The 144179-nt window shown below is 39.0% G+C and overlaps 3 protein-coding genes across 3 annotated transcripts; 2 read left to right on the top strand and 1 right to left on the bottom strand.

Moving 5' to 3' along the window:
* Positions 1 to 13811: 13811 nt before the first annotated feature.
* LOC308516930 (selection and upkeep of intraepithelial T-cells protein 8-like) lies at positions 13812 to 36280 on the top strand (the record flags this gene model as incomplete). Its single annotated transcript, XM_081087994.1, has 6 exons — positions 13812 to 13890; positions 18622 to 18975; positions 19317 to 19598; positions 25547 to 25654; positions 34850 to 34972; positions 36204 to 36280. The coding sequence occupies 6 exons, from the start codon at positions 13812 to 13814 to the stop codon at positions 36278 to 36280; spliced, it is 1023 nt and encodes a 340-aa protein (XP_080944120.1).
* Positions 36281 to 44762: 8482 nt separating this feature from the next.
* LOC308516931 (putative selection and upkeep of intraepithelial T-cells protein 1 homolog) lies at positions 44763 to 66755 on the top strand (the record flags this gene model as incomplete). Its single annotated transcript, XM_081087995.1, has 6 exons — positions 44763 to 44787; positions 45885 to 45965; positions 48320 to 48667; positions 51478 to 51759; positions 65416 to 65538; positions 66697 to 66755. 6 exons carry the CDS (start codon positions 44763 to 44765, stop codon positions 66753 to 66755), a joined length of 918 nt encoding a protein of 305 aa, XP_080944121.1.
* A 10383-nt stretch (positions 66756 to 77138) lies between these two features.
* On the bottom strand, positions 77139 to 109448 carry LOC308516270 (putative selection and upkeep of intraepithelial T-cells protein 1 homolog; the record flags this gene model as incomplete). Its single annotated transcript, XM_081087166.1, has 7 exons — positions 77139 to 77577; positions 80965 to 81087; positions 89114 to 89218; positions 99948 to 100055; positions 103683 to 103964; positions 106774 to 107118; positions 109376 to 109448. 7 exons carry the CDS (start codon positions 109446 to 109448, stop codon positions 77564 to 77566), a joined length of 1050 nt encoding a protein of 349 aa, XP_080943292.1. The 3' UTR covers positions 77139 to 77563.
* Positions 109449 to 144179: the final 34731 nt, after the last annotated feature.

Below are 144179 nucleotides of genomic sequence, written 5' to 3' on the forward strand. Positions count from 1 at the left end.
GGTCCCTCAGCCTGGCCTGTGCCCTCTCGCAGTCTGGGACCACTCAGGGGATGTCCACCTGCTGGCTTGGGCCCACTCACCAGAGGATCAGGCCTAAGCTGGCAGTCAGACATCCCTCTGGCAGCCCCGGGGCCCTCAGGGGATGTCCACTTGCCAGTGGGGAGCAGGCCTAAGCTGCAGTCGGACATCCTTAGCACCACTGAGGAGGTGGGAGAGGCTCCCACCACCACCACTGGACTGGCAGCCATCAGCCTGGCTTGTGGCTGAGCAGAGCTCCCCCTGTAGAAGTGTACTGACCACAAGGGGGCAGCTCCTGCATTGAGTGTCTGCCCTGTGATGGTCAGTGTGTGTCATAGTGACCAGTCATTCCCAGTGATTCTGCTGTTAGGGTCAATTTGCATATTACCCTTTTATTATATAGGATAGAGGCTTGGTGTACGGGTGGGGGCCGGCTGGTTTGCCCTGAAGGGTGTCCCGGACCAGGGTAGGGGTCTCCCTGGTGTGCCTGGCCAGCCTGGGTGAGGGGCTGATGGCCATTTTCACGCTGGCCACACCCCCCGGCTACCCAAGCTCCCAGTCTCTCTTTTTTTTCCTTTTTTTTTTCCCAGCCCCTGCTTGAGTGGAGGCCACAGCCGGCTGGAAGCAGGTATCTGGGATTTATTTATCTTCTATAATTGAAACTTTGTAGCCTTGAGAGGAGCCCAGGGCCAGCCAGGGCAGGAAGGAAGCTTGGCTTCCTCCATCGCTGGGGGCAACCCAAGCCTCCTGCTCACTTCAGCTCTGTGGCCACCACCATCTTAGTTGGGTTAATTTGCATATTTGCTCCTGATTGGCTGGTGGGCATGGCTTGGGAGTGTAGTGGAGTGGTGGAGGGATGGTTAATTTGCATATTTCTCTTTTATTAGTGTAGATAACTGAATAATTGATAACTACATAATATTTGTGAAAATATTATTTTAAAGATAAATTACAGAGGAGAAACCAAGATGGCAGCATAGGTAAACACCAGAAATTGCTGCCTTGCACAACCACTTCAAAAATACAACTAAAAGACAAAACGGACATCATCCAGAACCACAGGAAGGCTGGCTGAGTGGAAATTCTACAACTAGAAGGAAAGAGAAAAGCATACCGAGACTCAGAGGAGGTGCGGAAGTAAAGCGCAGAGGTACAGAGGCGCAGGTGGAGAGGGCTGGCGGCTGAGGATATGGTTGTCTTTTTCAATTGGGAGGGAGTCTCAAGCTCTGAGCTCCAGTTCCGGGCGAGTCTCGGGGGACCCAGACTCATATGGGAGAAGCTGGACTGTCTGGCATCGGTCAGAACTTGAGGGCAGCTTTCTTTCAGAGGTGCTTGCAGCAATTACTGGGACACTGAGAAGCAGGACCTCTGAGGGCAGGACTGAGGATCAGCATAGCTGTTTGCTCCACCCTTTTGATCCCCTGGGACCCCACATTGCCCTAGCTGTGCACAGAGGTTTTTGCATATGAAAGGCCTGGCCCTTTGCAATCTGAAAATTACCTAACAAACTGCAGCTGCCCAAGGCCCCAGGGCAACTTGCATTGCTTCACAGCTGAGCTCCTGCTGGATAGCCTCAGACAGAAGCTAGATTAGCACCTCCTTAGAGATCCAGGAGCCAGTGTACCCAGTGGTCAGAGTGGGACAATCAAATTACAACTCCTCAGATCTATAAGGGACACACTCAGGGGACAGACTCAATGAGCACCAAAGACCCACTGAAGCAAGTCTTGCCCCGAAGGGGTGTCTCCAGCACAGAAGTTCTCCCACTGCATACACAGCTGATTCTCACAGCCAATTGGCCTGGAGGTCAATTCCTCCCAGTGATACCTACAACAATCAAGGCTTAACTACAACAAGACTGTGCACAAAGCCCACAAAGGGGTGCACCAAGAGTGTCCACCTCAAGTAATTGTGGAGGCTGAGCCACTGGGCCCTATAGGACACCTAGCACACAAAGCCACTATATTAACACAGGAAAGCATCAAAAATGCGGAGACAAAGAAACAGGTCACAAATGACAGAAATGGAGGAAAACAAACTACTGGATATAGAGTTCAAAACCACACTATTAAGGTTTTTCAAGAATTTTCTAGAAACCGGTGATAAATTTAGTGAGACCCTCAATAAGTCTAGTGAGACCACCGATAAACTTAATGAGACCCTCAAGAAATCTAATGAGACCCTAGAGGTTGTGAAGAAGGACCAACTAGAAATTAAGCATACACTGACTGAAATAAAGAATATTATACAGACTCCCAACAGCAGACTAGAGGATTGCAAGAATCAAGTCAAAGATTTGAAATATGAAAAAGCAAAAAACACCCAACCAGAAAAGAAAAAAAGAAACCAAAAATATGAAGATAGTGTAAGGAGCCTCTGGAACAACTTCAAGCATACCAAAATCGAAATTATAGGGGTGCCAGAAGAAGAGAGAGGGCAAGATATTGAAAACCTATTTGAAGAAATAATGACAGAAAACTTCCCCTTCCTGGTGAAAGAAATAGACTTACAAGTCCAGGAAGTGCAGAGAACCCCAAACAAAAGGAATCCAAAGAGGACCACACCAAGACACATCATAATTAAAATGCCAAGAGCAAAAGACAAAGAGAGAATCTTAAAAGAAGCAAGAGAAAAATAGTCAGTTACCTACAAGAGAGTACCCATACGACTGTCAGCTGATTTCTCAACAGAAACTTTGCAGGCCAGAAGTGAATGGCAAGAAATATTCAAAGTGATGAATACCAAGAACCTACAACCAAGATTACTTTATCCAGCAAAGCTATCATTCAGAATTGAAGGTCAGATAAAGAGCTTCACAGATAAGAAAAAGCTAAAGGAGTTCATCACCACCAAACCAGTATTATATGAAATGCTGAAAGGTATCCTTTAAGAAGAGGAAGAAGAAGGAAAAGGTAAAGATACAAATTATGAACAACAAATACACATCTATCAACAAGTGAATCTAAAATCAAGTGAATAAATAATCTGATGAACAGAACAAACTGGTGAATATAATAGAATCAGGGGCATAGAAAGGGAGTGGACTGACTATTCTTGGGGGGAGGGAAAGAGTTGTGGGGGGATGCGGGAAGAGACTGGACAAAAATCGTACACCTATGGATGAGGACAGTGGAGGGGGGGTAAGGGCAGACGGTGGGGTGGGAACCAGGTGGAGGAGAGCTATGGGGGGAAAAAAGAGGAACAACTGTAACAATATGAACAATAAAGATTTAATTAAAAAAAGAAAGATAAATTACATTTATATTTATTTATAGACTCAATATAGTTCTAATATAATGCTCACAGAATATTAGAAACATAGAATAGTTTAATCTCAAAATTATTTCAAAGAATTAATGTATACTAATAGCTAAAATCATTATAAAACAATGGAGAGGTTTTATTTTTAATTCACTCTACTGGATAGTAATAAAGCCATAGTAAAATAAAATACACCACACACACACACACACACACACACACACACACACACACACACACACAATGGTCTTGGTTCTAGAAAAAACAAATCCAAAAGAATTGGAATAGTGAGTCAAAAAAACTAACTATGGTATTATATATATATATGTCGTATAAGCTGGTCTTTCTCTATTTGTTCACTCAGATCCATTCTCACCCTTCTTTTTCTGACCTCTACCAACTCGATCATCTGGAGTCCCTTTCTTTCTTGCCTATGGGGATCATGGGCAGGAAACCGAAGACTGAGAAGAGAAAGAGGCCAGGCTATCTCTTTCCTGCTCCCTTTCATTTTGGCCCACACTTCAGTCAATGGGGTTATTCTCTACAACTATGGCTCCTGCTCATGGCCCATCACCCAAGGTTCTGGATCTCTCAGGTTTTGGCAAGATTATTTTGTTCTTTGTTGTTCCTGATGAGGAGAGATAACCTATTACTAGCCAGACCTTGAGGATCTTGTTAGCTCTTTTAATTCTAATTACTCTTGCATGAACATTTTCTTCATTTGATTACCTTCAGAATTTAATCTGAGTCTGCCTTTTGTTCCCTGCCACAACCCTGATTAAAACAGATAAACTCATATATCAGATAAGATGGACCCCTGAGGAAAATTCTCTCACTCTATGGAAAAAAATATCTACACTAATAAAAGAGAAACATGGTAATTGGCGTACGACTGCTACTCTTTTCATTGGCTAATCAGCGAGATATGCAAATTAACTGTCAGCCAAGATGGCGGCCGGCAGCCAGGCAGCTTGAAACTAACATGAGGTTTGCTTGCCTCAGTGACGGAGGATCGTTGGAGGAAACCAACGTTCCCCGCCTGCAGCTGCAGGCCTCTGAGCGGGCAGTTTAAGAAACATTGTAACAAATACCGCCGGACTTCAGCCAGCAGATTCGCAACATTGTAAGCAAAGGCCAGAAACCTACTTTCAGCTGGAGGCCTAAGAGCTGGAGCCAAGCCTCAAGGTAAAGCTGGCCCAGAATAAAAAAAGAAAAAAAGGAGCGGTTGGGAACTTCAGTCACTCCCAGCCTGAAAACAGCCCTCAGCTCCTCGCCCAGACTGGCCAGGCACCCCAGTGGGGACCCCAACCCTGAAGGGTGTGTGACCAGCTACAAACAGCCATCATCCCCTCACCCAGGCTGGCCAGGCACCCCAGTGGGGAACCCCACCCTGATCCAGGACACCCTTCAGGGCAAACCAGACGGCCCCACCCATGCACCAGGCCTCTATTCTATATAGTAAAAGGGTAATATGGCTCCCAGCACCGGGATCAGCGTGACAGGGGGCAGCGCCCAAACCCCCTGATTGCCCTGCGGCTCTGTGTGTGACAGGGGGCAGGGCCCCAACCCATTGAGCAGCCCTGCTCTGTGCCTGATAGGGGGGAGCTCCCCAACCCCCCACCCCACGGGCCCTGCTCTGTGTGTGATTGGGTAGAGCCATAACCTCCCCATCGGCCCTGCCCTGAGTGTGAGAGTGGCGGTGCCCCAACCCCATGATGGGCCCTGCTCTGTGCATGACAGGGGCGGTGCCCCAACTCCCCAATCGGCCCTGCTCTGAGCCCGACCAGGGGCTGCACCTAGGGATTGGGCCTGCCCTCTGCCACCCGGGAGCAGGCCTAAGCCAGCAGGTCGTTATCTCCCGAGGGGTCCCAGACTGCGAGAGGGCACAGGCCGGGCTGAGGGGACCCCCCTACCCCCCGAGCGCACAAATTTTTGTGCACCGGGCCTCTAGTATCCCATATAATAAAAGCCTAATATGCTAAGTGTCCAGTCATCTGCTGACTGGTCTACCACTCGCTATGACATGCACTGATCACCAGGAGGCAGATGCTCTGACCGGTAAGTTAAGTTGCTGGGGTCTGGCTGATCAGGACTGAGCGAGATTCACCAGGCACACCCTGGAACCCTCCCATGGTCCTTCCACAGACCCATCGTGCACCAGTGGGGTCCCTCAGCCTGGCCTGCACCCTCTCACAATCCAGGATCTCTCAGGAGATGTCAGAGAGCCGGCTTCAGCCTGATCCCATAGGCCACTTCCCTCAGGAGGGTGCCAGATGCAGGGCTCATGGCTGGTGAGTGCTGCTGTGACAGCACGAGCCTCTCCTGATTGGGACTGATTGAGCGTGAACCTGCGGCAGGCACAGTGGGGCTGGGATAAGCAGGAAAGGTAGGTAGGAGCTGCAGGTGGTGTTGGACTGCGGGTTTTGGCCCGATCCTTGCAGGCCACTCAGAGGGACCCCACCTGTGCATGAATTCATGCACAAGGCTTCTAGTATATAAAGAAAAACTCAGGATAGTGTCTTGTGACATTGGAGTTAAAAGGATTTCTTACTAAGTTCTCAAAGTACAAAGTATATGGAAAAATTTTAATTTTACAAATTTAAATTAAATATCTATGCTAAATTAAGGGCATTATAGACACAATTGGCAGATATCAAATATGCTGGGAAGATATTTTCAAAGCCTAATGATAATAATGGATTAATACCTAGAAGCATAGAAATAAGGGATAAGACAGAAAACCTAACAAATAAATTGTTAAATTGTGAGACTAAAAAAATCTACCAAAGGGTAGAACTGAATAGTTAAACCTGTATGAAGAAATTCATAATCTCTAGTAATCTATAAATAAAATAAGGAGAAGCAATTTCTTACCCATTGAATGAGCAAAATAAAGAAGTTGAGTAATATTGATTATTGATAGTACTTATACAAGGAGAGCTAATATTTACTGCAGGTAGGAATGAAAATAAACCCATCTATTCAGGAAAGTAATTTCTTAATTTAGCATTAAATTAAGTGTGGGAAACTGTTTATTGTCTTCACTATATGATAAGCGTAGACAGAGAACCCCCGGAAGGCTGGATGCCTTTGAAGCCCTCCCAAAGGTCGGAACTAGGCACCACCTCTGTTTGTCCAGACAGTGGTAGCTGATTTATTATGTAAATCCTTGCTGATGGGCTAGTCTGCCTGTTGCCAGGGGTCACCTGCCTAAGGGCTATGCTATGGGTTCATCCCAGATCAAAAAAAGCTTGGTGAGGCCTGAGCACGGAGGAAGTCCTTCCCCTTGAGTTGGACTTGCTCGCCTGGCCCCCCAATATTTCCAAATTATCTCTTGTCTTTTCATATTCATTTGTGTGCGGCTCTGCTTCCAGTTCCTGAACCCTGACCCACGCGGGACGTGGGAAGGAAACACACAACAATTAAGGATTTGTGTATTTGTGATATACTAAGGAGATAGTTTGGTATATACCTCGAGAAACTTTTCACAGATGCCCTCTCAGACATGTAAGAGAATGTTTCTCACAGTTCATTTCTTCAAACTAGATTTTTTCTTAAAAAAATCTTTGAAAATTATTTTCCAAGTGTTTGTTCTGTGTTCATCTCTAAATTGAATAAAATATGGTTTTCAGGAAGAAAACATAACTGCTGTGGAGAAGTAGAAAAAACTGTATTTAGTAGGTGTGGATGAGTAAGAGAAAATTCTAACTTGTGTTTGCAAAGATAACTTAAAGGGCATATAACTGTTAATAAGAGCAAGAATTTCCCTTAAGTTTGTTTCATGATGGTAAGGAAAGATCCAGGGGAAAATATATAAAGAAAGACTCCTAAGCTCAGATATTATCTCAGACTAAGGCATGTCATGTTGGGACCTGTCTTGCAAATATAATACAGAGTTCTCTTTCATGACTCATGGTGCTGCTGCAAATAGATTTGAGGTTTTATGGCATGCAAAACAGATACCTTACTGTTTTCCTTACGAAGGAAGGGACTATATATTTCAGATTGGCCAGAACAAAAGTTCTGCCAGCAGGCAATAGGTGGAAGCTCTGTTAAACAGAGTGCCCACTTGACTGTATTGTAGCTGTTTCTGACTATTGGTGGAGGAGTACTGCCAAATCACATTGAGACATTGAGCCATCTTTCAGAAGGAGCTGGAAAGAAAAATCCTCTGGAACCTGGAGCTCAAGTAAGTGATCAGATTGAGAATGGTGGTTAGGGACAACGCTATATCTTACCTCCTTTATTCTAGCCCTAGGAATTTCTTTAGCTCTAATTGCTTAATTTTTTTGCCAATCTTTTTATCACAGAATAGCAATATCTGGGAATTTAGGAAGCTAACAGGCAGTGAGGTATTTCAAAACAAAGGGTCTCCTTTTAAATTTCAGTGTTGGATTGATTATTAAAAACTGGACCTGCCTGCCGAAACCGGTTTGGCTCAGTAGATAGTGCGTCGGCCTGTGGATTGAAGGGTCCCAGGTTCGATTCCGGTCAAGGGCGTGTACCTGGGTTGCAGGCACATCCCCAGTGGGGAGATGTGTAGGAGGCAACTGATCAATGTTTCTCTCTCATCAATGTTTCTGGCTCTCTATCTCTCTCCCTTCCTTTCTGTAAAAAATCAATAAAATATATTTAAAAAAAAACAAACAACAACAACAAAAAACTGGACCTGCCCTAACCCGCTTGGCTCAGTAGATAGAGCGTCAGCCTGCGGACTGAAGGGTCCCGGGTTCGATTCCAGTCAAGGGCATATACCTTGGTTGTTGGCACATCCCCAGTGGGGGGAGGGGTGCAGAAGGCAGCTGATTGATGTTTCTCTCTCATGGATGTTTCTAACTCTCTATCCCTCTCTTTTCCTCTCTGTAAAAAATCAATAAAATATATTTTAAAAAACACCACAAAAACTGGATCTATCGCCCAGCCAGTGTTGCTTAGTGATTGAATGTGTCCCATGCACCAAGAGGTCACTGGTTCAATTACCTGTTGGTGCACATGACCGGGTTGCCAGCTCAATCCCCAGTAGGGGGCATGAAAGAGGCAGCTGATGTATGTTTCTCTCTCATTGATGTTTCTATCTTTCCCTCTCCCTTCCTTTCTCTCTAAAAATCAATAAAAACATATTTCAAATAAATAAATACATACATACATATACACAAACTGGTCCTATCTACCCTGAGTCCCCAAAATGGTGTTGCTTCCCAGTCTCTTTTTAAAAGCACTCAATAAAACTTACAGTAATGCCAGTGTTTTAGACCTGATAGACACCATAGTAGTGACTCCAGTTACCAAGATTTCTCTCCTGTAATATGGATGGTTTAATTATTAAATGTAAATGCACCTCAAAAATTATTACTGATATCTTAATTGTATTTTTACAAGTAGACTTAAAATGTATTGAAGTATAAGGGATATACAAAAAAACTGACTGCATACATTTAATTTAAATCATTTGTTAAATTTTACATGTGCTTACAGCTGTGAAACTATCACTGTAATTAATATACCAAACATGTCCAACACTCCCAAAAGTGTCCTCATGTACTTTTATAATTCTTCCCTTTTCCCTCTCCTCCTATCCTTAATTTCTACTTTCATAGAGATTATTTGCATTTTATAAATATAGATATTAGTAATAATTTTTGAGGTGCATTTACATTTAATAATTAAACCATCCATATTACAGGAGAGAAATCTTGGTAACTGGAGTCACTACTATGGTGTCTATCAGGTCTAAAACACTGGCATTACTGTAAGTTTTATTGAGTGCTTTTAAAAAGAGACTGGGAAGCAACACCATTTTGGGGACTCAGGGTAGATAGGACCAGTTTGTAATTATTTATTTATTTACTTATTTGAAATATGCTTCTATTGATTTTTAGAGAGAAAGGAAGGGAGAGGGAAAGATAGAAACATCAATGAGAGAGAAGCATACATCAGCTGCCTCTTTCATGCTCCCTACTGGTGATCGAGCTGGCAACCTGGGCATGAAATCACACTGTATAAGTCATTTTTTTCTGCCTGAATTCTTTTTAATTCAGCAAAATTCTTTTGAGATTCATACATGTTTGTAAAAATGGTTCATTTATTTTTATTGTTGAGTATATTATATGCATATATCAGAACTTGTTTGTGCTTTCATCAATAAATAAAATTTTGAGTAATTTCCAGTTATTAACTATTATAATTAAAGCAACCATGAACACATGAATAAGTGTTTATGTGGACATTTTAAATAAGCTTGTTTTTAAAAATGAGTATCTTTCATAGATTCAAAGTTTAAGTTAATAATTTTTAAAACATATTTTTGTTGATTTCATAGAGGAAGGGAAAGGGAGAGAGAGACAGAAACATCAATGAGAATCATTGATCAGCTGCCTCCTGCATACCCCCTACTGGGGATCAAGCCCACAACCCTGGGCATGTGCCCTTGACCAGAATGGAGCCTGGAACCCTTCAGTTCGCAGGCCGATGCTCTATCCACTGAGCCAAACCAGGTACAGCAAGTTAATAATTTTGAATAGTGGTGGGCAGTAATGGAGGGAGATAATGTAATAACTATGAGGCATTTAACGATTATAACCCTTTGGAAATTATAATCTGCTCTTTGGGTGTTACGCCAACATTTGTCTACCTCACAATGGATTGTGAATCATCTCATGGGCTAGTGTTGCTGATAATCATTTGTCATATTTGTCAGATATCCTATATAATTAAAGCCTAATATGCTAAGTGTCCAGTTGTCTGATCGGCTGTTCAATCAATCAAAGCTAATATGCTAATGATATGCTAAGGCCGCTCAACTGCTCGCTATGATGTGCACTGACCACCAGGGGGCAGATAGTCTGACTGGTAGGTTAACTTGCTGGGGTCTGGCCAATTGGGACTGAGCTAGATGGGCTGGATGCGCCCTGCACCCCTTCCATGATCCCTCCCCGGCTGGCCAACCTCCTGCATCCCTCCTCAGCCCTGATCATGCACTGGTAGGGTCCATGGTCTGGCCTGTGCCCTCTTGCAATCTGGGACCCCTCAGGGGATATCGGAGAGCCAGTTTCAGCCCGATCCCACAGGCCAGGCCAATGGACCCCACTGGTACATGAATTTGTGAACCAGACCTCTAGTGTAAAATAATAAAATATTCAGCACCACTGTTTTAAATATTTTCACATTGGCTTTATATAGATCAAATTGTCCTCTCTCACTTGTTTGAGTAGTGACAAGCATCAGAATTTGTTTCTTCAGACCTTGACTAATTACTTTAGCACTGGACTGTGATTTGAATAAAGTCCTACATTTTCCTTTAAAATATACATTTTTTGAACCATTTTTTGGTTGCTTTTGTTATCTCATGTGTTTGAATCAACTCATAAGTTTCTAAATGTGAATGAGTATGGTTGTCAGATAAAATACATGATGCTGGTTAATATTTCAGCAGCTTTTCCTTTTCATATACAACTAGAGGCCTGGTGCATGAAATTCATGCACTGGGGGTGGGGGGGTTGTCCCTAAACCCAGCCTTCACCCTCTCCACCCTGGGACCCCTCGGGGGAGGTCCAACTTCTGGTTTAGGTCCTAAACTGGCAGCTGGGCATCCCTCTCACAACCCAGGACTGCTGGCTCCCAAATGCTTGCCTGCCAGCCTGCCTGATTGCACCTAACCACTTCTGCCTGCCAGTCTGATCATCCCCTAATCACTCACCTGCCAGCTTGATTGATGCCTAACTGCTCCCCTGCCAGCATAATTGCCCCCAACTGCTCTTCCCTGCCAGCCTGATTGCCCCCAACTGCCTTCCCCTGCTGGCCTGGTCCCCCCAAACTGCCCATCCTTGCTGGCCATCTTGTGGTGGCTACCTTGTGATGACATGGGGTGGCCATCTTGTGACGATATGGGGGTGTCCATCTTGTGACTACATGGGGCACAGCCATCTTGTGATGACATGAGGGTGGCCATATTATGACAACATGGGGGCTGCCATCTTTTTTTTTAATATTTTTTATTGATTAAGATATTACTAATGTGTACCCTCTACCCCCCCCCCCCCCCCGCTCATCCCCTAACCCCCCCGTTGTCCGTGTCCATTGGTTAGGCCTATATGCTTGCATATAAGTCCTTTGGTTGATCTTTCCCCCTTGCCCCCACCCTCCCCTACCTTCCCTCCAAGGCCCGACAGTCCAATCAAAGCCTCTCCATCTCTGGATCAGTCCTTGTTCATCAGTTTATGTTGTTCATTATATTCCACAAATAAGTGAGATCTTGTGGTATTTATCCGCTCTCCAGTTCCATCCATGCTGTGGCAAATGGTAAGAGTTCCTTTTTCTTCTTCCTCTTCTTAAAGAATACCTTTCAGCATTTCATATAATGCTGGTTTGGTGGTGATGAACTCCTTTAGCTTTTTCTTATCTGTGAAGCTCTTTATCTGACCTTCCATTCTGAATGATAGCTTTGCTGGATAAAGTAATCTTGGTTGCAGGTTCTTGCTATTCATCTCTTTGAATATTTCTTGCCACTCTCTTCTGGCCTGCATGGTTTCTGTTGAGAAATCAGCTGACAGTCGGATGGGTACTCCCTTGTAGGTAACTGACTGTCTTTCTCTTGCTGCTTTTAAGATTCTCTCTTTATCTTTTGCTCTTGGCATTTTAATTATGATGTGTCTTGGTGTGGTCCTCTTTGGATTCCTTTTGTTTGGGGTTCTCTGCGCTTCCTGGACTTGTAAGTCCATTTCTTTCACTAGGTGGGGGAAGTTTTCTGTCATTATTTCTTCAAAAAGGTTTTCAATATCTTGACCTCTCTCTCCTTCTGGTACCCCTATAATTCTGATGTTGGTACGCTTGAAGTTGTCCCAGAGGTTCCTTACACTATCTTCATATTTTTTGAATCTCTTTTATTTTTTCTTTTTCGGTTGGGTATTTTTTGTTTCTTTGTATTTCAAATCTTTGACATGATTCTTGGGATCCTCTTGTCTGCTCTTGGATCTCTGTAAATTATTCTTTATTTCAGTCAGTGTATGCTTAATTTCTAGTTGGTCCTTTTTCATGTCCTCCATGGTCTCACTATACTCCTTGAGGGATTCATTAAATTTACCGGCGGTTTCCATAAAATTCTTGACAAACCTTATAAACGTGGCCTTGAACTCTATATCCAGTCGTCTGCCCTCCTCCGTTTCTGCCAATTGTGACCTGTTTCTTTGTCTCCGCATTTTGGCTGCTTCCCTGTGTTGATAGAGTGGCCCTGCGCTCCAGGTGACCTGTAGGGCCCAGTGGCTCAGCCTCCCCAGTTACCTGGGGTGGACACTCTTGGTGCACTCTTGGTGCCTTGGTTGTTGTAGGATCACTGGGAGGAATTGACCTCCAGGCCAATTGGCTGTGGGAATCAGCTGTGTCTGAAGTGGGAGAATGGTCCCCCTCTGACCACTGGGTACAGTGGCTCCTGGATCTAAGGAGGTGCTAATTCAGCCCCTGCCTGAGGCTGCACAGCCGGAGCCACGAAGAGGCTCAGCTGTGAAGCAATGCAAGCCGCTGTGGGGCCTTGGGCCTTCTCTTGGAAGTTCCGGGTCTGCCTGGCTGAGCTGTAGTTAGGTAATTATCAGGTTGCAAAGGGCCGGGGCATTCACATGCAAAAGCCTCTGCCGCAGCCTGGGTGGGGCGGGGTCTCAGCGAGTCAAAGGGCAGAGAGAGCAGCTATGGTGATTCTCCACGCCCGGAGTCGCGTGTCTCAGTGTCCCGGTAACGGCTGCAAGCACCTCTGAGGGAAATCCGCCCTCAAGTTTGCCCGCTTCCGCCTGACAGACCAGCCTCTCCCCGTATGAGACCTGGGTCCCCAGAGACTTCCCAGAACCGGAGTTCAGAGCAGTCGGGAGCTTGTGATTAAAAAAGACAGCCGCGTCCTCAGGTGCCACCCCCTTTCCACACGCGCGCGAGCCGCCGCCGTACCTCTGCACTCGGGGCTGCCATCTTATGACCACATGGGGGTGGCCATATTGTGACCACATAGGGCAGCCATCTTGTGACCACATGGGGGTGGCCATCTTGTGTGAGGGCATGATGGTCAATTTGCATATTACCTCTTTATTATATAGGATGTATAAAATTATTAACAAGGTGTTTTAGTGCCACTTTGATTTGTTCTCATCTTAACTGTTCAAGAACATGAATTAAAAAAAATATTTATCTTACTTTACTATGCACACTTAGGCATTCATGCTTTTGTGCCTGCCATTTTTTGTTTTCTCCCCCATTCATTCACTTAGAATATTTTTCCGCTCCATTTGTTACTCTTGTCAAAAAACATGTTTTGGTAGGTTGAGTCAAAATGTGAAAGAGAGATAAATAGATAAAGTGTGAATTAATGAGAAGGAGAAATTGAGAAGTCTCTCTTGATCAGAACCATGTGAGTGGACATGGTCATTTTGTTGAGCACTGAGAGGAGATTCTCAAAGTTTTTCCTCTTTATAATCTTGACTTAATTTTGTGTATCTTGTCAATTTCTACCAACTATCTCATAGTCTATGACTTTCTTTTTTGTCTCCTTTCTAGGCATGATGAAGCCTAAATCCTCTTCTTTTTCTCGGTACTTTGTGGGTATTCTTCTCCTAGAAGTGATGACATCAGCATCAGGTAAGAACATCTACATTTTTCTTACTGAGTCACAGCTATGGAAATAACCTTTTTTTTTTTTTTTTTGGAAAGAACCTTTGGCAGACTTCCAGAGTCCAGTTGAGCATGTAAAATGCTTGAAAAACATCACTACATCCTAACATCAAATAAAAAGCTGAAAAAACTGAAAATCAACAACACTTCTTATGTCCAACAGAAAAGTGAGGTCACAGGATAAGCTATCGGCCCCTGAATAGGAGAACCAGACAAGTGGATACAGAGATTCACAACCTCCCAGACCAGAAAATTCTGAGACAACCAGTACTAAGACAGGAAAATATAAACTATAGTTGCTAAATTGCTAGAGGCTCAGTGTAGACAAGTCTCATAGAATTGTACATATATATACTCTTGAAACCTATGTAATCTTTTTAACCAAGGTCATCCCAATAAATCTGATTTAAATAAATTGCTAGAGGCTCAATGTGGACAAGTCTGAGAGTTAAAGATTCCAAGAGGGACCAGTTATGGGAGAACTCACTTTTGTGAGTTTTACCTCCAGTATTTTCACTAGGTTCTCACAATGAATATTGAAGAAAAATCTTCTTGTGTTTTAGGTAAGGGGGTGACAGGGGGGAAGAGTAGCTATTTTGAAATATGCTCTTCTTAATAAGGCCTGCCTTCAAGAGTAACTATTTTATTACGGCCTAACCTATTATTGTTTTATCAGAGCCTGACTGACCTGGGGGCAGGAAAATATCCAACTCTAGTCTAGTCTAGCCATTGTGTCAGACCTTGAGAGAGAAGACAAGTACTTATGAACTTCACAGCCACGGACATAGGCTCACTGAAAGACTGAAATCTACTCACAGGGCTATAAAATACCTTCCCTCCCCCCATACTACTATAACATCAATAAAAGTTCTTAACCAGAGTTTCTTTCTTTTACCCAGTCCATCATGTTTGACTTTCAGCAAAAAATTGTAAGACATACTAAAAGGCAAAAAATACAGTTTGAAGGGACAGAGAAAACATCAAAACTAGACTTTGATAAAGCAAAATTGTTGGAATTATCAAACTCAGAATTTAAAATAACTATGATTAATATGCTAAGGACTCTAATGGAAAAGTAGGCAACATGCATGAGCAGATGGACAATGTAAGCAGAGAAATAGAAATTCTAAGAAAAAGTTTAAAAATTATAGAGTTCAAAAACATTGTAACAGATTCAATTGCCTTTCCATATGCCCATTAGTAGACCAGACATGAATGAGGAAAGAATCTCTGAGTTTGAGAAGATATCAACAGAAACTACCAAAACTAAAAAACAAATAGAAAAAGAATGAGAGAGAGAGAGAGAGAGAGAGAGAGAGAGAGAGAGAGAGAGAAAATCTTACTACAAAAAGTGTGATATACATATAATAGGAATAACAGAAGAAAAAGATAAAGGAATAGAAGAACTATTTGAAACAATAATGACTGAGAATTTCCCTAAATTAATGTGAGACACAAAACCATATATCCAGGAAACTTAGAACATGAAACAGGATAAATATTAAAAAATTATATTGAAGTAAGCCATATTAAAACTGCAGAAAAAGGAAAAATCTTGAAAAAATCCAGAAGAAAAAGAAAAACCCAGTTCACTTATAGAGCTTATAAGAAATGTTAAAAGAAGTTTTTCACAGAGAAGGAAAATGATACAGGTCAGAATATCAGATCTTCATAAAGAAAAGAACAGCAATATGGAAGGAATAAATTAAGGCAACATTAAAATTTTTATTTTTATGTTAATTGATCTAAAGATAATAGTTGGTTCAAAATAATAATAGTGATTATATAATCAATTATTATAGTTTATGTATAACTGAAGTGAATGACAGTGATGATGCAAAGGATTAGAGACAGATACTAGGAATTCTTGGTTATTATAAGATATTTACATTATCCAAAAAGTAATATAGTCTTATTTTTCAAAATAACTATTGAAACAGAACTCACATTTTCTCCTTCCAGCCACAGAAAACTATCATTCTACTCTCTGCTGCTATGAATTTGACTATTGTAGATACCTCATGTAAGTGAAATTATACAGGATTTGTCTTTCTGTGACTGGCTTATTTAATTTAATATATTCTCTTCCAGGTTCATTCATGTTGTAAAATATGGCATGATTTCATTTTTAAGGATGAACAACATTTTCTGTTTTGTATATGTTACACTTTTCCTCTTATAAAACTGAAATTAATTATATTAAAATGAGTTTCCTGTAGATAACATATCACTAAGTCTTGGTTTATCAATCATTCTGACAATCTCTGTCTTTTAATTGCTGTATTTAGGCCATTGACATTTCAAGTGAATATTGACATAACTGGATGAACATCTAACATATTTATTACTGTTTTCTATTTGTTGCCCTTGTTGTTGTTTTTTCAATATGTGGTTTTATTTTCTATCAAGCATAAATTTTCTTTGTGGTAAAATAACATTTACTATCTTAACTATTTTTAAGTGAACAGTAATATTAAATATACTCATAATGTTATACAGTCATTACTGTATTTTTCACTTGCATTATTTTTTTCCATTTTTTTCACTTTCAATTTATTTGAGTCTTTGTATCTAAAGTGACTCTTTTATAGATAGCATATGGTTGAATGATGTGCTTTTTAAAAAAAATATATTTTATTGATATTTTACAGAGAGGAAGGGAGAGGGATAGAGAGTTAGAAACATCGATGAGAGAGAAACATGAGAGAGAAACATCGACCAGCTGCCTCCTGCACACCTCCTACTGGAAATGTGCCCGCAACCAAGGTACATGCCCTTGACCGGAATCGAACCTGGGACTTTTCAGTCTGCAGGCCGACGATCTATCCACTGAGCCAAACTGGTTTTGGCGAATGATGTGCTTTTTATCCATTCAATCAACACTGTTGATTGGAGAGTTTAATCCACTCACATTTAAAGTAATGACTCACTTTGGTAATTTTGTTATTTATTTTTTGTATGCCATATAGCTTTATTGTCCCTTATTTTTTTCATTACTTTCTATTTCGGTGACTAGTTGATTTTTTGTATGGAAATGTTTAAATTTTTTCCTTTTTAAAAACATATTCTGGCCTGGCAGCATGACTCAGTCAGTGGTTGACTGTTGAACTATTAACCGGGAGGTCATAGTTTGATTCCCTGTCCAGGCATATGCCTGGGTTGTGGCCTCTATCCCCAGTGGGGGTTATGCAGGAGGCAGCCAGTCAATGAATCTCTCTCATCATTGATGATTCTGTCTTTCTCTTGCTCTCCCCTCCTCTCTGAAATTAATAAAAATATATTTTTAAAATGTTCTATAGCTGGTTTCTTTATGGTTATCATGGGGATTGCATATAACATCCTAAAATAATAACACTCTTAACTTTAATAACATAAACACTCTGTTACTTCTTTCTATTCCTCAGATTTAATAATTTCAATTGCCCTGTCTTTAAGTTCACTGATTCTTTTTCTTCCTTTTCAAATCTGACTTTAAATCCCTCTAGTGAATTCTTTAATTTCAGGTGCGTTTTTCAGGTCCAGAATTCCTTTTTGTTTTCTCTTAATGTTTTGGAGTCTATATTTCCATTTTGTTCATAAATTGTTTTCTTGGCTTTCTCACCTCTTCCTATAGTTCTTTAGGAAGTTGAGCATCTTTAAAATAGTTGTTTTAAAGTCTTTAATTGTGACCTGCTCTGAGATCTTTTCAGGAGAGTTCCTGTTTATTTACTTTGTTCCTGGGAATGGATCATATTTTCTTATTTCTTTGTATGTTTTGTACATATTTTAATTGCAAAGTGGATATTTAAATGTATTTTGTTAACTCAAAATTTGATTCCCCTTATTTGCCAGGATTTGTTAGCTTTTTTAAATTTGTTTTTGTTTTGTTTTATTTTTTTCCTGTAGCTGTCTGTATGCCAAGGTCTCCTCAGTTCTTTTGTAAGCCTGTTCCATGTATAGTCACTTTTTAATTTCCCTCATATATGTACTAGCTTTTAAATGTTCTAATCTTTAATGTCTGGCTCTCAAAAGAGGAAAAGAGAAAAATGAAGGGGTGTGTGAAAGAATACTGACTCTTTAAATTCCCTTTGTCACTTCATAGAGGAGGGACTTGAAAACATAGGGGAAAATACGACAATGGCCACTTGTCTTCCCATGTCTATGACTAGAAGCAGCTATCAGTGATCACTACCCAGATCCCCAATATTTGAAGGACGGAGCCTTTTTTGCTTATTTGAGCGCCCAAAAGCTATGTGGAAATGGCTCCAAGGAGAGTTGCCCAGCTGCCTGTCATGGGGCTGAGGGTGAAAGATGGGTTTATGCTACTGTGATATGAGCTGAAATTGACCAAAATTAATGTAATTTACCATCCAAGCTTTCCCTTGGAAGTTGAAGACCTTCAGTTGACTCCAGAGTTCTAAAATAGTTACTTCAGGCAGATCCTGCCAGTGCAATTATTGTCTAAGTAGTGAGTCAGATTTCTGGTACTTTATGCTCTGTCATCTTTCTAGAACCCAAGTAAGTATATTTTAAAGAGAATAATGTAGTAACAGTGGTCTTTTAAAAAAAAATATTGATTTAAACAGAAGGGGATATGTTCAGAGCTGAATATTTAGAATGGCAAGCTGTGATGGGAAAAATACAGTGTATCCTTCAATATATAGCAACAAAGATGTTGTTGGCCTCAAATTTACCCCAGTTTTCGATCTTTCTCTACAGAAAAGTGGACAGTGACCATTCCCATGAGACACTTGGTGGCTATAGTAGGAGGACAGACTGAGCTTAGCTGCCAGTTGTCCCCACCACAAAGTGCAAAACACATGGAGGTGTCCTGGTTCAAAGGTGACCATTCTACTAGTAAGCTTATTCACCTATACAGAGATGGCCATGAAGTGAAAGGGAAAGCTGCCCTAGAATATGTGGATCGTACAGAATTTGTGAAAGAAGCTATTGGAGAGGGCAAAGTGGCTCTCAGACTTAATAATATCCGTGTTTCTGACAATGGAACATACCAGTGTTCATTTAAGGATAGCAATTTCAGCAATGTGGCAAGCATGGAACTGAATGTAACAGGTATGTTTATGGTGGAACATTTTATATCAATAGCCTTGTGACCCCAGGAGCTGAAATATGTGGAAAATATATCATTTTTAATTTCTTCTTTTTTTATATTTTACAAAGTATTTCAAGTGTTATAAATAGAAGATAACGCCTATATCTAATGCAAAAATATACTATGAAGCAAATAAACAGTGCTGAGTGACCAAAGATAGTCTAACTGGTAGCTTTGATGTAGATTTGAGTGTTACTTCTTCTTATATTGCAGAATACAAGATTAATGAGACACTTTTCCTTTCAAATTTCAACTCAACTTCAACACAATAACTATCTTGATTTCCATATCATTTATCCAGCATTAGGCTTGGAGACACAGATCCACATTCAGGCTCCTAGAACTGATGGGCTTATGGTGGAGTGTAACTCAGGAGGCTGGTTCCCACAGCCCCAGATGGTGTGCAGAGACAGCAAAGGAGAGGTAATTCCACATTCATCACAATCATATTCACAGGATGAAGCTGGATTATTCCACATCAAGATGACTCTTCTCCTCAGTTACAAATCACAGGGTGATATGATTTGCTACATTCACAACCCTCTGTCAGATGAAGGGAAACAAATAAATATCATCTTAGCTGGTGAGTGTTTGGCAGGGTTTGGTTGTCAATAAAGCAACATATAGAGAAAATAAATGAGATAATTAATGTTAAAAAGCTTTTTACATCATCAAGCACTCTTTCAATGTGACTCTTTATAATTGTTATAGGTTTGGGTACACAGATATTGTCAAGTGCTGAGAGAAAGGCTTTAGAGGGAAAAAAAATTAGAAAGATAATTACAACCCATGAAATGAAATATACTTTATAGTTTTAAAGGAAAGTGCATTATCTCATTAGACCCTCATAATATTGCAAGAATGTCCAAACCTGTGAAGAATTTTTAGAAGAGTTTATTGGAGCCAAATTGAAGACATGCCTGAAAGAAAGATCTAAAATGCTACTAAGAAGGACAGTTTTGCAGTTCTTTTTATATATTTGGATTAAAGAGGGACGAAAGAAAGGTTACATGGAAGTGGGAGACAGCAAGGCAGGAAAATCTCTGTGATTAGATTACATGATAGTTAACAAGATTGTATGATCCATTGAGGGTGCTTATGCCTCCCAGGAGTCTGCAAAAAAGGATTACTCTGGCATTTCAAAGGTCTGTTAACCGAGGTGCACAAGAGCAATGGATAAGTCTTGCTTAAGGTGAAAGTAAACATTTTACTAAAGACATTATAAGCCTCGGGTATGACTATCCACCATGACCTGCCCAGTTAGGACTTTATGATCAAATTAGCCTGTGAGGTTACTTTTGGCACTGATTTATTACAGAGCCCCATCTTCATTCACAGTATTCATGTGTAAACTTAACAAGGTTCTAGCTCAGTGACTTAAAGATGTCACTTACCTTCCTGAATATACTTTTCTTATCTTAGAAATAAGTATAATCATACTTCATGGGTTTTTGTGACATTTTGTCATACAAATGTATTAGTAAAAGCTAAAATCTTCTACCTTTAAAACTTTCTGAAAATTCAGTAAGAAGGCATTATTATGACCATTTATAGGTAAACAGAGGTTGAGAGAAGCCAGTCAAACCGACAATAAGTAAAATTTGGAACTAAAGCACAGACTTTTTATTAATGACCAATATATCACCTTCAGAAGCATGGTGGGTGGACATCAAAGGTCAAACAGGAAAAAGCTATGTCCTTTGTGTGACAACAGCACCCTTAGCTAACAGCTATGCAGAGATGTCTAGACTGATTACAGGAGCAGAGTGGTGGGTCTTCAGGTTGTCACTTCAGGGGATCTCTTTCTGGCCTAATTGAAGGCACAGCCTTTTTTCTTAAAAATCCTCTCTAATCCTTTTAAAGGATTAGAAAATGGACTCAGGGGGGTGGGGGGAAGGAAGAATGTTACCCTGGCTATTATTGTAGATAGGAGTCTATAATAATGATCTTGGAAATAGATATAGCAGAAAAACATAGTAAGACTTGATAAGATTCTATAAATATTTTAAATGAAGTGCTAATCGTGGGACTCACTGATGGATTGAATATGTGATGACAGAGAGAGAGAGAGGAATAAAGAATAATTATAAAGTTAGGGTTCTGAGTCATGAAGGATAAGTTTGCATCTACTCAGATGGGGAAGTGTGTAAAGATGAGCATATCTTAGAGATAAGACCATGTTTATATGACATGCAAATGAAATTGTTGACTAGGAGTTAAAATTCTATGGAAGGGACCAAGCTTGAGACATAATGTGAGTATCTTCAATCTAAGAAGAATATTTATAACTGTGACACTGGATAAGATTAAAAAAAAAAAAAGAATGGAAACAGAAAAAAATAAAAATTCTAGAATTGCATTTTGGAGCATACCTTTTAGATGTCCTTTAGATTTATAAGGGAAACCTGCAAAGTATCTGAGAAGGAATAAGGAGAGAGGTAGGAAATAAGCAGACACAGCAGGCAAAGAGCAATATTCAGAAATATTTGTTTTGATCTCATTCTTTTATCAATGATAACAAATAATTTCCACGAGAACCTCTTTTTACTCTTTCTGATATTTCCTGCTGTTTCACTAAAGATAGTTGCTTCTTATACAAATTAAAAGGAAGTATATAGATACATTCAAATATTAGCTTCAAATTGGAATAGGCTTTAAAATAAGCATAATATTTGAAAAATGGAGCCATAGCTGATGCAATTAAGTGGATAATACCTGAAGTCAAGTTACATAATAATAAACTTGGAAGGAAAAGGCTTTCATGGACTAGATGAGCAATATTATTATAATTTTTTTTTATATTTCATGTAATAAATAAAGCTCTTATACCTTTATTTAATTCACAAATATTAAAACATATGAAAGATTTAATATAAACATGAAATCTGAAAAAGCACTGCATGGTAAACTTTGTTTTTCCTGGAAAGCTATCCAAAAAAATGTTGCTATCATTTAAAAGTACTAAATATATGGTACAGGCAGATATGAAACCAAAAGACAAATATGTAAGGTATTTTCTTAATTATAAACTAGAGTGAAGATACAATAAAAAAGAGTTAAAACCCCCAAGAAAATGTATTAGGGGAAAAATAGCATGCATTTAACATTATCCACAAAACACATAGAGTCACAAGGCAGATGCAGAACCCACTTGAAAAACAACACATACTCTGTCTAAAAGACCTCAAAAGTACAAAAATGTTTGTGAAAGAATGCTTTGAATGAGAATATTTATATCCATGAAGACAAAATTAATCCAAAATAAATATAATCACTTCATTGTAATCAGTTTTTAATAATGTTTTATTTTTTAACTAAAGGCCCGGTGCACTGCCGCAGAGGCAGGAGAGGCTCCCGCTACCAACGCTGTGGCTGGCTTCTGGCTGAGCAGTGCTCCCCCTGTGGGAGCGCACTGACCACCAGGGGGCAGCTCCTGCATTGAGTGGGATGAGGCCAAAACTGGCTCTCTGACATCCCCTGAGGGGTCCCAGATTGCAAGAAGGCTCAAGCCAGGCCAAGGGATCCCACTAGTGCACAATTAGGACCCGGGAGGGGTGCAGGAGGTTGGCCAGTTGGGGAGGCATGGTGGGAGGGCTCCACGGCATGTCCAGCCCATCTCTCTCAGTCTGGATTGGCTGGACCCCAGCAACAAGCTAACCGGTCCAAGCATCTGCCCCTTGGTAGTCAGAGCAAGTCATAGCGACTGGCCGACCAGTCTACTGTCTGCCTCCTGGTGGTCAGTGCATGTCATAGCGAGTGGTTGAGTGGCCTTAGCATGTCATTAGCATATTACATCTGGTTGAAGGGACAACCGGAAGATCGGACACTTAGCATATTAGGCTTTTATTATATAGGATTACAATTGACATACATTATATTTGTTTCAGGTATAAAACATAGTTATATGAAACACTTATATAACTTACAAAGTGATCATCCTGATAAATGCAGAACCCACCAAGCACCATACATAGTTAATACAATATTATATTCCCTATGCTATACTTTACAGTTTTTTACCTGATAAAATAAATTATACCTATTTATTTGAACTTTTTTCTACTATTTACAGATATTCATTCTTCCATACTAACTTCAAAATTACTTTATCCAACTTTTTTTATAAAAAAGACTCATGCATGCAACCATATACAAAAATGAATTTCACATAGGTTAGAATTTAAATGCTACAAGTGAAACAAACCATTTTTAAGGAAAATACTTTATAAGATACCTTGTCAAAAATGCAAACCATAAAAGAAAGACCTTTGTCTTCATTATCCTTACATCCTAAGAGCTCTCTAGATAATTTTGAGGCTCTCTTACAGCCACTGAGCTTTTCAACCCCCAGCATCGATTGTTTCCTTTGTAATCAGGAAGAATTTGTACTGGATATTATTAGTAAGAGACAAGAGAGACACTTCTTTCATTCCACTTGGCCTCAGTTTCATTTCTGTCCCCCAAACAAGCTCAATCCCAAGTTCTATACTTGTCACTAAAACAGTTTCACTGCTCTTGAGGACTGGCCCAAATACAAAAAAAAAAAAAAGACAATATAGGACCTGAAGGGAAATCCTGCTTATTAGCAGTAAAATTTCTAATGCAATAGTGGTGCATGTCATGAGTTTATTGAACTTCACATTGCTCTGCTCTTTCTTTCAGATAACCTGTTTATTCCAGTCCATATTTGGCTGAAGACTTTAGTTCCACTTTTCTTTGTGATGTTTTGTTTTATTTTTGTGCTCCTTATCTATCGGTGTTTCAAAAAAACAGGTAACTGCTACAACAAAGTTGGAATCATTTAGGGCATCTCTCTTAATTTGATTCCTAAGTCATGTGGGGTGCTTAAATAGAACAGTATGACATTTGTCACAAATGCCAAGCCTTACATAGAATGATTTAGGGCTTGTTTCTCACTTTAGAAGTACTAAACTCCACACCTCTCAATTAGGGGCTTCCCACGACAAGGATTTTTGGAGGAATAAGGTCAGTATAAATGTCTCCTGAGCTGCGTAGGCCCAGTTACTTCTATGCCCCTCAGGAGTGCTTTCTCTCTTAGGTAAGAGTCTATTCAATCAAAATTAAATGCATCTAGGATACACTTCATTATATCACAATCTCCTTTTCTGCACAGATTGTCATCAGTATTTAAGATACTATCTCCTTTTGAGGAATAGAACAAAACTAACATGAAAAAAGAAATAGGTCTCTAAACCAACAAGTCCTTTGTAACCAGATTGTTCCCTATGGTTTTATGGCTAAACTAAATGACTATATCCTCTTTCTTTATGAATAGATCACTGAATTATACAGTGGCCCATCAGGTACAAGTACATCAGACTTTATTAAGAAGAACTCTTCTTCCAAAATTATGACCAAGCAAATAGCTCATATATAGCTGAGTAAACTGCTAGATGGGGGATGTGAATTTGTAGATGGAGTAGACAATTTAATGGAGATGAGGAGATGAGTCAACAGAGAGAATACAATTCATTGTGCTCTTTTTTTTAAAAAAAAAAATCAGATCCTTAAAACCTGATACCATACTTATTCAGTGACTACCTTATGCTAGGCATTGTGATCATCATTTCACAGAATTTATCTAAATTAAGCCTGAAAGGCAGTGCTATTATTGTCACCATTTGAGGGATGAGGATGGCATGGCTCACATAGCTCATAAGTAGCAGAGCCAAGATTGGAATGCAGATGTGTTTGGCTCCAATTCTCATGCTCTACTCATTGCGCTTCTTTCCAGTATTTAGTGTCAGGTTTCCACCTGCACACCTTAATTGTCATGAAGCTTATCAACTCATGTGGCAGCCTGTTGCATAGTATCCTGGGGATTTTCTTGATTGTGAAAATCTAATCTACTGATACATATCTACCCATTATATAACAATGATTAGAATTTCCTTGCTTCCCCATGAAAGTCTTTGAGTGAAGATCATAGTTTTACTACAGTTGAGTGTCTTTAGAAAGTACCTAATTGTTCTGGTTATTTTCCTCTAGAAGGTGATATAAATAACAAAAAAAATAAATGAAAACATATTTTCGTAATACATGGAAAAACATTTTAATTATCTCTGTTTAGCTTGTAAAAATAAGCTCCTTGACAATGGAATTCAAGCTGAAAGGTGTAAGTATATTCAGAGTCTGTGGATACAGATAGATTTTTCTTTCAGCTAGCTCAGTGTCACCACAGCTACATCTGGTTAGTCCCACAATTCTCAGAATCCCTAGAAATCTGATGAAGATTCCTAGGGCCTCTCTCCAGTCCCCCCAGACACATTAATTTTGTGGTAAGTTAGGTGGTGAGAACTAGGAATGGAAATTTTCTTAGTCCTATTAATCTACAAGTCCAATCTTACTAGGCCCTGCCACCACCCACAAACTAAACTCACATCCTGAGTCCTATCTAGGTTGAGTGGGCATGGGATAATGGCTATGCTTTTTCTGATAATGACCCTTAGATCAGTGATGCCCCCAATTGCTGCATTCCTCATTAATTAATTCTAGCTCTCTCTGTTCCAGTGTTCGGATGTGACTTCATTCACATGATGAACTCAATTCTTGTTCAAGTACTGGGTTTTACATGCTTTTGTGCAATGCTCGGTATATATCTGCATTTCCGGATACAAGGTAAGTGGGGTCACAGACTCTCCCTTTTCCTGGAAATCTGTTTCCTGGGGGGTTGCTTAGTTAGGCTGTGTGACTCTCTCATTATCACCAGGAGGATCAGTGGTTTGGATGACATCTCAGAGAACCAAATTCCAAGACTGAGGTTGTTGTGGGGGTCAAGGACTGAAGGTCCTGTAACTACTGACGATGTTCTCAACGTGATTAAGGACATAGCCCTTCCACTATAAGGAGGAAAACACATTCTGGCTCCAGAAAATATGGTTGGGTCCAACCACTCATTTACTTTACTGGGCCACTGATGGTGTGCCTTTATAAGTTAGTGTTTATCTATTTGCAGCTTAGTGTCTATATTGAATATACAATGTTCCATCTGAGAGTAATATTTACATATACCTCTTCAGTTTGTATGCAATTTCAGAAGGCTTATGAAACATTGAAATCCTTCCTTGCTCTCAATGTCTATAAAACGTGGCTATCACTTAGAGGTAAAGTTGATAAGCTAATATAATAATATTCTTTTTTTTTTTCAGAGAGGAGGGGAGAGGGAGATAGAAACATCAATGATGAGAGAGAATCATTGATAATCTGCCTCCTGCACCCCCCCCCCCCCCGCCACTGGGGATCAAGCCTGCAACCCAGGTGTATGCCCTTGACCAGAATGAACCCGGGACCCTTCAGTCCACAGGCCGTAGCTCTATCTACTGAGCCAAACCAGCCAGGGCAATATAATAATATTCAAAAATATGGTTTTGATACTTGACAATTCTTAATTACTTAAAGAACTCTAAGGAAATGTATATACAAGATAATTACCACCAGACAGGCAAAAAACTTCTGCAACTTTATTTTACTTGAAGTATTGCTTTTAAACCACAAGGAAGAATGTTAGAGAATTAGGGTGGTCACCAGCAGGGCTCTCTATCTTCCCTCAATTCCTATCCTCATGCTTAATAGGCCTTGACCAACAACATAGTATATAGGACTTTTGTTCAACTCTTTCCATTGAAATTTATAGAGCCTTGCTTTCTAATTTATCAAACCAATGGATAAAGAGATCATATTTTTCAGTAATCAAATAAAATTAATGTTTGTATAAACAACTCAAGCACTAGAAAAAATGTGTGTGTGTCGGGGGGAGGGGGGGCAGGCAGGGGAGAGGACAGTAAACACAAGTCAAATTTCCCCTTGGTTTTAGGTTTTTCTCTTTTATCACATTGAATGTATTGTGCAACTTCCTTCTGTCCTGCAAAGTGTATAATAAAAAATCAGCTGATGGTCTTATAAGCAGTCCCTTGCATGTAACTAGTTGTTTTTATCTTAATGTTTTTAAGATGCTCTCTTTATTTTTAACTTTTAACATTTTAACTATGATGTGCTTTGATGTGCACCTCTTTGGGTTCATCTTCTTTGGAACTCTCTATGCTTCCTGGCCTTGGATGGCTGTTTCCTTTGCCAAGTTAGGGAAGTCTTCAACCATTATTTCTTCAAATAAGTTTTCTGTACTTTCCTCTCTCTCTTCTTCTGGGCCCCCTTTGATGCAAATATTAGTTCATTTGATGCTGTGCCAGAGGTTCCTTATTCTATCCTCATCTTTTTAATTCTTTTCCTTTTTGATCTTCCAATTGGGTGATTTCCAGTATCCTGTCTTTTTTTTTTTTTATTGCTGATCCATTCTTCTGTGTAATCTGATCAGTTATTGATTTCCTGTAGTGTATTTTTCATTTTAGTTGTTATATTTTACAGTTCTGATAGGTTCCTTTTTACAGTTTGCATCTCTTTTCTGAAGTTTTCCATTTGTCTGCAGAGTTTGATGAGCATCTTTATGACTATTACTTTGAACTCTTTATCTAGTAAACAGCTTACCTCCATTTTTAAAAAAAATACCTTTTAAGATATATTTTTATTGGTTTCAGAGAGAAAGGGAGAAGAAGAAAGCCATAGAAACAGCAATGATGAATGAGAATCATTGATCAGCTGCCTCCTGCATGCCCCCTACTGGGGACTGAGCCTGCAACCAGGCATATACCCTGACTGGAAATTGTATCATGACCTCCTGGTTCATAGATTGATGCTAAACCACTGAGCAACACCAGCTGGGTGCCTCCATTTTGTTTAGTTCTCTTTTTTGGGGTTTTGTATTGATTTTTTTTCCTCTTTGGAACATATTCCTTTGTCTCCTCATTTTACCTGTTTGTGTCTATGTACTAGGCAGATTAAGTTCTGTTTACTGGTCTTGAAAAAGTGGCTTTATTTAGAAGGTGTCCTATGGGTCCAGTGGTGGATTCTCACCTTATCAGCAGAGCCAGGTGCACCAGAGAATTTTCCTGCTGTTGTGGTTGAGCTACAACTGCTCAGGACACACTAGCGGGTTAGGCTGGCCCCTGGCCCAACTGGTTCTAAGGCTTAGCTGCAGCTGCTGTGGGCATGCTGTGTACACAGCAAGGCTTTAGTGTGGCTAGCTGTGAGGCCCAGCCTTGACTGTTGTAGACACAATAATGTGTGCTGGTGCCAACTGAGAATACCCATAGAGTGTGGCAGGGCAGGAACTGCTTTGAAGGGGTTCCAGCTGGGTGGTTCTTCAGGGAAATGCCAGGGTGGGGTGACAGTGTTAGAGGTTAATGGAGAGTATCATAAATGGCGCCTACTAGTGTCAGACCAAGTAGGTGGAAGAGAGTAAAGAAAGGGAAAAATGGCTTCTGTCTCTCAAGAAAAGTTCTAAGAGATCCATGTCCCTCCAGCGCACACCCTAAAATTAGTTAATGTATCACCTTCCCATATGACCTGGGTGCTTTTAAGACTATTGCCTTTCTGCTGGGACTCAGAAAGAGCACAACCTTATTCCCCTACAGCCTTTTGGTTCTCCCACCCATAAGCCCCACATATTTTCAAAGCCATATCTTATAGGGCTTCTTTTCCTGGTGCTGGTTCCCAGGCTGGGGCTCAGACCCCTTGTTCTTTGATGTAGACCTTTTTATTGTGATGTGCCTCCCTTTCGTGGGTCACTGCAAAGAGAGTGGGTTAGGGGGGTCCTGACTTTACTCAGTCTCTATCTCCCATACCCATTTCAATGTGGCTTTTTCTTTATATCATTAGGTAAGTTCCGCTAGTCTTCAGGTCATTTTCAGAGGTAACTGTTCTACATTTAGTTGTAGTTTTGAAATCAATAAAAGGAGGTAAGCTCAAGATCTTTCTACTCCACCATCTTTTTCTTTTTTCTGGTGCACTGTTCCTGGAAATACTGTAAAACCGGGTCAAAGCATGGAGTGGATGAAGCAGCTTTTATTCCATCTCCCTGTCCAAAAATACATTTAATATGTTATACTTAGGTAGTGGAAATATAAGATATTAAACTGATAAGAACAGACGCTACACTTGATCTTAGCCAAAAGGCTGAGAAGCAATCTTACTCCACCATCTTGAATCCAAAGCCAGGAGCCTTGCTCTTGAATGCCAACTTAGCTTGTCTGTGAAATGTTGTTCCTTGTGGTTTGTGCCCTTTCCCCCAACAAATGTGTCTCTGGATTGCCAAGTCACTGCCCCTGCTCCTGTGTGTTGATTCTATCCTTTTTAATACTATTGTAAGCAAAGTTGCTTTCTAAATTTTACATTGATCTTGACCATTGCCAATTATAGAAGTGCACTGATTTTTGTATTTGGATCTTATATCCTGAAACCTTGCTAAATTCATTTATTCATTATTTATTTGTTCTAATACTTTGTGTGTGTATGTCTCTCTGTGTGTGAATTCCTTAGGATTTTCTATAATATAAGATTATGTTATCTGTGAGTGAGATTTACATTTTCCTTTGCAATCTGAACACCTTTTCTTTCTTATTCTTGCCAAATTGCCCTGACTAGGGAATCCAGTGCATCATTGAATATATGTGGTAAGAGCAAGCATCCTTGTATTGTCACTGATCATAAAGGGACATCATTAACTCTTTCACTACATAGTTTCATGTTAGCGTTGGGTGTTTTCATAGATGGATTTTTATCAAATTGAAAATTCTTTTCACCTGGCCTCAGTGGCTCAGTGATTGATCATCAACCTATGAACCAGGAGGTCTCAGTTTAATTCTAGGTCAGGGCACATGCCCTGGTTGTAGGCTCGATCCCTAGTAGGGGGCATGGAGAAGGCATCGGATCAATGATTCTCTCTCATCATTGATGTTTCTATCTCTCTTTCCCTCTCCCTTCCTCTCTGAAATCAATAAAAAAAATTTTTTTATTAAAGAAAGTTCTTTTCTGTCCCAGACTTTTTTATTGCTTTTATCACGAAAAGTCCTTGTGTTTCATCACATGCTTTTTCTGAATCTATTGAGATGAATATGTTGTTTAGTCTTTTATTAATTGTATTATATTAATTTGCAGACATTAAATTAACCTTTCATTGCTAGAATAAGTCCCCCATGGTCTTGGTGAATAACATCTATAATAATCCTATCTAATAAAAGAGAAACATGGTAATTAGTGTACATCTGCTACCCTTCCCATTGACTAATCAGGGCGATATGCAAATTAACTGCCAGCCAAGATGGTGGCCGGCAGCCAGGCAGCTTGAAACTAACATGAGGCTTGCTTGCTTCAGTGACGGAGGAAACCAACGTTCCCCGCCTGCCTTGCCGGCCTCTGAGCTTGCAGTTTGAAACATTGTTACAAATATAGAAGCTAAACAAAACGCCAGCCGGGCTTTCAGCCAGCTGGGATCTCAGAGCTGGAGTTGATACAGTGTTTCGATGATAGAACCCAAACAAACCAGATGCCTGCTTTCAGCAGCAGAGGTCTCAGAGCTGGAGCCAGAGCTAAAGCTGGCCCAGAATAAAAAAGAAAAAAAGGAGCAGCTGGGAGCTTCAGTCACCCGCCAGCCTGAAAACAGCCCTCAGCCCCTCACCCAGACTGGCCAGGCACCCCAGTGGGGACCCCCACCCTGATCCAGGACACCCTTCAGGGCAAACCAGCCGGCCCCCACCCATGCACCAGGCCTCTATCCTATATAGTAAAAGGGTAATATACCTCCCGGCACCAGGATCAGCGTGACAGGGGGCTGCGCCCCAACCCCCTGATAGGCCCTGCTCTGTGTGTGACAGGGTGCGGCACCCCAACCCCCTGATCCATCCTGCTCTGTGTGTGACAGGGGGTGGTGCCCCAACTCCCCTATCGGCCCTACTCTGTGAGTGACAGGGGGGGGCTCCTCAACCCCCTGATTGGCCCTGCTCTGTGCGTGACAGGGTATGGAGCCCCAACCCGCATGATGGGCCCTGCTCTGTGCGTGACAGGGGGCAGTGCCCCAACCCCCTGATTGGCCCTGCTCTATGCATGACATGGGGTGGTGCCACAACCTCCCCATCGACCCTGCATTGACTGTGACAGGGGGCAGTGCCCCAACCCCCCAATCAGCCCTACCCTGAGGGTGACTGAGGGTGGCATCACAATCTCCCGATCCGCCATGCTCTGTGCATGACAGGGCGTGGCGCTCCAACTCCCCAATCAGCCCTGCTCTAAGCCTGAACAGGGGCTCCACCTAGGGATTTGGTCTGCCCTCTGCCACCCAGGAGCAGGCCTAAGCCAGCAGGTCGTTATCTCCCGAGGGGTCCCAGACTGCGAGAGGGCACAGGCTGGGTTGAGAGACCCTTCCCTCCCCCCTGAGTGCACAAATTTTTGTGCACCGGGCCTCTAGTGAAAGTATAATATGCTAGTTAGATTGGACATCCCTCCGGACAACCTTCCAGAGAAAGCCGGGACTGTGAGGGAAGTTTGGGTCCCGTGTGCCACAGGGAAGCCGGTGCCAGCAACCAGGGGAAGGAAGGCCTACTCTTGCAGGAATTTTGTGCATCAGGCCTCTAGTTTTTTATATATGGCATGGTTTGGTTTGCTAGTATTACCTTTTAAATTGAGGAATAATTTCTTCTGGTTCAGAACTTTGTGTCTATAAGATATATTTATTGTAGTTTTCTTTTCCTGTTATGTCTTGTCTAGCTTTAATATAAGTAATACTGGTTTGATCTAATCATGTGGGAAGTGGTTTTGTCTTTTCTGTTTTGGAAGAGTTTGTGAAGGAATAGTATAAATTCTATGAATGTTTGGTAGAATTTACATGTGAAGCCATTGGAGCCTGAGCTTTCCTTTGTGGAGAATTTTTTAACATATGAATTCAGTTTTTTATATGTTATAGGCCTATACATGTTTTCTTTTTCTTCCTGAGTCAATTTCACTGTTTGTATCTTTCTAGAAATTTGTCTAATTTATGTTATCTAAATTTTTGGTATTCATTTCTTCATAATATTTCCTTACAATCCTTTTATTTCTGTGATCTTGGAAGTGATGTCTCCCAGTTTAACTCCTGATTTTAGTAATTAAAATATTTTTTTCTTTTCTTTCTTATCTTAATAAAGTTTGTTAATCTTCTTAAGTAATCCATTCTTGGTTTTACTGATTTTCTCCATTATTTTTCTATTATCCATTTTATTTATTTCTGCTTTAATTTTTATCATTTCCTTCCTTCTGTCTGCTTTGATTATAGTGTGCTTGTCTTGCTTCAGTGTCTTATGGTATAAAGTTAGGTTATAGATTTGGGATTTTTCTTTCTCTTTAATATAAGCATTTATAATTATAATTTTTTCTCTAAGAGCTGCTTTATATGCTTCCCATACATTTTGTTATGTTCTATTTTTATTTTTATTCTTCTGAAAGTATTTGTAATATCTCATGTGAAGATGTCGGGTTTCTTTTTGCTGCTTATAGTAAAACTCATGGCCCAGTGCATGAAATTCATGTATGGGGGGCAGGTGTGTCCCTCAGCCCGGCCTGCATCTCTCCAATCTGGGACCCCTTGGGGGATGTCCGACTGCCGGTTTAGGCCCAGTCAGACATCCCTCTCACAATCTGGGACTGCTGACTCCTAACTGCTCATCTGCCTGCCTGTCTGATTGCCCCTAACCACTCTGCCTGATTGTCCCCAACTACCCCTCTTCCAGCCTGCTTACCCCCAACTGCCCCTCCTGCTGGACTGCTTGCCCCAACTCCCTACCCACGCCAGCCTGATCACCCCCAAATGCCCCCCCATCAGCCTGATCACCCCCAACTGCCCTCCCCTCTTGGCCTGATTGCCCCTAACTGCCTCTTCCTCGGCCCCGCCACCATGGATTTGTCTGGAAGGATGTCCAGAAGGTCTCCTGGTCTAATTAGCATATTACTCTTTTATTAGTATAGATGTGAGAGGGGGAAAATGATTGATGTAACAACTGTTAAACAAAAAGGAACCAGAACTTGATGATGTGGCAAGTTCTCAGCAATTCAAATGATAAAAAAATAAAATGCTAAAATTAGGACATTCACTATTAGTAAAGTGTGCTCTAGAGAGAAAACCTAAGGTGTGTTTGGGAAATCTCTTGCTGAAGTCTTGGAGAGAAAAAAAAAATCAGAGTATTCAATCATGCAGAGGGCTGCATACTCAGATTAGATTAGATGTGTGATTCATGGATATCTTCAGCAATATCAGCAGAAACTAGCAATAAATATTATATTATCCTGGAAACATCTGTTGAGGGATCTCTAATATAATAGAGTTTGTCCCTGTGACATAAACAGGAAAACCTCAAGGCACTTGAGAATGTTATACCAGCAGAAAAACTGCCAACTTGTACTAACTGGGTCAGAAAGATAAAATGAAAGAAGACTTGAATTTCCAAAATTTACTGACAGAAAACAAGACAATAAAACTCTAAGCTGCAAACAGATATTACTGTCCTATGGCCACTGTACCAATTTACCACAAACTTAGTGACTTAGAGCAACACAGGTATCACTCAGCTGAATCCAAGGTGTCACAAAGGTTGTGCATCCTTCAGAAGGTCTAGGAAAATTCCGTTCCCTTGTATTTTACAGCTTCTAGAGCTTCATCCTTGCATTCCTTGGTTCATGGCCCATTCCTCCATCTTCAAAGCCAGCAGCATAGCATCTTTAAATCTCTCTCTGTTCTATCTTCACATCCTCTCCTCTGTGTGCAAAATAAACTGCCTCTCTCTTATAAGGGTACTAGTGATTGCACTGGGCCCACCCAGATAATTTAGAATAATGTTCCCACCTTAAGATCCTTAAGTTAATCACATCTGCAAATACTCTTTTACCACATAAGGTACCATGGATTAGATATTTAATATCTTTGGAGTCCATTATTCAGCCTACTACTATATACTATCCTTAATGAAATTGGAATAAGGACTCCAGGCCCAGAGGCCAGAGCCATGAGTCCTAGAGAATTATCCCCAGGACTTGAAACCTAATGGAGTTTGCCCCATAGGAATTTGAAATTGTTTGGTAGTAATAACTCCATTTTTTTCTTCTCATTTTCTCTTAATTTCAATGGAATGGTTTTCCTATACCTATTGCACCATTATACTTTAGAACAAATCATTTATTCTAATTTCACAATTCATGATGAAAAGGAATTTTACCCTAGGGTAGATTATACTCAGAGCCTCACTCATCTACCTCCAAAGTTATTTAGTTTGTTGGACAATTTCAGTTCTTTGTAGTTGTAGCACTTAGGTTCCATGTCCACGCTGAATATCAGCAGAAGGACTAGAAGCTGTCTGGATTTCACTTGCTTTTTATGATGCTCTGCCAATAATGGTGGGTCAAGTCCCTCTCAGCATTTGGAATCTCTGACTTCTCCTTCTGCCACATATTTCTGAGCACAACCAGAGAAAGTCTCTGCTTTCTTGGGCTCATATGATTAGATTTGCTCCACCTAAATATTCCTGAAAAATCTTCCTATTTTAAGGTTCATAACCTTAATTATATCTGCAAAATCTCTTTTTTCATGCAGTGCAAGATATTCACAGGTTCCAAGGATTGGGGTACAAGAATCTCTGGGGGGTGCATTCTGCCTATGATAATCTGTTTCATCCCCAAAGATCCACATCTCTCCCAAACAAAATCTATTCTACTCATCCAAGTTTCATCTTATTAGAACATCAACTCAAAATTAATAATAAGAAGATAAAAGAATATTAAAGTCTATTTTATATAGTTGTTATGAGGATTAATTGGATTAGTCAATTTTAAGTAGTAAAATGATGGTTTATTAAATATTAAATTATCAGTACAAGTAAAGTTACCAAATGTTGGTTCTTAAATATTCTCTTCCCCCTTGTTCTCAGTTAATTAATTTTCTAATTTTTACACCTTTCACAGTTTCTATTTCAGATCCTTTCTTTGCTTTGTATAACGACTGGATATCGTATATGGCAAAGATGGTAATAAGTCTGATGGTATTTTACATTGTGCTTATCGCTGCTTTATACTTCACAGTAAAAGGTAAGTGGTCGGAGTTAGTCATGACTCTATCATTTTTCCAGCACACATTTATATTCCAGTCCCTGTAAGGCCCCACTTTCTGCTTGGTTATTAGCCCCAAATTCATCCTCTTTTCAAAGAGAAAACAAAATAAATCTCAAATTATGTTTTGTCAAGTTATACATTTATATACTAAGGTTAAGTTATAGTATCACAATCACAGAGTGACTGCTTCTGCTCTGACCTTCAACTAGTAATACACAAAATCATAGCTGTACTTCTCAGATTTTTCACTGTCCTGCAACATGTAGGTCAATTTTTATATTGGCATCTATATCTCTAGCACCCAAAAATAGAGCACTCCAAGCTCATGTTGTGATATTGCTGTTCACACAGATTGATTTATCCAGCTCTTATGTTATTCTGTTCACTAAATATTACTAAGACTTGATTCAACTTTGACATTATTTAATTGTTCACTCTGCCTCCTTGAATTAATTTTACCATTTCTCCACTTTTTTTCAGCCAGGAATACCAATAGGTAGAAAACTAAAAATTCTTATGATTTTTTTTAGCCAAGATTTTTATATGAATGAGAGCCAATAAGTGTTCAGATATATAATTTTCCCTTAACAATTTCCTATAAGTGAATTGAAATTCATAAAACCATAAGCAATTCCAATAGCTTTCTTGACATAATTGTCTTAAATGAACATAGTATTAAGTGGAGAGTGAACATCTTATTTGTATCATTAGATGTTAGAAGAAACAATAACAGTATATGGGATTCTAATGAGTAATTGTGTTTTTAGCCCACAATTTTACCTATTCTAAATAATTTCTTATAAGAGCAAAAAATAGTCAAGGATGTAAAGAATTTACTGTTACCATAGATTATATAAAAAGTATTTAAGAAAAAATTTCAAATGGCAATGAGAATATGTAAAAAATTACATGAAAAACTAATATATAAGAAATAAGTAAAACAATTTGATCAATAAAATATTAATTTAAAAATACTTAGTGTTATAATGGTTGTTAATATAATGATTAAGTAAATTATGTAACAATATATTAATAACCTAGTCACTGAAAACCAATGCCTGCTAATATGACAGAAAGTGAAACAACCGGAGATTATTCTGGAAGTAATAACAAAATATTAATGGCATGTTCCTGGTAAAAAAAAAGAAAAGAAACAAAGTAAAACCTCGAATCTGATTAAATTTCTATTTTAACTTCTAATTTGTAGGGAATTTAAAAAAATGGAAAAAATCAACAGAGATGCAATCAGCAAAATGTAGACATGGAAAGCACTACAAGAAATGAACCAAGTTCTTCAATAAATGTTGCAAGAAAATAAAATGAGAGAAACAGAAGATTAGCTCTATTGTTTTATAACTAGAAATATATCAATGAATTACAACTTGTACATATATTTTTGTTATAAATATGTTTTTATTGACTTTAGAGAGAAAGAAAGGGAGAGAGAGAGAGAGAGAGAGAGAGAGAGAGAGAGAGAGAGAGAGAGAGAGAGAGAGAGAAATAGAAACATCAATGATGAGTGAGAATCATCAATCTCCCTCCTGCACACACATACACACACACATCCCGCCCATCCACTGAGGATCAAACCCACAACCCTGGCATGATTATCCTGACAAGAATTGAATTGGTGACCTTTTGGTGCATGGACGACACTCAACCAACAAAGCCACACTGGCCAGGGCAGTACATACATTTGGATGTCTATTTCAACCAACACACTATTAAGCAAAAATGATAAAACTATAGCCAAACTGATCAAGAAAAAATATTGCCCAAATAAATAAAATGAAAAATTAAAGAGGAAAAATTATAACCAACAGCACAGAAAGACAAAGAATCATTAAAGAACACTATGAACTATATTATGTGCCAACAAGTGGACAACCTACAAGAAGTGGATTAATTTTTAGAAGTGTACAACTTTTCAAGACTAGACAAGGAAGAAATAGAAAATCTAAGAAGACTGATTACTATCAATGAAATTGAAGCAGTAATAAAAAATACTCCCACAAACAAAATTCCAGGACCAGACAGCTTCCTTTTCAATCTATTCCCCAAAATTGAAGAGGTTAGAATGCTTCTAATTCATTCTACAAAGCCAGCATTACCATAAAACCAAAACCAGATAAAGACATTATCAAAACAGAAAATTAAAGTCCAATATCCTTGATGAGCATAGATGCAAAAATCCCCATTAAGGGGCTTGCAGGAGGCAGCCAATCTATGTTGCTCATGACGTTTCTATCTCTTTATCTTTTTCCCATCCTCTTTTTGAAATTAATAAAAACATATTTCTAAAAATTCTCAACAAAATATTAGCAATATGGATCTAACAATACATTAAAAGGATTATAGGGAGGGGACAGGAAGAGATTAAAGAACTTATATGCATACATGCATAACCCATGGACACAGACAATAGTGTGATAGGCAGGAGAAGGGGGCTTAGGCAATGGAGCGGGCAATGGGTGTGAAAAGGGTACATCTGTAATACTTTCAACAATAAAGATAAATTAAAAATATTTTTTAAAAGAATTGAGAAAACAAATAAGAGGATTATACACTATGCCCAGAGGGATTTATCCAAGGAATACAGGATTCTTTAACATTCATAAATTAAACAACATGACACATCACATCAACAAAATAAAAAAATCATATGATCATCTCAATATTTGCAGGAAAAGCATTTGACAAAATTCAGCATTCTTTTATAATAAAAATTCAACAAAGTGAATATACAGAGAACATACTTTAACATAATAAAGGTGACATATGACAAACCCACAGCTAATATCATTACTCAATGGTAAAAAGCTGAAAGCTTTTCTTCTAAGATCAGGAACAAGACAATGATGCCCATTATCACCACTTCTATTCACCATAGTATTGGAAGTCATGACACAACATTAAGACAAGAAGAAGAAATAAATGGCATCAAAATTGGTAAGGAAGAAGTAAAATTGTCACTATTTGCAGATGACATTATACTATACTAGAGGCCCAATGCACTAAATTCATGCATGGAGGCAGGAGGTCCCTCAGCCTGGTCTGCACCCTCTTGCAATCGGGACCCCTCAGGGGATGTCTGACTGCTGGTTTAGACCTCATCCTTGTGGGCCTAAACCAGCAGTCATGGGATCAGGACTGAACTGGCAATCTGACATCCCTCTTGCAATCTGGGACCACTGGCTCCTAACTGCTCACCTGCCTGCCTGCCTGATTACCCCTAACCACTCTGTCTGTCTGCCTGACTGCCCCTAACCCCTCTGCCTGCCTGCCTGATCGCCCCTAACTGCCTCTCCCTCACCACTGCTCCCTTCCCCCCCTGCCCTCGCCCCCCGCCACAGCTTTATCAGGATGGACATCCAGAATGATATCTGGAAGGTTGTTTGGCTGTCTGATCTAATTAGCAGATCACACTTTCATTATTATAGATATAGAAAACCATAAAGACTCTACCAAAAAACTATTAGAACTAAAAATTGAATTCAGTTAATTTGCAGAATACAGAATTAATGAATAGAAATCTGTTGCATTTCTATATACAAATAATAAATGATCAAAAAATAAATTAAGAAAACAATTCCATTTATAATTGCATCAAAAAATATAAAATACCTAGGAATAAATTTAACCAAAGAGTTAAAGACCTGTACTCTGAAAACTATGAACACTGAAGAAATTAATTGAAGAAGATATAAATAAATGAGAGGGCATACCATGCCCATGTATTTGAAACATTAATATTTTTAAATGTCTTTACTATTTAAATAAATATACAGACTTAACACAATCTCTATTAAAATACCAATGGCATTCTTCTGCTAACTAGAACAACTAATCATAAAATTTATGTGAAACTACAAAACACTCTGAATAGCTAAAGAACCATAGACGTCCTAGAAGAAAATATGTGCATTACACTCTTTGACATGGATCTTAGCAATGTCTTTTTGGAAATGTCTCCTCACATTAGGGCAACAAAAGAAGAAATAAACAAACAGGACTACATCAAACTAAAAAGGTTTTGTGTAGTAAAGGAAAACATCAACAAAATGAAAAGAAAACCTACTGAATGGGAGGATATATTCACAAATAATATATCCTATAATGAATTAATATCCAAAATATATAAGGAACTCACAACTTAATATAAAAAATACCAAACAATTTGATTTAGAGATGGGCAAATGACTTGAATAGACATTTCTCCAAAGAGGACATACAGATGGTCAATAGACATAAAAAGATTCTTAACATAATTAATCATCAAGAAATGCAAATCAAAACCACAATAAAATACCACCTCATACTTATCAGAATGACAATTATCAAAATATCAACAAATGCTAACAAGGATGTGGAGAAAAGGGAAAGTTTATACACTGTTGGTGGGGTTTTAAATTGTTGTATACATTATGTAAAACAATATGAAGATTCTGCAAAAATCTAGAAAATAGAGCTGCCATATGAGCCAGCAATACCAATTTTGGTATTTATTTAAAAACCAAAGAAGCAAACAGACTAATTAAAAAATGATAAATGCATCCCTTTGTTCAATGCAGCATTATTTACAACTAGAGGCCCAGTGCATGGAATTCGTGCACTCAGGGGGGTCCCTCAGCCCAGCCTGTGCCCTCTCACAGTTCGGAAGCCCTCAGGGGATGTCCAACTGCTGGCTTAGGCCTGCTCACAAACCTGTCAGGCAATATTTATTAAAGCTAGTGATAGGAACATAAATTATACTAATACTAGAGGCCCAGAGCACGAAATTCATGCATGGGGGACGTGGGGGTGTCCCTCAGCCCAGCCTTCACCCTCTCCAATCTGGGAACCCTCGAGGGATGTAAACAGGCATCCGGACATCCCTCTCACAATCTAGGACTGCTGGCTCCCAATCGCTCACCTGCTTGCCTGCCTACCCCTAACTGCTTCTGCCTGCCACCCTGATCACCCTCTAACCCACGGGTGGGCAAACTTTTTGACTCGAGGGCCACAATGGGTTCTTAAACTGGACCGGAGGGCCGGATCAAAAGCATGGATGGAGTGTTTGTGTGAACTAATATAAATTCAAAGTAAACATCATTACATAAAAGGGTACGGTCTTTTTTTTCAATGGTTTTATTCATTTCAAAAGGGGCGGATCCAGCCCACGGGCCATAGTTTGCCCACGGCTACTCTAACCACTCCCCTGGAAGCCTGATCAACACCTAACTGCTCCCCTGCCAGCCCAATCACCCCACTGCCCTCCCCTGCTGGCCTGGTCACCCCTAACTGCTCTCCCTTGCCAGCCTGGTTTCCCTTAACTGCCCTCCGCTGCTGGCCTGGTCACCCCCACCTGCCCTCCCCTGCTGGCCTGGTTACCCCCAACTGCCCTCTCCTGCAGGCCTGGTTACCCCCAACTGCCCCCCCCCCCCGCCAGCCATCTTGTGGTGGCCATCTTGTGTCCACATGGGGGTGGCCATCTTTGACCACATGGGGGCAGCCATCTTGTGTGATGGTCAATTTGCAAATTACCTCTTTATCATATAGGATTTTTGTATATGATGGTGTCCTCTTTTATTCCTATGTTCTACCCAGGTAAGTCAGTGCTTGTGACTCTTCTATTCTTGGAAGTTTCAAGCTACCTTTTTCTCTAAAAACTCAGCAGGGTTCAAGAAAAGTTATGATTTTGTTGATTATCCGGCTTTTCTTTGGTGTTAGGCTTGGAGCAACACTCCAAATTTATTGATCCCAAGCAGAAGCCAAAAATCTAATTCAACACTGAATTTGGATGGGAGGAAATTATAAATTTTGATGAGGTTTTTATTCATCATTATATATAGATATATAGACATATAGACATATAGTTAGATATAGATATAGATATAGATATAGATATAGATGATATAGATATAGATATAGATATAGATATAGATATAGATATAGATATAGATATAGATAGATAAGATTATTGATTTCAGAGAGGAAGGGAGAGGTAAAGAGATAGAAACACCAATGATGAAAAAGAATCATTGATCAGCTGCTTCCTGGGGATTGAGCCTGCAGCCTGGGCATGTGCCCTGACTGGGAATGGAAACCGTGAACTCCTGGTTCCTAGGTCAATGCTTAACCACTGAGAAACACCAGCCTGGCCATCATTCTTCTCCTTTGAGGTTATGCCTATGTGACCAACCTAAGAAATAACTGAAGATCATATAAACCCTCCTACATTGTTTAGAGCAGAGTTTTCCCATCAACCATGATGAAACTCCGGCTCTGTAAACAGAGAGTGAAAGCAAGAGTTCTCATTACCTTATGCTGCAGATGGAGATAACAGCACATGAAGCCACTTCTTTGCAAGATGAAGCTTGTTCTTCCTAACAGTGCAGTCCCACACTCAGAACTAGAGAATAACAATAGCAGAGCTGATAGGATTTGGAATACTCCCAATACCCTTCCCAAAAGCCCCAATTGAGAAAACTTCATTACTCTGCCTCTCAAATGCTTCCTGTCAAAGCCTTCAAAATTTGTAAGTGTGTGTCAGAAATATCTATTAACTATGGAGACATAGTTTTTAACAATTCAATCATATCAGGGAGCTTTAGAACTTACCAATGGCATCTAAAAAAAACAAAACAAAACAACAACAACAACAACAACAACAAAAAACAGAACGTAAAGAAATCGAATAGAATGATGGTTACCAGGGGGTGAGGATTTGGGGAATCAGGGAGATGTTGTTTAAGGGTGAAAACTTGTAATAGTAGATAAATAAGTTCTGGAGATCTAAATGCACAGCACAGCTATTACAGTCAAAACTGTGCTATAAACTTCAAAGTTCCTATGAGACTGTATCTTAGTCACTCTCACCACAAAAAGGAAATGACAATTGTGAGATGGGGTAAAGGTGTTAGCTAATGCTATGGTGGTAGTCATATTGCAATATATAAATGCATCAAATCAACATATGTCTTAAATTTATATCAATATGTTAATCATAATTCAAATTTTGTAAAAGAACATCACTATAATGAGGGATGCAAAGTTAAAATGAAAACAATGAAGTCTGTAAATGAGTTAACAGTTTTAAAAGATGTATATTCATAAGTGGAATACTATTCACCCATAAAAAGGAGTGAAGTACTGATACCTGCTACAACATGGGTGAACCTTGAAAGCGTCTTTGTTAAGTGAAAGAAGCAGGTCACAAAAACCACATACTGTATGATTCCCCTGATATGAAATGTCCAGAATTGGAAGATCAACAGAAAAGGTCAGTGATTGCAGGGATGGAGGGAGGGGGAAATTGGGAGACACAGGTTTCTTTTTAGGGTGAGGAAAATATTCTGGAATCAGATAGTGATGATGGTTGTACAACACTGTGAATATACTAAAAACCACTGACTTATACACTTTTAAATAGTAAATGTTATGTTATATGAATTTATTCTCAATTAAAAATTGATACAAAAAAATAAGTAAATAAATAAACAATGTCAATGGCATTCCCCACTCCAAAGCTGCTCTAAAATATTCCCTGGTTGATTCAAATGTGTGGTCTCGAGAGCCATATACAGAGACATATCGGAATTGCAAGGTGGATGTTCTGTTGAGGCAAAGGAGTCCCTGCCCTCTGGAGGGGGGATCGAAGATGAACCCATGAGCTCTAGACCCAAACCTACTGAGGATTTAATGTACATTCAAATCAATCTGTTCCAAACCAAACTTATTCACAACCACCACATTTTACTCTCATGTTTAAAATTGCTCTTTTCCCTTAAGCCATACCTCAAGAAATATTCTCTCCATTCATCTGGTCAATTAAATGCTGAACTCTGGGAGACACCCTGAAAGTCTTTATTCCCCTCAACTCCCTCATTCCATACATTCTACTTATCAATTCCACATCCTAAATATATCTCAAAATCTTTCTAATTAAGCATTGACTGCTCTACCACGACTTTAAGTTTTCATTGTACTTGTCCCTGATTATTGATTTACATATGTATATGTGTATATGTTTTTATCTCACATATGTCCATATGTACTGTTTAGTCCACATGTCTGCGTATACATAAACATAGTCAAATGTGTACTACAGACATATATATACATACTATATATACATACTATAGGCCCAGTGCATGAAAATTCATGCACTTGGGAGGCCCCTAGACCAACCTGCATCCTCTCACAGTCTGGGACCCCTCGGGGGATGTCCACCTGCAGGCTTAGGCCCACTCCCCAGTGTGCTGAGGATGCGAGAGAGGCTCCCGCCACTGCCACTGCACTTGCAGCCATCAGCCTGGCTTATGGCTGAGTGGAGCTCCCCCTATGGGAGTGCACTGACCACCAGGAGGCAGCTCCTGCATTGAGTGTCTGCCCCCTGTGTGTCATAGCAACCAATCGTTCCTGATTGTTCCACCTTTAGGGTCAATTTGCATATTACCCTTTTACTATATAGGATATCATCATTTACACATATACAGTGGTGGGCAAAAGTAGGTTTATGGTTGTGATACAAATAAATAATACAATAATTAGTAAATAATAATACAAGAATAAGCTGTTTTGTGTACTCACAACTGTAAACCTACTTTGCCTGCCCCTGTATATTGTACATATATACACCATTAGGATATGTATGCATGTGCAAAAATATATATGACATATATTTATATTTATGCAAGCATATATGCAAAAAGTATAATTCTTTATAAATATATACATATATCTACACATATGTTTATGCTCACATATGTAGCTATATATTTAATACTCAAATATATATTACCTATATTATATGAGAATTAGGAATGAATATGTGTGTGTGTATATGTATATATATACTTAAGTATATACTACACATATTTACACATATTTTACATATATTACACATATTTCTTAACATTCAAATCACAATTTTGCCTTTGTTTCTCTGTACAGCTCATTCACCTCATTCTCTGATCACATCTCCCATTGCAGCCACAGTAAACTACTTGAAGTTTTCTGAATTGAACATTTTCTCTCAAATGCCTTGCAAGCTATCTCTCCCTCAGCCTAGAAAACCTATTCTGCTCCTCTGCTCCTCTTTTTAAATGGCTAACTGTTCATGTTATGACAAGACTCCTCTTAATCATCATCACCTTCCTTTGAAAGCCTGATCAGAGTTTAGTGTCTTTTATTAGTTCTTTCCCTTTCTTTTCTAATTACAGTACAGCATTCAAAATAAATTCTTTTTTTAATACGTTTTATTGAATTTCTACAGAGAGGAAGGGAGAGGGATAGAGAGTTAGAAACATCAATGAGAGAGAAACACTGATCAGCCGCCTCCTACATGCCCCGCACTGGGGATGTGCCCACAACCAAGGTACATGCCCTTGACTGGAATCAAACCTGGGACCCTTGAGTCCGCAGGCCGACACTCTATCCACTGTGCCAAACCAGTTCTGGCATCAAAATAAATTCTTGATCACACCCATTTTATTCATCACAAATTATATAGAACATAAAAATCAGATTGGGTGTTGCTTCCTTTCAGAACAAGGCAAGTCTTGTTAGTACTTGTGATGTTGGTACAGCGATGCCAGCGGCAATCACTAAAGCTGAACAAAGACTCCTACCCGCAGACTGGAACAGCCAGTCTCCCTGGAATTTCCCTTGGAAAGGAACAAAGAATAGCACTGCAGCATCAGGTGCCCAGAGGTGGAGGGCAGCAGTGAGAAGGAGCTTTGTTAAGTATTCTGCCTGGTTCTGGCACTGTCGTTCTCTAGGGACAATGGAGAGCTGCGTCAGGATCACAGGTAAGTGTAAGATTTAGGATCAAGTTCTCTGTTCATAGATGGTCAGCACCTTCTTCCATCCCTTCCTCTTCCTTGTGCCTTCTGGGATACCACCTGTCCCTACATTTCAAGGGACTTGACAGATATTTATACAGACTAGCGAGATAATATGAACAGAGATTCCAGTCCCCTCTAGAGAAAGTCTTTTCTCATTGTTTCTTTGTGGGTCATTTGAACCTCATCTGCATGTCACAGCAAATGTTGGGCTGGATTTCTGGAGTCTGCTTTGTTCAGGCATGAAGAAAATGTTATTCTTATGCATGTTATTCCCCAGTCACCTAGTCATACAACCAGTCACCATCCATGTTTCTCTCTCTCTAACCTCTTCCTTCTTTCCTCCCTCTAAAAATCAATAAAATTTTAAAAAGAGTTGGAGTTTCCAGATCTAGCAAATAAGTATTGCAGGATGCCAAATATTGGGTGGGAAATATGTATACCAGAAATTTATTCAGTGTATGGACAAAAAAAGGGAGGTTCTACTGAAAGTAACCTCACACAGGTGTCTGATCATAAACTCCTAATTAGGCAAATATTGGTGGGTCATCATGCCCCAGGCATATAACTTTCTAGTACAAGGTTTATCTTTGCCCTAAGGAAGCTCTGTGTATTGTTCTGTGAATCTAGATTAACACACCTTTGAAATAAGCTTTGAACATCAAGAGAGCCCATAATCTAGTTAGCCATCCTATAAACCAATCCCCACCTTGATTTTGCCCACCTTCATGTAATCTTCTTATGTCCCCTCTTTAATTCCAAATGCGTAAAAAAAGCTGCAAAACTGTTATTCTCCAGATCATTTGAGCATATGACCCTTACATATGTCTTAGTTTGGCTCATAAACTCATAAAAATTCTCTACAGGTTTGGGCATTCTTATATCCATAACTTTATTTGATATTCAAATAACTGGAACTCATAGAACACTCTTACAACATCTTCTGGCAACAAACACTACTTGAAAGTTTATTAATGCATAAAAAACATGCTAAAATATGTGATTTCTGGAAATTCTTATTCCTATTATCACTGTTTCTGAACCCTCTTCACTTGTTATCACAGGTGTAATGGGAACTATAGGACCATCTCTCACCAGATACTTTGTTCCCATGCTCCTCCTTCAGATGGCAGCACCAAGTTCAGGTATGACCCTCTCTTCTACCTGTGTAAGTCCTGGCAGTATCAAGTATGCCAGAAAAAGCAAGGACCAAAGGGAAGGGTTAAACTCTTTTGACCATTGCTCCTCAGGTTTAATACATAATTATGTAATGAAGACGTGTACTATAGGATCCAGCTTATGGCTGGGGAAAATTATTTCTAATCAGCAAGTCTTCTTTATCATGTACCTGGATTTGTGTTAAATTCCTGGGAGAAGAAGCAAATGAAGAAGACCTAATACTTGCCCTTGAGAACCCAATATTGATATTGAGGAGACTCAGTGTATGTGTCGCTCACACAGTGAGGAAGTGGCCTAGGATATGGGTCCATGTTAGAATCCATGTGAGTTATTAGTGCAGTGGGTCAGCCAGCGAGGAAGGAAGGAATAGGTTTGTAGGAGCCAACACATGATAAAATTTGCCTTTGTAAGAGGATCTATGCAAAGCAGAAATAAATATAGCTTATTTAGAGACAAATATAAGCAAAGCCTGAGACAACAAATGGCATAAAAGATAAAGTTTTTAGTAAAAATTACTTTTTAAATAGTAGAAATCTTACTGGTGCACTTTTTTTTTCTTATACTGTCTTTGACTAATAAAAGTAACATTATAATGCTTCCATGAACATTTTACACATGCATTTGACAAAACCTATGAGTACATAGGTAGGAAATATTCCTATGCATAGAACTGCTGGTCAAGGTTATGTGCTATTTTATTATGTTGCAAATATTTTTCTGAAATAGTTACCAACATACTTTTCCACCATCAGTATATGTGAGTTTGTCAGGTGGGTAATAATGTTGCATATCCACCAATCATATAGAATTATTTTACCATTTTAAAAATGCTTTATTCCCATCTACTCATCTCTTTCTCCCTCTGAAGCCCTGGCAAACACTTTTGTCTACTGTCTGCATATTTTCACATTTTTCAGAATGTCACATAGTTGTAATCAAAACGTAAGTCTTTTCAGACGGGCCTCTTTTACTTAGCAATGTACCTTTAAGGTGCTCCCATTTCTTTTCTTTTTTAATTTTTAAAACATTCATTTATTTTCCAATTACAGTTGACATACAATATTATAGTAGCTTCTGGTGTGATTAGACATTTATATACCTTTTGAAATGACCATCCCAATAAGTCTAGTATTCATCTTGCACATAGTTATTATAATATTCTTGACTATATTTCCTATGCTGTACTTGACATTCCTGTGATTATTTTTATAACTGGAAATTTATAAATATTCGCTTTCTGCCTTTTCACCCATTCCCACAACCCACCTCTCATCTGGTGATCATCAATTTGTTCTCTGTATCTATTAGTTTGTTTCTGTTTGTTTGTTTGCTTGTTCGTTTATTTGTTTCCACAGAGGGTGAAATCATTTCTGTCTTTGGCTTATTTCACTTATCATAATACCCTCTAGGTTCATCCATTTTGTCACAAAGTATAAGAGTTTGTTCTTTTTTATGGCTATATATGCATGTATTACCTCTTTTTATCCCTTTGTCTATCAATGGACACTTAGGTGACTGCCATATCTTAGCTACTGTAAATAATGCTGCAATATACATATGGATGCATATATAGGGTGGAGCAAAGTAGGTTTATAGTTGTTCATATGAAAATTAATATAATAATAAATAATAATACAAGAATAAACTCTGTGCTTCATGTACTCACAACTGTCAACCTACTTTTGCCCCACCCTGAATTTTTTAAAATTAGTGTTTTGTATTTCTTCAGATAAAGACCTAGAAGTGGAATTTTCTGGGTTATATGATAGCTCCATTTGTAACTTTTTGAGTAAACTGCACATTGTTTTCCATAGTGCCTACACCAAATTACAATCCCACCAAGAGTGCACAAGGGTTCACTTTTCTCTACATCCTCAGTAACATTTATTTGTTATTTATTAATGATAGATATTCTGAAAGGTGTGAAGTTTGATATATCATTGTAATTTGGATTTTGATTTCCCTGACGATTAGTGTTTTTGAGCATTTTTTTTCATATGTCTATTGGCCAGCTGTATGTCCTCTTTAGAGAAATGTCTGCTCAGGTCTTCTGTCCATTTGTAGGGGATGTTTAGAAGCTATTGATATGTAGAATGGCAGAAATTCAGATTATCCTTATGAGTCAAGTTAGAAATTAATGTGGAATTATTAAGAACAGAAATATATAATGTATATATTTTCATATTTTTACAATATGTAAATGTGACAAAATGGCCTTTAACACCTCACTGAAACATGTGGAATATCGTGTGTGTGTGTGTGTGTGTGTGTGTGTGTGTGGCTCATACTCTCACTATTTGCTTACCATCTCCCTTCCCAGAACAGTTTACAGTGACTGGCTTACGGGGGCCAATCTTGGCTCGTTTGGGTGGAATAGTTGAACTCAGTTGCCAGCTGTCCCCTCCCCAAAATGCAGAACACATGGAGATACGCTGGTTCCGGGATCGCTATACACAACCTGTTCACCTATACAACAATGGCAAAGACCTGCATGTAGAAACTATCTCCAGGTATGTGGAGCGGACAGAGCTCCTGAAAGAAGCTATCAGAGAGGGTAAAGTGACCCTCAGGATCCTCAATGTCAGTGTTGATGACGATGGGCAGTACCACTGCTTCTTCAAAGATGGTGCTTTCGATGAAGAAGCCATCACAGAAGTGAAGGTCACAGGTAGGGATGGATCTCTTTGAGGTTTCTACACATCTGATTCTTAACCCATCTGAGGCTGAATAGTTGGAAAATTCTCAGTGTTTGTGACTATTGCATGGTTTGGTTAGCAAGTTCAAATTCATGCATTTAGTCTTGGAACTGAGAATAGTATAGGATTAAGAATGCAAATTCTGCCTGCACACATTACCATTTTCAGAACTGTTTTCCCATGTCCATATACATTATTAGATCTGTAAAGTATCAACAGATTCCTTTCAGGATTTATTACTATGCTTTTAATTATTTCTAACAACACTTAAGTGAAATCTGACTTTATAAACTACCTAAATCTTTACAATAGACTCCTTAATGACAATTTTTATTCCCATTTCTCCCTGACTCAGTTCACTGACTACTTAGTTTCAGACTAATTTTCTTAAATCTATTTCAAAAAGCCTTCATCTAGAATCATATATATATATATATATATATATATATATATATATATATATATATATATATGGCCCGTTGCACATATTCGCACACTGATGAGGTCCCTCAGCCTGGCTGTGCACTCTCACAATCCGGGACCCTCAGTAAATGTCAGACTGCCAGTTTCAGCCCGATCCCCGCAGTCTGACATCCCCGGAGGGATGTAATAGTGAGTGAAGCGGCAGGCGGCCTGGAAGGAGCCTGAGCTTGGGCAGGCACTACGCCGCTCCTGCTCATCCCGGCCCCACTGTGCCTGCTGCCACCTCTTAGCCACCACTTGAGAGGTGGAAGAGGCTCACACCACTGCACCTGTGCTTGCCAGCCATGACCCTGACTTCTGGCGCCCGTCAGCCAGCTGAACAGCGCTCCCGCTGTGGGAGTGCACTGACCACCAGGGAGCAGCTCTTGTGTTGAGCATTTCCCCCTGGTGGTCAGTGAGCATCATTCAGTCATTGGGTCACTTAGGCTTTTATATATATAGATATATATGTATTATATGCAAAAATATAGTACTTAAATCATTCACTTTACCCTTGAAGTATTTTGAATGACAAAGAAATTGTAGGCAGATGGAGGACTAAGAAACTAAAAGGTTTCACAAATGTGAGGGCACTAGTGTAGGGTGCTAGGCCCACTCACACTTAACATTTTTATTGGATACTAGGGTACTGGTACACAAATTCACGCACCTTAAAAGGAATTGTGGGCCATGAGGCTGCAGTGGGCACAGGGGTGGGTCTCGGCCCATCCTCTGTGCCCCTGCGCAGCCCCTACCACTGTGCCCCCCGGCCCCCTGTCTGCCAGCAGCCCCGCTCCCACCGCTGCTGCGCCCATGTGCTGATGATGCCAGCCCTGCTTGTACCCACTGATGTGGAACAATTGGGGTTAGTCCCAGCAGTGGGTGTGAGCAGGGCCAGCGCCATCAGCGGGTGCAAGTGGTAGCTGCTTCCCTGATTGCCCTCAGGAGCAGGGGGAGGTGGAGAAGCCCTCAGGGGTGATGGGGGCTGGCAGCCGCTGCTCGCACCTGCTGATGGTGCCGAGCAGTGGAACCGGTGCCGGGTGCTGGCAGCAGGTGTGAGCAGCAGCTCTGGCACCGGCAGTGGGTCCAAGTGGCAGTTCCAGTGCCAGCAGTGGTGGAAAGCGGGGCAGGCACCAGCAGCAGGTGTGAGCGCTGGGCAGGACTGCAGCGTGTGGGAGCAAAGAATTTTCAGTAACCACCAGAGGCTTGCCCTGATGACAGCAACTGGAGCCCCGCCTTGGTCTAGCACCCCCACTCACCTGCTCCACAATCCGCTATGGCCAATGCCCGCCATGTTCCGTGCTCTGCCACCTGCTGCCAATGCCCGCCATGTTTCGTACACACCCCCTGGTGGTCAGCGCATGTCATAGCAACCAGTTGTTCAGTTTGGTTTTTCAGCTCTTTGGTCTATTTGTATAGTAAGAGTTTTACATAGAGAGATTACGACACTCAGTACTATTACTTAGAGTTGAGCTATCCAAATGACAACCATTAGCTGCATGTGACTATTTAAATTTATATTTAAGTTAAGTAAAATTAAAAATCAATTCTCATTCTCACTGTCCAAATCTCAAGTGCTTAATAGTCTCATGTAGCAAATAGCTACTGTATCAGGAAGCACTGATATCAAATATTCCCATCATTGCAGAAGCTTATTGAACAGAGTTGCTCTAGAGTAATGCTTTAAATCACTATTATTCTTCCTTTGCCTGCACATTTAGGCAAATCTGATGTCCCAGGCAATAAACTGAATTTTAAAAAAAAAAAAAAAAACTAGTTATTTTCTCTAAACTGATATGAAATACTTTATTTCTATAATAGTAATTGATTACCCATTTTATACAAATACTCATTACATGCAAAGACATACCAGTACATGTAAAATGTCATTAAAGTTTTAAATACCTTTATATTATTTTTTTACTTGTAACTGATGGCAGCTCAAACAAGACTAATGATGAAGATACAAGAAAAAAACATTAAGCTATAAATTCAAGAGGACTGAGATCTTGACTGCTTAGTTCATTATTATATCCATATTTATTGCTAAGTCTCCTAGATTTAGTAAATAACAAAAATAATATTTTTGAATTAATAAATGGAACAAACATGCACTTTCTCCCCTGAGTTGTTAATTTGTAGACCATAACCCTTCGGCCTGGTTTATCCTGTTTGTAGTGGAGGATCAGGGTCCCACAGAGCTTGACTGTCAGTATAACTAATGGAACAGGGATTAGAGGGGGGAGAGGCAGGCTTTTCTTTCTGTTTTTCTCAATTTCTTCACCTAAAAATCCTGTTTATCCCCTTTCGTTCCAACCAGCTACAAGCTTAGGAATACAGATTCTTGTGCATCCTCCTAATTCCAAAGGTCTTTTGGTGGAGTGTAATACAGGAGGCTGGTTCCCACAGCCTGTAATGGAATGGAGAGACAGCAGAGGAGAGATCATTCCGCCTACATCCATATCCCATTCACAGGACACAGACAAATTGTTCAACATGAAGATGACCCTTCTCCTGAAACAGAGCTTCCACAGGAATGTCACTTGCTGCCTTCGAAACCCCGTAACGGGTCAAGAGGAAAGGACAAGCATTGCCCTGTCAGGTGAGAGCAGTGTGCTGGTTCTTCAAAGGATGACCATGGTCATAAAATTTACAAACTAAAGAGAAAAGTCAATATACTTTCTTCACTTGGTTTCTAGGACATTAAGTTCTCTTGGCTTTATTCATGATTTCACTCATTTTCTTATTTCTTTCTGCTACTTTGTCTTTTATCTCTATCCTTTATAGGAGTTCCCCAAGGCTTAGTCTTTGAGCATTTTCTGTTGTGTCATAATTATATCTCATGGCTTTCCATACTATCAATATGGCAATGGCTCCCCAAATGGTATCTCCTACCCAGATTCCTCTCCCTAAATTTAGTCTTATTTCTAAACTCAGCATCTCAATGTGGTAGTTTAATAAATATCCCAAATCCCACACATCAAACACTGAACTCCCAATCACCTCCTGACTTGTGTAGTCTATTGCCTTCCCAATCCACACTTCATATTCTCAGTTTCAAAGAACAAAATCCTTGAAGTCATTATTGACCCCCATCATTCTCTCATATTCTATATCACATTTGTCAAAAGATAATAGTAAGTCTACCTTTAAAATAAATCTGGAGTTTCACCACTTTATTTCCGCCATGCAAGTCTGAGACACTATCATCCATTGTCTGAATATTGGCAAAAACATCTGAAAAGATCTCCCTATTTCTAGCCTTGTCCACTATGATGTATTCTCAACATATAGATAGAAGAATCCATTTAAAACATAAGATACACAACATTACGTTTTATTCAAAACCCTGCAATGGCTCTCCATTTTATTCAGAGTAAAATGCCCCATAATGTCCTTCATTTTCTGTGCCCATTACCCATCTGATCTCATCCCCTAATATTCTTCTTTATCTGCTCTAGGCTATGTCCCCCAAACATGTCAGACTTGCTCCTGCGTGGGGGTCTTTGCTCTAGTTGCTCCTCTTCCCAGAACACTGTAATTCCACTAAATGTCCTTCTCTCCTTCAAGTTTATGCTCAACTCTCACCTTTTTCATAAGGACTACTTTATTTTTTCCTTTTGCACATTTATCTTATCTATTTTGTTTTTTAAATCTTTATTGTTGAAAGTATTACATATGTCCTCTTTCCTCCCCATTGACCTCTCCTAGTCCACTCTTGCCCCCGACCCCAGGCCTTCACCACCCTATTGTCTGTGTCAATGGGTTATGCAATATATGCATTCAAGTTCATGGGTTGATCTCTTCCCACCCAACATACATAAACTGATGAACAAAAATAGATCCATAAGGACTATTTTAACAAGCTATTTAAAAAATGCAACTTGCCCCCACTACCCAGGATTCCTTATCTTCTTACCTTCCTTTAATGTTTTAACATAGTATGTATTGTTTTAACTTACTCTGTAACTTATTCATTATTTTTATTGTCCCTTACCTGTCTCCCTCTCTAAAACATGAAGATAGAAATCTTTGTTGGTTTTATGTATTTAATATACCCCAACTGCTTCAAATATTAGGTAAGCAATAAGTATTTGATACTTGAATGATTGGAATAAAACAAAATGTGTGCCTTGTCAACTGCCAAGAAAATATATATGTATTAATATTTGTGTATGTCCATGAAATTAATCTTGGAGTCAGATACTTTCAGGAATATTCTGATTCAGGAATATGATAATAAGAATAAGTTCCCTAACAAGCTTAACAATTTGCTACTTTTAGATTATATTTGTGTTTATTTGCTCACTTGGCCTTCTAGAAAACAATCAAAGCTTCATATTATGGTTGTGTCACAAACAGCAAGACACTTTTATAAGACAAGCAGTTACAGGAGATAAAGAAAGACTAAACTACCCACCCTCTGCCCTGAGAGTTCTAAGCATTATATGATATATATATTTAGAGAGAGAGAGAGAGAGAGAGAAAGAGAGAGAGAAAGGAAAACAAATAAAATCTTTAACTTATTTACTTTAGTAAATAACAAGATGCATATTTTCTGAGTTAACACATTTTTTAAGTAGATATGCACTTAAAAAACATATATTAAAAGAAATGTAATTAACACAAATTTAGGGGATTGAGTTAAAGTTCTGGGAAATAAAGACATCTGAGGGAGATCTTATTCTTCATTCACTGACATTAGAAAACATGGATAAGATTCCAAAGTTATGATAAAGAAAAGATCATAATCAAAATTCAGTGTCCCTGTCTAGCTTTTGAGCTGAAAAAGCTCTTTTCAGCTCCCTTGGCTGCAGTGGGGGGAGGAACTCATCTGGATATAGGATTGGCACTGAAGTCATGGGATTCTCAACCCATGAATTGCACCAGATCAGTCCAGGTTCCTGCCCACCAAACATAGCCAAAATTGTGAGTAGCAGAATTTGTGACAGGCTCTCCAGCCTCCTCTTGGGTTTACTTCCTTGTACATACTGGTGTTTTCTAGATGGAATAGATATTTTTCTCTAGGAAGAAAGACATCAGATTACCAAACAAAATGACAGGTGTCCATGGCCAGCATGTGCAGCCAGCAGGCCAAAGAAGATGCTTGTGCACAGAATAGAGGAGGAAAGTTTACATAAACATATTTCTCTAAATGTATTCTGAAGCTTAATGCCAGACCCAATGAGTATATTAGAGAATTCAGGGCTGCACATGTATTGATTGCTTAAACAAAAGGTCTGAGACTTGGTGGGGAGAACATGAGATAGAATGGATGGAAAGAAATGAGGTTGGGGTGCGGGTGTTCCTTCACTCACCTTTATTCACACCTGGCTCAGTCCCACTTCAGACCTTTTCTCACTTTTCAACTACCCAAGTATAACTGCCTCCCCAAACCAGCTTAGGGCTAATATCCCAGGTTCAGGGGGTCTTGAGTGGAAATAAGCTTTGGATGAATCATGATCTCTGGTTTGATGGGTCTAAATGCTCCAAGTTTCCTAAGTGGTAAGCTTTGTGGCTCTCTATTTCAGATCAATTGTTTCCATGGAACCTTATTTGGAGACTGATTCTAGGCATAATTCTGGCTCTGTTGGTGATATTTATCATGGTGCCCAGTATTGATCTGTATTGCAGATTACAAGGTAAGTACTTTTGAAAGGCGGGAGATGAAAAAGGGGGTGGGGAAGCTTTAGCAGCAATAAGTTTAGTTAACATTCATTGCTACAGTTTCAGAATTTTTTTCTTGTGATGAGAATTTTTAACTTCTACTCTCTTAACAACTTTCAAATATGCAATACAATATTAGCAACTATTGTTGTCATACTATATATATATATTCCCATGAATTATTTAATTTCTAACTGGAAGTTGATGTGTATATCTATATATCTATATATATATATTAATATATATATCGATATATATAGACATATATATATATTATTGATTTCAGAGATGAAGAGGGAGAGAGAGAAACATTAATAACGAGAGAATCACTGATTGGCTGCCTCCTGCCTCCTACAGGGCCCCTACTGGGGAAACAGCCCACAACCTGGGCATGTGCCCTTGACAGGAATCAAACCTGAGATCCTTCAGTCCACAGACCGATGCTCTATCTACTGAGCCAAACCAGCTTGGGCAATGTTGGTATCTTTTGACTCCCTTCACCTATTTTTGCATTCTCCCATGCTCTTCCTCTGGCAACCATCAATCTGTTCTCTGTATCTGTAAGTTTGTTTTTGTTTTTTTAATCCACCCAAGGACATTCTTTTTATTGATTTTAGAGAGAGAGGAAGGGAGAAGGAGAGAGAAACATCCATGTGAGAGTGAAACATGGATCAGTTGCCTCCCAAACATGCCCCAATGAGGCATCAAACCCGCAACCTAGGTCTATGTCCTGATCAGGAATCAAACCAGTGACTTTTGGATGTACAGAACACCACTCCAACCAATTGAGTCACTCTGGCCAGGGCCAAACTTGTTTATTTTATTTTTTTTTTAGATTCCACATGTAAGTGAAATATTACTGTATTTGTCTTTCTCTTTCTGATTTATTTCACTTAGCTTAATGCCCTCAGGTTCCATCCATGTTGACCCAAATGGCAAGATTTTATTCCTTTTTATGGCTGAATAATATCACATTGTGTGTGTGTGTGTGTGTGTGTGTGTGTGTGTGTGTGTGACATTTTCATTCATTCATTCATTGATGGACATTTAGGTTGTTTCTATATCTTGGCTATTGTAAAAAATTTTTCAGTGAACATGGTAATGCATATATTTTTAAGTTAGTGTTTTTATTTTCTTCAAATAAATATAGTCATATCCCACTTAATGACGAGGATACATTCTGAGAAATACATCATTAGAAAATTTCATCATTGTATGAACATTATAGAGTGCACTTACACAAATCTAGATGGTATAGCTTACTATATACCTAGGCTATATATGGTATAGTTGATTGCTCTGTAGGGAAGAAAAACATCATTTTCCCTCAATCTTTTTTGGTTTTTGGTTGAGACATCACAGTAATAAACACACACACACACACACACACACACACCCACACACATACACACTCTTAACAGGAGAAAAACAAACCAAAGTTTAATAACATGTATACTTATTATATACATGAGAGAGACCCAGGAAAACTGAGTAATTCACCAAAACAGCTGAAGCCAGCACCTCAAATATCATCTTCAGCTGAAGACTAAAGATGATTTGGGGGTGGGTTGGGCTTACCAGAAAAATCACAGTAAGCAAGGATAAAATTGTGATGCATATTTAAGTCGTTTTCTTCTGCACTGATAAGCATTTCTAGAGATAAGGCCATCCCCCTTTTCCTGGTACAACTAGGAAGACACCCTTACAAATGGAGATTTTTTTCTTGCAAATGTAAATGCATTTTATAAAGGGTATCTTCTACTTGGTTTTCAGAGCTCCTCCCAGGTCTGCTGTCTCTCAAAATTAACCAGCCTAAAATAATTCTTATGCCAAATAGACATATTTGGGGGGTGACACATTCTGTTCCCCTACAGCTGCTAGGCTATAAATCTGTATAGCATGTTACTCTATTGAATACTGATGGCAACTGTACAACACACTGGTAAGTGTTTATGTAATGCATTGTGCTGCCACATTATGATGGCTAAGACATAACTACAAGATAGAAAACTTTCAGTTCCATTATAATCTTACTAGAGGCCGGGTGCACAAATTTGTTCACTGGTGGGGTCCCTCGACCTGGTCTGCAGGGATCTGGCCAAAACCTATCTCTGAGTCCAGGGTGCGAGTGAAGCAGATGTAGGGTAACAGTGCCCCAGCAGCAACCTAACCCACAACTGATTCCGTGAGGAATTGGGTTTCTCTCTCTACTAGTCAAAGCATCTGCCCCCTGGTGGTCATAGCGCATCATAGCTACCAGGCAAACGGTTGAATGGTCAGACGGTTGCTTAGGCTTTTATATATATAGATGGGACTATGGTCATATAGATGGCTTGTTGTTGACTTAAGTGTCTTTATATATGGCACATGACCGTACCCAGAAGTTGAATTGCTGGATCATATGGTATTCCTAGTTTTAATATTTGAGGACCCTCCATACTGTTTCCAATAGTGGCCATATCAATTTAGATTCCCACCAACACTGTAAAAGGCTCCCCTTTTCTCTACATCCTGGTCAACTCTTGTGTTAAAGTAAGAAACATTCAAACCTGTGAAGAATTTTTTGTGAGTTTATTTGAGCCAAGTGTCAACAGTTGCCAGGAAGCAGAAACTCAATCGATTGAGATAATGCTCTGGAGAACAGCAGTTTTGCACACTGTTTTATACATTACAATAAAAAGAGGAGAAGCAATTGGGTACATGAAATCCATTGATGATAGATTAGGGAAACCTCTGGGATTGGATAAAAAGTAAATGAGAGACACATACTTCTTTTACATAGGTGATTACAGGATAGTTAACAATCAATAGTTAACTCAATAACACTGAGGGGGTTTGTGGTGTCCACAGAGCAGTGCCTGTGCTTTGAGGAGTCCAAAAAAGGGAGAATTACTTTGACATTCCAAAGGTATGTTACCATAGATGCAAAAAGACAATATACAGGCCCACTTAAGGTTAAGATTGACCTTTGTCAGGGAAGATACTGGCCAAGGACATGACTACCCACCATAAATTGCTTTTTAGTTTAAATAGTTTTAATTTCAGACCATCCTTTGTGGTTATGTTAGTTCTCTGAGTTTGCAAGGCCGCCATGCAGGCCTTCCGTGAGTTCATCAGGTTAGCATGTGGCCCTTTTTCATCCGCATTTGTTATTGCTTGTCATTTAATAATAGCCATTCTAACAGGTATGAGGCAATAACTCCTTGTGATTTTGATTTGCATTTCCCTGTTGATCAGTGATGTTGAGCATCTTTTCATGTATGTGTTGATTATCTGTAAGTCTTCTTTGAAAAAAATTTTTATTCAGATCCTTTGCCCATTTTTAAAATGGATTCTTTTCTATTGAGTTGTTTGACTTCCTTGTATAGTTTGGATATTAACCCCTTATCAGGTGCATGACTTCAACTGCTGTAGATTCTGAGGCTCTCTCAGACCTTGTATGGATACACCTGCACCACACTTGCACCCTTTTATGGGAGGATTCTTCAACTTGTATATCTTCTCTTGATTTTACAGCACACAATGCTGGCTACTCTGTCTCTCTTGTTTTCCTGAAGGTTGCTATACAGTGCTCACTATCTCACACATCCTGGCCCACTTTCTGCTCATGCTCCTTATTTACTAGTACTTGCTCTCACTGCTGCCCTGCAGGAACAGGGAGCCAGCCACAAAGTGGAGGGAGGTGTGGATTTGGCATGTGGTGTGCTGGGCATGCCGGCAGGCCAATTTGGGAGATCCTTGGGTTAGGCCTTCCTCATAGCTCATAGGCAGGCTTCTTGATGGGAATCCAGAATGCATTCAGCAAGAACCATATCCCATTAATACCCTTCTTAAATCATATATGCAGTCTTCTGATCTGCTCCTTCCTCCATCCCCCCACTCATGGAGCTTCCCATTGAATATAGTAGATACTCTGAGAGATAAATGAGTCTCTTTGGAAGCTTCCTGTACAACTGGGAAAGCCAGGCATTTACTCATTGGCTTTCCCATCACCCAAGGGAAAAAATCACAGCCATCTCTTTTAGCCCTAAGCTGGTCTTACTTGGAGAGGCGTTGAGCTGGTCCTCTCATATACTCCAATGCATCCACATTTTTTTTGCTCCAATAGAGTGCTGGAACTTCTTCTCTGGAAACCTGGACTTCCACAAGGCTCTCTCTTAGGTAGCTAACTGCTTAAGTCCATGTTTTACATGTGTTTCAGAACTACAGCAGAATGGATCTTCTGTGTGTTCCAGAGTCTGTACCAAAGCCTGTCTGCCTAATGGATGCACAGGTAGGCAAGATTCCTTCTAGGTGCCTTGGTGTATGGCCCTGTGTCCCACAACTCCCACTTCCTGTTGTAGATGGGTGCCAAATGTTGTTGATGGGGGAGTCAAAAACAAAGGACTTGTTATGCCACCATAATGCTCATGAATCTTTGTATGTGATAATTTAACCACTAAATAAAACTGTGCTAATAACTCTCCAGCAAAAGAATGGGCACCACCCGTGGTAGTGAGCTCCCACACCATAGAAGATTTCATGGGAAGATTAGATAGCCCATGACACTATAATGATATAGTTATAGATATATAGATATAAAATCTGATTTTAAACAATATGTTGTCTGACACCCTTTGCTGCATGAGATTCTTACACAGAGGTCTCCAGAGCTCTCCTTCTGACCTCATTCAAATCTGGGTAAAATGATAGTGACCAGTGCACAACTCTTGTCTCATGCACACTGATTGATGGGCCAGATGGAGGAAAAGGAGGAAAAGAAAAATGAGTTGCTTTTCTCCAGGTCTATGTAGCCTCAGCCAAAAACCTGTTCCATCCTGGAAACGGCTATGCTTCTTGTCCTGGTCATCAACAGCCTTAGACCTAAGACTTTAGAACCTTTAGGTCCTTTAGATCCTTTAGATCCTTTGACTGCATCTTAGTCCTATTCTTTTGTTTTCCCCTAGTTATTCTAAATTAATACAGAGAGATGGCATTAACATATAGCTCTTGCTTTCTTGGTGCATTTTCCCCCAATCCAAAGTACCTCCACAGCAATAACCAATGATTATTATATCTGTTTTTCTTTAGATTGCCTCCGCAAAATGAGAAACCCTATAGTAGTGGGCATCATAATAATCCTGCTTTCAATAGGTGTAATTGCCTCACTCATTTCTTATTTGCATCACAAAAGCAGAGGTATGTAGGATCAAAAAGGTGGGAACTTCCAGAAAATATTTCCTTTTCCAATTGCCCAGTCTCTGGTAAAATATTTAACCAAGGAAGAGTGGTATTTATTTGAATTACAGGAACAATAAACACTTGGACCTCATGTCACAGGATTTGGATGCCAGCCTTCTGAATTTCATGGGTTTAATGTAGAAGGTGGGGGATAGCTGAAGCTAACACATTTGAAATGTGCCCTCAGCTCTTATCTTTGAGGTCCCCCTGGAAATTAGATATGTAAGACAATGAGCAGCAAGGTAAGGCAATTCTTTATTATAAACTGAAGATATAGCTATAGCCATAACATCATGAGGTGGAAGTCAGAAAGTAGGGCTTGATTACTTGGAGGATTTTATTTACTAATTTTCTCCTGTGGAATGAAGACACAAATGACCTTACATCAAACCAGACTGGAGGTGCTTTTTATACTTTAAGAAAGTCCATACCTGAATCTGGCATATTAACCATATTAGCAAACTAAATGTCGCATCCATTCGTGTCAGAGGAAATAAGCAAAATGTTATAATAGTAGGTAATATACTAGTATATTACATACTTATTGTGTGCTCTACAGATTTTACATAGATTAATATATAGTTGACCCTTGAACAACATGGGTTTAAACTGTATGGATCCACTTACATGTAGATTTTTTTCAATAAATGTGTATTGGAAAACTTTTTGGAGATTTGTGGCAATTTAAAGAACATTATAGCCTAGAAATATTTTTTTAAATATATTTTATTGATTTTTTACAGAGAGGAAGGGAGAGGGATAGAGAGTTAGAAACATCGATGAGAGAGGAACATCAATCAGCTGCCTCCTGCACACCCTCCACCAGGGATGTGCCCGCAACCAAGGTACATGCCCTTGACCGGAATCGAACCTGGGACCTTTCAGTCCACAGGCCAATGCTCTATCCACTGAGCAAAACAGGTCAGGGCTAGAAATATTTTTTAAAATAAGAAAGAATGAGCTATGTCATGAATACATAAAATATGTGTATATGATTTCTCTTCCTATGATTTTCTTAATAGCATTATCTTTTCTCTAACTTTATTGTAAGAATATAGTATATGATACATATAACATACAAAATATGTGTTAATTGATTGTGTGATCAACAAGGCTCTGGTCAACAGGCTCTGGTTTTTAAAATGCTATTTTTTTAATATATTTTTTTTATTGATTTTTTTACAGAGAGGAAGGGAGAGAGATAGAGAGTTAGAAATATCGATGAGAGAGAAACATCAATCAGCTGCCTCCTGCACATCTCCTACTGGGGATGTGCCCGCAACCCAGGTACATGCCCTTGATCGGAATCGAACCTGGGACCTTTCAGTCCGCAGGCCGACGCTCTATCCACTGAGCCAAACCGGTTTCGGCTAAAATGCTATTTTTAACTGCTAGGTTATTAGTAGTTAAATTTTGAAGGAGTCAAAAGTTAAAAGCAGATTTTCGATTGTGCAAAGGATCTATGTTCCTAACCCTCAAGTTGTTCAAGCGTCAACTGTACTCACTCTTCAGTGAGTTAGATTTTATTGGTGATGAAATCTGGTACACAAATAAGTTAAATAGCTCACTTACACAGTTAAGTAATAGTGGAGCCGGGATCCCAAATCAGGAAATTAGATCCTTCAGCCTTCTGTTTCAACAATTTTACTGCTCCTCTATGAAAAGAAATCAAATGGAAATAAAAAGAGAGAGATTTAGGCCTAGTCATTTTATAAAATTGATCACTGCAGGGAAATATAGCCTGGGCACTTAGTGATTTATGAGGCTTCCAGGAGATGGCCCATAGCCCCAAGAATAGGCTGCAGGTCTCTGTCACTGTCAAAGCTGACTTGAAAGCCTTAAGAATGAGTCAGGAGATTAAACTTTATTTTTGCCTGTTCTTCACCGAGAACCTAAAATTGAGTCATCGCAGAGGTCTCTGCCCACATGGCTGACAACTCCTGATAATTAGGTGACAAACCTGGTCCATCTGCGAACCTCTTCTCCAGTTGCTACTGACCCTTCTCTGTACTTACTAGTAAAATGGACTTTCTGCTGAAGGTATTGCTTCCTCTGTAAACATCTCATTTAGCAGCCTACCGCTCTATCCTGCTTTTCTGGACTGATTTTCCTTCTTGGTGCTTATCAATCCTGAAATCACTTATCAATTCATTTAACAAATATGCATTGCCAGAAAATTCCGCAAGCATTGTATACCTTAATTCTTTAACATCCTATGCAATGTCTGTCATCTTTTCCATCTTGGAAATGCAGATACAGAAGAACATCAAATGTGATTCACTGTTTTCAGTTTCTCTAGCACGTAATAAGATTATTCCTGGGATTCGAACCACGTGTCTCTTATTCTGAATACTTTATAATAAATCAGATTGCTTTCCAAAATGTAGGTAATTGTGTCTTCTAAAAAGAGGTAGCCAGCATTTGCATCTCCAACAGACACAATATGCTGTGCCTGTTCTCTGTGGAATTCATGCACAGTGAAACCTTAGAGATATACTCCATTTCTTTCCAAGAATCAGTGCCAGACTAGAGCCAGACCTCCTTGGTTATACTATTGAGTGTGTGAACTTGGGAATGTTACTTATAAAGTCTCTGAACTATAGTTTTCTTATCTATTAAATATTGATGAAACTATATACATACTTTATAGGTTATTTTTTATTAAATTTGTCAATACATCAAAATCATTTAACCTGGCGTTGCACATAGTACAAGCAATGTTATTGTTTGCTATTATTATCATTATTATTAACGATAGTTAGAAATTCTACCCTGGATCCCTTTCTGCTGACCTCATCTGGTAGGAAAACTGGGCTGCCTGTGTTTGCCATTCTCCTTCTTCCCTTCCCTCCTTAGCTCGTACTATTCTTTCTTCACTTGAACCACACCATGAACTTTTAACTTGCCTCCTAAACAACGGACAACTCTAGTCATATAGAAAGAAAATAAAATAAAAACTCAGCTTAGATTTAAACTCTCTCTCTCCCTCTCTCTCTCTCTCTCTCTCTCTCTCTCTCTCTCTCTCTCTCTCTCTCTCTCTCCCGTAAATATTCTTAGCATCTTTGGACTATTTTATTTCCAAGTTTTTCTTCAAATTTGTTTCAAATTATTTCCTATCCTTTATGAGAAGAGGTTTGAAGTTCTCCTAAACATTATAGTTAGAAATAGATGTATGTGACCGAGAGAGAGTTTTCTGACTCTTCACTCTTTTGCACACTTACCCAGAGCAATTTTGCTATTTTTAAAAATGTATGCTATTACTTTTATAAAGGGAATCTCTGACCTTAGCAAGGGCAAATAATTTCTCTCGAATTATAGGGGTGGGGGGGAATAGATATTAGTTAGGTGAATTCTTTCCCCTCCATTTATATAGTCTTAAGACCATACGGAATATGTTGACTTATTTATCCTTATGACATGAAAGTTGAGACCAGCAACCATAATACTGCTAAGTCTTCTCTAATAACAGTATTATCAGTTATTTCGATGACATGGATTTAAGTTATTTCGATGACTGTCTTCATCACCATGCTTCCTCATCCTCGCCATCTTGGTTGTCTTTCTCTATAACAGTGGTTGGCAAACTCATTAGTCAACAGAGCCAAATATCAACAGTACAACGATTAAAATTTCTTTTGAGAGCCAAATTTTTTAAACTGAAACTATATAGGTAGGTACATTGTTATTAACTTAATTAGGGTACGCCTAAGGCTTAGGAAGAGCCACACTCAAGGGGCCAAAGAGCCGCATGTGGCTCGCGAGCCGCAGTTTGCTGACCACTGCTCTATAAGATAGAAAATTTGAGGAAGGAAGAAATTTTTCTCTACCTTTCTAAGTTCTTTCAGCTGGTCTAATAATTAAATAGACATGAGACAGATTAACGGGACAAATAAAAAAAATTTAACTGCTGTATATACAAGAACCCAACTCATAAGAGAGTCAGAGAGCCCACATACATGACGTTTCAAGACAGAAAGCTAAAATGAGATGTATATGACATTCTGAGCTAAGGAATAAGGCAAGATGCCTGGGGCTACAGAGGGGAGAAGAGCAATTCACAGAATAATAATAATAAGAGCATTTGTTCAGTAATTAGAAGCTTGCCCTGCCCTATAGCTCTGTCATATAAGGTTATCTCTGATAATAACTCATATAATGGACAAAGACCTGATTTGATTTCTTTAAAGGAGGGATAAAAATTTTCCTTGCTTTCAGCTCAAAATAATCCCCAAACCAAAGTAATGTATATTGGGGAGGCCTGTCCTGAATCCCTTCACTAGGAATCCATGAACAATCCCTATCAGGGAGGCAAACTACAGTTTATATAGGAAAGTAGGCATAGCTGTCCAGTAATGAAACAGATACCCTCACTGTTGGTAATGGTGCTCCCATCCCAAGATATATTAACCAATATTATGAGATGGGGATGCTTTCTACTTTAGAATCACCCAAAAGGGATACTTTTTTAAAGGAGATTTCTGCTCTAGATAAGAGGATGACTTTGAGAATTGTAAGACCTCCTCCATCTCAGAGATTCTGCTCATTGTAAATTATTTTGTTTCACAATACCTCTCAAAAAGTCTGGAGTTCTTTTTTAAAAAAATACATACCTATATTTTTATTGACTTCAGAGAGGAAAGGAGAAGGAGAGAGAGATAGAAACATCACTGATGAGAGAGAATCATTGACTTGCTGCCTCCTACTCGCCTCCTACTGGGGATTGAGCCTACAATCTGGGCATGTTCCCTGACTGGGAATTAAACTAGGACCTCCTGGTTCATAGGTCGACTCTCAACCACTGAGTCACACTGGCTGGACAAGGCCTAGAATTCTCAAGGGCCTACAGCACCAGATTAAAAAGATGAGGTCATTAAAAAGGATGAAGATGCCCTGGCCTGTTTTGCTCAGTGGATAGAGCGTCGGCCTGCGGACTGAAGGGTCCCAGGTTCGATTCCGGTCAAGGGCATGTGCCTTGGCTGCGGGCACATCCCCGGTGGGGGGTGTGCGGGAGGCAGCAGATCGATGTTTCTGACTCTCTGTCCCTCTCCCTTCCTCTCTGTAAAAAAATCAATAAAATATATTTTTTTTTTTAAAAAAGGATGAAGACATAAAGTGTTTATTTATGCTTCAAACTGTGGCCAACTAGAAAACAAGTGTCATGCTTCTTGAGTAGAAGAATGTATATCTGTGCCTACACTCCCCCCATTCCCTTGCAGACTGAGCCCAAGTATACTCATCTCCAGGATCATCCACAGGGCCCACCCTACTTCTCCCCACCCTCATATAAGCCCAGAAGTATGGAGGAATAGGAACTTGAAAAGCAATTCTATTATAAATCTGTGACCCTCCTAATTATTACATCTCTCCTCAGTTCCTGCTTCAGATCCACATTTCCAATTGGATACTATGTGGTTGGAAGATATCACGGTGATCCTGTGTGTTCTGACTGTCTTCATCACCATGATCATTTCCTTTATTTACTTTAGATTCAGAGGTAAATGGGATGGGAAGGGAGGTAACTCAGAAGGTACCATGCAGATCCATGGTGGTTATTATGAACAATGTAGAATGTTGATGGTTTTAAAACTTGAGGTTTATTTTTTTAATATGTTTTTATTGATTTTAGAGAGGAAGGGAGAGGGAGAGAGAGAGATAGAAACATCAATGATGAGAGAGAATCATTGATTGGCTGCCTCCTGCACACCCCCCACTGGGGATTGAGCCCACAACCCAGGCATGACCTGCTCTGAGCAGGAATTGAACCATGATGTCTTTGTTCATAGATCTACTCTCAACCACTGAGCCCTGCCGACCGGGCAAAACTTGAGGTTTTTAAACCACAACATCACCTACCTATACACTGCTGTTAAAGTACCTTACGCTAACCAATTGCACCACTAGAGACCTCCCCCTACAGGCCCTCCTAATTCCAGTCTAAGTTAAGATCTCTGTTATAAATTTTGACCTTATAATTTTTACTTAACCAAAAAAGGCTCATACCCTAGAGAACCACGAAGAATGGCTACTTCTCTTTTCATCTTTGCATCCATTGACTCTTGCCTTTCCCTGTGGAGAACTGCTGGATGTTGAGGTGGTCAATTAGACTAACAAGCCAAACTGAAAGTAATAGCCAAACCTTTATCCACCTGTTATGCTATAAGAAGCCAAAAAGGAAAGTAGTGCTGGCTCCTCACTCTTCCATTTGCCCCATGGACCAGCACTGGACCAGGATCAGGTGACATGCAGTGCTGGTGGGAAAATTGTGTCTCATTACAAAGGAGCCCTGAACAAAAGGCTTTGCAGTTTTATGGAGTTGGAGTGGGGTCGGGGTAGGAAGAGAAAGAGAAGCAGAAATGACTGGGAATGGAAAATACCGAGTCGGAGTGAGGAATGTTATAGTCAAGACAAACCCTCTCCCCACCAATAAAAAGATTTCAATAAAGGTGGCTGGAAAGGATCTCAGCTGAGGCCCCCAATAAGGTCTCCAAAAGGCCTCCAGGGCTAGGAATACAGATATGCCCCCTCGGGATGGGGGATTGAGTCCTTGACTGCAAGGCATTGACTGTGCACCAAGCCTGATGTGGAGAGGACAGCCAATGCAAGGGACAAGTGTGTGCTTCCAACAATACAGATTTATGCTTCTCATTGCTAGTTTCTGCCACCAAGAGCAACTGCCCAATTATTATCCCTGCATCCATAGGCATGGACTAATGATGGGGAAGGTAGTAAGGAGCCTGTAGCCAATTTCTTCCACTGAGTCTGGTTTACTTATTAACCCAGTGGGATTAAAGCAGGGTTAGAGTCAAGGAGAAGTTTTACTGTCTCTCACAGTGGAGACCAGTCTTGCTAAGAAACAATCCTATTTTCAGGTTCATGGGGCTGTAAGTGCATTTCTTCTTCTTCTTTTTTTCTTTTTTCCTTTTTCAAAAACCCTTGACACATAGGTATTTTTCAAAAGAACTTAGAGATATGGATTTTATCACATTTAGTATGAAGGCCTCATAATCCATTTTTTTGTTTATTTGTGGAGTTGGTTTTGTTTTTTTTGGGGGGGGGGGTGTTGGTTAATCCTCACCTGAGGATATGTTTACATTGACTTTTAGAGAAAGTGGGAGAGGGAGAAACAAAGAGAAACATTGATGTGAGAAAGACACATCAATTGGTTGCCTCTCACACGTGCCCCCAACCAGGGCTGGGATTCAGCCTGCAACTGAGGTACATACCCTTGACCGGAGTCGAACCTGGGACCCTTTGGTATGAGGGCCAGTGCTCTCTCCACTGAGCCAAACCAGCTGGCCTGTAAGTGCATTTCTTGATGCTGTTCCTCAGTATCCTATTGAGACCAATTAAAGAGTTGCTTTACCAACTCAAAGATTTTATCAAGTACCCAGAATTCCATTTTTTAAAAAAAGATCAAGACAATACATTAATTGATTTGGACTAGAGATTATACAGTGCAGTGAACTGAAAAGACTCAATTTATTCTATTTATCGTCATTTATACCCTACTAATTAATATGTCTCCTATTGCTAATATTATAGAGTTTGATAGCAGCAACCTCATGATAGCCTACCTGTTGTCGGCAAACTGTGGCTCGCGAGCCACATGCGGCTCTTTGCCCCCTTGAGTATGGCTCTTCCACAAAATACCACATGCGGGCGCGCACATACAGTGCGATTGAGACTTTGTGGCCCATGCGCAGAAGTCGGTATTTTGTGGAAGAGCTGGTATTTTGTGGAAGAGCCACACTCAAGGGGCCAAAGAGCCACATGTGGCTCGCGAGCCACGGTTTGCCGAGCCACAGTTTGCAGACCACTGGCCTAGCCAAATTGAAAATGGTCAAACTTGAAATTGAAGTGCTCTAAACTAGTGGCTAGATTTTTAAATTAAAGTAAAAATCAATCATTTCTCATAATTAAGTCAATTTTATTTTACAGACAAAATGTCTATAAAATATATTTTCTATAATTTTTTAAATATTTCCTTTAATTCTACCAAGTTTGTGTTAGGGTATTATGATTATTCCTATTCCTTTTTTAGTAGCTATTTTTTTTGCCCATTTATTGAATGGTCTGAGCTTTTTTCCTATATTGAAAGTTGATTATTCCAATTTCGTGTCTCTTATGTTTTACAAATTCCCAGGTTCCATCCAGCAGGTTAAGAGGATGCATAAGAATATTTAGAAAGATTTAAAAAGCAAATCCACAGACTCACTGCAACTTCTCGTGTGTGTTATGACATACACATCAGATTTACTGTGCAACAGCCTTTTTAAAGCAAATATTGGTTTACTAGTATCTGAGTTTGAGGGTGTAGAGAGAGAGAGGGAGAGAAGAGGTGAGGAGAGGAAAGGGAGAATTCTTAATTAAATTTCACTAAGTTATCCATTTACTTCAGTTGCAAAGAGAGAATATGTAAAGTAAATCAGACTCCTTTTTAGATGCCTTTATTCCTGTAGACTTCCACCCCCCAGAAATTTCCCTCTCATTGATTTAAGCTAGAGAATTCAAGTTCATGACTTCTAAATAAATTGTTTCTCATGGGTTTTCCAAAGATATCTTTGACATCTCAAAGGAGGTACACATGTTCCCAAACATGTTTTCGTTGAACTTTAGTAAGATATGAATTTATAATTCCTTGACAGGTGTCCTAGAAAGATAGGAATTAAACAAGCATCAACCATCTCATCTGGAACTCTGGATAAAGGTATACAGAGGAAGAGGAAGCCTTCGTGGCAGCTTTACAAACTCAGAGACCTAAAATAACTACAAAGGATGATCTGAAATTAAAACTTTTAGACTAAAAGCAGTTTATGGTGGGTAGTCATATCCTAGCTAGAAATCTTCTCTGACAAAGATCAATTTTCACCTTAATTAAGCCTGTCTATTGTCTTTTTGCATCTACGATAACATACCTTTGGATGTGAAAATAACTTCCTTTTTCTGTACCCCTCATGTTCAGGCACCACTCTGTAGAAACCACAAATCCCCTCACTGTTATTTAGTTAATTGTTGACTGTTAACTATCCTGTACCCACCGATGTAAAAGAAGTTGTATCTTTCATTTTACTGTCTATCCAGTCCCAGAGGTTTCCCACTTTTCTTTCTCCTGCTTTTCAAATCTATCACCAGTGGATTTTATGTAACCCACTTACATCTTTTCTTTTTATCATAATGCGTTAAGAAAGGTGAAAAACTGCCATTCTCTGGAGCATTTTCTCACTCCTTTGAGATTTTGCTTCCTGGAAATTGTTGATAGTTTGGCTCACAAAAATTCTCTATAGGCTTGAATGTTTCTTACGTTGACAGTGGCCCTACAATTTTATATATAACCAAGTAATTGCCAGGTGGTGGGCAAATAAAATATATTCAAATCTGCATTTCATTTGTAGCTTTTGTACAAACTATGAATTAATGCAAAAAAGATGAAAATGTAATCAGAGGATAACAAATTAAGGGAATAACTGGAATAAAACCAATAATCTACATGGTAAAATGGAAGTAACCCTGAAATTAAAGATAAATCTACATCAATAATTAAATGCTATGTCAAGCAGTAAACAATTAAAAGAAAACTACTCTCAAATTTATGATATTTACAAGAGACTTAACTAAAGCATAATGGCAGAGAAAAGTGGAAAATACAAAGATACAAAGACCAAAAAACATACAATGTCTACTAAAAATATATGTGGAAAGACATATTAATATTGGAGGAAATATAATTATAAAGAAATTAGCAGGGATAAAAAAAGTCACTGACAAAAATGAAGATAAGGACCATATATTGAAATTTTCTAAATATTAGTGTACAGTACATATACACTAATAATATATTCTTAAATTTATAGAGAAAACACTTAAAGGAATTCAAGTATAATTCTATAAACATTGAATAAGATTTTAACATGCTTCTGGCACCAGGAATTGGCAGATCAAACAATAGTACCTGCTTCATAGGTTCCTAATGATGATTGCCTAATTTAATATTTGTGTAGCTCTTTTCTCAGGATATGATGCTACAGAAATTTTATTTATAAAATAAAATAGTATGTGAAAAGAGTCTTAAAAGTCATCATTCAGGGTAATGAAATCCAATGTAATGACACTTCATCTTACCACTGACAGACTAGTAAACATTTAAAAGAATCAAATTTTGATGGTTATTTGTGGAAATGAGAAATCATACATTCCTGCTTTGAAAATATATTAGTAAAAAACACTGAGAGCAATAATAGTCAACTATTTAAAAATTATTATAACATAAAAAATGAATTAAATTTTTATATTTCCATTTATTATGGTTCTGAATGAAATTAGAAAGAGCAAGAGCAAGACAGAAAATGATATCCTTGTAATTAGCTAGTCTATACAGTAGGTCCTCGGGTTACATTGGAGATCTGTTCCTACGGCACAACGTAACACAATTTTTGCTGTAAGTTGGAACCCACCTACATAAGCACCTACGTCACTCACATGGAGCATATACACAGCAGTAATGAAGTGAAAAAGTAAAAAAATTAAAAGAAATATAGCAATTTCTGACCTTTACTTGTGGTAAATAATAAAAAACATAAAATAAATATGTACATATGTCGAAATGACAGAACTTTTTTTATATATAAATAAATGGGAGATGGCGAAGTAACCATGAAAAGATGTATGTCGAGTCCGACGTAACCCGAGGACTGCCTGTATATATAAAAGCCTAAGCGACTGAATGACCGAACAACTGGTTTACTGGTTGCTATGATGTACACTGACCACCAGGGAGCAGATGCTCGATGCAGGAGCTGCCCCCTGGTGGTCAATGTGCTCCCAGAGACCGAAGAAGAGCAGCAGTGAGCCTACTGAGCGGTGGTGGCAGCAAGTGCAGTGGGGCAGGGGTGAGCAGGACTGGCAGGCAGGAGCAGCAGGAGGCGTTGGACTGCTGGTTTTGGCTGGATTCCCACAGGCTATGCTGAGGGACCCCACTGGCGCACAAATTCATGCACGGGGCCTCTACCCAGCATGCGAAATCTCACAAGACTTAGACCCGTCGTGCTGTGAGACCCCAACACACTGCATCGCGAGACCCATCAATGCACCTCCTGATGACTAGTGGTTTGGTAGTTATGGCATTATGGCATTACGGCCACTGGCTTTTTATAATATAGACTACGGGCCTGGTGCACAAAATTCATGCATGGGGGGCTGTCCCTCAGCCCAGCCTGCACCGTCTCCAATCTGGGACCCCGTGGGGATGTCCAACTGCCAGTTTAAACTGGCAGTTGGACATTCCTCTCACAACCCGGGACTGTTGGCTCCTAACCACTTCTGCCTGCCAGCCTGATCACCCCTTAACAGCTCCCCTGCCAGCCTTATTGATGCCAGCCTGATGGGCCCCAACTGCCCTCCCCTGCCAGCCTGATCTCATTCCCAACTGCCATCCCCTGCCGGCCTAGTCACCCCCAACTGCCCTTCCCTGACAGCCGTCTTGTAGTGGCCATCTTGTGGTGGCCATCTTTGTGGTGGCCATCTTTGTGGTGGCCATCTCGTGGTGGCCTTCTTTGTGGCAGCCATCTTTGTGGCAGCCATCTCTGTGGTGGCCATCTTGTGATGACGTGAGGGCATCGCACGCGAGGGTTCGAGGACTGACTAGGCTTTTATTAGTATAGATAGGAAAAGATGAAAAGGGGGACAGACTTTTTAGGCATGTCATCTGGGCAGCTTCACCAAGAAGCTGTAATTTCACACTCCCCAGAGTACCACCAGCCATTCCCTGCAGGTCACTGATGGAAGGGGTCCAACGAAGGGGAGATAGACACATACACAGTGAAGTTGGTATTTTCTGTCAATCAAACCTGGGAACAAAGATCTTTGGCCAGAGTGGGTGGAGCTAATGCAAGCCCATGAAAATTTGGGGATACATAATCTTCCAAACAAAAAAAAAGCACTATTGGCTCTTGGCTCTCTCTTGGCTTATGGGGCTCTTGGCTTCTGACTTGTGGGGCTCTCTTATTCCTACTTTGTTGCATTTGCCTGTGTTTCCTTCATAGCTATGTGGCCCTGTGGACCCCATATGCCAGTGGTTCTCAACCTTGGCTGCACATTAGAATCACCTGGGAATCTTTTTAAAATCCTTATTTCTGGGCCTCAATCAGGATTTTAAAAAGATTCCCAGGTGATTCTAATGTGCAGCCAAGGTTGAGAACCACTGCCATATGCAATGGACTAATGGATTGCAACTGGGAACATAAACTAAGCTAGCTTAATGCTGGATTGGATTGCTCCAACATGGAACAGGAGCTCTGGACACTGGCTCTGATTTTAGACCTGCTAAAGACTAAATGGGACTTCTTCCTTGAGGGGCCTGAGGTAAATGGGACCTTGGAAACTCAGGGGTTTGATTCCACAGAAGTAAAGCTTTCTACAGTATCTCACCTTCCCATGCGAGTCTCAGGAAATTTGTTTTCTTGGGATACTAAATGAAGCCCACTTCCACGAGCAACAGGTGGAGATGAGGAGGACCTCTCCCCACCAATAACAAAAAAAAATATTTTTCAAGGTGGAAATAAAATTTAGTAAATAAATAAATTTCCTTTGAATACCATGAATATATCTTAAGCAGATGCTATAGTCCAACCAGACTGCTATAACAAAATGCTGTAGACCAGGTGCTTATAAACAACAGAAATTTGTTTCTCCCAGTTCTGGAGGCTGGGAAATTCAAGATCAAGGATCCAATAAATTGAGTGTCTGCTGAGGGCTCACTTTCTGGTTTATGGACACTTGTCTTTTTGCTGTGTCCTCACATGATGGAATAGCTGAGGGAGCTCTCTGGAGCTTCTTTGACAAGGCATGATACTATTCATGAAGGTTTCACTATCATGACCTGTTCATACCCTAAAATCCCACCTCCAAATACCATTACATTGGAATCTGGTTTCAACAGTTGAATTTTGATGGCAGGGGGAAACAAACATTCAGTCTGTAGCAATAGATAATTTTAAAACATGAGTACACCTTAGAAAGAATAATTTAAGATTAGAAATAGTGGTATAAATTTGAAGTAAAATAATGATATATAAAACATATACTTATAAATACATGCACACACATAATATCTACAAAAACACAAACTGCACACCAAATTCCAGATAGATGTGTCTGGATAAATAAATAGGGACAAATATTTATTATATATTTGGCTGAATTGGCAAATAATTTAATACTTTAAGCAAAGAGTTACACAGAAAATTATAACCAGTGAATAATTTAGCTTATTGTTAGTTTTATATTACAAATTGGAGAAAATTTGTTCAAGAAAATTTTCTGAATCTTATTAAATACAGTGAGAATCTGCAGCATTTTAGCCAAGGGGTGCTCTCAGCTTCCACATTAGATTATCAGGGAGATAGACTTTCTGAAAAATTAGAAAACTTGAAGCACAAATACTGGTTTACAAAAATTCAGGCATTGCACTTTTTACATGAGAGTAAAGATATAACCTTGTTTTTAATTTGATTCAAGAGCCAGGAGATCATGGTGTTTATAAATATCTTCTTAAAGTAAAATCTCTTTTCTCAGATTGTGATATAATTATCTTTATTTAACCTACATTTTTAAGGTATTATCACCTGCACAAAACCCTAATTGGAACTTATTTCCTTCCAAAGTATCAAATAGGTTATATCATTGTTTCATGCTCTTTGCATTATATGTTGAAAAATCAGAGATCTGTCTTATTATTGCATCTGTGAAGACAGTGTATCTTTATTAGATTGCTTTAAACATTTTGCTTCAATTTTGTTTTCATAGTCTGTTTATGATGTGATTGATATGGTTCAATTTATATTTATCCTGCTTGAGTTTCACATTCCTCATTTAATACATGAATTTAAAAATAAAATTCCAAAGATTATTTCTTCAAATATTTCTTCTGCATTATGCTCTTTTGCTTTTGGGTGTCTAGTTATATGTGTGTTAGATCTTTTTATTGTTTCTCTTATCTTCCAATGCTTTTATTCTATTCTTTCTTCTTTTTGTTCTTCAGTTTGGACATATTCAGTTATAGAGTTTCTCAGTTCACAAATCCCTGCCTAATATGCTGCTAAACTCTTCAAATTAGCTTTATTTTTTTTAAGTTCAGAAGTTATATTTTATTCTTCTAGAAATGCCAAGTATTTTTCTTCTATTCCATTTTTATGGTAATGTTATGTAACTCTTCCTCACATGCTAGAACAAATCAATTATAGTTCATTGAAACTTATCAGCTAATTTTACTATTTTAATTGACTATGTTAGGTCTGTTTCTATTGTCTGTTTTTTCTTTCATTTTATTTTCAGATGATTTTGTCCTTTCTCAGATATGAAAATTTTGATTTAAGGACATTGCAATAGCTTTATAATTATTCAACTTGTCTAGGCTGAAATGCACTTTCCAGAATTCCCTTTCTTTTATGTTTCCAGGTTAAATGGGTTACAAGGGAAATGTGCAGTTAGAGCTGCAATTGCTCCACTTTCCCATGAATTCTCCTAAATCTTCTCTGACTCCTAAGCCAAATGTATGTGTTAACAGTGTGATGAAGAGCCCTAGATTCTGCAATATAGTCTCTTCAACAAGGTCAGAAGCAATAATCCTCAAGTAGTCAGAAGCAATAAGAATAGATATCGGTTTCACTCTATCTTTGTGAGAGTATCTCATCCATGTGGGTTCCTCTTTATATGTATCTTTGCTAATGAGATTCATTCTGCTCCCTCTTCCAGTACTAGTAAGGGAATGCAGACTAATATTTTCAAGGTAACCACTGAGCTGAGATGCAGAATATAAAAGGGTAATTTAAAAGGCTGCAAAAAATCATTGTTCTTATCTAAATTCAGATTTTTTTTTCCTGATTGTTTCCATGGTTATTGCAAGCTTTTGGTTAGTTTCCAGAGTTCTGATAAAAGTTGATTTCTGACATATTTTTTCCCAGTTTACTTATTGTTTTATAGAGGAAATGCATTAGTCAGCTTTGGGTGCCATAACTAGGTGACTTAAATAACCAACATTTATTTTCTGAAAGTTCTGGAAGTCAAAAGCCCAAGATCAATTTGTAGTAAGGCCCCTCTTCCCGGCTTGTAGGTAACCATAATCTCACTGTGTGCTTTCATGACCTCTTCTTTGTGGAGAGAGAGAGAGAGAGAGAGAGAGAGAGAGAGAGAGAGAGAGAGAGAGAAGAGCAAGCTCCCTTGTCACTTCTTATATTAAGAATAATTCTATCAAAATATGCTGAATCAGCACCTCAAACTCCACAACTTATTTAACTCTGTCATTCAATGAACTACCTATTAGGGTGTTCCTAGTTCTGCTCCAAGCATACAGACCTCACAGTGGACCTTTTCAAATTACCAAGAACTTAGAAGAGAAGCAAGACTGCTTAAAAACAAGCCAATGTTACAAACACTCTATGTCTTAGCTTTACTCAGTGTCCCCCTAGTGTGCTTTCTCCTTTTTTCCACGCCCCAAAAGCTATCTTAAATGGGCAATTTAAACTCCACATTCTCAAAAAAGCTTTCTCTGAGGTATTAGTTCCACATCACCCTTTTCCTTCTCTGATATTTTGAATTAAGGTACAACGGTTCACTCTCTTAAAGTCTTATGTAGACACAATTGCTTTGGATTATTTTGCATTGAGATAGACAATTGTATCATGTCCAAATGTTTTGCTTTTCCCTATACTTTATACTGGGTTATATATGTAGTCATCACAGAAATACAAATTACCCCAATAAGATATCAGTACATGCCAACCAGAATGACTAAAATTTCAATCACTGACACCTATTATTATTATGTACTAGCAATTACGTTTTCTGTATAATTACTAGTCATAATGTAGTTATACAGCTACTATTTTCTAGGTATTTATTTCTCCATCCTTTTACATTGAAACTGCTTTACTCATTAAGTTTTAAGCATATATATTTGTCAGAGTTCTCCAGAAAAATATACCAAACAGAAAATTTATTACAGAAATTGGTGCATGTGGTTTTGAAGAACAAAACAATCCCATTATCTGCCATTGTATAGCTAGAAAACCAGGAAAGCTGGTGGTATAATTCAGCAAATTCTGAAGGCCTGAGGACAGGGGAAGCCAATGGCATAACCCCCAGTTCAAGGTTAATGGCCTGAGAACCAGGAGCTCTGATATCCAAGGGAAGGAGAATATGGACATCCCAACCCAAAAAGGGAACATAAATTTGCTCTTTCTCCACTTTTTTGTTCTATTTGGGCCCTCATTGGGTTAGCTATTACCTGCCCTTATTGGTAAGAGCAATCTGTTTTACTCAGCCTAGTGATTCAAATGCTAATCTCTTCCAATAACATCCTCACAGATACAAGTTGATGCATAAAATGTTATTTATTTACAGTTCTTTTTTAAAAATTGAATTTATTGGAGTTATATCCTCCTATATAATAAAAGACTAATATGCAAATTGTCCCCTCTACCAGGAGTTCAACTGGGAGTTCAAGCTAGGGCGGGGCTAGCTGGCCAACTGCCCATGGCCCCTCCCCACGGCCCTGCCTGATGGGCTCTGATTGGGGTGGGCTGGCCGGACCCCACCTGTGCACAAATTTGTGCACCAGGCCTTTACTTGGTTAATAAAATTATATAGATTTTAGGTGTACATTTTTATAATACATTATCTATATATTGCACTGTGTGTTCACCACCATAAGTCAGGTCTCCTTCCATCACCATTTACTCCCCGTATACCCTTTTCTTTCTTCCCCCACCCCCCTTTTCCTCTGGTAATCACCATAATTATATAGATTTCAGGTGTACATGCCTATAATACACCATCTATATATTGTATTATGTGTTCACTACCCCAAGTTGAGTCTCCTTCCATCACCATTTACCCCCCTATATCCTTTTCTTTCTTCTCCCATCCCCCTTTCCCTCTGGTAATCACTGTGCTGTTGTCTGTGTATGTGTTGGTTTCTTTTGTTGTTGTTTAATCCCTTCGCCTTTTCACTCAGCTCTGCAACACCCCTACCCTTTGACAGCTGTTCTCTCTCTATGAGTAAGTTGACACATAAAATTAAGTAATCATCACAGCCTATGTCATGAATCAAAAATCTTTTATTTTGTAATTTTATCAAATTTTAGTCTCAGTTTAAAAATCAGAGATTTAATTCCATTTATATAGCTGATTATGGTACATTGGAATTATTGCAGGATTTTATGTACATTTATTTGTTTCTTAGCTGATCAGTTTTTCTACATATAGGTATTCTGTTGCTTGAGATGTTAATTATGGTGTGATTACATTTGGCCAAGGTAATTTCTCATGTAAATTTGCAAGGAAAATACATATGTAATAAATATACTGAAAGACTACAAAATATCTATGAACTTTTTTATTTTGCTCTCATTCATTGTAATTATTTGGCTCTGTAAAAAGTACGGGTCCTTGGTCCAAAATGCCTTCTCCTCAAAGTTTACATTGCTGGTTCTACTGTCCTCAAGTCCTCTGTTTCAGATGAGTAGTCAGATGTCCATATCTGTTAGGGAAGCAGTGACTCTTGTTATTGAAGGTACATGGATTCAAGTCTAGTTAAACTTAAGATATGGGGAGGAGTGCACATCAGAGGCCATGAGGGTACTCACTGACATTCACAGGACAATGAAAATCAAGATCAAAATCTACATTTTATAGACAGAATAAAATTGGAGAAAGAAACGAATGTCTTTGATTGTAATGCTTTTTAGGGTTAAATTCTATAGCAGAAACCAAAATCAACAATCATTTTAATGTAAATTACATGTATCGTTCAAGAACTTTGAGTGGATGAAGAGATATATACAGAGAAGCAAAGATTTTGGCTTAAATATCACAGAAGTCACAAAATTTGAGCACTGCCTACTATAAGCCTGAAGTCTATCATTTAGCTAAGGGAGTGGAGTCTCTCCTAAGACAGATGTAGTTCAAATCCACATTGGGATAGTTAGAATACATTTGTTAAGGGAGTTAAATGGTTTGGAAGTGAAATGTTAACTCAAATATCACAGCTATGACTCATTCCTTTGGCATTGCAATTCTAGAAAAGTAAGCCTGACAGCTTTGCAATTGCTTGACTTAGATCAGTGGTTCTCAACCTTCCTAATGCCGCGACCCTTTAATACAGTTGCTCATGTTGTGGTGACCCCCAACCATAAAATTATTTTTGTTGCTACTTCATAACTGTAATTTTGCTACTGTTATGAATCTTAATGTAAATATCTGATATGCAGGATGTATTTTCATTGTTACAAATTGAACATAATTAAAGCATAGTGATTAATCACGAAAACAATATGTAATTATATATGTGTTTTCCAATGGTCTTAGGAGACCCCTGTGAAAGGGTCATTCGACCCCCAAAAAGGTCGTGACCCACAGGTTGAGAACCGCTGACTTAGATAGAAACAAGACACATATTTTGGCCCCTTTCATAAAAGAAACCCCCCAATTCAAGGGCTTAAAGCAGTAGTGGGTATTTGGACACCACCAAATTATGACCAATTGGAATTTATCTATTTCTTTCTTAGACAGAACGGAAAGCTCTTAGCAGTGGCAAGAAGGAGATGAAATGAGCCTGTTAGAATGAGTACAGCCCTTCTCTGGCTTTTATGCTGTTACTTCTGCTCTTTTCTGTTGGCAGGGACTCCTACATGGAAATTGCTCATTGGATGGTATGCTACCTCTCCCTGTTCTCGTGCCTTCATTATCATCTCTGGCAGGAAGCAGAGCCTAAATATAAACCTCTCTGATAGCTTGCCCTATTTGTGTGAACCATCCTTCACAGTGGAATGGTCAAGTTAAAGGTAAAGTCTTTGCTGAACTTACAGATCTATGTTATTTGGTGCCATTTTAGTTTATGGTCTGAGGCATAACTTAAATTTAAATAGCAGTAGGGCCAATATACACTTATTGAAGTTAACTCTTTTTTAGAGAAAGTTTTTAATACTAAGGAGTGGCAATTTCCTTAGCCATGTTTATGTTCATCATTTCCCTTGGGATATTATTGGGGTAATATGTGGATAGTAAATAATAAGATGCAGGCATTCAGATCCTGTAACTACCCAAATGTCTTCACCTTTTTCTATTCCCAATACTAGAATGGGGGTAAATGCTTACAAAAAAGACTAAAATATAGGGATCTAAGACCCACGTCATGGAAAAAACCTCTAGAACTAAATACCAAACTTAAGCAAAATGAGAAAAGTTGCAATCAGTGGGATTTTTTTCAAAGTTTTATTCACAGGCCTGGAAGGGCAGCTTAGACATAGTCTCTATTCTTTCTCACTATATGACACCCAGGTCCCTAAATGGACTACATTGATTTAAAGAATGTCCCAAAATTCACGCAAGATTTAAATTTTACGCCATTAGCTATCGCAACATGATAATCCAGTTTTTTTAGCCTAAATTGCAAGATATGAATGTGGACGACATGTGGTTTCAACAAGACAGTGCCACATGCCATACAGCCCGAGAAACAATTCAATTACTGCATGAGTCATTTCCTGGTCATGTAATTTCCCATTTTGGTGATTGGAATTGGCCGCCCAGATTGTGCGATTTAACACTGTTGGACTTTTTTCTTTGGGTTTTTTTTGAAGTCTAAGGTTTATGCCAACAAGCCCACGACCACCTACACCTTGAAGGAGGAAATTGAGTGCTGTATCAATGAAATTCAGCCACATTTATGCAAAACGGTCAGGGAAAATTTCAACAAAAGAGTGCGTATGTGCCAGCAAAGCCGTGGAGGCCATTTATCCAATATGCTATTCCATACATAACCTTATACTGTATACTTTATGAATCAATAAAAAATTTGCAATTTTTAATTATAAACCTGTGTCTTCTATCAAAATTACTTCTTGCATGAATTTTGGGACACCCTTTATTAGTCTGAGACAAGAAAAATGATTAAATAATTAATTAGGATTTGGAGCCACAGCACTCAAAAAAGTATAAAATATGTTTTCATTGGTTGCTCTGGCTCTTAGCCTATTACATCTGTCTTTTTTTTTACTTATATTGACCATTACATGGGAATGGTTTATGATATGGATGGTATGATACCCTTCCCTATACAGGTGCCTTCATTACCATAGCATAAGTTTTAGTTGAAGGAAGAATTCCACCAAAATGTCAAAGGGAACCTTCCTTGTGAATCTGCAGCAAACTTTCTACAATTAATTGGTCACCAGCTAGGCATGGTTGGGCTGAGGTCTTTCTCTGGTGCTACCCAGTCTGTGATGTAAATGGTAAAGCCTCCATTCCCACACAAATGTGTTCTATCAGTGAAGGAGGACTTGGTAATGTAATGGGATGAGCATTTAGCAAGGCATGAGGTAATTGCTGATGTTCCCATTCTGCTTGCTGATGTAGAAGAAAAATGTGGATAAGCTTATTTGACCTTATAACAGAATTTTCAGAGTGCAAGTTAACCACACAAAGGATTCAGGTGGAGGTATCCTATCTAATAAAAGAGTAATATGCAAATTGACCATCACTCCAACACACAAGATGGCCGTCCCCATGTGGACACAAGATGGCTGCCACAAGATGGCCAAGAGGGGAGGGCAGTTGGGGGCAATTGGGCCAGCAGGGAAGTGGTTAGGGGTGATCAGACTGGCAGGAAGAAGAGATTAGGGGCAATCAGGCATGCAGGCAGGAGAGCAGTTGGGAGCCAGCAGTCCTGGATTGTGAGAGGGATGTCCAACTGGCCATTTAGGCCCAATCCCGGTTGGCAGTCGGACATCCCTCTAGGGGTCCCAGATTGGAGAGGGTGCAGGTTGGGCTGAGGGACACACCCCCCACCCCATGCACGAATGTCATGCACCAGGCCTCTAGTAGGTGATAATATCATCAGAGCTCCCACCCTCGCCATCTCGCTTACCTTTCAGGGTATAAAGGAGACCAAAAATGAGTAGGGTGAAAAATGCCATCAGTGAACCCAGGATCAAACACATATCACACATCCAAGTACTATAAAATGGGGCTAAGCCATCCAAAACAGAGCCTGGAAAAGAGAAAAATTTAAAATATATGTGTATATATTTTAAACAAAACCAAATAGAGACTGAAAAATATGCACAAATAAAGAAAACATATCCCACTTAACAAGGGGAAGGAGGAACACTGACAAAGGAAAATCTGCCTTCTAGCCCTCATTTACTTGTGTGTGTTTTTCCTGGGCCTGATTTGGGATAGCAACTCCAGGCATTATGACGGGATAAGACTTGGTAGTTTAGATGAGCCGGAGGGTGCATGGAATTTGGGCGAGCCATGAGTGCACACCACGAGGTGTCTACTCATGTATCCAGAGGTAACTGAGAACACACTCTCATTTGTTTTCATAAACTTGGTTAGGAGCTGCAGAGGCAAAATGTTCTAGAAGCATCCTAGAGATAATAAATTGGACATCTGAGCATTTGGATAAAACAAAATTGTCTGTAATTGCAGCTCAGTGGTGGAAGACTAAATTTGAATATGCAATGTGTACTGGATATGACCATGATATTGAAAGAGCTCAAATTCAATCCACTGAAGTAACAAATGGACAAACGAAGATAAAGGAGCCATGATACTAAATTCAAGACTGTAAAATCCTTTTATTGCGATGAGGCCCTAGAAGGATTAGACCAGGGGTGGGCAAACTTCTTGACTCGAGGGCCACAATGGGTTCTTAAACTGGACCGGAGGGCCGGAACAAAAGCATGGATGGAGTGTTTGTGTGAACTAATATAATTTCAAAGTAAACATCATTACATAAAAGGGTACGGTCTTTTTTTTTTTAGTTTTATTCATTTCAGACGGGCCGTAGTTTGCCCACGGCTGGACTAGGCAGAAGTTCGACATGGTAGTTTTCATTTCATTAATGTAAAACATGGTCACTAAAATGTAAGCTCCAGAAGATCAGGGCCTTTTAATATTTTGTTCATTGTTGAATCCCCAGTATTTAGAAATGTGCCTGGCACATAGTAAGCCCTTATTAAATATATGTGAAATGAATTAGAACTATAAAGACAACATTCATCAGAAATCAGAAACAAGTTTAGATATTCCAATTAAGAGATAAAATCTTATAAAATACCCATATATATTTCAAAAATTGAAAGAGACAATCCAGAAAATATCTGCAGGCCAGAAAAAAAAAAATTTAAGTAACATGAGAAATAGCACATATGAAAAAGTCTGGCTTGCAAGAAAGAATAAAGATAAAAAAATTGTAAATATATGGATAAATATAAATAAACTATAGGCCTGGTGCACAAATTTGTGCACAGGTGGGGTCTGGCTGGACAGGACTGCCCCAATGGGGGCCAATGGGGGGGTCGCTTAGTGATTGGCCAGGGGGCCTCACCCCCAACCAGGGTGGGGATGCCCATAGGGGCTGGGCTGGCTGGGGGGAGGGGCTGTGGGAGGTTGGGGGCACTGATCAAGGCCCTGATCGAGCAGGTTGGCCACCAGAGTGCACATCATAGTGACGGGTTGTTCCAGTCGTTTTGTTCATTCTGTTGTTCCAGTCGCTTGGCTTTTTTATATATAGGTAATGCTATATAAAACAATCTTAATATATAAAGAGGTAATATGCAAATTAGGCCCAGACACCATAACAGGACGACCATTCACAGAGTGGGCATGGCTTCAGGGCCAGGGACTGCACTCCAGGTCTAAGCGCCATTTCGACCCGTCCAGGCAGACTCTCCCCGTGGCCCACAGCCAAATCCCAATGCAGACCTGGTGTTTACTACTTTACTGGAGCTGCTCCCCACTCCCCTACCCCCTGCCCCAGGACCCTGCTGCCCACGGCAGGGCGTCCGGGCAGCATTCTGACAGGTGGGCAGCCCAGGAGAGCCGAGTGGAGCGGAGGCTGCCGGGAACCACGGAGGGGCAGGGCCACAGGAGCCAAGCTCCCTGGGGTCTGAGGAGAGCGCCTGAAGGAAAAGGAAGCTTCTGCAGCGAAGCGGCTGCCGCAGCCAGGGGTTCCGCAGGTGCACAGACAGGCCCCTGCCTGAGGGGCGGCTCCCAGCAGCTGGCCAGGAGGCGGGCAGCCCAAGGGGCACAGAGCGGTGCCAAGGCGGGGTGCACTGGAGAGGGCTCGGGCCGGAGCAGGGGTCGGGGGTCGGGGATCTGCCTCGCCCAAGGAAAGCGAGGTTCTGCAGTGGCCCCAAGATGGGGAAACAAGAGGCTATGACTGTCTGCATGGAAGGACGCCCAGGTGGAGTGGCGCAGACCCGCAACCCTGAGGCAGGGGTTGAGGGGCGGCGCCACCTCACTGCAGGGGTGCCACACTGCTGGTTACCCCACTGTGGCAGTTCCGTGAATCTGCCGGTGCTAACTGGGCCTGGCCACGGCCTGTACACTTGAGAGACCCCCACTCCTGCTCCAGCCTTGGCCCCAAAGCAAGCCCATGCCCGCCCGCCCGCCCCCAGTTCCCGCCATGCCCCACTGTGGCATGTGCCTGCATGGTGAGTGGGAAGCCTACCACCTGCTCCCCAGAAGGGAGGGCAGTAAAGAATGCGGGCGGGGAGCGCAGTAGAGGAAAGAATGTGTTGCATCCACGATGAAGAGGTGCTTGAGAACGAGGCTGGAAGCCTCATGGGGAGGTTAATTCTATTTGCTCCATGGCTGTCCCTTAGGAAGGGTGGAGAGCGCAGTTGTGAGGGCTCCCTGCGTGCTGAGTCCAGTTCCACAGCCAACTGGAATTGGACTCAGTTTCCTGCTCTGTAAAATGGATTAAGCGTGTCCCAGTGCCTTCACTGAGCTTTGAGGGTCAATTGAAATACTATATAAAGAAAATGAGTGAAGAAGTGAGAAAGAAAAGGAAGGGCGGGCAACACAAAAGAAAGATTGGAAGGAACTTGTAAACCTATTGTCACTTAAATAGGGAATATAGTCAACAGTGTTGTAATGATGGTATGATGCCAGGTGGGTACTGGAAATGTCGGGGAACACTTTGTAAAGTATATGATTGTCTAACCACTATTCTGTAACTAATATAAAACCTGAAACTAATACAAAATAATATTGAATGTAAAGAAATGATAATAGGAGTGAAATTTTTATAAATTTCAAAGTTTAAACAAAGGCTGTAAAGGAAGGAAAGGGGAGAATAAAAATAGTGTTTTTCATTTTACCACTTTATTGTCTTTTCAGTACATGAAAAAGACAGTTGTCTTTATATGGTGCTTTTATACTTTTCTAAGTCATTATCTCATTTGATGTTCAGGGCAACTTAGACAAGATAATTATTTCCTCCACTATTCAAAGAAAGGAAATCTTGGTGTCTGGACCCAATGATTCAATCATCAAGCCCTTATTGTAAAGCAGGGTTAGTGAAATTTTCTGTGAAGGGTCATATCTATACTAATAAAAGCCTTGGGGGTGATCAGGCCAGCAGGGGAGCGGTTAGCAGCCAGTGGTCCCGGATTGTGAGAGGGATGTCCAAGTGCTGGCAGTCGGACATCCCCTGAAGGGTCTGAGATTGGAGAGGGTGCAGGCTGGGTTGAGAAACTCCCCCCACCCCCGTGCATGAATTTCATGCACCCGGGACACTAGTAATTATAATAATCTTGTATGAGACTTAAATAACATAGAATTAAAATTTCTAATAACCATAGTTTATAACTCCATGGAATTAAATATTAATAAGGTGTTCCAGGTACTTTTTTTTTCTTACTCTAAATATTATTTATTGTGCATGTATCTTGTGAACTGATTTGAGTATTTCTGTTTCATAAAAATAAACTTTGCACATATACTAATGTAACAATCCCAGAATATTTTACATTCTAGAGATTAGCAATTACACAAAAGCAACTGTGAGAAGGTGATGATTTAGCTTGATTATATCCTGATCGTAATATTTTACAAGGGTATTTTTTTCACTAAGGAATAGAAATCTGGATTGCAATGTTTGCAAACCAAACAGTTTTTCTTTGTCTTTTTTTCTCTTCACACCTTGCTGTATTGTATCAACAGAGTGCTTTAAGATTTTGACCTTCAATTCAGTTATGCAACATTTTACCATCTCCCTTTGTTCTCTAAAAACAGTGTCATAAAATACATTCCCTTGGAGGTGATATCTATATAGCATAACTTTTGCTCTTTGTATTGCTACTCTGAGGAAACAGGGAAGGAAATGTGTCATCACACATTTGTTACTTTCAATTGCAACTTCATATATGGTATTTTACAAGAATTATTTACCCTTTTCCCCATCAAAATTTCAAATCTCCCTCGTAGTGAGCTTGACATATACATGAATCTCATTCCACTTTCCACTTCTCACTGTTACATAGGTAGCTGGGATATTCTAATAAAATCTCCCAACATCTACAGCATATTAAAGAATGATAAACTAATAAAATGTCATAGTTACATCATTAGGGTGATAAATATATAAAAAAGTTATTTAAAAATACATCATATCACACAAAATGGTTTGCTTGAAATATTTTTGAAGAAATTGTTTATCATGCTAAAAATAAATCAGTTTTAATGTCAATACTCTTTATTTATAATTGACATTTACAATAATAAAATTTTACTTCATCAGTTTCATCATTACAATTAAAAAATCAAATGTTTTGGCCTGGCCAGTATGACTCAGTGGCTGAGCATCTACCCATGAATCAGGAGGTCACAGTTTGACTCCCGGTCATGGGCAGAGATCAACGATTCTCTCTCATCATTGATGTCTCCTCCTCTCTCTCCCTCTCCCTTCCTCCCTCAAATCAACAAAAAAAACTATTTTTAAAAAATCAAATTTTTGAAAACAAATAAAAATTGGAGAATTCTGTGTTTTGGGTAAAGCACAAGATGTAATTTCTTCATCTGTAAAATGGGACTACTATGCACTTCACATTTTGTGAAGGCTGAATAGTCAGTGTATGTAAAGCACACAGCAGCTGTGCACATGCAGTTCTCTCTTCTCTCACTTTTTCAGCACACAAGGATTGTTTCATTTGGAAAGAGGTCATGAAGCTCTGTGACCTATGGAGTCATCAAATGCCCTTTTGGAGTTCATAATCTTTGAGAGAATAGACTTGTTGGAAGACAAAACAATCCAACTTATATTATTTATAAAAGGATGTTGAAATAAATGGAAGCAGAATGTAGCTTATCAGAAGAGATGGCATGAAATCTGTATCTTTAAAGGTAAATAGAGATTTTCAGGTTGAGAATATTATTTGTTAAATATTCCAAATAATGGTTGGTAGATAAATATAGATTTTTAATAGATGATAGATAGATGATAGATAGATAGATAGATAGACAGATAGATAGATGATAGATAGATGTTGCAGCACATATACTGTTATCAGAGAGTTGTTTAGGGTAGTCAGATTTCCCCATACTAATAATCCCATTTACCATTACACCAAAAAAATTAAGCTACCTAGGAATAAACTTAACTAAAGAGGTAAAAGACCTCTACTCAGAAAACTACAGGACGTTGAAAAAAGAGATAGAGGAAGACATAAACAGATGGAAAAACATACTGTGTTCATGGATTGGTAGAATCAACATCATTAAAATGTCCATACTACCCAAAGCAATCTATAAATCCAATGCACTTCCCATTAAAATACCAACGGATTTCACAGATCTAGAACAAACTCTCCAAAAAATCATCTGGAATAAAAAAAGACCCCCGAATAGCTGCAGCGATCCTGAGAAAGAAAAAAGTAGGTGGGATCTCAATACCAGATATCAAGCTGTATTACAAAGCCACTGTTCTCAAAACTGCCTGGTACTGGCACAAGAATAGGCATATAGATCAATGGAATAGAATAGAGAGCCCAGAAATCGGCCCGAACCAATATGCTCAATTAATATTTGACAAAGGAGGCAAGAACATACAATGGAGCGAAGATAGCCTCTTCACTGAATGGTGTTGGGAAAATTGGACAGATACATGCAAGAAAATGAAACTAGACCACCAACTTACACCATACAGAAAAATAAACTCAAAATAGATAAAGGACTTAAATGTACGACGGGAAACCATAAAAATTCGAGAAGAATCCAAAGGCAACAAAATCTCAGACATATGCCGAAGCAATTTCTTCACTGATACAGCTCCTAGGGCACTTGAAACTAAGGAGAAAATGAACAAATGGGACTACATCAAAATAAAAAGCTTCTGCACAGCAAAAGAAACCATCAACAAAACAACAGGAAAGCCCACTGCGGGGGGAAAACATATTTGCCAATGTCATATCTGATAAGGGCCTAATCTCTAAAATTTATAGGGAACTCATACAACTCAACAAAAGGAAGATAAACAATCCAATCAAAAAACGGGCAAAGGATCTAAATAAACAGCTTTCGAAAGAGGACATTCAAAAAGCCAAGAGACATATGAAAACATGCTCAAAGTCACTAATCATCCGAGAGAGGCAAATCAAAACAACAATGAGGTACCATCTCTCACCTGTCAGGCTGGCTATCATCAACAAATCAACAAACGACAAGTGCTAGAGAGGATGTGGAGAAAAAGGAACACTCGTGCAGTGCTGGTGGGAATGCAGACTGGTGCAGCCACTATGGAAGACAGTATGGAGTTTTCTCAAAAAACTAAAAATGGAACTCCCATTTGACCCTGTGATCCCACTTCTAGGAATTTATCCCAAGAAACCAGAAACACCCATCAGAAAGGATATATGCACCCATATGTTCATAGCAGCACAATTCACCATAGCTAAGATCTGGAAACAGCCTAAGTGCCCATCAGTAGATGAATGGATTAGAAAACTGTGGTACCTCTACACGATGGAATACTATGCTGCTGTAAAAAGGAAGGAACTCTTGCCATTTGCAACGGCATGGATGGAACTGGAGAGCATTATGCTAAGTGAAATAAGCCAGTCAATGAAGGAAAAATACCACATGATCTCACTCATTCATGGATAATAGAGACCATTATAAACTTTTGGACAATAGTAGATACAGAGGCAGAGCTGCCTCAAACAGATTGTCAAACTGCAGCGGGATGGCCAGGGAGGGTTGGGGGGTAGGAGGGAAGCGGGTACGAGATCAACCGAAGGACTTGTATGCATGCATATAAGCATAACCAATGGACATAAGACACTGGGGGGTAGGGGAGGCCAGGGGATTGTCAAGGGCGGGGAAAAAAAGGAGACATATTTAATACTCTTTGTAATACTTTAAGCAATAAAACAATAAAAAAAAAAGATTTCCCCATACTGTTGGAAAAAGAATGCCATCTTATACATTCATACATATTGGTACTTTCTAGTTAACTCTGATTGGGTTGTCTTCTCGGCTCATTTGTTTGTTAAGATTTGAGGGTTGGGTTTGTAACTGGAGATGCAAATATATGTAATGGGCTTTGTTTGGCGCCAGTTCAGTAATAGATTTGAAAAATCCCTCCCAAATAATAAAGTGATCCTTTTGTTTACCTTGTTATTGTATTATGTAAATAATTCCCAGCAACTGCAAGTGAATGAAAGTTATTGCGAATTCTCAGATACTATCATAATAAGGTACATGATATACTATAATTACAGTTCTAAATAGCATCTAAGTATATAGGCAAAATGATAGCTTTCAATAGTTTTGAAACTGAATAGGAAATAAAATAAGTAAAGTTATGATTTTAGATTTTTTTCATTAATTTTTCAAAGATCCATAACTCAAAAATGTTTTGAATCATGGGTTTAAAGCCAACCTATAGGTGACATCAGCAATTGTGTTTTGTAAATGAGTGTCTGGACTTCATAATTTTGAATGAAATGTCCATAAGATCTGAAGGAATGTATCTTTTCCCTTGGTGCACAAGCAACTATCACCATGAGTAGTGGCAGACATACACCATCAGTACAGCCTAGAACTCTGGGCCGCTAACAGTTCAGGGAACAGAATCTGAAGACTTAGATGTCACCTGAACTCAGACTCCTCTTCCTGCTGTTGCTTTAAAGGTCACTCAGCTTTATGAAAATACCTCCTAGTGAAGAGGGTACCAGCCAAAGAAGAGATGACCTAAAAAAAAATCTCACTTTTCTAGTTTCACTTACCTTTATCCCGCAGATGCCAGTAGACAGGAAAGATGCTAGCATGCATCAGGAATGGTAAACACTCAAACACAATTTTTAAAAAAATGTGCCAGTTTTTTTGTATATCTGAAAAAGAGTCAAAGAGAGTATTAAGAAGGAGGAATTTAGGGATACAGTGGAATAACAACAATGTATCCCTGGATACAGGAAAAATTTTTAAAGGTCTCAATGCTATGTCTACTTAGAGTTATTCAACCTCTGTCAGAGCTCAGGCATTTAGGCTAGGGACAGAGCAGGGTTAGGAAGAATGACCTCTTCTTACTTCTCCCCATTTTGTGCAGCATGTAATCAGACTGGAAATAAGATCTAGAAAGAGTAGGGCCCTGGTCACTATAATCTGTAAATACTTAAGGGCCTAAAGTTTATGGGACCAACAAAATACTAGTGTTGGGAAACTCTGTGTTAGTTCAGACAACAAAAGTGTCCTGGGAGCCAAGAATTTTATAAATGTAAAGGCCTTAAGTTATAATGCAAGGCTCTTCTCCACAGCATCCCTGCTATTCAGACAATCTTTACTTCAATATTATTTTCTAGGGAGCTTACTGAAATGTGAGAAATATCATTTCAAGGCTGTAAAACACTTCTTATTAAACTACTAGAGGTCCAGTGCATGAATTTGTGCACCAGTGGGGTCCTTCGGCCTGGCCTGTGGGATCGGGCCAAAACTGGCTCTCTGACATACCCTGAGGGGTCCCAGGTTGTGAGAAGGCACAGGCCAGGCTGAAAAACCCCACCAGTGCACAATTGGGGCCAGGGAGGGATGCAGGAGGTTGGCCAGCCAGAGAGGGACCGCGGGAGGCCTCCAGGATGTGTCTGGCCCATCTTGCTCAGACCCCAGCAGCAAGCTAACATACTGGTTGGAGCATCTGCCTCCTGGTGATCAGTGCATGTCATAGTGAGTAGTTGAGCAGCCTTAGCATATCATTAGCATATTACACTTTGATTGGTTGAACAGATGACTGGACGACCGGAAACTTAGCATATTTGGCTTTTATTATATAGAGTAATTTCCTATATCAAGCTATATAAAGAAAAGTTTCATTTGCTGATTCATAACATTCCTAGAGGAAAATGACAAGATTGTTGAGTAATTCTAAGACATATATTGCAAAGAAAATAACTATAAATACTTGGCTTAGAACAGAGAAAATCCAGAAAGGAATGTGGCTTTTGTTTCTATTTTGTACAGAATCCCAAACAAGATGAACCTAAAGAGGCCCACACCAAGACACATTTCAATTAAAATGCAAAAGGATAAAGACAAAGAGAGTATCTTAAAAGCAGCAAAAGAAAAGTAGTAAGTTACCTACAAGGGAGCTTCCATAAGACATTCAGATAATTTCTCAAAAGAAACTTTGCAGGCCAGGAGGGATTGGCAAGAAATATTCAAAGCAAGACTCAAAAAAGATGGCGGCTGGCAGGACAGAAATGAGGGAGAGGAAGTACGTGAGTGAGGGGATGAAAGGAGAGTGTGTGGGGGTGTGTGTGGTGTGTGTATGAGTGAGTGATGGACAGTTAAATTCAGCAGGAGAAGCAGGGGCTGGCAAACCAAGCTCTTTTGGACAGAGAGAGACTACCACCACTGCAGGCACTCCCCGGACTGTGGGACTCAGGCACAGAGCCCACACCATCTTGAAGGGGAGAACAGCCACTTCTAGGAACTCATCAGCACCACCACCCAGACAGGCCTTGGACACTGCCCACGACCCGGCAGGCACTCCAGCCAAAATCCTGCTGCCCCACCTGCAGACTCACGGACCCTAGGACCTCCACCTCCAAGGGTGCACCACTCCTGCAGCAGTAAGTGCAACTTCCCCCTTCCCCAGCCACAGACCTCTGGATACCACAGACACGTGTCTCCTGTGCACAGGTCTCCTGGGCACACCACTCCATAGGCAGCTCTTGGGAGCCACTGTGAGCCCCTGCTGGGTGTGATTTTGTACAGACAAGGGTAAGCTGGCCCGCAGTAGAAATTCTGAATTCCCTCCTCTTGAATAACTGCCCACAGACACCCCAGCTGCACAACTTCAGCACCAGGGCCTCTCAGAGTGCATCAGAGCTCTGTGCTGGCAAACACACTGCCACAGTTGCACATTTCCAGTGACCAGGCCCCCTGAGCCATCGACCCACAGGGCACTCTTGGGAGCAGCTGTGAGCCCCCGCTGGGTGTGATCTTAGACAAACAGGAATGCACTCACCTGGCAGTTGAAATTCTGAATTCACTCACCCTGGATACCTGCCCACAGACACCTCAATTGCACGGTTTCAGTGCCAGGGATCATCAGAGTGCTTCAGTGCGCCATGCTGGCAAACACACCGTGGGTGCCCCTGTGAGCCACCACCACAGGAGCAGCAGCAAAAACTGAGTTTTCCCACCCCACAGATGCAGAACTCTGGACACTACAGTCACACGCTTTTTCAGCACATAGGCCTCCCAAGCACACCACTCCATAGGCAGCCCTTGGGCACCACTGTGAGCCCCCGATGGGCACGCACTTATACAAACAGGGTCACACTGCTGGGCTATAGAAACTCTGAATTCCCTCATCTGGGATACCTGGCCACAGACAATGCAATCACGTGGCTTCAGTGCCAGTGCCCTTCAGAGCGCGTCAGTACACCCTGCTGGCAAATGCACCGCAGGTGTCCCTGGGAGCCACCACTGGGGGCATGCATATCCAACCACGGAGGCAGCAGCAAAAGCTGAGTCTGCTCACAACTACAGAACTCTGGATACCACAGTTACGCCTTTCCAGAGTGCAGGCCTTCTGAGCCCCACCACCCAAACAGATGGCTCCTGGGTGCCACTGTGAGTCCCCACTGGGCACATGCGATTTCAATCAAGGGCACAAAACAGCAAAAATTGGGGCACCCCCTCCATGGCTGCTGACTTCTAGACACAGCAGTAGTGCCTTTCCAGCTCACAGGCCTACATCAATAGAACCCAAATAGCTCAAGTAAGGAGCTACACTAGATTACTAAGCCCAGGTGCCCTTAGAGATCACACTAGTAGCACCATCCCCAAAAGAACCAGAGTAGCAAAGCAATTGGATCTACAATTAAAAAGTTACAGTAAAACATGAGAAGACAAAAAAGCAATCCCCAAAAGAAAGAAAAAGACAAAACACTAGAAAGGGAGTTAAGTGAACTAGAGGCTAGTAACATGTCAGAGAAAGAATTCAGAGTAATGGTTATAAGGATGCTCAAATGGCTGGATGACAAATACACACAACTCAATGACAAATACACACAACTCAACGAGAATTATAAGGAGCTGACTGAGAATGTCACCAACATGAAAAGGAACCAAGAGGAAATGAAGAACAACATAGCTGCAATAAAGAACACAATGGAAGGCTTAAACAGTAGACTAGAAGAGGCTGAGGACCACATCAGCAAATTAGAAGACAAGGTAGAAAAAACACACAAACACAGCAGCAACTGAAAAGAAAATTTAAAAAGCAAAAGGAGAGCCTAAGGGAGCTTTGGGACAACACAAAATGAAACAACATTCGCATAATAGGGGTACCAGGAGAGGAAGAGAAGCAAGGAACAGAAAACCTGTTTAAAGAAATAATGACAGAAAACTTCCTTGATATTGACAAGAAAAAAACTACACAAGTCCAAGAAGCACATAGAGTTTCAAACAAGATGAACCCTAAAAGACTGAAACCAAGACACATCATAATTAAATTTGCAAACACCAACGACAAAGTAAGAATCTTAAAAGCTGCCAGAGAGAGACAGAAAGTTACCTACAAGGGATCTCCTATTAGAATATCAACTGATTCATCAACAGAAACACACCAGGCCAGAAGGGAATGGAATGACATATACAAAGTCATGCAAAGCAAGAGACTGAATCCAAGAATACTATACCCAGCAAAGCTATCATTCAAAATTGAAGGTGGAATCAGGAGCTTCACAGACAAAACAGGGCTAAGAGAGTTTATTACCACCAAGACAGCAATGCAAGAAATGCTAAAGGAACTTCTGTAAAAAGAAGAAACAGAAAGGCAAGAAGAAACACAAATATTAAGAATAAAAATGATGACAAACAAGTACTTATCAATAATAACATTAAATGTAAATGGATTAAATGTTCCAATCAAAAGACATAGGGTAGCTGAATGGATAAGAAAACATGACCCATATATTTGTTTTCTGCAAGAGACCCACTCAAAACAAAGGATTCACACAGACTGAAGGTGAAGGGATAGAAAAAAGTTTTTCAGGCAAATGGAAATGAGAAAAAAGCTGGGGTTGCTATACTTATATCTGACAAAATAGACCTCAAAGTAAAGGCCATAACATGAGATAAGGAAGGCCACTACATAATTCTAAAGGGAGCAATTCAACAAGAAGATATAACTCTGGTAAAGATATATGCACCCAATACAGGAGCACCAAAATACATAAAACAACTTCTGGAAGATATCAAGGGAGAGATCAATAGCAATACAGTCATAGTAGGGGACTTTAATACCCCACTGACACCACTGGATAAATCCTCTAAACAAAAAATCAGTAAAGAAACAGAAATCCTAAATGACTCACTAGATCAGATGGACTTAATTGACATCTTCAGAATATTTCACCCCAAAGCTACAGAATATACATTCTTTTCCAGTGCACATGGGACATTTTCAAAGATAGACCACATATTAGGACACAGGTAAAGTCTCTTCAAATTTAAGAGGATAAAAATCATATCAAGCATCTTCTCAGATCACAATGGCATAAAACTAGAAATCAACTACAATAAAAACAATAAAAAATATCAAACACTTGGAGGCTAAATAGCATGCTATTAAACAATGATTCGGTTACCAAAGAGATCAAAGAAGAAATAAAAAGCATCCTGGAAACAAATGACAATGAAAACACAACAATCCAAAATCTATGGGACACAATGAAAGCAGTCCTGAGAGGGAAGTTCATAGCTCTACAGTCCTACCTCAAAAACAAACAAACAAACAAACAAACAAACAAAAAAACACAAGAAAAACTGGTAATAAACTATCTAACCTTGCAACTTAAAGAATTAGAAAGCAAGCAACAAGAAAAGCCCACAGGATCCAGAAGGAAGGAAATAATAAAGATCAGAGCAGAAATAAACAAAATAGAGACCAAAAAAACAATACAAAAGATCAATGAAACCAAGAGCTGGTTCTTTGAAAGGATAAACAAGATTGATGAACCTCTAGTCAGGCTCACTAAGAAACAAAGAGAGAGGACCCAAATAAAGAACGAAAGAGGTGAAGTAACAACTGACCCCACTGATATACAAAGGATTGTTCTCTACTCCAACAAACTGGGCAACCTCAACGAAATGGACACATTCCAAGAAAAATACAAGCTTCCAAAACTCAATCATGAAGAATCAAAAAACATGTATAGGCCAATAACTACTGATGAAATTGAAACAGTAATCAAAAAGCATCTAGCAAACAAAAGCCCTGGACCAGATGGCTTCACAGGGGAGTTTTACCGAACATTCAAAGAAAAACTAAAACCAACCCTTCTCAGACTATTACAAAAAATTCAAGAGGAAGGCACACTTCCAAGCTCTTTCTATGAAGCCAGCATTACCCTACTCCCAAAACCAGATAAAGACATCACAAACAGAGAGAATTACAGGCCAATATCCCTGATGAACATAGATGCTAAAATCCTCAATAAAATTCTAGCAAACCAGATCCAGCATTACATTAGAAAGATCATGCACCATGACCAAGTGGGATTTATTCCAGGGATGCAAGGCTGGCATAATATCCACAAATCAATAAATGTGATACATCACATAAGCAAAGTGAAAGACAAAAATCATATAATCATATCAATTGATGCAGAAAAGGCATTTGACAAAGTCCAACACCCTTTTCTGATAAAAATGCTCAGCAAAGTGGGAATAGAAGGATCATACCTCAACATAATCAAAGCTTTATATGACAAACATACACTCAACAGCATACTCAATGGGCAAAAACTAAAACCATTTACCTTAAGAACAGGAACAAGACAGGGATGCCTGCTTTCACCACTCATGTTCAACATAAAGCGATCAGACAAGAAGAAGAAATAATAGGCAACCAAATTGGAAAAGAAAAAGTAAAATTGTCTTTATTTGCAGATGACTTGATGCTATACATAGAAAAACCTAAAGATTCCATCAAAAAATTATTAGACTTAATAAATGAATTTTGCAATGTATCAGGATACAAAATTAATGCCAATAAATCTATAGCATTTTTATACACCAATAGTGAACTTACAGAAAGAGAGATTAAAAAAACAATCCCACTTACCATTGTACAAAAAAATTAAGATACCTAGTAATAAACTTAACTAAGGAGTAAAAGAACTCTACTCAGAAAACTACAGGATGTTGAAAAAAGAGCTAGAGGAAGACATAAACATATGGAAGAACATACCGTGTCCATGGATTTGCAGAATAAACATCATTAAAATGTCCATACTAGCCAAAGCAATCTATAGATTCAATGCACTGCCCATTAAAATACCAACAACATATTTCACAGATCTAGAGAGAACTCTCCAAAATTCATCTGGAATAAAAAACAACAACAACAACAACAACAACAACAAAAAACGAATAGCTGCAGCAATCCTGAGAAAGAAAAAAGTAGGAAGAATCTCAATATCAGATATCAGGAGGTATTACAAAGCCACTATTCTCAAAACTTCCTGGTACTGGCACAAGAACAGACATATAGACCAATGGAATAGAATAGAGAACTCAGAAATCAACCCAAACCACTATGCTCAATTAATATTTGACAAAGGAGGCAAGAACACAAGACATTCTCTTCAATAAATGGTGCTGGGAAATTTGGTCAGACACATGCAAAAAACTGAAACTAGACCACCAACTTACACCATACACAAAAATAAATTCAAAATGGTTAAAGGACTTAAACGTAAGATGGGAAACCATAAAACTATTAGAGAAATCCACAGGCAGCAAAATCTCAGATATAAGCCGAAGCAATATCTTCACCGACACAGCTCCTAGGGCAATGGAAATTAAAGAGAAAATAAACAAATGGGACTACATCAAAATAAAAAGCTTTTGCACAGCAAAAGAAATCATCAACAAAACAACAAGAAAACCCACTACATAGGAGAACATATTTGCCAATAACATCTCCGATAAGGGTTTAATGTACAACATTTACAGGGAATTCATACAACTTACCAAAATGAAGATAAACAACCCAATCAAAAAATGGGCGATGAACCTAAATAGATACTTTTTGAAAGAAGACATAAGGAGGGCCAAGAGACATATGAAAATATGCTCAAAATCACTAATCATCCAAGAGAGGCAAATCGAAACACTAATGAGGTACCATCTCACACCTGTCAGAATGGCTATCATCAACCAATCAACAAATGACAAATGCTGGCAGGAGAAAAAGGAACCCTCATGCACTGCTGGTGGGAATACAGACTGGTGCAGCCACTGTGGAGTTTCCTCAAAAAACTAAAAATGTAACTTCCATTTGACCCAGTAATCTCACTTCTAGGAATATATCCCAAGAAACCAGAAACACCAATCAGAAAGGATATATGCACCCCTAAGTTCATAGAAGCACAATTTACAATAGCTAAGATTTAGAACCAGCCTAAGTGTCCATCATCAGATGAGTGGATTAAACAAGTTTGGCACATCTACACAATGGAATACTATGCTGCTGCAAAAGGAAGTAACTCCTATCATTTGTAACCGCATGGATGGAGCTGGAGAGCATTATCCTAAGTGAAATAAGTCAGTTAGAATAAGATAAATATCATATGATTTCACTCATTTGTGGATTATAATGAACAACATAAACCAATGAACAAAAACAGATCTAGAGACAAAGAAGCATCGATCAGATGCTTAAACCTCAGAGGGAAGGTAAGGGAGAGTGGGGATAAGGGGGAGAGATCAACCAAAGGACTTGTATGCATGCATATAAGCATAAGCGATGGACGCAGACAACAGGGGGTGAGGATGAGGGCAGGACTTGGAGAATGGGGGGACAAGGGGGAAACAGACATATTTGTAATACCTTAATCAATGAGGAAAAAAATATATATTCAAAGCAATGAAAAGCAAGGTTCTACAACCAAGATTACTCTACCCAGAAAAACTATCATTAAGACTGTAAGGACAGATAAAGAGCTTTCCAGATAAGAAAAAGCTAAAGCAGTTCATCACCATCAAACCAGTATTACTAGAAACATTAGCAGGGGTCCTCAAACTATGGCCCGTGGGCCACATGCAAATACAAATATTGTATTTGTTCCCGTTTTGTTTTTTTACTTCAAAATAAGATATGTGCAGTATGCATAGGAATTTGTTCATAGTTTATTTTTTTATTTTTTTATTTTTATTTTTTTAAAATATATTTTATTGATTTTTTACAGAGAGGAAGGGAGAGAGATAGAGAGTTAGAAACATCGATGAGAGAGAAACATCGATCAGCTGCCTCCTGCACATCTCCCACTGGGGATGTGCCCGCAACCCAGGTACATGCCCTTGACCGGAATCGAACCTGGGACCTTTCAGTCCGCAGGCCGACGCTCTATCCACTGAGCCAAACCGGTTTTGGCATAGTAGTTTTTTTTGTTTGTTTTTTTGTTTTTTTGTTTTTTTTTAAACTATAGTCCAGCCCTCCAACGGTCTGAGGGACAGTGAACTGGCCCCCTGTTTATAAAGTTTGAGAACCCCTGCATTAAAGGGTGTTCTTTAAGAAGAAGACAAAAATTTTTAATATGAATAGTAAAGTGGCAATAAATACATATCTATCAACAGCTACTTTAAATACAAATGGATTAAATACTCCAATCAAAAGACATATGGAGGCTGGAATGAATAACAAAACAAGACCCTTTCATATGATGTCTACAGGAGATTCACTTCAGAACAAAAGACACACACAGACTAAAAGTAAAGGGATGGAAAAAGGTATTTTATGAAAATGGAAACACACAAACAAAAGCTGGGGTAGCAATTCTTACACCAAGCAAAATAGATCTAAAAAAAACAAAATAAACAAGCAAGAAGAACAGAATAAACCCATAGATACAGAGAAAATTTTGATGGCTGCCAGAAGGGAAGGGGGTTGGAGGATAGTGAAGGGATTAAGAAGTACAGATTGGTAGTTACAGAATAGTTATGGGGATATAAAGCACAGCATATGAAATATAGTCAACAGTACTGTAATAACTCTGGTGTCAGATGGGTACTAGATTTATCATGGTGATCACTTATTGAGTTATATAATGTCTAATCATTGGATTGTACATGTGAAGATACTATAATATTGCATGTCAACTGTAATTGAAAAATAAAAAAATATATTTAAAGTAAAAAAGTATGCAAGTCAGGCAGAAAAAATACTGTGTTTGTTAAGTCAACAAATATCAGCAATTACTAACAAGAAAGTTCAAAAAGGAAGAATTTTCTCACATTACACTAAAAATTAGGTCTATGAAGGCAAAGACTTTTGGCTCCCACCTCCTTACTGTATTGTCAATATCTGGAATAGTGGCTAGTATCTAGGAGGTGCTCAATGTAAATTTGTTGAATAAATGAATAAATAAGTCAAACTGTCTAATGAGTTAGTGACCTCCCCATCACTCCAAGAATGCAAAGGTGTCTTGATACCCTTATACAACATGAAGAAGAACACAATGGTTGGAGCAAACTGTTTGGCATTTAAAATATCTAGGTTCCAATCCTGACTCTATATTTATAGGTTGTTTGAGCTTGAACAATTCACCTAAAAATTTGGATTCTTAATTTCTTCATCTAAAAGTGTTGAAAATAAATAGAACCTACCACATAGGATTGTTTGGAGAAGTTAATAAGATATTTACTACGGAGTGTTTTTCACATCTGCTGGCACATGATAACTACTAATTCAAAGTTATGCAGGTCTTTATAAATTGAGCAAGTCAAATTGTCTTTTCTTTTTTAGCCTTATGTTTCCTGAATCATAGATAAATCTAATTTTTATGAGAGCTCTCAAAAAGCAATTTGTCTTGTGAATTGTATATGTCGCTATAGATTAAGTAATCTCCCTAAATCGCCCACTCCCTCTCTTCCTCCATCCAAAAGAGCCTAGAAATATGACAACTCTTTTCCTTTAGGAAATATTTTGTATGTCAAGTATTTGATGTCATAATTTATCACTTCAGTTATTCACCTTGTATGGTGTGAAGTTCCTAAGGTCGAATTCTTAAGAGGTTATTTTCAAATATACCTGATACCTACTCTGCCCTATGCCTTCAGTTCCCTGAAATTAAGATTCTATCTCCTACCTCTAATGAGGAAGAAAGAGAATATATTTAAGTTAGTTTCATAGGAAGCGCAAAAGAAGGAGTAAGAGGAGACTAAGTTGGACCAAATAATCTGGATATCGGTTCATCTATTTTTCTTCCTCTTATTATCAAAGTAAAATATTCTGAACAGTTTGAGTGATAAGTCTATCCATGGTTGCCTATGGAAGTGAACAGAATTACTATTGTTGAAATTCCAAGTGCTGGGAAATAAGTAATAATGGCTATGAAGGGATGAGGACCAGCTACTGTTTGGTGGTAACAGGCACTATAGCAGCACTGAGAGCCATGTAAGGAGGGAGAATTGCAGCTTAACCTGAAGCATAACTGAAGACATTGAGACCTTCTTTGGCAAATATAGCAGTGAGATACATTGAGATGTGCAAGTTTACACATTTTTTGTATGAACCTTCTCTAAGCATTTAATATCTGAATGAAATACCTTTTAATCTCAAACACAGAAGAAAATGCGCAAAGAGTACTACATACATCAGGAGCCACGACTTTATATGCCTCATTGTCGACATATACTCCGATGTTAACAGGATATCTGAGAGAGAGAGCAAAATGAAAGTCTTGATAAGTAGGGCAGCAGGATCACAAGACTCCAAGGGGCATGCAATATTGATCTAAGGAAGCAGGATACCCAGTTATGGCCCTTATTACACTCTGTACTATGTATGCACTCTGGGCTCAGACGAAGGCTACTGGCCTGTGTAGCTGGACTAGGGGAAAGACCAGGATTTGGGAGTTATTGTGCAAGGACGGAACAGGACTGAAAGGAGAAATAACTTTCTACTTCTGTTCTTATATTCCAGGGGACAAATCTATGAGACGAGGGGAATTACAGGACGGGGTCCTGGGCACCACAATATATGGGGGATTTGGGGAAGCCAATGGCTATGGAACTAGATCAGAAGTGCCCCTCATAAAATTCTAGGAAGTTTAAAATATTTATATACATATAAGAGCTCTGAAACTTCAGAAACAAAACTGCAAAAGTCTTTTGACATTCAATGTTTAAATTCCCTGCAGGCTAGGACCAATGTGACAGAAAAATTTTCCAAGTAATAAACTCAATATCCCAATATATATATTTATATTTATTTTAAGGTTAAAAATTTCTGAGTGGTGATAGAGCATGAAAGCCCTCAAAGTGCAGAAAATAAGGAGAGTGCAATACCAGTATTTGCTCTGTTTGGTGGTAGTAGGCATTATAGCAGCAGTTTGTACCGTTAAGTACCAATCACTGGTGACCTGGGTTCAAAAAGCCTTGTGTATGAGATATTGGAAAAATAGACAAGCATTGTTCCCCAGAGAATGAAGAAGGTGAACTTGGAAACAGATAAAAACAAAGTATAGAAGCATACAGGCAATACCTCCATATAATGTAATTTTCAGATGCAGATCACAAAATAAATATCTTACTGTAATAAATTAAAAACCAGTTTGAAGTAAAGCAGGGTTTGGCACCAAACAATTGGAATTTGAGGGACACATGAATTTTAGCAACAACAAATACATAACATATAAAAATAACAGCTCCATTGTCAAGGTATATCACTCACCCCTTACTTGGCCATCACTGGGACAGAATTTGCTCTTTAATTTTATGAAAGATTTTTATTCAAATGGAAAAAAATCTACAAGAAAATGACATGGGATCCAAGGTTCTACATTTATACTTCAGTTTCAACAACACTAAATAGGTCGGCTAGTCCAAGATTCCTGAATGACTCAGAATATAAATGTAGGCTTGAAAGGGAAACCAAAAGTCTCTCATGAAGTAAAAGAGAAAATTGAAATTGTGAGTTAACTAAGGGAGTTAATTTTGGTTTACAAAGAGATGCAAGCACATGAAGTGAGGTTTTGATGAACAGGAGAAAAGGGCTTCCAAGATTTATTTACCAACTTCCTAATTATACTTCCATGACTATAAGGAAAAAGAACATTTTGTAATTCCCTAATACTAAGCCTTTGTGAATTGGACCTAGTTAAACAGTTACCTACTCTTCAGGAGTGCTCTAACAATAGGCTAAAATTGACCTGAGATCACATCCAAAGTCCCTCTGGTAGACACTGATGATGTCCCTCAGGGAATGCCCTCTCTTTCTCCTTTTCGGCAATAGTCCCCCTTGAGAAATGAAACCAAAATAATTCCCTGTCCCTATGTTAAGCAATACCACAACAAATCAATTTCCTGTTCTTGTGGTAAACTATGTTGGTGCTAGGCATCTTTCCTGTCCCTATACTATGCATCTGAAAGCAAACAACAATAAGTTGGCTACTGCCTCCAGGAAATGCATGCTCCTGGGAGGTAATAACTAAAATAACTTATTTAACAAAACTAATATGAGCTCATCAAGACTCACTTCAAGACCTTCATATTGCTATGCTCACTAATCCAAAGTTATCTATCTTATATAATAAAAGGCTAATATGCAAATTGTCTCCTTGACCAGGAGTTTGACCAGGGGGTGGGGTCAGCCAGCCAACTGCCCGCTGTCCTTCCCCTTTGCCTGCCCTGCCCAATTGGCCCTGATGGGGTGGGCCAGCCAGACCCCACCTGTGCACAAATTTGTGCACCAGGTCTCTAGTATATATATAAAAGCCTAAGATACCATTATGATCAGACAGCCAGATGACAGGCCAGTAGCTATGACATGCACTGACCACCAGGGGGCATATGCTCAACACAGGAGCTCCCCCCTGGTGGTCAGTGTGCTCCCACAGCCAACCTCCCACAGCTGGCCAACCTCCCGTGGTCCTCCCTCCCCCAGCCGGCCCTGATGGCCGGCCAGGCTGAGGGACCCCTCCCATGCACGAATTCGTGCATGGGGCTTCTAGTTATATTATAGACTGCAAATTCTAACTAGTTTCTCAGCTTGCAAGACTTACTTTAAAATCACCCAGTATGCTGGGCCAGAATAGCTCAGTGGTTGAGCATCAACCTATGAACCAGGGGCTCACGGTTCGATTCCCGGTCAGGGCATATGCCCAGGTTTTGGGCTCAGTTCTTAGTAGGGGGCATGCAGGAGGCAGTCAATCAATGATTCTCTCATTCATCATTGATGTTTCCATCTCTCTCTCCCTCTCCCTTCCTTTCTGAAATCAATATAAAAATATTTTTAAAAAATTTTAAAGGCTCTCAAATTATAAATATTCTCCCCTAATTACCCATTCTAGAATGCTATTAATGTAAAGATTATGTTCTCTCTTATGGCCTTAGGTCTAATAAACTTAGTTTTGCTTGATCAACAGGTTTTCAAGATCTTTAAGGGGATTGATGGTCAACAATCCACATCAACCTGAGTGTTTGAGTTACCATGAAGGAGTACTGCCACATGAATTATCTGATGATTTCCGTTGTGTTTGAACTGCTGATGGGGGCAGGGTTTTTGTGTAACAGTTAAGCTGTTTTCTTACTTAAAATGAATCCTTTCACTCTGCCTACCTCTTGCCCTTTCCATCCATCTTAATTCGTCTGGGGATTAGACCTAGTCACAGGCTGAAGCACAAAGAACACAGTTCTACAGTGTTGGCCTCTAACCTCTCTGATCATAACCACCCTGTACCAGAGAAAAATATCCCTGGATACTGGGTGAGGAGTTGGGATCTAATCTTGGTTATATCACTTATCAGCTGCTGAATCTTTAGCAATGGACTTTTCTACATGTCTATTTCTTCACAAGGTAGTAATACAGTCCACTTATGACATCCATAATTTTTAAATCAACCTTAATTCTACATATTGCTTTATGTCTTATAAAGCCTACTTGAGTTATTTTATTTCAAATTCAAAAAATATATGTTACCATCTCTAAATGAGAAAAATCAATGGTCTTGAAGGTTACATGACATCCAAGTTCATAAAGCTAGAAATAGTGAATCTAGCAGTCAAATGACATATAACTTTTGAAGCCTTGAGATGCTAAACAGAATAAGTTTTGTTTTTCTTAAATTATTACAGTTCCTTCCACTTTTAAGAACAGGCTCCCTAAGCATCTGGTATTTTTCTTGTGTCTAGATACTTAATACGATTTAAATGTTGCATGTCTACAGCAGTTCACTGTTTATAAAGCAATTTCTCATTTGCTATTTCACCTAATTTTATCTTTATTTTGTCACACTGATGAAAACCATTCTTCCTTGGTAGAGCCAAGCCGCAGGCACTCACCTGGCAGGACAATACTTGCCCTTTTCTCTTGGCTAGTCACTGGGTTATGGAAGCAGCAAGTGATAGGACCGTGGGTGCTGTTTTTTAGAAGAACGCTTGTCTTCAGGTGCAATAATCCAGCTCCGTCCTCAGAGAAGGTTTTTGATGAGGCTGGAACTATATTCCCTCTGCTGTCTCTCCACTTCATCTGGGGTTGTGGGTACCACCCTCCCGAGTTACACTCCACCACAAGCCCTTTTGTGTCAGGAACATGAACATTAATCTGTATATCCAAGCCTAGAGCTGGAGGAAGAGGGAGAATTGACATGAATTATTGGTGTGGACTCAAGAATAAAAAAGTAAATGTTCCTTTTCATTCTCTGTGACTGGTAGAGTGTACCATAAATTTAATGGTGATGACCACAAATAGGGCAGGGACGACCACCCAAGCTAGCAGGGCATCAAAGTATTAACCATGGAAGAAATGATTGACTTTATGAAAGTTAATTTTTGTTCAACAAAAGACAGCATGTAAAAAAAAAATGAAGCTACAGAACTAGACAACATTTATAATATATCTGAGAAAGGAGTGAGTCCAGAATATTTTTTAAAATGCTATAAATAAATTAAGACAGACAAATGTGGTTTTTAAAATGGGCAAAAGATTTGAAGAGGTGTGAAATTACATATGTAGTAATTTGCTTAAATTATTAGAGCTTTTCTTGCACACCAAAAGCTTGAAAGCACTTTGAATATTCTTTAATAAGGTATAGGTAAAACAATTTCTAAAGCATTCACACAATGGGAAACATTGTAACCACAGAATGAATAGAAAAAAATCATATAATAATATGAATTTCAGTTCGTTTTATTAAAAAAAAAGCAAGTTGTAAAACAATGTATGTAGTATATTAGCATTTATTTAAAAAGAAGTTAAGGATATATAAAAATTATATACAGATATACATATATGTCTGTAGGTTTGTATATACATGTACGTATGTATGTTTATGCATATTATGCATATAAATGTAAAATATCTCAAGAAGTAGTAAGAATTAATCACATTAGTTTCCTGTGAGAGGTGAAATTCATAGCTATAAGATTGGAGTATATGGGAGACTTCACTATGCATTCTTTAAATTATTAAATTTTGAATCTTGATGTTTTTATTCAAAAGTAAATAACATTGAAAGAAAACAAAAAATAAAAAATAAATCAACATTTCTATAATCATTAATTTTTGTAACAATACCATCTCATTAATAATCCAAAAAAAATAACTAACAAATTTTGACAAAAGTTATACAAGATCTTTATCGGTAAACATATCAAATTTAACTGAAATATAAATTGAACTAAAATTAAAAAGGCTGAGTAAATGTTGACTGATATAATAAAGAAACATGACAAATCTCTCTAAACTAGTCTATATGTTCAATTCAATTTTAATCATAATTCCTAAGAGGATTTAACTCTGTAATTACAATTCAGACTATATGGGGCTAAAACAATTTTGGAGAAAGATAGCAAGATTGGAAGATATACCCTATCACAAACTAAGACACATCGCTGTAGTAAATTAAGAAAAGCAGTATTGCATTAGGTATAGATAATTACATAATGATGACATAAAAAGTAATCATAATAAAAACTCATAAAAAGACCCATGCAGAGGTATGGACTTGGTAAATGACAGAATTACCTTATAATTTTTGGGAATAGTCAATAAATATATATTTTATTAGCTCATTAAAAGACACAAAGGTAAAATCCATATAAATTAAGAATTAAATCTGAAAAGATAGCTTCAAAAATTCAAAAAAAATATCTTCAAAAATGAGGAGAAGAAGGAATTTCTCAAATGTGACACAAATGATAAATTATAATTGGTAGACTATAAATTTGATATCAAAATTAAATCTGCATAAAAAAAGTTACCATAATTTTTTTAAAAGGCAGTGGAATAAAAAATTTTGCAACATAAATAAAAGCTAAATTGTAATATCCAGAATAAAGAACAATTCCCACAAATTAAAACAAAATCAGAGAACTCAATAATAAAATGGTCAAAAAAATAAGTCTCTAGTATAGAACAAAGAAAACTTTATTATTATTATTAATTATTATTATTATTATTAAGGAATAATTAAACTAAATGAAAGTTTTCCCTGCCAGGTGTGGCTCAGTAGATGAGCATTGATCTAGGAACCAGGAAGTCATAGTTCCATTCCCAATCAGGGCCCATGCCCAGGTTTCAGGCTCAATCCCCAGTAGGGGGCATGCAGAAAGCAGCTGATTAATGATTATCTCTCATCATTGATGTTTCTATCTCTCTCTCTCTCTCTCTCCCTTCCTCTCTAAAATCAATAAAAATATTTTTTAAACTTGCCAAAGTTTAAAAACATAATAATTTCAAGTATTGGTGTGGATGTAGCTTTTAGATGACTTGAGTCAAATATAAATTGACCCAATTATGTTGGTGGGTAACTGCTAATAATTTGAAGATATTTGTACACAATGGCCTAGTAACTTAATTGCAACCTATATATCCTAAAAGAACTCTTGGACATAAATACTACAGTCTAACATAAGAACAGAAATTTGTCTACTACTTTAATGTCCACTGATATGGGAATACATAAATCAATAGTCATATATTTATGGGGTGGAATACTATACTGTAGTTAAAGAATGAACTGTATCCACTTAAGTAAACACGATTGATATAAAAATAAAAAACTAATAGTATAATCAGGTCAATAGAATATGCATAATGATACTGTTGTGCAAATTTAAAACCCACAAAATAATATTTTTATGAATGCCTTTATGTACCAACGGAGACAATGAGTTTAATGGTTACTTCTTAGAAAGGCATCATTGATGAGTACAAAGATGATGATAACTTGGTCAGAAGTAAATATAATAAATTATTAACCAAGTATCTAGTTTATTACATTATTCTATGTATTTTTCTAGACATTATAAAAGTTATAGATTTGTTAAATGCTCTGAGACCTTTTCCTCATGGCCCAGAATCATGAATTCTGGATCATGGGTCCAGAGCAGCACTACCTAGGAAACCCAGAGATGATTCCTCTGCCCTTACCTGCTACCTTCAGATCCACGACGGCCTCTTCAGAGATGTCACCATCTTTAAAGAAACAGTGGTACTTCCCCTCATCAGTAATACTGGCATTATGGATCCTGAGGGTCATTTTGCCCTCTCCCAGGGCATCCTTCAGGAGCACTGTGTGATTTGTATAGTTCTGAGTGCTTTTTCCAGAGAGTTTTTTCTCCTTCATGTAAATGGAAATCGGCTGGTAGTGATCCCGATACCAGCCCACCTGCATGTGTTCCGCACTCTCTGGTGGGGAAAGCTGGCAGCTGAGCTCAGTGTGCCCGCCTGCCAGGACCACCTGGCGGCTCCTGGAAGTATGCACAGTGAACTGCTCTGTGAAGGAAGTCGGAGAACAAGATTTTAGTGTGAAAGCCACAGAAATATGCTTCACCTAGACCCCCCTCCTCCAGACACATTGGCCTCTTTCTGGTTCTTGACGCCAAGTTCTTACTCTGAATTTGACTCTCAGGAGTATCCTCACTCTGACATCCACACTCTGCCTCATTATCTCTCAGGGCCCAGCTTAAATGGCAACTCCTTAAGAGATTTTGTTTGATTACCCATTTATCATCTTCCCTAATCATACCTACACAGTCTTCATAGCACATACAACTACCTGATATTGTTAACTTCTGTCTTTATTTTCTCTCATGGCCCACTAATATGTAAGTCATGCAACAGCAGTGTTTTGTCTTATTCTTTTTTAAATTCTCTTCATTATCCCCAGTGCATAAAACACTGTCTGTGCCTACTAGGCACTCTGTAAATCCTTAGCAAAGGAATGGAAGATTCTCCCATTGTCTAGAGGTAGGATGTGAACCACTATTGCCCAACAACATCCTTTACTTATCAAACACACAGCTGCTTTTTTCAGTATCCTTTTTGGTGGATTAAAGATGGCCACAAATTTTTTGATGTGACTTCCATGAAGATAAAGGGTCTATGTCCCCTCCTCTTGAAACTGTATGTTTTGAGATTGCTTTGCTCAGTAGAATATGGCCGAAGATGACCTGCAATAATTTCTGAGCCTGTCTTAAGAAACTAGCAGCTCTCATTCTTTTAATTTATTTCCTTTATTATTTTTTAACACTCTTTCTGGAAGCCATGAGCTGCCAAAATGAAGTCAACTCCCCTGAGTCCAGCATGGCAGAAAGGCCATGTGTTGACATGCCATCTGACAATCCCAGCCTTCCAGCCTACTCCACCAAAGTTCCAGACATGAATGAAACCACCTTGGGTTCTTCAGACCACCCTGCCCACCAGCGGAATACACCTATTGACCTCAGTCTGTGTCACGTGGAACAGAAGAATGCGCTAGCCAGAATTCCTGACCCACCAACTGTGAAATGTAATAAAATGTTGGTTGTTTTAAATCATTCACTTGGGAGGTAACCTGTTCTAAAGCTATAGGTGACTATCACACAGCTCCTCCCATACTCTGAGGTTTTGCTCCTTTCAACTATGGCAAATTCATTCCTGTCTCTGCTGACAATGTTTTTCCTTCTCACCATAAGGAATCTGAATTATCAGACCTAAGGTCTACTGAATTAGAAAAATTTGTGCACAGTTCCAGCTCACACCATCTTCTTTACCTGAGGTTCTACTAAACTTATAATTCTAAACTAAACTTATAGTCACATGCCGGGGTCCAACCCCAGCAGGTCCAGGGGTTCCCAAAGGCGTAGACGGAGTCGGCGAAGAAGGAATGACACGGAGACAGCGTTCAGTTGATCAGCAGCCTAGCCAGGATCTCCAGCCAAGCTCTGGTCTCGATCTCCAGAGAGGTTCTGCTGTTTATTGTCTTGTTACATCCGTATTTATACCAGTTGATTTTAATCCCGTCAATTTCTATTACAAAGGTTAGGGCGTTTCTTATCTCCATTCCAGGGAGTAAAGATTATGTAGCTTAAGCATGATTGTTTGTAGTGATTAACTACCCGCCTGGCACTTAGTTAAGGAGTTGCATCCCCTCCCTGACTTCAGGGAAAAATTCCTACCTGGGGAAACAACCTTTCTAGGAGAGGCATCCCTTCCCTGACTTCAGGGAAAAATTCCTACCTGGGGAAACAACCTTTCTCGGAGAGGTGACCTTGGTTAAAACACACAGCACTAAGGGGAGCAAACATATTAAGAACAGTATGCTATATACGCCAGGTCCCTTGAAACATATGCTGTGCAGATGTTTCTTTCCTGCAGCGACTGTGTCAAGCAGCAAGGATGGACCGGCTTCCGGCAGTCACATAAATTGATCGTGTTTTGTTCTTAAACATAAGGGGTATATTCATTATGATTTGCCAGTGAGAATTTGAGCATCCCAGGGGGAGATGGTAGACATTTATCTGTCTCATCTCCTAGGCACATCATTGCAGCACTGTGGATTGAGTCAGGCTGAGAAAGATTCAGTCACTGAAATAACAGTTCTTAATCACAAGTTGTTTGAAGCCTCATTTCTATCCTCAAAACTATAACAGAAAGGGTGGAACCAGAAAAACATCAGCGAGAAACTGTCCTCATTTCATTCAGTGTCATTTACCTCCATGATCTTTCTTTATTACTGTGACACACAAAGAAAAAGAGTAGATATCCTTACCCGAGGTGAGCACCATCTCTAAGAGGAGAAAGGTCACAAAGTATCCAGACACACAGGAAAGTGAAGGCTCCATCACACCTGGAAAATGCAATAGCAATTGTGGGATCGGGCAGCAAGAATCATAGTAACACACATACACACACACACACACACACACACACAGATAATTTTGAAATCCTGTCTTTCTAGAGAATTCCCATTGATGTGCAACCAACGGACTTAGTCAAACCACAAATTCAGACCCATTGAGATGCTCTCTTTTTCTCTTTCTTTCCTGTGCTCTTACTGTGGCTCATTGCCTTCCTCAGATTACTATTCTGAAGGGCAGCTGTGGTAGATGAGAACATAAAGGTATACAGAACCCAGCTATGTACATCTTCACACTCACTCGGCCTCATCTGCCCCTTGGCCTGAGCCACTTTGTCAATGGAGAGCTCTGGCTGCTGCTTCTGATGTGGCCTCATTTCCTAATGGGGGTATTGTGTGCCTTCTGCTGTGGGGGATAGACCAGCTTTAGAAAAACATTGACAAGATCACTGTAATGGGCAGGCTCTGACAAGCCTGAATCTATGGGATTTCTGGCCTCACCCACTACTTCTACATTCAAAGGAAATGCCACATCAGGGAGGAGGGATCTAGACTTCTCAGTAGCTGCCCAGCAGGGCTAAGTCAAAACATTCAGATGTAAAAGGGGTATTGAAGCATAGTAACCTCTATCTTGTATAAAAACTGCTGTTTGAAATTCTCTGCTATTGTTAGATAGTCCCTTGTTCTGTAAACTCTGTCATTTTTAGACAGTCTCTTATTCTATAAAATAACTGTTTTAGTTTGAATAATAGAAAAAGATAAAAACTTAACTGTCTGGCCTTGCAAGCTAGCCATCTAATGTAATGGACTAACGCTGATAATAATTCCCATATTCTTATGCCAAATGTTTGTCCTTTATGTATCTAAGATTACAAACTGTCTGTAACAATAACTCACACAGAGCTCTTTGTAAAATCTGTAGACAAAGAAGCTCAAAAGGTTTAAATACAGAAAACTTTCTGTGTGACTTCACTCAGAGATTTGAAAAAAACACCTCCTTGTGGGCCCGCATGCAATAAACGATTCCTAATTAATTGGCTCATTAAGGCATCTTGTATCTCACTCGCTGATTTACGATACAACAGTATTAACAGGTAATAAGAATAAGCAAACAGATAAATGCTGCTCCTTTCTTGCTCTATTTCCTAATTTTTCCCCTCACTTTTTTAAAAATATGTTTTTGTTGATGTCAGAGAGAGGAAGGGAGAGAAAGGAGGAGGGAGAGAGAGAGAGAAAAAAGCCATCAATGATGAGAGAGAATCAATGATCGGCCACCTCCTGCATGCCCCGTATTGAGGATTGAGCCCACAACCCAGGCATTGTGCCCTGACCATGATCTTCTGGTTCATGAGTGGACACTCAACCACTGAGCCACACTAGCCAGGCTCCCCCATCCATTTTCTTCCTAAACTGCAATCCCCTTCTAATAAACTCTTAGTAATAAATTTGGGCTCTTTCTAGGAACCCTAGATAGAAAAAGAGGAGACACTGCTGTGATATGGAGATAGGCATTGGCAAGCTGGATTGAGGGACATATCTGTTCATGTATTCAACAGTTAAGCAAAGTCGGGTTGATGAAGGATCTCAAATATGTCAATAAATAAAATATTAGCTTTTACCTGCTAGAATATGGAGTGCTTACATGCAAATATAAATGATGTGATTCCATTTTGAGATTTGTGTTTTGTAATACAAGAATATAAAATGATGTATTAAAGGAGAGAAAGTTACAGGTTAAGTGTCTCTTACAATGGTTTAATCTATCCATTAAAAAGGAAATTGAATTGGAAAGAATACTATAGCTGAAAGCAATGACACAGATTGGGGGTAGATATTTGAAAAACTTCAAATGATAAAAGAGTTCATATCCCGAACATATATGTTAAAATGTGAATTACACAAATGATTTTTAGGGAAGATAGGCCAAAAGAAAAATAGGCAAAGGACCCGAACAGTCTCAACATAGAAAATACCCCAATAGCAGTAAAGATAAGAAAAGATGTAGAACCTCATTAAGAGTCAGGAAAATGCATATTAAAAGCACAATGTAATTGCCACACACATCAGAATGGCTACAGTGAAAAAGGCTGACAATGCCAATTTGATGAGGATGAGGTATAATGTGTCCTGGGCATTCCTTGTGTTCATGTCTGGTTTGAGTGCATTGGTACAATGATATGGCAGTACCCCCTTATCTGCAGGGGATACGTTCTAAGACCCCCTGTTAATGCCTGAAACCATAGATAGTATTGACCCCTATATATACTATGTTTTTTCCTTTATGTGCATACACTTACAGCTTCTCTTTGACATATATGTATTGCCAGCATCACTACTCTTACACTTTGGAGTTGTTGTTAGGTAAAGTAAGGGCTACTGGAACCAAGTACTGTGTTACCACAATAGTTGATCTGATAACCATGAGAGCTGCTAAATGACTAATGTGTGGGTAGCATAAGCAGTGTGGATCTGCTGGACAAAGCGATGATTCATGTCCTAGGTGGGATGGGGCAGGTCAGTGCAAGAATTCATCATGTTACTCAGAATGGCATACAATTAAAAACTTATGAGTTGTTTATTTCTGGAATTTCCCATTGAATATTTTTTGGGCCATGGTTGACCATGGGTAACTGAAACTTCCTAAAGTGAAACCACAGGAAAGAAGGACTACTATATTTGAAAGCACTTTAACATCTTCCACTCAAGTTGAAAATAAACAGCCTGTGATCCAGCACTTCTACATCTGGGTGCATGATCAAAGAAATGCATGCATATATGACCAGGAGACATGTCCAATAAACTCCATGATGACATTATTAGTAATAACTACATTAGGAATATAAATATCCTAACAGTAAGCCTAAATATAACCCAAAATAATATCAACATCCAAAAAACAAACTTATAAACAAAATGTTAATAACTGAGTGTTAATCAATTTGTGATTTTACATAGAAATTAATATTTTTAGATACTTTGTTTCTTTATTATAAAATTACTTGCATTTCTGCCAACAACAGTTAACATATATAGCTTTTTGCAATTATCAATGGTTAAAAAACAGCAACAAAAATATAAGTCCTCAGAAATAAATGTACCAAAAATGCAAAAATTGTTATTAGTGAAATTATGACATTCTAATTTAATACTATCTATTGAAAGATACTACATCAGTATTCTAAAATCCCAGAGACATGACACAGTGTTTATGGATTAGAAAATTCAATATCATAGACTTCTACATAACATATTCTATAGATTCAATGCACTTTCAGTCAAAATTTTGAATTTTTTGGTTGTTATTTTGTTTTGTATTATAAATCTTAAAATTATTACCCCAAAACATAGAAAGAATAGTGATGGGTCAAAAAAGAGCCAAGATATGGCATCAAATGAACAAAATAAACTGAAAAACAAAATAGAACCAAAGGTATGAATACACAGTTCAGACTGGCAATGTCAGAGGAAAGGGGGGAGTAGGGGACTGGATGAAAGAAGGTAAAGGGATTAACCAAAGAACATATGTGCATAGCCCATAGACACAGACAATAGTGTGGTGATGGCCAGATGGAACGGGGGCAGGGGCTGGATGAAGGTGAGCAAAGGAAGGAAAAAGGGGGACACCTGTAACAGTGTCAATACTAAAAATAGTTTAAAATAAAGAAAAAGAATGTGATAAAATGAGTTAAATGATATCATGAGTTATTATAAAATTATTGTAATTTAAAAGAGAGTTGTGATATTAATGTAGAAATAGATGAATAGATAAATCAACAAATAGGCCCAAACACACATGGAAACCTGATCGATGATAGAAGTAGCCCTGCAAATCAATTAAGAAAATAATTACTTTCTATGAATGGCGCTGAGACAGCTGCATAGGTGAAGTGGAGATTCTAAGTCTATAAGCTATATATAAGCTAAGTCAAAGCTATAAAAATGTTGAACAATTTTATAGTAATATACATTTTTCTTTTTTATTGTTGATTCTATTACAGATGTCCCCCATTCCCCTCTGGGAATGTCCACTCCATCCAGCCCTCACTCCAACCTCCCCTGGATCTTCACCACATTGTTGCATATATATGCTTTGGCTAATCTCTCCTCTTCTTTTTATCCAGCCCTCCCCACCTCCCTGCCCTCTGACATTATCAGTCTGTTCCATGTATCCATGCTTCTGGTTCTATTTTGTTCATTAGATTCCATGTATCAGTGAGATCATATGGTATTCATCTTTCTCTGACTGGTTTATTTTGCTTAGAAGGAACTCTTACCATTTGGAACAGCATAAATGGACCTGGAGATGATAGTAATATAATTTTTATGAAATTGGAATATGGACAACTTTCTCAAAATATGAATAAAATTGGAATGGAAAATGTTAAACTCAACTCCATTAAATTTAGCAGCATGTTTATCTAAAGACATTATAAAGAAAGTAAAATGGCAAGTTCTGATATAGAAGAAGACATTTGAAACACCTACTACTAACATAGGATCAATATCTAACATATACTAATTAATCCTTATCATACAAATCACTAGTTGTCTCTTAAACAGAATCATTTTCTCTTCCTTCCTTAGTAAAGAACATCCAGTATATGTGAAGGAACTTGAACAACTCAAACAAAGCTACATTTTTCAGATTCCTTGTAGCAAGGTGAGGCTGTATGACTGATTTCTGGCCAAAGCAATGCAAACAGAACTATAAACAACGTTCTTTAATCCCCAAAGGCAAGAGGCACACCTTCCTCTCTTCCTCCTTGGAGTCAGACTGAATGTCATCTGACAGCTAGACTTCATATATACCTTGAATCTTGAAGTGGAGGCCAGAGGCAGAAGATGGCGGAGCACCAAGTAAGACAGAAGGAGCCTGGGTCCTTGAATTTACAAAGCTGTCCCACTTGCCTTGGAAACCCGCCTTTGGTCTTCTTTCATCTTGTTTAATGATGAAACTGTCATGTCTTTTTTTTTTTCTTAAATGGGTTTGGGTTGCAGTTACATGGTTGTTCAGCTTGTTATTCTTTAATACAAATATATTATGAATACTATTTATAGCTATTCAGTATTTACCTTTATGATTTTCTTAAACATGATCAAAGAAAGCCAAAGGCACACATTTCAAGACTGGTAGGTCAGCTTCTCGAGATTGTTCAAGACCTGATTCCTCCCAGATATTTTGGATATCCTCCTCACACACCCTTAAACACATATACAACATACACCCCAATGAATGCCTGTGTACAACAGCTTATTTTTCTAGTCTAAGATGAAAGCACATCCCCTCACAGAAAAATCTGAAGGTGGCAACCCCACCCAGTGTGTAGGACTTTGTTCAAACTCACTTTTGCCATCAGGATTCAACAACAATTCTCAAGGACAAGCTTTAACTTGACTTGCCTCTCCTTGAAAATATAGCATAAAACAATGTTTTTATTATGTATCATAAGATTGAATCACTTAAATTTTCTATGATGAAAAACTCACAATAAAGTATCTTAGGAATATTGTATCTGGGAAGATTTAAATCATGGGTATAATCTTTGAAAATGAAAATATAAAGGATCGCCTTTATGTTGATAAAGGCTACCTATAGAGATCTCCATAAAAAGTATATTTAATAAGGAAAATTATTTGGAATTTTTCTCTTTAAGTAAAGTTTTTATCAAACACAATTAGAAAATAAAGATGTCAGTGTAGCAGTATTATAAATGAAGAAAAATGAATAAGTGTGGATGATAGAATTTACATAGAAAGTGATAAGATGATAAACACAAATAATTTTTTAAATAGTACCCCTTTCCTCCAGCTTAATTAAATTAAATAATGTGTAAGCTCTCTTTGGAGTTTTTTTTTTAAATATATTTTATTGATTTTTTTTTTTACAGAGAGGAAGGGAGAGGGATAGAGAGTTAGAAACATCGATGAGAGAGAAACATCGATCAGCTGCCTCCTGCACACCCCCCACTGGGGATGTGCCCACAACCAAGGTACATGCCCTTGACCGGAATCGAACCTGGGACCCTTCAGTCCGCAGGCTGATGCTCTATCCACTGAGACAAACCGGTTAGGGCTGGAGTTTAAAAAATGTTTTATATACCTAAATAATTAGATAACTACATAATATTCAGGGAAGAAAAAAATTAAAATTTTAAATTATCCCATATTAATATATAGATTCACTATAGTTATAATACAGTGCTAACAGAATATTAGAAATAATAAAATAGTTTAATCTCAAAATCATGGGAAAGAATTAATGTTTACTAATAGCTAAGATAATGATAGAACAACGAAGTTTTTAAATTCATTCTACTGTATATTAATTAACTATAGTAGAAAATACACACACACACACACACACACACACACACACACACAGTAGTCCTGGTATTAGAAAACTCAAATCCAAATGAAACAGAATAGAGAGTCAAAAACACTACCTGCAGCTTTTGATGTATGTGGTATAAGCTGGTCTTTCTCCATTTGTCCCTTCAGATCCATTCTTACCCTTCTTTTCCTTCCTCTGTAGCTTCCTCTGACCTCTACCAACTCAGTAATTTGGGATCCTTTCCTTTATTGCCTATGGAGGGCATGGATAGGGGACTAAATATTGGAAAAAGGCCCAGCTGGGTGTAGCTTAACGGCTGAGTGTTGACCCTGGAACCAAGAGATGGCTAGTTTGATTCATGGTCAGAGTACATGCCCAGGTTGTGGGCTTGATCCCCAGTAAGGGACATGCAGGAGACAGCTGATCAATGATGTAACTCTCTCATGATGAAGGTCCTCTCTCATCTATGTTTTATCTCTCTATCCCTCTCCTTTTTTTTTTTTTTATAAATTTTATTGATTTTTTACAGAGAGGAAGGAAGAGAGATAGAGAGTTAGAAACATCGATGAGAGAGAAACATCGATCAGCTGCCCCCCGCACATCCCCCACTGGGGACGTGCCCGCAACCCAGGTACATGCCCCTGACCGGAATCGAACCCGGGACCCTTCAGTCCGCAAGCCGACGCTCTATCCACTGAGCCAAACCGGTTCCGGCTATCCCTCTCCTTTTTTCTCTCTCTAAAAATCAATTTAAAAAGACATATTTAGAAAAAAAAAAAAAAAAAAACATTGAGAAGAGGCCAGACTGTCTCTTTCCTGCTCCCTTTTGTTTTGGCCCACACTTCAGTCAATTGGTTCATTCTCTACAATTACAGATCCAGCTCATGGCCCATCACCCAAGGTCTGGATCTCTCAGGCTTTGGCAACACTATTTTGTCCTTCGTTGTTAATGATGAGGGGAGATAACTCATCATTAGCCAGACCTTGAGGATCTTCTTAGCTCACTTAATTCCAGTTACTCTTGAATAAACATTTTCTTCATTTGATTATCTTCAGAATTTAATCTGAATCTGCCTTTTGTTCCCTGCTACAACTCTGACTAAAACAGGTAGAACCATATATCAGTTGAACAAGGATGGATTCGTGAAGAAAATAGCTCACTCTATGAAAAAAAAAAAAAAGTAAATAAAAACTCAGGATAATGTGTCTTGTGACATTGGAGTGAAAAGGATTTCTTAATAAGTCCACACAGTACAAACCATATAGGAAAATTAATTTTACAACTTTAAATTAAATATCTATACTAATAACGAATAAATTGTTAAGTTGTGTGAATAAGGCCCTAGCAGGTTTGGCTCAGTGGACAGAGTGTCAGACTGCGGACTCAAGGGTCCCAGGTTCAATTCTGGTCAAGGGCACATGTGGGCTGTGAGTTGTGTGCTCGGTCCCCAGTAGGGGGGCGTGCAGGAGGCAGCCAATCAATGATTCCCTCTCATCATTGATGTTTCTATCTCTCTCTTCCTCTCCCTTCCTCTCTGAAATCAATAAAAATATATTTTAAAAAATGATAATAATAAATAAATTGTGTGAATAAGAAATTCACCGATGGGTAGGACCAAATAGATAAATCTGTATAAAGAAATTCATAATCTTACTACTAATCAGGTAAATGCAATTTTTCATCCATCAAATGAGCAAAATAAAGAAGTTGAGTAATATTGAATATTGATGAAGCTTGGGACAATAGGAGCAAACATTTATAATAGGTAGGAGTGAACATAAACTCATATATTTTGGAATATAATCTCTTAATTTAGCATTACATTAAGGATTTGTGTATTTGTTATATACTAAGGAGATATTTGGGTATATACCTGAAGAAACTCTTTCACAGATGCCCAGGTAGACATGTAAGAGAATGTTTCTCACAGTTCATTTTGTCAATGGATAAAGATGTGACACATTAAATATAAAGACACAAAGATTAAAAGTAAAATCTTGAAAATGACATATCATCTCAACAGCAGACATATCAATTAATATCTTACTATATTACTGTCAGACAACAGACTTCAGAACAAAGTATTAGCAGACATAAAGAGGAACATTTCATAAGATGAAAATATAACCCATCAAGAAAACATAGCAATCATAGTAATGTATGCTCCTAATTAGATTCAAAAGGCATGAAGAAAAACTGACCAAACTAAAAAAAGAAATAGACAAATCCTCAACTATAGTTGCAGATTTTAATGCTCTTTCAGTAATTGACAGGAAAAGTAAACTGAAATCAATAAGGATAAAGAAGACTTAAAATCCTATTAAAAATTAACATTATATTTATAGAAGATTATACCCAGAAATTGAACATACACCAAGACATATCAAATACATAAAACAAGTCACAATCAATTACAAGCAATTAAAATCCTAAAGAATAAGCCGAAACCGGTTTGGCTCAGTGGATAGAGCGTCGGCCTGCGGACTCAAAGGTCCCAGGTTCGATTCCGGTCAAGGGCATGTACCTGGGTTGCGGGCACATCCCCAGTGGGAGATGTGCAGGAGGCAGCTGATCGATGTTTCTCTCTCATCAATGTTTCTAACTCTCTATCTCTCTCCCTTCCTCTCTGTAAAAAATCAATAAAATATATTTAAAAAAAAAAATCCTAAAGAATAAGTCCTCTTATTTCAGGAAAGTAAAATAGAAACCATCTATTTTAATCTAGAAAATAGTCAAATGACTGAAATTTAAACAATGCATTACCAAATAGCCCATGTATCAAAAAAGAATTCAGAAGAGAAATTAGAAAATATTACGAACTAAATGAGAATTAAAACACAACACTTCAACATATGTAGGGTGCAGCTAAAGCAGAGTTTAGATAGAGAATTGTAGTTTTAAATGCCTATGTGAAAAAAAATTAAAGGATTAAATTCATGTCTAAGCCTCTACCTTAAGGAGCTGGAAAACAGAAGCATAACAAACAATTAGAAGGTAGAAGAAGTTAAATAAAAACAAGAACAGAAATCAATGAAATAGAAAATTAACATGGAGAAAAATCAATTAAATACAAAGATAGTTTTTTGAAAAGATTAACAAAATTGATATAGCTTTTGTAAAACAGCAAAAGAGAATGTGGGAAAGCAAATTGCCAGTATCATTTGTGTAAAGGAGGCATTTGGGTAGAAATTAAATAAAGATTTTGAACATTTTATGACAATAAATTCACAATGTACATTAAGTGAACAACTATTTAGAAATAAAACTGACACAAGAAATAAGAAATATAAATAGTGCATTTTTATTAAAGAAATTGCATTTATAATTAAAATATTTTTACACAGAAAACTAACAGCCCACATAAATTTACTAGTGAATTTAAACAAATCAAACATTTAAGGAACAAACTAATACTAAATATATATATATATATATATATATATATATATATATATATATACATAACCTTCCAGAACAACTCACTTATCATTACCTCATAGTAAAATCAGTCAAGAACTTTAAAAAAAACAGCAAATAATGGAATAACAGGAGCCAGGCTTTTTACAGTATAAGAAAGGAGCTACAAATATGGAAAGAAAATTAGAATAGAGTCTATGACTTTGTTAGAGTTAGAATAATTGGTTTTAAGGCATGGATTTTAATATATATAGGTAGATAGAGAATAAATGTATAAATATACGTGTATGTGTATCTATATATAAGGAAGCATTTATTCAAGGTTTAACATGAAATAACACAAATAAAATTTATAGAAACACAAATCCACATTGAGTCATAACAGAGCAAAGGACAAGGTAAAAACAAATAAAACTAATGGTGGCTATATACAACTGAACACAGTTGTGTCTTGTACACTAGAAAGTCTTTACCAAATAATTATCTTAGATCAACAGAAGATCAATCTTCAGTGTCTTCCTACGAGATGGGTTACTTTAGCTGCTCCTCCTGTTTTCTCCAATATTCTCCTTTGTATGGCTGGTATGTAATAGTATGGCAGGTATATATATTCTTAGTTATGTAGATATAGACACACATAGATACAGACATTCATACATATATAGTGATAAAATTATATATGTATATAATTCCTTCCTCCCTTTATTCCTTCCTTTTTTCCTTCCTTTCTTTCTGATCTCTATCCACTGAGCGGGCCTAGGAGTACTAGCATTTCAGTAGCATTGAGTATATATAATGCCCAGTTCTTGGTCTCTAAATACCACTCCATTCTAAATGAAACCACAGTTCTTTAGACAAATAACTAATTCCAGAGTCATAGTGTAAAAACAAACACCAAACAAGATGAGCCTTAAATTAATATATGATGGGGACACAGAATTCAGGACTCCCACTGGCTAACTTGGGGCAATTTGAGCTTCAAAGTAGATAATATAGTAATGGATTATATCTGTTGACTAAAATAGAAACCCATGAGTTCAAACTGATATAAACATATAAATAAATAAATAATATTTTTCTTACAGTTGAGTACCAACTAATAAGTAAGTAGGAATGAGGAAAGTAGAAAATCACCCATTTCAACCATCATCATCATAATTAATTTGATAAGTCACAGTAATGAATACTAAGCCTTAGTAGGTAAAAGTAAAAAGAGAAATGAGGTTTTACATAATCTCAAATAATCTCCCCCACAAAATAGTTATCAATAAAAATGAGGAAAATATGTAAAATTTATTTTTGCAATGGAGAAATATGAAAACAACATTTTAATCAAGTGATCAAAGTTCCTACCAGAAATAGGACAAAACAACATCATATTCCACCAGTCATAATGCAATGAGAATAACATAGGATTAATTATGTTGTATTTCAGCCTAAAGTAATAACTTGAGTCTAATCAAGGAGAAACATCACACCAATCTAAACTGAAGAGTGTTCTACAAAATGAATGTCCTATAATTATAAAAAATGCCCAGGTCACTAAAGTGAAAGAAAATTTGAAGAAATTTTCCAAACTTAGGAAGACTAAAGAGACCTGAAAAGTAGATATTATGTATAATCTTGGATTGAGTTCTTCTGCTAAAAAGAACTTTATTAGGACAAATAATAAAACTTTATGGAGTCTCTGGGCATATTTATTCTTTGTACTATTTGTACTATTGATAAAAGTTGAAAATTGTTCACTGCATGGGAGAACATATTTGCCAATGTTGTCACTGATAAGGGTTTAATCTCCAACATTTACAGGGAACTTATGCAACTTAACAATAGAAAGATAAACAATCCGATCAAAAAATGGGCAACGGACCTAGATAGACACTTTTCAAAAGAGGACATACAGAAGGCCGGAGGACATATGAAAATATGCTCAAAGTCACTAATTATACGAGAGATGCAAATCAAAACAACAATGCGGTATCATCTCACACCTGTCAGAATGGCTATCATCAACAAATCAACAAACAACAAGTGTTGGAGAGGATGTGGAGAAAAAGGAACACTTGTGCACTGCTGGTGGGAATGCAGACTGGTGCAGCCACTGTGGAGAACAGTATGGAGCTTCCTCAAAAAACTAAAAATGGAACTCCCATTTGACCCAGTGATCCCACTTCCAGGAATAGATCCCAAGAAACCAGGAACACCAATCAGAAAGGATATATGCACCCCTATGTTCATAGCAGCACAATTCACCATAGCTAAGATTTGGAAACAGCCTACGTGCCCATCAGCAGAGACAGAGAAACAGTGATCAGACTATCAATCCCCAGAAGGCAAGTAGCGGGGGGAGGGGGTAAAGGGAAGAGATCAACCAAAGGACTTGTATGCATGCATAGAAGCCAAACCAATGGACATGGACAACAGGGGGATGAGAGCATGAGTCGGGAGGGAATGATGGGGGTTAATGGGGTGGGGGGGTGATAAGGACACATTTGTAATACCTTAACTAATAAAGAATTAAAAAAATAAAAATAAATTTTAAAAAGTTGAAAATTGTTTCAATTTTTAGGTAATAAAAGACTGTTACTCCCACCCTAAAAATGAGAATGTTGATAAACTATGAAATTATAGCTTTTTAAAGCCCATGAGAGAGCTAAGAACTCAAAGAAACCTAATGAACTAAATTCCAGGGGAAAAAAATATAGTTGAATAAAGACCTGTTTCTAGCTTCTTTCATCTCTGGTGGAATTTTCAGAGGAGGGAAATTTACCATGGGCAAAATAAATTAAACTTTAAACAGTTGTATGTGGGCTGAGCTGATTAGCTCTTGCCACAGAGCAAGTCTGAATATAACACCAACTCTTTCCCATGGGAATTCAATCAGTGCATGAGAGTAGCATACGAAAGACTGGGAACAAGGCATAAGAGGTGAGAGAGATCACCTGAGGCATGCAGGATGTCCCTCAAGTACAAGACAGTGGTTGCTGAAGAGTGAGGGAAAGGTAGAAAATATGAGAGAAATTCTTCCTAGAGACTCATTCATCAGTAGCATTGTATTGGCCTTCTAACAGTTTGGGGCAGAGAAATAGGGCAGTGAAAGATCTTCTAAGAAATGGGAACCGCTAAATTATGACTAGAGTGAACCAAAAAGCTAGTAGTTTGAATATAAATCAGAGAAAGATGTCTCAGAGATCAGGAAGATGACAACTGGGTTGTAGAACATAAAGAGATCTCATACAACTTGCTCCCAGATTCCTTTTAAAGGAAATTCTGATCCCATGCCCAAAGCACTTCAAGTAAGTAGTGAAACTAAATGAAACAAAAGCTGAGGTTGCCATAATGCAGGCCAACTACAAATTAGATTATTTTAGTCCCCCATATTAGAAGCCTGACAAAAGAAGAAACATATCTTTTTATGATTAGAGTTAGCATTCAGTACTTAGAATTAGCACATCATTGTCTGATATGCAATAAAATTTACCAGATATGAACAAGCAATAACATGTGACACATCACGAGAGGAAAGAGTCAGTAGAAGCAGACATAGAGATGGCTTAGATATTTGATTTACAACTCAAGAACTTTAAGAAAATATGATAAAATACAATAAAATATCTAGTTAGAAAAGTGACAATATGAGTGAACAGATGGAAAATTTCTTCAGTATTACGGACACTGTTTAAAACATTAAAAAATAAATACAGGCCGAAACCGGTTTGACTCAGTGGTTAGAGCGTCAGCCTGCGGACTGAAAGGTCCCAGGTTCGATTCCGGTCAAGGGCATGTACCTGGGTTGCGGGCACATCCCCAGTGGGAGATGTGCAGGAGGCAGCTGATCGATGTTTCTCTCTCATCGATGTTTCTAACTTTCTATCTCTCTCCCTTCCTCTCTGTGAAATATCAATAAAATATATAAAAAAAGAAAAATAATAAATACAGGATATTATATAGAAAGAGTTAATTTAGAGGGAAAAGGGGGATATATGTAATACTTTCAATAATAGAGATTTAAAAAAAAAAAAAAAGTTAGTTTAAATGCTTTGACCACAGATAGGACACCACAAAAAAAGGGGTCAGAAAACTTGAAGAGTGAAAACTAGAATCCAAACTGAACTTAGAAGAAAAGGTGAAAAAAAAAGTGGAACAGAACATTTACATCATTAACAAAATAGATGACAAATATTATATGATCATCTCAACAAACGAAGAAAAAATTATTTCACAAAACTCAACACAGAATAAAATTTCTCAAAATATAAATAGAATAAAACTCTCTTAGTGTGATAAAAGGTATCTACAGAAAACCTACAGCTAATGTCATACTTAATGATGAAATGTTAAACACTTTCTGTTAAGCTAGAGCAGGGGTCCTCAAACTTTTTAAACAGGGGGCCAGTTCACTGTCCCTCAGACCGTTGGAGGGCTAGACTATAGTTTAAAAAAAAAACTATGAACAAATTCCTATGCACACTGCACATATCTTATTTTGAAGTAAAAAAACAAAACGGGAACAAATACAATATTTGTATTTGCATGTGGCCCGCAGGCCGTAGTTTGAGGACCCCTGAGCTAGAGCCTAAAGCAAGTATGTCTGTTGTTACTACTTCTATTTAACATTGTACTTATCCAATTCAGTGCAAGAAGACAAGAGTAAAGGCATAAAGATCAGAAAAAAAATGTAACACTTATTCTATTAACTGATGACATGAATATATGTATAGAAAAAACCACAGAATCTACATAAAAACAAAACCCTAAAACTAACAAATAAATATAATAAGACTATAGGAAATAACACCAATAAATAAAATAAATTTTATTTCAGATACTATAAATTATAATTATAAAATTGAATTTTAAAAATACAGTTTATAATAACATAAAAACTAAACATATCAAAATAAATTTAATAAAATAAGTATAGAATTGTTACAATGAAAATTCCAAAACATCTTAGAAATTAAAGAAGACCCATTTGAGTAGAGAGATATATTAAGACTCAGTATTGTTTATAAGTCCATACTTTGAAATTTATTTATAAACTAAGCTTAACCCCAAAATCCATGCATGTTGTTTTGAGGAAATTATATAATACATCAAAATTATATAGGAAAAGTCCAATAATTTTTTTAAAATAACAAAGTTGAAGACCCAACCCTATTTAATCTCCAGTTGTATTAGAAAGCTATACTAATCAAAACAGTGTTGTATCGACAGAGGGATAGATTTATATATTGATAACGAATTTTTGATAAAGGTTCAAAGTGCAGAAAATTTGTGTCTATTTATGGACTCTGTTATCTTTTATTAATCTACTAGAGGCCCAGTGCATGAAATTCGTGCATGGGGGGGTCCCCTCATCCCAGCCTACACCCTCTCCAATCCGGGACCCCTCAGGAAATGTCCAACTGCCGGTTTAGGCCCGATCCCATATCGGGTCTAAACCGGCAGTAGGACATCCTTCTCACAATCTGGGACCACTGGCCCCTAACTGCTCACCTGCCTGCCTGCATGATCACCCCTAACTGCCCCCCCAATGGCCTGGTCACCCCCCAACTATCCCACCTGCTGGTCTGGTCTCCCCTAACTGCCCCCCCCCCCCCGCAGCCTGGTCACCCCACGCAGCTTGTTCATTCATCCATTCAGTTGTTTCGGTTGTGACGGTTGCTTAGGTATATATATATATATATATATATATATATATATATATATATTTGTGTATCTTTACATCAATAGCCATATTGTCCTGATTAGCATATATTGAGCTTTGAAATCAGATTGAGTCTCTCATTTTCAAGAATAACCATGTAAATTTCTACAAATTTGAAAAAAAAGGCAGACCATCTTCAGCAATTAACTTTTCTCCTTGAGAGAATCAGCGTCTGGCTTATCCCTGGGCTCTGATCGAGACTAGATGCCTCATAATGAGACACTAGGTGACCATAAAGATCTGCACTGGCTCATAACACCAACTGATAGACTGGCCAACTGGTCAGAATCTTGAAATAGATGAAGTAGGAAGATAAATGACAGGCAGTCTAGTAAAGTTTTTGTGTGAATGTACCACTCACAATGAGTACAATCTATAGAAATATTCATAAATTCTTTGCATAGTTATTCAAGGTTGCCTATTGCAAAGAAAGCCTTCAGTAGTCAAGTGGACGAGGTGCCCCATTCTGTGGATGTAAATCAACTTTTTCTTGTGAGCAACCCTAGTGTTTGTTTAATGGGCTTATATTCAAAGCAGCTGTGGTTGTGTGATGAGGTCTATGCATGAGCTCAACAAGATGGATTTTCCCTCCCCACAGTTTCTGCCTACTGACATCACTGGTTGCCCAATTGCCAATGGCAGGGGTTAAACATTAAGCCCCATGTTTTCAAGTATTCCTCTGGATGAGAAACCATTCTCCACTAATTGATTATATTGGACCTCTGCCACCATAGTGAAAAGGACAATTTGTCCTTACTGGATTGGATAATTATCCCGTATATGCATTTGCCTTCCTTGGCTGCAGTGCTTCTGCCAGATTCACTAAGAACAAATTTATAACAATGCTTTATTGTTGTCATGGTGTTCCACACAAAATGGTTTCTGGTTCAGGAACTAATTTTACCATAAAAAGTACAGTAATGCCCTAACCGGTTTGGCTCAGTGGATAGAGCTTTGGCCTGCAGACTCAAGGGTCCCAGGTTCGATTCCGGTCAAGGGCATGTACCTTGGTTGCGGGCACATCCCCAGTGGGGAGTGTGCAGGAGGCAGCTGATTGATGCTTCTCTCTCATTGATGTTTCTGACTCTCTATCCCTCTCCCTTCCTCTTTGTAAAAAATCAATAAAATATATTTTTTAAAAGTAGAGTAATGAGCTCCTACTTATGAAATTGATGGATCACACCATATATTCCTTTACACAGAAGCAGCTGGCCTTCTGGGTCATTGCCATGTCCTATTGAAGACTCAGGTATGGTGCTTGCTGGAAAGCACCATCTGCAAGGCTGTAACACTACCCCATAAGAATCAGTCTATCTTTGAATCAGTGATTTATATGTGGTGCTTTTTAATTCAATTGCCAAAACGCATGGGTTCAAGACTAGAGAGACAAAAGTGGGAGAGGTTCTCTTACTATCATACCCAATAATCCATTCACTGAATCCTTGCTCCCCATTTCCATAATTTTGAGTTCTGTCACTTTAAAGGTCTTCTCAAGGGAGGAATAACTTCACAAATGTAAGCAATATTTCCCTGGTAACATGGAAGTTGAGACTGCCACTTGGCAAATTTGGGCTTCTTATACTACTGAATCAATAGACAAAAATGTATTGAAATCCAGTTATTAAAGGGTAATAGACGCTCTCAAAGCAGAGAAGACTATGCCTGGAATCCAGGGGATTCTTTTGAACACATCTAATTACTTCAAATTCAGTAGTAGATGTTAATTAAAGATCACAGTTATGAATAAAGGCAAGACCACTAAAAACTCAAATGCTTTAGGAATGAAGATTAGAGTCCCCTAACAGGTAAAGAACTCTGATTCTCTAAAGCAGTGGTTCTCAACCTGTGGGTCGCGACCCCTTTGGTGGTCGAATGACCCTTTCACGGGGGTCGCCTAAGACCATCCTGCATATCAGATATTTACATTATGATTCATAACAGTAGCAACATTACAGTTATGAAGTAGCAACGAAAATAATGTTATGGTTGGGTCACAACATGAGGAACTGTATTTAAAGGGCCAGAAGGTTGAGAACCACTGCTCTAAAGTGAGATAAAGGGGAATCTGTATTAGTTAATGAAAAAAGTTATAAATATTGTTTACAGCTTCATAACTAGTTACTGACATGAAGACTATAATAGTTATACACAATTATTCCCTTGCTGGAGAGGTGTTCAAGCAAACTCCACATAATTTTGGCGGTGGGGGTGGGTAATAATGTAGTTGAAATAATGGAAGTCAAATATGATCATAAGATTTGCTATTCCAAAAAACATGCCCTTACAGAGAACCTGAATAGACACCTCTGCTGAATAGACACATGTCCAGATGGTCAATAGACACTAACTGTCAGACACTAAAACATGTTCAATGACACTAACTGTCAGAGAATGCAAATTAAAACCATAACGAGATATCACCTCACACGTATCAGAATGGCCATCATCAATAAATCCACAAACAAGTGTTGACGAGAATGTAAAGAAAAAGGAACCCCAGTACTCTAGTGGTGGGAATGCAGATTGGTGCAGTCACTACAGAAAACAGTATGGAGGGTCCTCAAAAATTAAGAGTGGGACTGCCTTATGAACCAGTTATTCCACTTCTGGGTATATATCTGAAGAACCCAAAACACTAATTTGAAGGAATACATGCACCCCTTTGTTCAGTGCAGCATCTACACTAATAAAAGAGAAACATGGTAATTGGCGTACGACCGCTACCCTTTTCATTGGCTAATCAGCGAGATATACGAATTAACTGTCAGCCAAGATGGCGGCCGGCAGCCAGGCAGCTTGAAACTAACATGAGGCTTGTTTGCTCAGTGATGGAGGATCGTTGGAGGAAACCAACGTTCCCCGCCTGCGGCTGCAGGCCTCTGAGCGGGCAGTTTAAGAAACATTGTAACAAATACCGCCGGACTTCAGCCAGCAGATTCGCAACATTGTAAGCAAAGGCCAGAAACCTACTTTCAGCCGCGGAGGCCTAAGAGCTGGAGCCAAGCCTCAAGGTAAAGCTGGCCCAGAATAAAAAAGAAAAAAAAAAGAAAAAAAGGAGCGGTTGGGAACTTCAGTCACTCCCAGCCTGAAAACAGCCCTCAGCCCCTCACCCAGACTGGCCAGGCATCCCAGTGGGGACCCCCACCCTGATCCAGGACACCTTTCAGGGCAAACCAGCCAGCCCCACCCATGCACCAGGCCTCTACCCTATATAGTAAAAAGGTAATATGCCTCCCGGCACTGGGATCAGCTTGACAGGGGGCAGCGCCCAAACCCCCTGATCGCCCTGTGGCTCTGTGTGTGACAGGGGGCGGGGCCCCAACCCCCTGAGCAGCCTTGCTCTGTGCCTGATAGGGGGGAGCTCCCCAAACCCCTCCCCCACGGGCCCTGCTCTGTGTGTGATGGGGTAGAGCCATAACCTCCCCATCGGCCCTGCCCTGAGTGTGAGAGTGGCGGCGCCCCAACCCCCTGATTGGCCCTGCTCTGTGGGTGATAGAGGGCGGTGCCCCAACCCCCTGATGGGCCCTGCTCTGTGTGTGACGGGGGCAGCGCCCCAACCCCCTGATTGGCCCTGCTGTGTGTGTGACAGGGGATGGTGCTGCAACCTCCCCATAGACCCTGCCTTGAGTGTGACAGGGGACGGTGCCCCAACCCCCCAATTGGCCCTACCCTGAGCGTGACTGAGGGTGGCATCACAACCTGCCAATCTGCCCTGCTCTGTGCATGACGGGGCAGCGCCCCAACTCCCCAATCAGCCCTGCTCTGAGCCCGACCAGGGGTTGCACCTAGGGATTGGGCCTGCCCTCTGCCACACGGAAGCAGGCCTAAGCCAGCAGGGCATTATCTCCGAGGGGTCCCAGACTGTGAGAGGGCACAGGCCGGGCTGAGGAACCCCCCTCTCCCCCGAGTGCACAAATTTTTGTGCACCGGGCCTCTAGTTATTTATAATAGTCAAAATATGGAAGCAACCCAAGTGCCCATCAACAGACAAGTTATAAAAAACCTGTGGGATATATATATATATATATATATATATATATATATATATATACTCGTCCATAAAAAAGAATGAAATCTTACCATTTGCATGGATGGACCTAGAGGGTATTATGCTAAATGAAATAAGTCAGTCAAAGAAAGACAAATTCCATATGATTTCATTTATATGTGAAATCTAAAAAACAAAATAAGTAAACAAAATTGAAACACACTCATAACTCAGAGAAGAGACTGATAGCTGTCAGAGGGGAGGGGGTTTGTGGGACAAGTGAAAACATGAGGCGATTAAGAAGTACAGATTGGTAGTCACAAAACAGTCATGGAGATGTAAAGTACATCATAGAGAATACAGTCAATAACATTGTAATAACTGTACATGGTGCTAGATGGGTACTGGAAATATCAAGGGGATCACTATAAAGTATATGATTATCTATCCCCATGCTGTACATTTGAAAATAACACAAAATAATATTGAATGTAAATAAAATTGAAAAATAAACTTTTAAAAGAAGCTAAATAAATAGATAACAGACCCCTATTTTATATGTTTTATATATTATATATTTTTTATATATTTTATATATTATATATTTCTTTATTATCTGTTCATACATCTCCACTAGGTGATCATGAATGTGTCCTGTCTCTAAATCATCACACTGTGGCATCTTTAGGGCGCTGCCATATTCAGTGTCTCAATATGGCAGCGCCCTAAATCTGAGGGAGACCCTTTTAAATGACACTGACCAAAAGGAAATATCAGAATGAATTATTGTCTTAAAAAGGAGTATCCCTTGTTCTTATTCTGAACCTGGACATATTTCCTTGCATGTCCTATTTCTATTAGTGTCTGTAACCTATCTGACAAAAGAGAAGGCAAACTTATTTTCTGCATCTGCTTTTCCCAGAAACTGTGTGCCTCTGAACTCATCATGGAATCAATTTACCCCTGTGAGCTTTCCCTAAATAGGCCAGTAGCAAATTTCCCTTTGAGAGCAGAACAGGAGCCAGCATAGTAAGAAAAACTAGATTTTTTAAAAAAACAAATTACAGAATGTACCCTGAGAATGGCCACTGCTAGATTGGAAGAAGAGGATTAGACTACTCACATGTATATGATTTAATCCATTCAAAATTTGAACAAGTCCTTGCTCCCTGGATGTTCCTAAAAGCAACACCTTGATAATGTTGCTGCTATATAAAGAGAACGAAGCAAGGCAGAACTGCACTGGCAACCACTCACTCACAGTGGTGATTCAACTGAGCAGACTCGAGTCAAGCCAAGGCAAGTCACCACCAGCAGCAGAAACAGCAGCATAAGTACATCTAAGTAGCAGCCAAACTCCTAAATGAAGAAAATCCCCCGTCAAATATCACCTTACAAATTCAATTTTGTATTTTACTTTTTTGTCTGTGATAATTCTCTTACTTCTGTAATTGGAAGTATCATCAATTGTCATTGTTTTCTGAAATACTTAGGAAATTAAAATAATTCTCACATTTGTGGTAAAAAGAAGGACTTACCCAAAGAAGACACTTGAATCTGACCCGTTGGTAATTATGGTCAAGAGGTTAGCAGAGATGAGGTATTTTGTAAGTTAGAGTCCAGAGTGAGGTTGTGACTTCTCATCAGCCACTGAGGTAGGCACTGTGCTTGCCCAGCAGGGACTCTCATGGTTCACACTGTAGGGCATCTCAGTGTATAACATGGTCACACTCAAACACACATTTCCCCCATTTGAAGCTTGAACCAGTATCTTGCATGTGTCCGTCCGGGACCTTCCAGTCTCTCAACAGTGACTTATTAGAGATTCCTACTGCATAAAGCCCATTAGACTCCACACAACAGCCACCAATAGTTTCTGTTCCACATATCCAGAGCCCTGTTGGGAATGAGATCAATTAAGCATTGGTTATTGTCATGACAAAGCATAGAGGGAGTTTAGGGTTATGTCTTCATGTGATAAAAGACTAGTTATAGTAGGAAAATGTGTGAGAAAGATATGGTCATAAATCAGTATTATGTACTTTAAGATTTCAGACAGGTAAAGCAGGTTTTGATGATGACAAGTGGGTCTAAGAAGGCTAATAAATGACAACTCTTTATCACTGATAAAATTGCTGGCTCAGTTTAAAATTCAAATGGGCTTCCTATTTACCCATCCTTACCACTCCTATCCTCCTGGGACCACCTGAAAAGAAATAGGTGCTTGGACAATAAATATACTTTCTAGGATTTTACACTTGTCTGAGTTTAGAAAAGAAATTGAATCCCTGTGGTCACTGACTTTTGACAAATTATCTCCAAGCAAATTGAGAAAAAATTTGGCTAATGCTGTCACCAACCAACCATAACACCTTCTCTTCTTTTGATGGGAAACATACAGTGGTGAAGCAAGAGACCAGTAGTGTTGGGGAAATTTTCTTTTTATGGAAATCACAGAAATAGTTTTCTTAAGTAAGTCTTTCTTCTGGCTGAAATATGTAAAACTAGTTTGTGGTAAGTGGCTGGGGAGTTTTAAGGAACATGCTTCCCTCTTAAACTAACAAGATACAGTACTTTGCTGTGATATGAGTGGCCAAAGAGCAGTTTGAGTGGAAGTTTTTGGAATGAAGGTCAAAGAACTTTGAGACAAGGGCTGTTGGGTGGCTTGTCCTTATGGTCATTGGAGCCTCATCTGGTTATACAAGGACCTGTATAGAAACTGAATAGAAACATAAATGCTAATAACTCCTATGTATAAAGTGCCTACCAGTGGTCACACAGAGTTAGGTATTTTCTACATATTGGCTCTAGTTCCAACAACTACCCTTCAAGATAGATATCACTGTCCCAAATACATAGGTTAGAGTCAGACATTGATCTTGAATGAATGCGTGGAAGTGATGTGGAGGTTGGTAGATGACAAAACTAAGAAACATAAAAGTAGTATTCTCTTGGTTGGATAGCATCAATAACAAAGAAAGATGGGTTTTCACCTGATCAGAAAAGAATTTGACTTCTGAGGTAGTAAATGGGAGGCTTATAAAATGCTGACTCTGCTTCCTGGCTCTGTGGTCTATTGTGGGAGAGAAAAAGCAGTTAGTGACACCCACTCGGTGGGAGGTGGTTTCCATGGGGCTGAGTCAAGTTTTCTTTAAGGGAGTGTATTAGTTAAGATTCTCATGAGAAACACAACCAATAGGATGTATATATACACAGCGGTTTATTTTACCTCATGCAATTGTGGGGGTTGTCAAATCTGAGATGTGTAGATCTGGCCAGGAGTATGGAAACCTAGGGAAATGTTAATGTTGCTGTCTCGGGTCCAAAGGTAGAATCCCTTCTTCTTCAGGGGACCTCAATCTTTTCTCTTAATACTTTTAACTGATTGCATGAGATCTATCCACAAGTGCCGGGGTCCAACCCCAGCAGGTCCAGGGGTCCCCAAAGGTGTGGACGGAGTCGGTGAAGAAGGAATGACACAGAGACAGCGTTCAGTTGATCAGCAGCCAGGATCTCTAGCCAAGTTCTGGTCAGGATCTCCAGCCAAGTTCTATGTCCATGTTCTCTTGCTAGGTTCTCCAGGTTCTCCAGCCAGGTTCTGTAGCCATGTTCCCTTGCTAGGTTCTCCAGCCAGGTTCTGTCCAGGTTCTCCAGCCAGGTTCAGTCACCAGGTTCTAGTCAGGTTCTCTTGCCATGTTCCATAGTCAGGTTCAGTCCAGGATCTTTTGCCATGTTCTGTCTCTAGGTTCTTCTCTAGGTTCTGTGTCTAAGTTCTGTGCCTCTTGGTTCTGTTTTCTAAGTTCTGTCTTCTAAGTTCTGTGTGTTGCTGTCTTGTTACATCTGTATTTATACCAGTTGATTCAATCCTATCAATCTCTATTACAAAGGTTAGGGCGTTTCTTATCTCCATTCCAGGGAGTAAAGATTATGTAGCTTAAGTATGATTGTTCGTAGTTAAAGTGATTAACTACCCGCCTGGCACTTAGTTAAGGGGTTTTATTCCCTCCCTAACTTCGGGGGAAAATCCCTACCTGGGGAAACAACCTTTCTCAGAGAGGTGACCTTGGTTAAAACACATAGTGCCAAGAAGGTGAGCAAACATATTAAGAACAGTATGCCATATACGCCAGGTCCCTTGAAACAGCAAGGATGGACCAGCTCCCGGCACACAAGCCTACTAATTTAAAGATTAATAAAATCTTAAAATGCCTGTAGAGCAACATCTAGACCAGTGATGGTGAACCTATGACACGCGTGTCAGAGGTGACACACGAACTCATTTTTTTGGTTGATTTTTCTTTGGTAAATGGCATTTAAATATATAAAATAAATATCAAAAATATAAATCTTTGTTTTACTATGGTTGCAAATATCAAAAAAATTCTATATGTGACATGGCACCAAAGTTAGGGTTTTTCAAAATGCTGACACGCCGAGCTCAAAAGGTTCGCCATCACTGATCTAGACTGATGTTTGACCAAAAACTGGGAACCATCAAATACCCAAGTTAACACATAAAATTAACCAAGAGAGGGAGGAAGAAATAATTATAAAAATAAGGTGAAGACATGGCTAGAGTGAATTTACATAGAATGAGTATCCTGGGCCAATAGGTAGAATGGGTAGAGAAAAAAAGAAATGAAAGAGTAAAGGTATAAAAGAATCCAAGAGAAGAAGAGATTGCAGGAATTTGAATTTTGAAATGGCCTACAATGACAATGACAGGAAGCATTGTTTTCAAAAGGAAGACCAGAGGGGGGAGGTGTCAGTGCTGTTGGAGGCCTGAACAGGTTAGTAGACTGAGTCTTTATTACTGTTGAAATGAAGTGTTGCTGGGGCACCATTCTGATTTCTTGGTGAAAATCTTCTCTTACTCAGGAGCAGAAAGGGATGAATCACCTAAGCTGGAACTCAATGTCAGTACCCGCTATGGTCAGGAAACCCTATGCTCTGTAAATGGACTTGAGAAAGATACAAATCGTCTTTGTATGCTACTTGAGTTGATATACTAGCTACTCCAGCCTTTTCTCTGAGGTAGCTAGCCCACACTTTTAATATTTGTATTGTCAGATTTGAGAAGCCTTTGAGATCTGAGTGGACATGTCAAACATAGCAGACATTCGCTACTTCCCTACTTTACATGTCTGAGGCTCCTCCAGTCCACTTCTCCCAGGTCAGAATTCAAATGGCTTTTCAGGCCTTGCCCAGACGTGGCTTACAGAAGCTGTCCATCACTGGGATTTGGTCTGCCTTTGTCTGTGTACCTGCCTGGTATCCCATGTGTGGCCATTGCCTTTGCCATGACCCCTTCTGAATTATTGAGAATGACTCTCTAGCACTGCCCCTTGCCTTGACCCAACCAATTTTGTTGCAGAGGGCACTGCCATGCAGCATTAAAACAAAGCATATGCTAAGCCCTTTCTCAGAGTATTGCAAACAATAGGGTTAGCTGTGGGTGCTCAGACACAGCAAAACAAAATAAAACAAAACCCAGCAATTACAAGACCTCCCTACCCAAGCTGCTCTTGGGGGCTATTTTAGCTTATCCTTGAGCTCCTGGATCCTAACCCTGCCAGTCTGCTGAATAACTGCATGCTCAACCCGCCTCATCTGAAGTAGGTCCTAGACTCTTCTTTTATGGACTTCCTGCATCCCCTCTTAAGGGGAACTCCAAATTCTGATGCTCCATAGTCTGTGGGATAACCCCACATACATACCTTATAACGTAAATGTGGAGTAACAGACAGTCACACTGGCCTGTGTTATAATCCTGCATGATCTGGAGCAAAGTTTCATAAAAGAAAAATATTAATTCTGTTCTCAAAGTATTACTGTATATGTTAAATGGAGCTAAGTCTCATGTTTGTGAAACAAACTACCACACCACTGAACAAAGGTCGGTGCTGAGCCAATTAAATATGAATATGATGAATATGAAAATGACTTTGACATCCCACTTGCATTTATCTGGGACAAGAGGAACTTAAGGACCATTGTCCTGTTCACCAATCATCCAGAGAAACTTGATCATAGCTCAATAGCAAACATGGTAATTCTGCAAAACATGGAGACATAGACCATTCACTAGGCAAAATATTTCTGAAAATGGCAAGTTCTTCCTCTTGCAATTATCTATACTGATACAAGGGTAATATGCTAATTAGACTGGATAGACCAGGCATCTTCAGGACGTCATTTTGGACATCCTTCCTGACAAAGCTGGGGGTGTAGCCAGCCTGCAAGCCACCCACAGCCCCTTGCCCAGGTCAGCCCCGCCCCCCAGCAGGGACCCCCACCCCAACTGGGGGTGTGGCCAGCCTGCAAACCCTTTGCAGCCCCAAGCCCAGGCCTCTAGTATCTTATAAAATACTAAATATATGTCAAAAACAGTTGAATCTGGGGTATGTTAAAGAAATGGACTTTTTACTCCTTCACCTACTCCATTATCCCAGCTGAGTTCTTATTTCTGAATATTTGAGGAGAAAAAGAGAGAGAAGAGTGAGAAACGTCATTCTCTCCCTTTGCCTCCAACACATTTCCTTCCTTAGTAGGTTCCATCGATATGGCAGAAAATTTATAAACTGTAAGAGCAGGAGTTATAGTTTCCACAGGCTCTCTGCAGACACAGTGTATGTGGAATTATGTGTGTTACCTGAAGTAAGGCTTTTTCTATCTGAAATACATAGAAGATGGGATTGTAGATGGAGAGTTTTAAGAATCATGGTAAATACCCACTACCTGAAATATCAGGGGGAACACTTTGTAAATTAGGTGATTATCTAACAGCCATGCTGTACATCTGAGATGAATACAAAATAATGTTGAATGAAAACTGTAATTAAATATAGAATTAAAAGGATAATAATAAATGGAATTGACTCACACACTGAAAGAAGCAGGCAGAAACTTTTTTGCCAGGTAGAAGCTTGGACTGAAAGAAGGTAAATAGAGAGCCTAGGAGAGAATCCAGGTTATTCCTGGATTATACCCTACTGACGATAGCATCTACCTTTCCTTACACTGCCATTCCATTCTTTAGATGTGCTGTTTGATTGCTTCAGTTCAGATCTCTGTCCTGGCCCTGCCTAGAATCCTGTTTCCTCTGATCTGAGCTACTGCCTGGTTTCAATAGATCCTGATAGGAAATGGGGAGCAGGAAGGGGAGGGGAGTGGCCAGAATGAAAAGAAGCCTGTGCCTTCCTAGGGCTTTTCATTAAAATTAAACAACTCTGTTTTTCTCAAGCATATATACTAGTAGTTTTGCATTATTTTTAAGCAAGTGTCTTACACCTTTAAAATCCTCATTTTTATTTCTAATATGGTAAAATACAAAGTAGCTCCCCAACTACCTTACAGTGGTGATGGTCCTTGAAACAGTCTATGTGAGGGAGAGCTTTGAAAAGAACACAGTGATGGACACGGTTACTAAACAGATGACAATATTTCTGCCTTTATACAACACAATATTCCAGAGAGCCTCCATCCCAGAGATGTATCTTTCCTTCCTGGATTCAATCAAATGTGTCTGGGGTCTAATCAGCAGCAGCCAATCAGATTGTCACCATTTTTATAAAGTGAAGGGCGTCTGTGAAGCCTGAATTCATAGGAAAAGAAAGGAGGAATCCCAATGGAGGCAGAAGAAGCTGTTATTTGATATAAAGTTACAGTCCCTGAATACACCAGGCACAGACCAAAGGAAGGACTTTTAGACAGAGAGTTCAAACAGGCCACTTGGATCTGCTTGGTCCCCAGAAGACTTGGTAGCAGATCGTGGTCACTATTGCTGGTGGCAAGAGGGCAGAATCCAGGAGCAATTCTCTTAAAGGCTTCCAGGTCCCAGATTACAAAGATTGAAAGTCTGGTAGCTAATGATATGCAGCATAATTGTGCAGAGGCCAACTTCTAGGAGAAATGACAGAGGCAATAGTTTAGGATCAGAAGTACTGTCTCTCAGGTCAAATTCGAACCAGACAGAGACCCTATTCCAAAGAAAATAGGGTCCCAGGCAGAGCCAGAATAAAAATTAGGACTAAAGAAATCAAGCAGGGAATTTAAAAAATAGAATAGAGGTACAGGAAGAAGTAGATGGCATTGTTAATCTTTCCTTCTAATGGCCTGATCGTATTCCTAGCATCACAGAACCAGTCAAAAAAATGTCTCTGCTCATCTTAAGTTTAGGGAAACTAATGCCCAGAGAGGAACAATGATATGTGAGGAGACACAGAAAGGATTCAAAAGTCACATATGAATATTGTGGAACTTGAAAGATTGTATGTCACACCAGGGCTAAGCAGTGGGATGAACAGACTGCCAATTCCCTAAAGTACTAGTAAGTCTCTACCATTCACCCTCTCAGTTCCTGGCCCATTTCCCACAGCAACCAGGCCCTTGACAGAAGCACTGTATCAAGAAACAGCGGACATGGAGAAAGAGCTTGGCCTTTAAAAGTAAAATCCCAAATATGAACCAGAGGTTGAGGGGCAGTAGTCACGGGGGCTTTGGTTAATTGGTGAAAATATAAGGAGGCTACAAGTGGGAGTCTCCCGCTTTAACCCCAAATTGGAGACTTCTACCAGCTTGGGGACTCCTGAGAGGTCACAGGCCAGTATCTGGGGGCATAAAGCACATGAAAAACTCTTCCAGCAGCTTCAGAAAGAGGAGCTGGATCTGACAGAGTGGGACATGAAATTTACTGAATGTACCTGTGATCCAGATCTTGTTTGTGTATCTCCTCTTCCCCAGTGTCCTAGATGAAGAGTCCTTGAACCCTAACTGGTTCCATATTTGGGGGAAGTCCAGAAATCTCTGAAACTTCTATAGAATCAAAATATGCATGCCACTTATATCTCTAACCACTAAAATTAAGCATTCTGTCCCTGTTTAGCTTCCACATAATCCCAAAAGCAGACTTCAGTGACTTTAATAATGTCCACAAGGAATCCAATATCCCAAGCACTTATAATGTCCATTGCTTTACCAATGACTTGAGGTTCATAGAAGTGTTACATGGCTTACAACACATATGATACTATTATAATGATTTCTTTCTATTTTCTCCTTTTCCTTTTTGACTCTATGTCCCACACAGAGAAAATAATACGTAATTTCTCAGAAGCTTTGGCACTCACTGAAGCCTAGGCTTGTCTGTATTTGCCTACCTCAAGATGATTTAACAAGCTATAGTTTCCAATAAAAGCAGTCTGCGCTCTGAGATAAGGTGATAAAATATCTCACCATCAGCAAAAGAGAAACATATTTTCTACTTAATTTTTTCCTGAAAATGATATTTATAACTTATGAAAATTTTTTTTATCTGAGTTTGGCTAGTTCACATGCAAGAAAGCCAGAAATTGATAAGACCAATCCCCTGGGTGAGGCAGCAATTTTGGCACAGATAAGGTGATTCATGCAAGCTTAGCTAGGCAGATCTTAATCTCCAAAATATAATGTTGTGGGATATTAGTTCTAGTAGGAGAGAAGTGTATATCAGACCACTATTCTGTTCAAAAAGTCTATGAGGTATGTGTGCATGCCATTTCTTAGGTGATAGTGTCAGATAAGGCTAAATGCCTGGTTATAGCAGAGATAGAAGCAGAAAGAAAGGCAGGCCCCAGAGGGATGCAGACACCAAACCATGGACCCAGATAGAGCTTGTGAAAGCTTGACAAGGGCCTAGTGCAAGAACAAGGTAATAGAGAGAAGAAAGGTAGGCACTCTCTTAGTCAATTCAGGCTGCTATAACAAAGTACTATGGACAAGGTGGCTTATAAACACCAGAAATTTATTTCTCACAGCCCTGGAGACTGAAGGTCTGAGATCAGGTGCCAGTGTGGTCAGGTTCTGGTGAGGGTTCTCTTCCAGGTTACAAACTGCCATTTTCTTGTTGTATCCTCACATGGTGGAAGGAAGGTGAGTGAGCTCTCTGGTGTCTCTTTCATAAGGGCATTTAATCCCATTTGTGAGGACTCCACTCTCATGACCCAGTTACCTCCAAAAGGCCACACCGATGAATACCATCACCTTTAGAGGTTGGATTTCAACATATAAATTTAGGACACAAAAACTTAATCCATTGCAGGCCCTCAGAAAGAAAACATATAATTGGACTTTGTTAATATCCTTGATACACAGAAGGATGGTGACATGGGAGTGGTGGGTACAAGATTAGTGTGTATACCTACATGTGTTATAAATTTGATAACTTTGTACTAAACAGCTTTATCATTATGTATCATTGTTTGTTTTTTTTTAGAGACTCCATGAGTGAGTCCGATCAGGGTATATGTATCATTATTAAATCATTATCTCTACTAGTGCTTTTGTCTTATGATCTATTTTGTCTGATATTAGAATAGCTATATTACCTTATCTTTGGTTACTTTTTGCACAGGCTATCCTTATCCATTTTTTTACTCTTAACCCATTTTATACTCTTACTAGAGGCCTGATGCATGAATTTGTGCATGGGTAGGGTCCCTCAGCCTGGTCGGCAATCAGGGTCAATTGGGACCATGGGAGGTTAGCCGGTGGGGGGAGGGGCCATGGGAGGTTGGCCAGTGGCCCCGATCGGGGTCATCAGAGCTGGCTGGCCAGGGGGAGGGACTGCAGGAGGTTGGCTGGCCGGAGGAGGTTAGCTGTGGTAGTGCACTGACCACCAGAGAGCAGCTCTTGCATTGAGTGTCTGCCCCCTGGTGGTCAATGTGCATCATAGCTACTGGTCGTTCAGTCGCTTAGGCTTTTATATATATATAGGTAATGAAAGTGTGTCTTGCACCAACAACCACATCAAAATTACAATAATCTACAGGAAAACCATCATTCTGAGCTGTCTGAAATATGGTTGAATGGAAGTCCTACAACTAGGGCATTAAAGAAGCCACCTTGAGACTGGTAGGAGGGGTGGAGATGCTGAACAGGCTGGTCCCACAGCCCACATAGGGGGCACACCTCAACTTCCCAGCTTAGGTTCTATAGGGCCCAGGGAGGCTGTGCCACTGGACCCTATAGGACACCTACTACATTAGACCACTCTACCAAGCCTGGGAGATGTAGCAGTTCTAATGAATACATAGAAACAAACAGGTATGCTGCCAAAATGACAATATAAAGAATATGTCCCAAATGAAGGAGCAGAACAAAATATCAGAAAAAGAACTTTAAAAAAATGGAGATAAGCAATCTACTAGATGCAGAGTTCAAAACACTGGTTATAAGGATTCTCAATGAACTTAGTGATAACCTCAATAGTATAAAAGAGGAAAAGAGGACACATCAGAAATGAAGGATACGTTAACTGGAAAGAAGAATAATTTACAGAGAATCAGCAGTAGAGTAGATGAAGCTGAGAATCAAATCAGTGATTTGGAATATGTGGAAGCAAACAAAAAAAAAAGAAAAAACCCAATCACAACGGCAAAAAGAAAAAAAAGAATTAAAGAAATGAGTATAGTGTAAGGAGTCTCTGGGATAACTTCAAGCATACCACATTTTCATCATCAGTTGTGGGAAGGAGAAGAGAAAGAGCAAGCAATTGAAAAACCTATTTGAAAAAGTAATGACAAAAAAATTCCTAACCTGGTGAAGGAAATAAACATACAGGTCCAAGAAGCACAGAGAGTCCCCAACAAGATGAACCCAAAGAGGCCCACACCAAGATATGTAGTAATTAAAATGCGAAAGTTTAAAGACAAAGAGAGAATTTTAAAAGTAGCAAAAGAAAAGCAGTTAGATACATACAAGAGAGCTCCCATTAGACTGTCAGCTGATTTCTCAACAGAAACTTTGCAGGCCAGAAAGGATTAGCAAGAAATATTCAAAGCGATGAAAAGCGAAGACCTATAATCAATATTACCCAGCAAAGCTATCATTTAAAATCAAAGGACAGATAAAGACCTTTCAAGATGAGAAAAAGCTAAAGGAGTTCATGACCACCAAACCAGTGTTAAAAAAAATGTTAAAGGGCCCTGGCCCGGTAGCTCAGCTAGTTGGAGCGTCGTCCTGCATACCAAAAAGGCTACAGGTTCCTTCCCCGGTCATGGCACATACCTGGGTTGTGGTTTTGATTCCTGGTTGGGGCACATATAGGAGGAAACTGATCAATATTTCTTGCTTACACCTCTCTCTCTCTCTCTCTCTCTCTCTCTCTCTCTCTCTCTCTCCCTCTCTCTCTCTTTTTCTCTCTCCCCCTCAAATCAATAAAAACATATCTTTAGGCAAAGATATAAAAAAAGAAGAAGAAATATTAAAGGTTCTTCTTTAATAAGAAAGAAAAAAGATAAAACATATGAACAATAAAATGGCAATTAATGCATATTTATCAACAATTGGATCTAAAAAGAATAAATAAATGAACAAGCAGAACAGAAACAGACTCACGGATACAGAGAACATTTTGATGGTTGCCAGATGGGAGAAGGGTAGGAGAGATGGGTGAAAAAGATGAAAGGGGTTAAGAAGCATAAATTGCCAGTTATAAAAATAGTTATGGGGATGTAAATAAAATACAGCATAAGGGATATAGTCAATATTGTCATAACTATGTACGGTGTCAGGTGGGTATGAGATTTATCAGAATGATCACTTAGTAAGTTACATAATGTCTAATCACAGAAACTAATAGAATAATGTATGTCAACTGTAATTGAAAAATAAAAAATGATTTAAAAATGAAAAAAAAAAAAACAAAAAACAAGGAGAAATGGAATAGAATATACCCTTTCCTTCTGTGGGTCCCCAGGGTCATAAGTCATGACTGATAATGGGGAAAGGAAAAGTTTTGAATTACATAAGCTTTGAACTTTAGGACTTTTCTATTCATGAACATATGACTTAATAATCTTAATACGGATATTTTTACAAATGAATGTGAAAGATTAAAGATGACATCATGGGACTTGGATAGGAGATTCAGTTCCTTATAGTTGAAGGCAATGATAGAAAAATGGAAACAAAACACCATCTACCAACAACCTAAAGAACAAAATCCAGAAATTTAAAAGATGAGCCACATTTTGATAGAGTAACCACCTGTCTGGTTTGCTCGGAACAGTCCATAAATATGCTTGTTCTTTCCAGAGTAATTATTAACAACACTATCTTTTATTTTCAGAAGTGCCCCAGCTTGGATGATGACAGAGCTCATTTGTTGAAGGACAAGCAGCTAAAAAGTGGCAGCATTGGAATTCAAACCAGGCCTATCTGGCTCCAAACTCTGTATTCTCTCCACTGCTCTTAAATATTACTAATCTGGACTAGCAGCCTGAATCAGTAAAGTTTCCCAAATAAAGTTTAAGAAAAATGAATTACAATATTTCTTTCAAAACTATACCATACTTCATACTTAAACCAATAATTGTTGGCACATAAAACCCCTTGGGTACTGATCTTAATGAATAAATAAGATGTGCATACAATGTAAGCATATGGTTTTAAAGAGATTGAAATATGTATTTTCTTAAGTATATCAAGCACTAGGGTTTACTTCTATTTGCCTACATGTTTTCCCCATTAGCCAAACAAAGGTAAAAGTCTAAGTTTTAATGGCATGAATTCAAGTAAAAAGAGTTCAGATTAAATTGTTTTATGTGTATTAACAACTATTGAAATGGGGTCACTGTTCATAAAAGCTTAAAATATCAAGAAATAATTTTAATACCATGTAAAACAGTGTAAACTGTAAAATTTATATATCATTTCTTTTTAAATATCAAATAACAAAATTATGTCCCTTTTTAAAGGGAGAGAAACATGATTATGTATTTGCAAAGAATTATTCCTTAGGGACTTATTTTGAAATATTAAAAATGTCTCTGAAAACCACAAACAAAAATGTCTCATGGAAGAACCATTTTGAATTTATTTTTAACCATTATAACAATATATCCTTCTATTTGGAGTATTTGCTCCATTTATTTTTAGTGTAATTACTAATATAGTTGAGATGCCATACATCATCTTACTATTTTTTTCATTTCATTTCCATTTTTTCCCATCAACATTTATTGCCCCAAAACCATCTTCTACCTCCACCCCTTCTCCTCAAGGCAAACACCACACTCTGTCCCTGTCCATGAGTTCTTTTATTTTCTTTTATGCTCATTCCCTCCACACCACTTCCAACCCAATGACAGCTGTCTGTCTACTCTCTATCTATGATCTGCCTCTATTTCAGTTTGTCCATTAAATTTCACATATGAGTGAAATCATACGGCACTTGTCTTTCTCTGACTGGCTTATTTCACTTAGCATAATGTTCTCCAAGTCCACCTATGCTGTCACAAAAGGTAAAATTTTCTTCCTTTTTATGGCCAAGTAGTATTCCATTGTGTAAATGTACCATAGCAGTTTTATCCACTCATCTACTGATGGCACTTCAGCTGCTTTCAAATCTTGGCTATCCTATATAATAAAAGGCTAATATGCAAATCCACTGAATGCCAGAATGACTAGTCACTATAACCAGTCAGCTCAGTGCAGGAGCTGCCCCTGGTGGTCACTGCACTCCCACAAGGGGAGCACCACTCAGCCCAAAGCCGGGCTCATGGCTAGTGAGCACAGCAGTAGTTGCGGGAGCCTCTCCTGCCTCTGTGGCAGTGCTAAGGAGCAGCGAGCAGAGCGGTAAAAAGCAGCAAGCAGGAGAGCAGTAAGTAGCGAGGCATCCCAGACTGTGAGAGGGATGTCCAACTGCCAGCTTAGTCCCATTTCCCATAGGGATAGGACCTAAGCCAGCAGGCAGACATCCCCCAAGGGGTTCCAGACTACAAGAGGGTGCAGGCCAGCCTGAGGGACTCCCCTCCAGTGCAGAAATCTCATGCACCAGGCCTCTAGTTGCAAATAATGCTGCAATGAACATAGGGGTGCATATATTCTTTCAAATTTGTGATTTTGGTTTCTTCAGATAAATTATTAGAAGTGAGATTGCTGGGTCATAAGGCAGTTTCACTTTTAATTTACTGAAGTAACTCCATACTGCTTTCTACAGGGGCTGCACTAATCTGCATTCCCACCAACAGTGCACAAGGGTTTTCTTTCTCCACATTCTCACCAGCTATCAGTATGCCCAAAACACCACTAATGAAGTAAAAATTCTGTCAAAGTGAGAAAAATAATTGGAGTGAATATGATTTTTTAAAAAGGTACTTTTCTTCTGTGCGGTGAGATGAATTCTAAATTGGCCCCCAAAGATCTCCACCACTTGGCATTCACTCTCTTGTGTAATCCCCTCCCTTAGAGTATGGGCTGGCTTATCAACCGATAGATTACCTCAGTGTT

Source organism: Myotis nattereri (genome assembly GCF_964212035.1).
Source record: "Myotis nattereri genome assembly, chromosome: 3".
Taxonomy (NCBI): Eukaryota; Metazoa; Chordata; class Mammalia; order Chiroptera; family Vespertilionidae; genus Myotis; species Myotis nattereri.